Source organism: Oncorhynchus masou, unplaced genomic scaffold (assembly GCF_036934945.1).
Source record: "Oncorhynchus masou masou isolate Uvic2021 unplaced genomic scaffold, UVic_Omas_1.1 unplaced_scaffold_756, whole genome shotgun sequence".
NCBI lineage: Eukaryota > Metazoa > Chordata > Actinopteri > Salmoniformes > Salmonidae > Oncorhynchus > Oncorhynchus masou.
The window spans coordinates 41,884-186,062 of NW_027014024.1; the positions used below are offsets into that span (position 1 = coordinate 41,884).

The 144,179-nt window shown below is 41.9% G+C and overlaps 2 protein-coding genes and 1 long non-coding RNA gene across 3 annotated transcripts; all 3 read left to right on the forward strand.

Annotated features, from left to right (window-relative positions):
* The first annotated feature begins 34,602 nt into the window (after window positions 1-34,602).
* On the forward strand, window positions 34,603-113,014 carry LOC135537362 (scavenger receptor cysteine-rich type 1 protein M130-like). The gene is made up of 24 exons (XM_064963551.1): window positions 34,603-34,698; window positions 47,894-47,923; window positions 48,155-48,466; window positions 48,889-49,194; window positions 49,320-49,432; window positions 50,248-50,317; window positions 50,417-50,537; window positions 50,710-50,737; window positions 63,222-63,357; window positions 82,778-82,807; window positions 83,039-83,347; window positions 83,774-84,079; window positions 84,205-84,483; window positions 84,942-85,262; window positions 85,366-85,454; window positions 85,572-85,702; window positions 99,408-99,490; window positions 108,738-108,767; window positions 109,105-109,416; window positions 109,845-110,150; window positions 110,276-110,545; window positions 111,485-111,790; window positions 111,916-112,194; window positions 112,652-113,014. The coding sequence occupies exons 1-24, from the start codon at window positions 34,656-34,658 to the stop codon at window positions 112,978-112,980; spliced, it is 4,539 nt and encodes a 1,512-aa protein (XP_064819623.1). The 5' UTR covers window positions 34,603-34,655; the 3' UTR covers window positions 112,981-113,014.
* Window positions 90,384-94,150, forward strand: LOC135537359 (uncharacterized). Its single transcript, XR_010455199.1, has 2 exons — window positions 90,384-90,955; window positions 91,756-94,150. It is a non-coding gene; the product is annotated as an uncharacterized LOC135537359 (long non-coding RNA).
* Window positions 94,564-96,738, forward strand: LOC135537357 (zinc finger protein with KRAB and SCAN domains 1-like). The gene is made up of 2 exons (XM_064963548.1): window positions 94,564-95,186; window positions 96,051-96,738. Exons 1-2 carry the CDS (start codon window positions 94,826-94,828, stop codon window positions 96,650-96,652), a joined length of 963 nt encoding a protein of 320 aa, XP_064819620.1. The 5' UTR covers window positions 94,564-94,825; the 3' UTR covers window positions 96,653-96,738.
* Window positions 113,015-144,179: the final 31,165 nt, after the last annotated feature.

The window sequence follows — 144,179 nt, forward strand, 5'->3', positions numbered from 1 at the left end:
ACCATGACAATAAATCAATGTAATATAGTCTACACCATCACAATAAATCCATGGAATATAGTCTACACCATCACAATAAATCCATGTAATATAGTCTACACCATCACAATAAATCCATGTAATATGGTCTACCTACACCATGACAATAAATCCATGTAATATTTTCTACACCATCACAATAAATCCATGTAATATAGTCTACACCATCACAATAAATCCATGTAATATGGTCGACACCTTCACAATAAATCCATGTAATATAGTCTACCTACACCATCACAATAAATCCATGTAATATAGCCTACACCATCACAATAAATCCATGTAATATAGCCTACACCATCACAATAAATCCATGTAATATAGTCTACACCATCACAATGAATCCATGTAACATAGTCTACACCATCACAATAAATCCATGTAATACAGTCTACACCATCACAATAAATCCATGTAATATAGTCTACCTACACCATCACAATAAATCCATGTAGTATAGTCTACACCATCACAATAAATCCATGTAATATAGTCTACACCATCACAATAAATCCATGTAATATAGTCTACACCATCACAATAAATCCATGTAATATATTATACACCATCACAATACATCCATGTAACATAGTCTACACCATCACAATACATCCATGTAATATAGTCTACACCATCACAATACATCCATGTAATATAGTCTACACACATCACAATAAATCCATGTACATCACAATAAATCCATGTAATATAGTCTACACCATCACAATAAATCCATGTAATATAGACTACACCATCACAATAAATCCATGTAATATGGTCTACCTACACCATGACAATAAATCCATGTAATATTTTCTACACCATCACAATAAATCCATGTAATATAGTCTACACCATCACAATAAATCCATGTAATATGGTCGACACCTTCACAATAAATCCATGTAATATAGTCTACCTACACCATCACAATAAATCCATGTAATATAGTATAGCCAACACCATCACAATAAATCCATGTAATATGGTCTACCTACACCATGACAATAAATCCATGTAATATTTTCTACACCATCACAATAAATCCATGTAATATAGTCTACACCATCACAATAAATCCATGTAATATGGTCACCACACCTTCACAATAAATCCATGTAATATAGTCTACCTACACCATCACAATAAATCCATGTAATATAGCCTACACCATCACAATAAATCCATGTAATATAGCCTACACCATCACAATAAATCCATGTAATATAGTCTACACCATCACAATAAATCCATGTAATATATTATACACCATCACAATACATCCATGTAACATAGTCTACACCATCACAATACATCCATGTAATATAGTCTACACCATCACAATAAATCCATGTAATATAGTCTACACCATCACAATAAATCCATGTAATATAGACTACACCATCACAATAAATCCATGTAATATATACTAACTACACCATCACAATAAATCCATGTAATATAGTATAGCCAACACCATCACAATAAATCCATGTAATATAGTCTACACCATCACAATAAATCCATGTAATATAGTCTACACCTTTACAATAAATTCATCTAATATAGACTACCCCATCACAATAAATCCATGTAATATAGTATAGCCAACACCATCACAATAAATCCATGTAATATAGACTACCCCATCACAATAAATCCATGTAATATAGTCTACACCATCACAATAAATCCATGTAATATAGACTACACCATCACAATAAATCCATGTAATATATACTAACTACACCATCACAATAAATCCATGTAATATAGTATAGCCAACACCATCACAATAAATCCATGTAATATAGTCTACACCATCACAATAAATCCATGTAATATATTATACACCATCACAATACATCCATGTAACATAGTCTACACCATCACAATACATCCATGTAATATAGTCTACACCATCACAATACATCCATGTAATATAGTCTACAACATCACAATAAATCCATGTAATATAGTCTACACCATCACAATAAATCCATGTAATATAGACTACACCATCACAATAAATCCATGTAATATGGTCTACCTACACCATGACAATAAATCCATGTAATATTTTCTACACCATCACAATAAATCCATGTAATATAGTCTACACCATGACAATAAATCCATGTAATATTTTCTACACCATCACAATAAATCCATGTAATATAGTCTACAACCATCACAATAAATCCATCACAATAAATCCATGTAATATAGTCTACACCATCACAATAAATCCATGTAATATAGTCTACACCATCACAATAAATCCATGTAATATGGTCTACCTACACCATGACAATAAATCCATGTAATATTTTCTACACCATCACAATAAATCCATGTAATATTTTCTACACCATCACAATAAATCCATGTAATATAGTCTACACCACCACAATAAATCCATGTAATATAGCCTACACCATCACAATAAATCCATGTAATATAGTCTACCTACAACATAACAATAAATCCATGTAATATAGTCTACACCATCACAATAAATCCATGTAATATCGTCGACACCATCACAATAAATCCATGTAATATAGTCTACCTACACCATCACAATAAATCCATGTAATATAGCCTACACCATCACAATAAATCCATGTAATATAGTCTACACCATCACAATAAATCCATGTAATATAGTCAACAACATCACAATAAATCCATTTAATATAGTCTACAACATCACAATAAATCCATGTAATATAGTCTACACCATCATAATAAATCCATGTAATATAGTCTACACAATCACAATAAATCCATGTAATATAGTCTACACCATCACAATAAATCCATGTAATATAGTCTACCTACACCATCACAATAAATCCATGTAATATAGCCTACACCATCACACTAAATCCTTGTAATATCGTCTACACCATCACAATAAATCCATGTAATATGGTCGACACCTTCACAAAAAATCCATGTAATATATTATACACCATCACAATACATCCATGTAACATAGTCTACACCATCACAATACATCCATGTAATATAATCTACAACATCACAATAAATCCATGTAATATAGTCTACAACATCACAATAAATCCATGTAATATAGTCTACACCATCACAATAAATCCATGTAATATAGTCAACAACATCACAATAAATCCATTTAATATAGTCTACAACATCACAATAAATCCATGTAATATAGTCTACACCATCATAATAAATCCATGTAATATAGTCTACACAATCACAATAAATCCATGTAATATAGTCTACACCATCACAATAAATCCATGTAATATGGTCTACCTACACCATGACAATAAATCCATGTAATATTTTCTACACCATCACAATAAATCCATGTAATATAGTCTACACCATCACAATAAATCCATGTAATATGGTCGACACCTTCACAATAAATCCATGTAATATATTATACACCATCACAATACATCCATGTAACATAGTCTACACCATCACAATACATCCATGTAATATAATCTACAACATCACAATAAATCCATGTAATATAGTCTACAACATCACAATAAATCCATGTAATATAGTCTACACCATCACAATAAATCCATGTAATATAGACTACACCATCACAATAAATCCATGTAATATATACTAACTACACCATCACAATAAATCCATGTAATATAGTATAGCCAACACCATCACAATAAATCCATGTAATATAGTCTACACCATCACAATAAATCCATGTAATATAGTCTACCTACACCATCACAATAAATCCATGTAATATAGACTACCCCATCACAATAAATCCATGTAATATAGTCTACACCATCACAATAAATCCATGTAATATATTCTACACCATCACAATACATCCATGTAACATAGTCTACACCATCACAATAAATCCATGTAATATAGTGTACCTACACCATCACAATAAATCCATGTAATATAGTCAACCTACACCATCACAATAAATCCATGTAATATAGCCTACACCGTCACAATAAATCCATGTAATATAGTCTACACCATCACAATAAATCCATGTAATATAGCCTAAACCATCACAATAAATCCATGTAGTATAGTCTACCTACACCATCACAATAAATCAATACATGTAATATAGTCTACCTACACCATCACAATAAATCCATGTAGTATAGTCTACCTACACCATCACAATAAATCAATACATGTAATATAGTCTACCTACACCATCACAATACATCCATGTAATATAGTCTACAACATCACAATAAATCCATGTAATATAGTCTACAACATCACAATAAATCCATGTAATATAGTCTACACCATCACAATAAATCCATGTAATATAGACTACACCATCACAATAAATCCATGTAATATATACTAACTACACCATCACAATAAATCCATGTAATATAGTATAGCCAACACCATCACAATAAATCCATGTAATATAGTCTACCTACACCATCACAATAAATCCATGTAATATAGTCTACACCTTTACAATAAAGTCATCTAATAGACTACCCCATCACAATAAATCCATGTTATATAGTATAGCCAACACCATCACAATAAATCCATGTAATATAGACTACCCCATCACAATAAATCCATGTAATATAGTCTACACCATCACAATAAATCCATGTAATATATTCTACACCATCACAATACATCCATGTAACATAGTCTACACCATCACAATAAATCCATGTAATATATACTAACTACACCATCACAATAAATCCATGTAATATAGTCTACACCATCACAATAAATCCATGTAATATAGTCTACCTACACCATCACAATAAATCCATGTAATAGTCTACACCATCACAATAAATCCATGTAATATATACTAACTACACCATCACAATAAATCCATGTAATATAGTCTACACCATCACAATAAATCCATGTAATATAGTCTACCTACACCATGACAATAAATCCATGTAATATAGTCTACACCATCACAATAAATCCATGTAATATATTCTACACCATCACAATAAATCCATGTAATATATACTAACTACACCATCACAATAAATCCATGTAATATAGTCTACACCATCACAATAAATCCATGTAATATAGTCTACCTACACCATCACAATAAATCCATGTAATATAGTCAACCTACACCATCACAATAAATCCATGTAATATAGCCTACACCGTCACAATAAATACATGTAATATAGTCTACACCATCACAATAAATCCATGTAGTATAGTCTACCTACACCATCACAATAAATCAATGTAGTATAGTCTACCTACACCATCACAATAAATCAATACATGTAATATAGTCTACCTACACCATCACAATAAATCCATGTAGTATAGTCTACCTACACCATCACAATAAATCCATGTAGTATAGTCTACCTACACCATCACAATAAATAAATCCATGTAATATTGTCTACCTACACCATCACAATAAATCCATGTAATATAGCCTTAACCATCACATTAAATCCATGTAATATAGTCTACCTACACCATGACAATAAATCCATGTAATATAGTCTACACCATCACAATAAATCCATGGAATATAGTCTACACCATCACAATAAATCCATGTAATATAGTCTACACCATCACAATAAATCCATGTAATATGGTCTACCTACACCATGACAATAAATCCATGTAATATTTTCTACACCATCACAATAAATCCATGTAATATAGTCTACACCATCACAATAAATCCATGTAATATGGTCGACACCTTCACAATAAATCCATGTAATATAGTCTACCTACACCATCACAATAAATCCATGTAATATAGCCTACACCATCACAATAAATCCATGTAATATAGCCTACACCATCACAATAAATCCATGTAATATAGTCTACACCATCACAATGAATCCATGTAACATAGTCTACACCATCACAATAAATCCATGTAATACAGTCTACACCATCACAATAAATCCATGTAATATAGTCTACCTACACCATCACAATAAATCCATGTAGTATAGTCTACACCATCACAATAAATCCATGTAATATAGTCTACACCATCACAATAAATCCATGTAATATAGTCTACACCATCACAATAAATCCATGTAATATATTATACACCATCACAATACATCCATGTAACAGTCTACACCATCACAATACATCCATGTAATATAGTCTACACCATCACAATACATCCATGTAATATAGTCTACAACATCACAATAAATCCATGTAATATAGTCTACACCATCACAATAAATCCATGTAATATAGACTACACCATCACAATAAATCCATGTAATATGGTCTACCTACACCATCACAATAAATCCATGTAATATAGTCTACACCATCACAATAAATCCATGTAATATGGTCGACACCTTCACAATAAATCCATGTAATATAGTCTACCTACACCATCACAATAAATCCATGTAATATAGTATAGCCAACACCATCACAATAAATCCATGTAATATGGTCTACCTACACCATGACAATAAATCCATGTAATATTTTCTACACCATCACAATAAATCCATGTAATATAGTCTACACCATCACAATAAATCCATGTAATATGGTCGACACCTTCACAATAAATCCATGTAATATAGTCTACCTACACCATCACAATAAATCCATGTAATATAGCCTACACCATCACAATAAATCCATGTAATATAGCCTACACCATCACAATAAATCCATGTAATATAGTCTACACCATCACAATAAATCCATGTAATATATTATACACCATCACAATACATCCATGTAACATAGTCTACACCATCACAATACATCCATGTAATATAGTCTACACCATCACAATAAATCCATGTAATATAGTCTACACCATCACAATAAATCCATGTAATATAGTCTACACCATCACAATAAATCCATGTAATATAGACTACACCATCACAATAAATCCATGTAATATATACTAACTACACCATCACAATAAATCCATGTAATATAGTATAGCCAACACCATCACAATAAATCCATGTAATATAGTCTACACCATCACAATAAATCCATGTAATATAGTCTACACCTTTACAATAAATTCATCTAATATAGACTACCCCATCACAATAAATCCATGTAATATAGTATAGCCAACACCATCACAATAAATCCATGTAATATAGACTACCCCATCACAATAAATCCATGTAATATAGTCTACACCATCACAATAAATCCATGTAATATAGACTACACCATCACAATAAATCCATGTAATATATACTAACTACACCATCACAATAAATCCATGTAATATAGTATAGCCAACACCATCACAATAAATCCATGTAATATAGTCTACACCATCACAATAAATCCATGTAATATATTATACACCATCACAATACATCCATGTAACATAGTCTACACCATCACAATACATCCATGTAATATAGTCTACACCATCACAATACATCCATGTAATATAGTCTACAACATCACAATAAATCCATGTAATATAGTCTACACCATCACAATAAATCCATGTAATATAGACTACACCATCACAATAAATCCATGTAATATGGTCTACCTACACCATGACAATAAATCCATGTAATATTTTCTACACCATCACAATAAATCCATGTAATATAGTCTACACCATGACAATAAATCCATGTAATATTTTCTACACCATCACAATAAATCCATGTAATATTTTCTACACCATCACAATAAATCCATGTAATATAGTCTACACCATCACAATAAATCCATGTAATATAGTCTACACCATCACAATAAATCCATGTAATATAGTCTACACCATCACAATAAATCCATGTAATATGGTCTACCTACACCATGACAATAAATCCATGTAATATTTTCTACACCATCACAATAAATCCATGTAATATTTTCTACACCATCACAATAAATCCATGTAATATAGTCTACACCACCACAATAAATCCATTTAATATAGCCTACACCATCACAATAAATCCATGTAATATAGTCTACCTACAACATAACAATAAATCCATGTAATATAGTCTACACCATCACAATTAATCCATGTAATATCGTCGACACCATCACAATAAATCCATGTAATATAGTCTACCTACACCATCACAATAAATCCATGTAATATAGCCTACACCATCACAATAAATCCATGTAATATAGTCTACACCATCACAATAAATCCATGTAATATAGTCAACAACATCACAATAAATCCATTTAATATAGTCTACAACATCACAATAAATCCATGTAATATAGTCTACACCATCATAATAAATCCATGTAATATAGTCTACACAATCACAATAAATCCATGTAATATAGTCTACACCATCACAATAAATCCATGTAATATAGTCTACCTACACCATCACAATAAATCCATGTAATATAGCCTACACCATCACAATAAATCCTTGTAATATCGTCTACACCATCACAATAAATCCATGTGATTTAGTCTACACCATCACAATAAATCCATGTAATATAGTCTACCTACACCATCACAATAAATCCATGTAATATAGCCTACACCATCACAATAAATCCATGCAATATAGTCTACACCATCACAATAAATCCATGCAATATAGTCTACACCATCACAATAAATCCATGTAATATAGTCTACACAATCACAATAAATCCATGTAATATAGTCTACCTACACCATCACAATAAATCCATGTAATATAGCCTACACCATCACAATAAATCCATGTAATATCGTCTACACCATCACAATAAATCCATGTAATATACTCTGACCATGACAATAAATCTTTACAATAAATCCATGTAATATAGCCTACAACATCACAATAAATCCATGTAATATAGCCTACAACTTCATAATACACCATCACAATAAATCCATATAATATAGTCTACCTACACCATCACAATAAATCCATGTAATATAGTCAACCTACACCATCACAATAAATCCATGTAAAATAGTCTACCTACACCATCACAATAAATCGATGTAATATAGTCAACCTACACCATCACAATAAATCCATGTAATATAGCCTACACCGTCACAATAAATCCATGTAATATAGTCTACACCACCACAATAAATCCATGTGATATAGCCTACACCATCACAATAAATCCATGTAATATAGTCTACCTACACCATCACAATAAATCCATGTAATATAGTCTACACCATCACAATAAATCCATGTGATATAGTCTACCTACACCATCACAATAAATCCATGTAGTATAGTCTACACCATCACAATAAATCCATGTAATATAGCCTACAACTTCATAATACACCATCACAATAAATCCATGTAATATAGTCTACCTACACCATCACAATAAATCCATGTAATATAGTCTACCTACACCATCACAATAAATCCATGTAATATAGTCTACCTACACCATCACAATAAATCCATGTAATATAGTCTACCTACACCATCACAATAAATCCATGTAGTATAGCCTACACCATCACAAAAATATCCATGTAATATCGTCTACACCATCACAATAAATCCATGTAATATAGCCTGCACCTTCACAATAAATCCATGTAATATAGCCTACAACTTCACAATAAATCCATGTGATTTAGTCTACACCATCACAATAAATCCATGTAATATAGTCTACCTACACCATCACAATAAATCCATGTAGTATAGTCTACACCATCACAATAAATCCATGTAATATAGTCAACACCATCACAATACATCCATGTAATATAGTCAACACCATCACAATACATCCATGTAATATAGCCTGCACCTTCACAATAAATCCATGTAATATAGCCTACAACTTCACAATAAATCCATGTGATTTAGTCTACACCATCACAATAAATCCATGTAATATAGTCTACCTACACCATCACAATAAATCCATGTAATATAGTCAACCTACACCATCACAATAAATCCATGTAATATAGCCTACACCGTCACAATAAATCCATGTAATATAGTCTACACCACCACAATAAATCCATGTAATATAGCCTACACCATCACAATAAATCCATGTAATATAGTCTACCTACAACATAACAATAAATCCATGTAATATAGTCTACACCATCACAATAAATCCATGTAATATCGTCGAAACCATCACAATAAATCCATGTAATATAGTCTACCTACACCATCACAATAAATCAATGTAATATAGGCTACACCATCACAATAAATCCATGTAATATAGTCTACATAATCACAATAAATCCATGTAATATAGTCTACACCATCATAATAAATCCATGTAATATAGTCTACACCATCACAATAAATCCATGTAATATAGTCTACACCATCACAATAAATCCATGTAATATAGTCTACCTACACCATCACAATAAATCCATGTAATATAGCCTACACCATCACAATAAATCCATGTAATATCGTCTACACCATCACAATTAATCCATGTAATATACTCTGCACCTTTACAATAAATCCATGTAATATAGCCTACAACTTCATAATACACCATCACAATAAATCCATGTAAAATAGCCTACACCATCACAATAAATCCATGTAATATAGTCTACACCATCACAATAAATCCATGTAATATAGTCTACACCATCACAATAAATCCATGTAATATAGTCAACAACATCACAATAAATCCATTTAATATAGTCTACAACATCACAATAAATCCATGTAATATAGTCTACACCATCATAATAAATCCATGTAATATAGTCTACACAATCACAATAAATCCATGTAATATAGTCTACACCATCACAATAAATCCATGTAATATAGTCTACCTACACCATCACAATAAATCCATGTAATATAGCCTACACCATCACAATAAATCCTTGTAATATCGTCTACACCATCACAATAAATCCATGTGATATAGCCTACACCATCACAATAAATCCATATAATATAAACTACCTACACCATCACAATAAATCCATGTAATATAGCCTACACCATCACAAAAAAATCCATGTAATATCGTCTACACCATCACAATAAATCCATGTAATATAGCCTGCACCTTCACAATAAATCCATGTAATATAGCCTACAACTTCACAATAAATCCATGTGATTTAGTCTACACCATCACAATAAATCCATGTAATATAGTCTACCTACACCATCACAATAAATCCATGTAATATAGTCTACACCATCACAATAAATCCATGTAATATAGTCTACACCATCACAATAAATCCATGTAATATAGCCTACAACTTCACAATAAATCCATGCAATATAGTCTACACCATCACAATAAATCCATGCAATATAGTCTACACCATCACAATAAATCCATGTAATATAGTCTACACCATCACAATAAATCCATGTAATATGGTCTACCTACACCATGACAATAAATCCATGTAATATTTTCTACACCATCACAATAAATCCATGTAATATAGTCTACACCATCACAATAAATCCATGTAATATGGTCGACACCTTCACAATAAATCCATGTAATATAGTCTACCTACACCATCACAATAAATCCATGTAATATAGTATAGCCAACACCATCACAATAAATCCATGTAATATGGTCTACCTACACCATGACAATAAATCCATGTAATATTTTCTACACCATCACAATAAATCCATGTAATATAGTCTACACCATCACAATAAATCCATGTAATATGGTCGACACCTTCACAATAAATCCATGTAATATAGTCTACCTACACCATCACAATAAATCCATGTAATATAGCCTACACCATCACAATAAATCCATGTAATATAGCCTACACCATCACAATAAATCCATGTAATATAGTCTACACCATCACAATAAATCCATGTAATATATTATACACCATCACAATACATCCATGTAACATAGTCTACACCATCACAATACATCCATGTAATATAGTCTACACCATCACAATACATCCATGTAATATAGTCTACAACATCACAATAAATCCATGTAATATAGTCTACAACATCACAATAAATCCATGTAATATAGTCTACACCATCACAATAAATCCATGTAATATAGACTACACCATCACAATAAATCCATGTAATATATAATAACTACACCATCACAATAAATCCATGTAATATAGTATAGCCAACACCATCACAATAAATCCATGTAATATAGTCTACACCATCACAATAAATCCATGTAATATAGTCTACACCTTTACAATAAATTCATCTAATATAGACTACCCCATCACAATAAATCCATGTAATATAGTATAGCCAACACCATCACAATAAATCCATGTAATATAGACTACCCCATCACAATAAATCCATGTAATATAGTCTACACCATCACAATAAATCCATGTAATATAGACTACACCATCACAATAAATCCATGTAATATATACTAACTACACCATCACAATAAATCCATGTAATATAGTATAGCCAACACCATCACAATAAATCCATGTAATATAGTCTACACCATCACAATAAATCCATGTAATATATTATACACCATCACAATACATCCATGTAACATAGTCTACACCATCACAATACATCCATGTAATATAGTCTACACCATCACAATACATCCATGTAATATAGTCTACAACATCACAATAAATCCATGTAATATAGTCTACACCATCACAATAAATCCATGTAATATAGACTACACCATCACAATAAATCCATGTAATATGGTCTACCTACACCATGACAATAAATCCATGTAATATTTTCTACACCATCACAATAAATCCATGTAATATAGTCTACACCATCACAATAAATCCATGTAATATAGTCTACACCATCACAATAAATCCATGTAATATAGACTACACCATCACAATAAATCCATGTAATATGGTCTACCTACACCATGACAATAAATCCATGTAATATTTTCTACACCATCACAATAAATCCATGTAATATAGTCTACACCACCACAATAAATCCATGTAATATAGCCTACACCATCACAATAAATCCATGTAATATAGTCTACCTACAACATAACAATAAATCCATGTAATATAGTCTACACCATCACAATAAATCCATGTAATATCGTCGACACCATCACAATAAATCCATGTAATATAGTCTACCTACACCATCACAATAAATCCATGTAATATAGCCTACACCATCACAATAAATCCATGTAATATAGTCTACACCATCACAATAAATCCATGTAATATAGTCTACACCATCACAATAAATCCATGTAATATAGTCAACAACATCACAATAAATCCATTTAATATAGTCTACAACATCACAATAAATCCATGTAATATAGTCTACACCATCATAATAAATCCATGTAATATAGTCTACACAATCACAATAAATCCATGTAATATAGTCTACACCATCACAATAAATCCATGTAATATAGTCTACCTACACCATCACAATAAATCCATGTAATATAGCCTACACCATCACAATAAATCCTTGTAATATCGTCTACACCATCACAATAAATCCATGTGATATAGCCTACACCATCACAATAAATCCATATAATATAAACTACCTACACCATCACAATAAATCCATGTGATTTAGCCTACACCATCACAATAAATCCATGTAATATAGTCTACACCATCACAATAAATCCATGTAATATAGCCTGCACCTTCACAATAAATCCATGTAATATAGCCTACAACTTCACAATAAATCCATGTGATTTAGTCTACACCATCACAATAAATCCATGTAATATAGTCTACCTACACCATCACAATAAATCCATGTAATATAGCCTACACCATCACAATAAATCCATGCAATATAGTCTACACCATCACAATAAATCCATGCAATATAGTCTACACCATCACAATAAATCCATGTAATATAGCCTACACCATCACAATAAATCCATGTAATATAGCCTACACCATCACAATAAATCCATGTAATATCGTCTACACCATCACAATAAATCCATGTAATATACTCTGCACCTTTACAATAAATCCATGTAATATAGCCTACAACATCACAATAAATCCATGTAATATAGCCTACAACTTCATAATACACCATCACAATAAATCCATATAATATAGTCTACCTACACCATCACAATAAATCCATGTAATATAGTCAACCTACACCATCACAATAAATCCATGTAAAATAGTCTACCTACACCATCACAATAAATCGATGTAATATAGTCAACCTACACCATCACAATAAATCCATGTAATATAGTCTACACCATCACAATAAATCCATGTAATATAGTCTGCACCTTCTCACAATAAATCCATGTAATTACAATAAATCCATGTAATATAGCCTACACCATCACAATAAATCCATGTAATATAGTCTACACCATCACAATAAATCCATGTAATATTGTCTACCTACACCATCACAATAAATCCATATAATATAGTCTACACCTTTACAAACAATTAATGTAATATAGACTACCCCATCACAATAAATCCATGTAATATAGTATAGCCAACACCATCACAATAAATCCATGTAATATAGTGTACACCATCACAATACATCCATGTAATATAGTCTACAACATCACAATAAATCCATGTAATATAGTCTACACCATCACAATACATCCATGTAATATAGTCTACAACATCACAATAAATCCATGTAATATAGTCTACACCTTTACAATAAATTCATGTAATATAGCCAACACCATCACAATAAATCCATGTAATATAGTCTACACCATCACAATAAATCCATGTAATATAGTCTACACCATCACAATAAATCCATGTAATATAGTCTACACCATCACAATAAATCCATGTAATATATTCTACACCTTTACAATAAATTCATGTAATATAGCCAACACCATCACAATAAATCCATGTAATATAGTCTACACCATCACAATAAATCCATGTAATATTTTCTACACCATCACAATAAATCCATGTAATATAGTCTACACCATCACAATAAATCCATGTAAAATAGTCTACCTACACCATCACAATAAATCGATGTAATATAGTCAACCTACACCATCACAATAAATCCATGTAATATAGTCTACACCATCACAATAAATCCATGTAATATAGTCTGCACCTTTACAATAAATCCATGTAATATAGCCTACACCATCACAATAAATCCATGTAATATAGTCTACACCATCACAATAAATCCATGTAATATTGTCTACCTACACCATCACAATAAATCCATATAATATAGTCTACACCTTTACAAACAATTAATGTAATATAGACTACCCCATCACAATAAATCCATGTAATATAGTATAGCCAACACCATCACAATAAATCCATGTAATATAGTGTACACCATCACAATACATCCATGTAATATAGTCTACAACATCACAATAAATCCATGTAATATAGTCTACACCATCACAATACATCCATGTAATATAGTCTACAACATCACAATAAATCCATGTAATATAGTCTACACCTTTACAATAAATTCATGTAATATAGCCAACACCATCACAATAAATCCATGTAATATAGTCTACACCATCACAATAAATCCATGTAATATAGTCTACACCATCACAATAAATCCATGTAATATAGTCTACACCATCACAATAAATCCATGCATTATAGCCAACACCATCACAATAAATCCATGTAATATATTCTACACCTTTACAATAAATTCATGTAATATAGCCAACACCATCACAATAAATCCATGTAATATAGTCTACACCATCACAATAAATCCATGTAATATTTTCTACACCATCACAATAAATCCATGTAATATAGTCTACACCATCACAATAAATCCATGTAATATGGTCGACACCTTCACAATAAATCCATGTAATATAGTCTACCTACACCATCACAATAAATCCATGTAATATAGTATAGCCAACACCATCACAATAAATCCATGTAATATGGTCTACCTACACCATGACAATAAATCCATGTAATATTTTCTACACCATCACAATAAATCCATGTAATATAGTCTACACCATCACAATAAATCCATGTAATATGGTCGACACCTTCACAATAAATCCATGTAATATAGTCTACCTACACCATCACAATAAATCCATGTAATATAGCCTACACCATCACAATAAATCCATGTAATATAGCCTACACCATCACAATAAATCCATGTAATATAGTCTACACCATCACAATAAATCCATGTAATATATTATACACCATCACAATACATCCATGTAACATAGTCTACACCATCACAATACATCCATGTAATATAGTCTACACCATCACAATACATCCATGTAATATAGTCTACAACATCACAATAAATCCATGTAATATAGTCTACAACATCACAATAAATCCATGTAATATAGTCTACACCATCACAATAAATCCATGTAATATAGACTACACCATCACAATAAATCCATGTAATATATAATAACTACACCATCACAATAAATCCATGTAATATAGTATAGCCAACACCATCACAATAAATCCATGTAATATAGTCTACACCATCACAATAAATCCATGTAATATAGTCTACACCTTTACAATAAATTCATCTAATATAGACTACCCCATCACAATAAATCCATGTAATATAGTATAGCCAACACCATCACAATAAATCCATGTAATATAGACTACCCCATCACAATAAATCCATGTAATATAGTCTACACCATCACAATAAATCCATGTAATATAGACTACACCATCACAATAAATCCATGTAATATATACTAACTACACCATCACAATAAATCCATGTAATATAGTATACTACACCAGCCAACACCATCACAATAAATCCATGTAATATAGTCTACACCATCACAATAAATCCATGTAATATATTATACACCATCACAATACATCCATGTAACATAGTCTACACCATCACAATACATCCATGTAATATAGTCTACACCATCACAATACATCCATGTAATATAGTCTACAACATCACAATAAATCCATGTAATATAGTCTACACCATCACAATAAATCCATGTAATATAGACTACACCATCACAATAAATCCATGTAATATGGTCTACCTACACCATGACAATAAATCCATGTAATATTTTCTACACCATCACAATAAATCCATGTAATATAGTCTACACCAACACAATAAATCCATGTAATATAGTCTACACCATCACAATAAATCCATGTAATATAGACTACACCATCACAATAAATCCATGTAATATGGTCTACCTACACCATGACAATAAATCCATGTAATATTTTCTACACCATCACAATAAATCCATGTAATATAGTCTACACCACCACAATAAATCCATGTAATATAGCCTACACCATCACAATAAATCCATGTAATATAGTCTACCTACAACATAACAATAAATCCATGTAATATAGTCTACACCATCACAATAAATCCATGTAATATCGTCGACACCATCACAATAAATCCATGTAATATAGTCTACCTACACCATCACAATAAATCCATGTAATATAGCCTACACCATCACAATAAATCCATGTAATATAGTCTACACCATCACAATAAATCCATGTAATATAGTCTACACCATCACAATAAATCCATGTAATATAGTCAACAACATCACAATAAATCCATTTAATATAGTCTACAACATCACAATAAATCCATGTAATATAGTCTACACCATCATAATAAATCCATGTAATATAGTCTACACAATCACAATAAATCCATGTAATATAGTCTACACCATCACAATAAATCCATGTAATATAGTCTACCTACACCATCACAATAAATCCATGTAATATAGCCTACACCATCACAATAAATCCTTGTAATATCGTCTACACCATCACAATAAATCCATGTGATATAGCCTACACCATCACAATAAATCCATATAATATAAACTACCTACACCATCACAATAAATCCATGTAATATAGCCTACACCATCACAAAAAAATCCATGTAATATCGTCTACACCATCACAATAAATCCATGTAATATAGCCTGCACCTTCACAATAAATCCATGTAATATAGCCTACAACTTCACAATAAATCCATGTGATTTAGTCTACACCATCACAATAAATCCATGTAATATAGTCTACCTACACCATCACAATAAATCCATGTAATATAGCCTACACCATCACAATAAATCCATGCAATATAGTCTACACCATCACAATAAATCCATGCAATATAGTCTACACCATCACAATAAATCCATGTAATATAGCCTACACCATCACAATAAATCCATGTAATATAGCCTACACCATCACAATAAATCCATGTAATATCGTCTACACCATCACAATAAATCCATGTAATATACTCTGCACCTTTACAATAAATCCATGTAATATAGCCTACAACATCACAATAAATCCATGTAATATAGCCTACAACTTCATAATACACCATCACAATAAATCCATATAATATAGTCTACCTACACCATCACAATAAATCCATGTAATATAGTCAACCTACACCATCACAATAAATCCATGTAAAATAGTCTACCTACACCATCACAATAAATCGATGTAATATAGTCAACCTACACCATCACAATAAATCCATGTAATATAGTCTACACCATCACAATAAATCCATGTAATATAGTCTGCACCTTTACAATAAATCCATGTAATATAGCCTACACCATCACAATAAATCCATGTAATATAGTCTACACCATCACAATAAATCCATGTAATATTGTCTACCTACACCATCACAATAAATCCATATAATATAGTCTACACCTTTACAAACAATTAATGTAATATAGACTACCCCATCACAATAAATCCATGTAATATAGTATAGCCAACACCATCACAATAAATCCATGTAATATAGCCTACACCATCACAATAAATCCATGTAATATAGCCTACACCATCACAATAAATCCTTGTAATATCGTCTACACCATCACAATAAATCCATGTGATATAGCCTACACCATCACAATAAATCCATATAATATAAACTACCTACACCATCACAATAAATCCATGTAATATAGCCTACACCATCACAAAAAATCCATGTAATATCGTCTACACCATCACAATAAATCCATGTAATATAGCCTGCACCTTCACAATAAATCCATGTAATATAGCCTACAACTTCACAATAAATCCATGTGATTTAGTCTACACCATCACAATAAATCCATGTAATATAGTCTACCTACACCATCACAATAAATCCATGTAATATAGCCTACACCATCACAATAAATCCATGCAATATAGTCTACACCATCACAATAAATCCATGCAATATAGTCTACACCATCACAATAAATCCATGTAATATAGCCTACACCATCACAATAAATCCATGTAATATAGCCTACACCATCACAATAAATCCATGTAATATCGTCTACACCATCACAATAAATCCATGTAATATACTCTGCACCTTTACAATAAATCCATGTAATATAGCCTACAACATCACAATAAATCCATGTAATATAGCCTACAACTTCATAATACACCATCACAATAAATCCATATAATATAGTCTACCTACACCATCACAATAAATCCATGTAATATAGTCAACCTACACCATCACAATAAATCCATGTAAAATAGTCTACCTACACCATCACAATAAATCGATGTAATATAGTCAACCTACACCATCACAATAAATCCATGTAATATAGTCTACACCATCACAATAAATCCATGTAATATAGTCTGCACCTTTACAATAAATCCATGTAATATAGCCTACACCATCACAATAAATCCATGTAATATAGTCTACACCATCACAATAAATCCATGTAATATTGTCTACCTACACCATCACAATAAATCCATATAATATAGTCTACACCTTTACAAACAATTAATGTAATATAGACTACCCCATCACAATAAATCCATGTAATATAGTATAGCCAACACCATCACAATAAATCCATGTAATATAGCCTACACCATCACAATAAATCCATGTAATATAGCCTACACCATCACAATAAATCCTTGTAATATCGTCTACACCATCACAATAAATCCATGTGATATAGCCTACACCATCACAATAAATCCATATAATATAAACTACCTACACCATCACAATAAATCCATGTAATATAGCCTACACCATCACAAAAAAATCCATGTAATATCGTCTACACCATCACAATAAATCCATGTAATATAGCCTGCACCTTCACAATAAATCCATGTAATATAGCCTACAACTTCACAATAAATCCATGTGATTTAGTCTACACCATCACAATAAATCCATGTAATATAGTCTACCTACACCATCACAATAAATCCATGTAATATAGCCTACACCATCACAATAAATCCATGCAATATAGTCTACACCATCACAATAAATCCATGCAATATAGTCTACACCATCACAATAAATCCATGTAATATAGCCTACACCATCACAATAAATCCATGTAATATAGCCTACACCATCACAATAAATCCATGTAATATCGTCTACACCATCACAATAAATCCATGTAATATACTCTGCACCTTTACAATAAATCCATGTAATATAGCCTACAACATCACAATAAATCCATGTAATATAGCCTACAACTTCATAATACACCATCACAATAAATCCATATAATATAGTCTACCTACACCATCACAATAAATCCATGTAATATAGTCAACCTACACCATCACAATAAATCCATGTAAAATAGTCTACCTACACCATCACAATAAATCGATGTAATATAGTCAACCTACACCATCACAATAAATCCATGTAATATAGTCTACACCATCACAATAAATCCATGTAATATAGTCTGCACCTTTACAATAAATCCATGTAATATAGCCTACACCATCACAATAAATCCATGTAATATAGTCTACACCATCACAATAAATCCATGTAATATTGTCTACCTACACCATCACAATAAATCCATATAATATAGTCTACACCTTTACAAACAATTAATGTAATATAGACTACCCCATCACAATAAATCCATGTAATATAGTATAGCCAACACCATCACAATAAATCCATGTAATATAGTGTACACCATCACAATACATCCATGTAATATAGTCTACAACATCACAATAAATCCATGTAATATAGTCTACACCATCACAATACATCCATGTAATATAGTCTACAACATCACAATAAATCCATGTAATATAGTCTACACCTTTACAATAAATTCATGTAATATAGCCAACACCATCACAATAAATCCATGTAATATAGTCTACACCATCACAATAAATCCATGTAATATAGTCTACACCATCACAATAAATCCATGTAATATAGTCTACACCATCACAATAAATCCATGCATTATAGCCAACACCATCACAATAAATCCATGTAATATATTCTACACCTTTACAATAAATTCATGTAATATAGCCAACACCATCACAATAAATCCATGTAATATAGTCTACACCATCACAATAAATCCATGTAATATAGCCAACACCATCACAATAAATCCATGTAATATAGTCTACACCATCACAATAAATCCATGCATTATAGCCAACACCATCACAATAAATCCATGTAATACAGTCTACACCATCACATTAAATCTATGTAATATAGTCTGCACCTTTACAATAAATCCTTGTAATAGAGCCTACACCAACACAATAAATCCATATAATATAGCCTACAACTTCACAATAAATCCATGTAATATTTTCTACACCATCACAATAAATAAATGTAATATAGCCTACACCATCACAATAAATCCATGTTATATAGTCTACACCATCACAATAAATCCATGTAATATAGTCTACACCATCACAATAAATCCATGTAATATAGTCGACCTACACCATCACAAGAAATCCATGTTGTATAGTCTACCTACACCATCACAATAAATCAATACATGTAATATAGTCTACCTACACCATCACAATAAATCCAGGTAGTATAGTCTACCTACACCATCACAATAAATCAATTCATGTAATATTGTCTACCTACACCATCACAATAAATCCATGTAATATAGTCTACACCTTTACAATAAATTCATGTAATATAGACTACCCCATCACAATAAATCCATGTAATAAAGTATAGCCAACACCATCACAATAAATCCATGTAATATAGTCTACACCATCACAATAAATCCATGTAATATAGTCTACAAAATCACAATAAATCCATGTAATATAGTATAGCCAACACCATCACAATAAATCCATGTAATATAGACTACCTCATCACAATAAATACATGTAATATAGCCAACACCATCACAATAAAACCATGTAATATAGTCTACACTATCACAATATATCCATGTAATATAGTCTACACCTTTACAAAAAATTAATGTAATATAGACAACACAATCACAATAAATACATGTAATATAGACTACCCCATCACAATAAATCCATGTTATATAGTATAGCCAACACCATCACAAAAAAGCCATGTAATATAGTGTACACCATCACAATACATCAATGTAAAATAGTCTACACCATCACAATAAATCCATGTAATATAGTCTACACCATCACAATAAATCCATGTAATATAGTCTACACCATAACAATAAATCCATGTAATATAGTCTACACCATCACAATAAATCCATGTAATATAGCCTCCACCATCACAATAAATCCATGTAATATAGTAGAGACCATCACAATAAATCCATGTAATATAGCCTGCACCATCACAATAAATCCATGTAATATAGTCTACACCATCACAATAAATCCATGTAATATAATCTACACCATCACAATAAATCCATGTAGTATAGTCTACCTACACCATCACAATAAATCAATTCATGTAATATTGTCTACCTACACCATCACAATAAATCCATTTAATTTAGTCTACACCTTTACAAAAAATGAATGTAATATAGCCTGCACCATCACAATAAATCCATGTAATATAGTCTACACCATCACAATAAATCCATGTAATATAGTCTACCTCATCACAATAAATCCATGTAATATAGTCTACACCATCACAATAAATCCATGTAATATAGTCTACACCATCACAATAAATCCATGTAATATAGTCTACCTACACATCACAAGAAATCCATAAAATATAGTCTACACCTTTACAAACAATTAATGTAATATAGACTACCATATCACAATAAATACATGTAATACAGACTACCCCATCACAATAAATCCATGTTATATAGTATAGCCAACACCATCACAATAAATCCATGTAATATAGTGTACACCATCACAATAAATCCATGTAATATAGCCTACACCATCACAATAAATCCATGTAATATAGTCTACACCATCACAATAAATCCATGTAATATTGTCTACCTACACCATCACAATAAATCCATATAATATAGTCTACACCTTTACAAACAATTAATGTAATATAGACTACCCAATCACAATAAATACATGTAATATAGACTACCCCATCACAATAAATCCATGTTATATAGTATAGCCAACACCATCACAATAAATCCATGTAATATAGTGTACACCATCACAATAAATCCATGTAATATAGTCTACAACATCACAAGAAATCCATGTACTATAGTCTACACCATCACAATAAATCCATGTGATATAGTCTACACCATCACAATAAATCCATGTAATATAGTCTACACCATCACAATAAATCCATGTAATATAGTCTACACCTTTACAATAAATTCATGTAATATAGCCAACACCATCACAATAAATCCATGTAATATAGTCTACACCATCACAATAAATCCATGTAATATAGTCTACACCATCACAATAAATCCATGTAATATAGTCTACACCATCACAATAAATCCATGCATTATAGCCTACACCATCACAATAAATCCATGTAATACAGTCTACACCATCACAATTAATCATTGTAATATAGTCTACACCATCACAATAAATCCATGTAATATAGTCTGCACCTTTACAATAAATCCTTGTAATAGAGCCTACACCAACACAATAAATCCATATAATATAGCCTACAACTTCACAATAAATCCATGTAATATAGTATACCTACACAATGACAATAAATACATGTAGTATAGTCTACACCATCACAATAAATCCATGTAATATTGTCTACATACTCCATCACAATAAATCCATGTAATATAGTCTACACCATCACAATAAATCCATGTAATATTGTGTACACCATCACAATAAATCCATGTAATATAGTCTACATACTCCATCACAATAAATCCATGTAATATAGTCTACACCTTTACAATAAATTCATGTAATATAGCCAACACCATCACAATAAATCCATGTAATATAGTCTACACCATCACAATAAATCCATGTAATATAGTCTACACCATCACAATAAATCCATGTAATATAGTCTACACCATCACAATAAATCCATGTAATATAGTCTACACCATCACAATAAATCCATGTAATATAGTCTTCACCATCACAATAAATCCATGTAATATTGTGTACACCATCACAATAAATCCATGTAATATGGTCTGCCTACTCCATCACAATAAATCCATGTAATATAGTCTACACCTTTACAATAAATTAATGTAATATAGCCAACACCATCACAAGAAATCCATGAAATATAGTTTACACCATCACAATAAATCCATGTAATATAGTCTACACCATCACAATAAATCCATGTAATATAGTCTACACCATCACAATACATCCATGTAATATAGTCTACAACATCACAATAAATCCATGTAATATAGTCTACACCATCACAATAAATCCATGTAATATAGTCTACACCATCACAATAAATCCATGTACTTTAGTCTACCTACACCTTCACAATAAATCCATGTAATATAGCCTACACCATCACAATCAATCCATGTAATATAGTCTTCACCATCACTATAAATCCATGTAATATAGCCTACACCATCACAATAAATCCATGTAATATATTCTACCTACACCATCACAATAAATCCATGTAATATAGTCTACCTACACCTTCACAATAAATCCATGTAATATAGTCTACCTACATTTACATTTACATTACATTTAAGTCATTTAGCAGACGCTCTTATCCAGAGCGACTTACAAATTGGTGAATTCACCTTCTGACCTCAATAAATCCATGTAATATAGTCTACCTACACCTTCACAATAAATCCATGTAATATAGTCTACAACATCACAATAAATCCATGTAATATAGTCTACACCATCACAATAAATCCATGTAATATAATCTACACCATGACAATAAACCCATGTGATATAGTCTACACCATCACAATAAATCCATGTAATATAGTCGACACCATCACAATAAATCTATGTAATATAGTCTACACCATCACAATAAATCCATGTAATATAGTCTACACCATCACAATAAATCCATGTAATATAGTCTACACCACCACAATAAATCCATTTAATATAGTCTACACCATCACAAAAAATACATGTAATATAGTCTACCTACACCATCACAATAAATCCATGTAATATAGCCTATACAGTCTGATCCTAACATAACATTCTAACCACTACCCTGCTGCCCCAATAATACACTAAATACATGTAATATAGCCTATACAGTCTGATCCTTATATAACATTCTAACCACTACCCTGCTGCCCCAATAATACACTAAATACATGTAATATAGCCTATACAGTCTGATCCTTACATAACATTCTAACCACTACCCTGCTGCCCCAATAATACACTAAATACATGTAATATAGCCTATACAGTCAGATCCTTACATAACATCATCACTCCACTTTATGAATCTAGTTGTCATGCTTAGTTTCCATTCTCTTATTGGCTCAGACTTTGGGGCATATATTCTATTGGTGGTGACATGCACATTCCTACTGGTGCCTATCACTGATTATCTAATGTTCCTGTCCACAGGCCTTCACAAGTTCAGACCGATGTTGTCTGTGTGATTAACCCTTGTGTGTGTCCAGTATCCTTCACAAGATTTTACATTTACATTTAAGTCATTTAGCAGACGCTCTTATCCAGAGCGACTTACAAATTGGTGAATTCACCTTCTGACATCAGTGGAACAGATCAGATAAGGCTCAGACCACACATCTTGTTAGTTTACCTTTCCTCATCTACACAGATTCTGTTAATGTTCTGTTTTTTACCTGTCTAATAGTTGACTCGATGCTGATCCATCCCTGTACAGTCACATGGGCTCACATGGGTGTAGCCTTCATTCTGCTTACACATGTCTAGTATTTAAACTCATATTGATTATTCTATCTACTTCAAAGAGAACAGTAGAGGTTACTGAGAATCACCAGATGACTGGAAAATCCTCCCACGCAGTCATTTAGGAACAAATAGTTATTTCCAATCCCAGCCAAACCCAGACAACGCTGGACCCATTGTGCACCACTCTAACCAGGTACTTCAGTGACACCTATTGTACTGAGATGCAGTTTCTTAAATACATAAACATGAATATAATGTGTTGAACACAACAGGTGTAGACTTTACTGTGAAATGCTCTGAGACCCAACGATGAAGAGTTAAAACATTATACCTTTTATGTGGTACATTTTCACATCTCATAGTACAGAACTCCTAACTGGTCAGCTTGCAACACAGACAGTCTTTCATTCAAAACCTCTCATTCATTCATTCATTTGGATTGTTAACATCTCACCACACAACCGTTGATTCAAAATATACGTTTATTGATAAATGTAATGAGAACGTTGGTTTAATCACCAAAACACAACACACTGATATCTTTTCAATTTAGTCGTTTTAACTACCAGTTGATCCAATAGAAAACAATGCAAGATACGTGTTTCAAATGTCCCTTAGAAGTGCTGACTGTAATATACTACAGTACTGTAAATTACAGTAGATTACACAGTTCACATTTAGACAATACACTTAGTGAAATTACAAGATGATGTCATAATACGTCATCAACTGGTTGTTTAATGCAGCAGAATGAGGTTCTTAGAGTTCTACTGTGTCTGAACTGAGAGGAGCTTCTGAGATGGAACTACAGCTACTGATTGATGATGGTCAGTAGAGCTTCTGAGATGGAACTACAGCTACTGATTGATGATGGTCAGTAGAGCTTCTGAGATGGAACTACAGCTACTGATTGATGATGGTCAGTAGAGCTTCTGAGATGGAACTACAGCTACTGATTGATGATGGTCAGTAGAGCATCTGAGATGGACCTGAATCAAATCAAATGTTTTTATATTGCCCTTCGTACATCAGCTGATATCTCAAAGTGCTGTACAGAAACCCGGCCTAAAACCCCAAACAGCAAGCAATGCAGGTGTTGAAGCACGTTGGCTAGGAAAAACTCCCTAGAAAGGCCAAACCTAGGAAGAAACCTAGAGAGGAACCAGGCTATGTGGGGTGGCCAGTCCTCTTCTGGCTGTGCCGGGTGGAGATTATAACAGAACATGGCCAAGATGTTCAAATGTTCATAAATTACCAGCATGGTCAAATAATAGGTCTGGGACATGTTGCACGTCTGCTGAACAGGTCAAGATTCCATAGCCGCAGGCAGAACAGTTGAAACTGGAGCAGCAGCACGGCCAGGTGGACTGGGGACAGCAAGGAGTCATCATGCCAGGTAGTCCTGAGGCATGGTCCTAGGGCTCAGGTCCTCTGAGAGAGAGAAAGAGAGAGAAAGAAAGAGAGAATTAGAGAGAATTAGAGAGAGCTTACTTAAATTCACACAGGACACTGAATAAGACAGGAGAAGTACTCCAGATATAACAAACTGACCCTTGCCCCCAACTACTGGAGGATGAGACTGGAGGGGTCAGGAGACACTGTGGCCCCATCCAATGATACCCCCACACAGGGCCAAACAGGAAGGATATAACCCCACCCACTTTGCCAAAGCACAGCCCCCACACCACGAGAGGGATATCTTCAACCACCAACTTACCATCCTGATGTCCTCATACTTTTGTTGATGTATTGTTTGTACTGCAGACAGACAGACAGACAGACAGACAGACAGACAGACAGACAGACAGACAGACAGACAGACAGACAGACAGACATGTATGTATGTGTTTGGCAGACAGACAGACAGACAGACAGACAGACAGACAGACAGACAGACAGACAGACAGACAGACAGACAGACAGACAGACAGACAGGTATGTCTGTCTGTCTGTCTGTCTGTCTGTCTGTCTGTCTGTCTGCCAAACACATACATACATGCATGCATACATACATACATACATACATACATGCATGCATGCATACATACATACATACATACATACATACATACATACATACATACATACATACATACATACATACATACATACATACATACATACATACATACATACATGCATGCATACATACATACATGTATGTATGTATGTATGTATGTATGTATGTATGTATGTATGTATGTATGTATGTATGTATGTATGTATGTATGTATGTATGTATGTATGTATGTATGTATGTATGTATGTATGTATGTATGTATGTATGTATGTATGTGTTTGGCAGACCAAACATGTATGTATGTATGTATGTATGTATGTATGTATGTATGTATGTATGTATGTATGTATGTATGTATGTATGTATGTATGTATGTATGTATGTATGTATGTGTTTGGTTGCAAAGTGCCAAATATGTGATTTGAGTGATAAAACAGCAAACATTAAGAGTGTTTACTTAACCGACCCACATATATAATAAATATACTATAATATACTATATTCATGTGCTTTTAGTACTCACACATGAATCATATCCTGTTTGCAGGTCATGTGTTGTTTTGAGCCAGCAGTAAAAACACACTGACAGGACAGTTCCTCTTATGGCCACTAGTAATGCTTGCTGTTTGGGGTTGTAGGCTGGGTTTCTGTACAGCACTTTGAGACATCAGCTGATGTAAGAAGGGCTTTATAAATATCATTGATTTGATGATTGATTTGATAGTCCTCTGAGTGGAACGGTGGGAGACAAACAGGACACCCCATCTCCCATACTCTTCTTCTCTCCCCTCTCCTCTTCTCTTCTCCCCTCTCCTCTTCTCCCCCTCTCATCTCCCCCCTCTCATCATCCCCCTTCTCCCCTCTTCTCTCTCTCCTCTTCTCCCCATCTCCTCTTCTCCACTCTCTTCTCCCCCTGTCCTCTTCTACCCCCTCTCCTCTTTTCTCTCTCCTCTCCTCTCCTCTCCTCTCCTCTATTCTCCTCTCCTCTCCTCTCCTCTCCTCTCTTCTTCTCCCCCCTCTCCTCTTTTCTCTCCCCTCTCCTCTTTCTCTCTCCCTCCTCCTCTCCTCTCCTCTCCTCTCCTCTCTTCTTCTCCCCCACTCCATTTCTCCCCCCTCTCCTCTTTTCCCTCTCCTCTCCTCTCCTCTCCTCTCCTCTCTTCTTCTCCCCCCTCTCCTCTTTTCTCTCCCCTCTCCTCTTTTCTCTCTCCTCTCCTCTCCTCTCCTCTCCATATTTTATCACTGACTATCACCAGTGATGTCATCATAACAGTAACCTGTTCCTCTCTTGGCCCAGTCCAGCCTGACCCTGACATACAGCATCAGGCCTGTGGAGTTGACTTGGGTAACAGACCTCTAGCTTCTACAACACATCTCCCCTTCTCCTGCTCTAACATGAGACCTCATCAGTACTCATTTTGGATGCTGGTACTGTTTATATTTAGGTGCTGGAACATTAAGCCAATATTCTATAAGAGATGAACTCAAGCAGTAGAAAGTTAGGAGTGATATTATAGGACACTATGTGTAACTTTGCTGCTCTGTCAGCAGTTTCCTGTGGAGTTTTTTTTAACATATCAGTTTGCTGTAGTGTGTTCAACCACTGATCCAAGATAAGTTGCTAAGAAGTTAATCTCACATCATTGACGTTAGGACGTAATGAGAGAGATGTCATATAGCCTAGCAGTATTTTCCACTCTTCAGTCCACTCTTTATGACAGCAGACTGTGGAGCCCCAGTTAGAGACAGACATGATACCTGCAGTGGTACTGATGACCCTGTTGTGGAGCACAGGTAGGATTTTGTTACACTGATATACACTTGTGACAGTTACTGAGATATGTTTTGATATTGTAAGATATATTATAATTTGCAGGGTTAGTAAAATAACATACAACTGGAAGCAGACAGTAAACATCTGTCTCAAAGCAGGACAATGATGTGATCACCTGTAAATGTACTTTACTGTAGTCTAACTGTCCATCTGGGGACAGGCACTAATGTCAGTTAAGTTGTGATGGTGTCCTGCATCGGACTGTTGTATATTCAGTGTGTCAATGACTGATTGTATCTGTCTCTATGTAAATGAATGAGAGCATATATTATGTATTATATATTATATTGGTGTTATGTTAGAGTAGGAGAAGGGAGGGGTGTAGATGATAGAGGTCTATGAGCTGAGTCAAGATCAACAGGTCCAACACTATACGTCACAAAGAGAGAGAGAATGAGAGAGAGAGATGAGAAGAGAGGAGGGGAGGGGTGGGGAGAGAGATTTGAGGAGGAGGAGAGAGCGAGGGTAGGGAGAGAGGAGGGTTGGGGAGAGAGAAAGGGAGGGGAGAGAGAGAGAGGGGTGATGGGAAAGGAGGGCATAGAGCAAGATATGTGAGAGAGGAGGGTAGGGAAGAGAGAGTAGGGTAGAGAGAAGGGTGGAGTAGAGAGGAGGGTAGGGGATAGAGGGTAGGGTAGAGAAGAAGGGGAGGGGAGAACAGAGGGATGGGGAGAGTGGAGGATAGGAGAGAGAAGGGTAGAGTAGAGACGATGGGAGGGGAGGGGATAGAGAGATTTGCGGAGGAGAGAAGAGGGTAGGGGAGAGAGGAGGGTGGAGGAGAGAAGAGGGTGGAGGAGAGATGGCGAATGTGTTTACACATGGGTGTTGTTGCACCACTGTCATCCCCATCATATCATGAAAGGTCATGTTATGTTGATTTAACCTCTGCCTCTCTCTTCCTCTGACTCCTCCCTTTCTCTCTCTCTCTGTCTCTCTCTCCCTTTCTCCTCTGTCTCTCTCTTCCTCTGACTCCTCCCTTTCTCTCTATCTCTTTGTCTCTCTCTCCCTTTCTCCTCTGCCTCTCTCTTCCTCTGACTCCTCCATTCTCTCTATCTCTGTCTCTCTCTTCCTCTGACTCCTCCCTTTCTCTCTATCTCTGTCTCTGTCTCTCTCTTCCTCTGACTCCTCCCTTTCTCTCTCCTCTGTCTCTCTCTTTCTCCCCAGATCTCCAGGCTCAAAGCGTCAGTCCACCAGGTAGGTAGAGTATAAATCTACAGTGATTATAGCAGTTCAATATTAGTAAACTTTATTATACCACATGAAGAAAGTCATGTGTCCATACAAACCATTCTAAAACCCAATAACAAGTAGTGTTTTATGGAACTACTTATACTTGACATATTATATATTATATTGGTCTGATGTTAGAGTAGGAGAAGGGGGGTGTAGATGATAGAGGTCTGTTACCAAGGCAACAGGGCTGATGCTATCTGTCAGGAAGAGAGAGAGAGAGAGAGAAGGCGTGGAGAGAAAGTGAGATGTCAACCGAGATAGTGCTGACATACTAACATGCAGCCAACTGAATATCTTGTCTTTACTGACTTCTCACCAGTGATGTCATCATAACCAGCAACCTTTTCCACTCTTGGTCCGGCTCAGCTTGACCCTGACCCCTGAAATTAATGATTTAAAAAATGATAAAACATTTTTTATAAATTAGATTTAATCTCATCTGCAAAGAGAGTTACACATTTGCATGGAAGGGGAATGTACACTACATGACCAAAAGTATGTGGACACCTGCTCATCTAACATCTCATTCCAAAATCATGGGTATTAATATGGAGTTGGTCCCCCCTTTGCTGCTGTAACAGCCTCCACTGTTCTGCAAAGACTTTCCACTAGATGATGGAACATTGCTGCTATAACAGCCTCCCCTGTTCTGCGAAGACTTTCCACTAGAAGATGGAACATTGCTGCTATAACAGCCTCCACTGTTCTGGGAAGGCTTTCCACTAGAAGATGGAACATTGCTGCTATAACAGCCTCCACTCTTCTGGGCAGGTTTTCCACTAGATGATGGAACATTGCTGCGGGGACTTGCTTCCATTCAGCCACAACAGCATTAGTGAGGTTGGGCGAACAGGCCTGGCTCACAGTCGACATTTCAATTCATCCCTAAAGGTATTCAATGGGGTTTAGGTCAGGGCTCTGTGCAGGCCAGTAAAGTTCTTCCACAACGATCTCAACAAACTATCTCTGTATGGACCTCGCTTTGTGTACAGGGGCATTGTCATGCTGAAACAGGAAAGGGCCTTCCCAAAACTGTTGCCACAAAGTTGGAAGCACAGAATAGTCTAGGATGTAATTGTATGCTGTAGCGATTACATTTCCCTTCAATGAAACTAAGGGGCCAAACACGATCCATTAAAAACAACCCCAGACCATTATTCCTCCTCCACCAAACTTTACAGTTGACACGATGCTTTGGGGCAGGTAGCGTTCTCCTGGCATCTGCCAAATCCAGGTTTGTGGTACGGACTGCCAGATGGGGAAACGTGATTCAACACTCCAGAGAAAGTGTTTCCACTCCAGCAGACGCTTGGCATTGCACCTGGTGATCTGAGGCTTGTGTGCTGCTGCTCTGCTGTAGAAACCCATTTCATTAAGCTCCAGACGAACAGGTCTTGTGCTGAAGTTTCTTCCAGAGGAAGTTTGGAATTCGGAAGTGAGTGTTGCAACCGAGGACAGATGATTTCTACACGCGACGAACTTCAGCACTCGCGGTCCCGTTCTGTGAGCTTGTGTGAGCTACCACTTCGAGGCTAAGCCACTGCTGCTCCTAGACGTTTCCACGTCACAATAACAGCTCTTACAGTTGACCGGGGCAGCTAGAGCAGGGTGGAAATTAGACCAACAGACTTGTTGGAAAGGTAGCTTACTATGATGGTGACGTGTTGACTGTCACTGAGTTCTTCAGTAAGGCCATTGGCAGTACAATGTTTGTCTATGGAGATTGCATGGCTGTGTGCTCGATTCAATATAGCTGGGTCTCCCTGTTCTGTCCCTATGTGTCCACTGCCCTGCAGAGCCCCAACCCAACACATCCCACTCAGCTTTAGGGTCTGAGTGAAACATTCACTATTGGTTACAGGTGTATTAGGTCAAGGCCAGAGGGACAACACACAGGACAGCAGACCCCCAGGGCAGGACTGAGCAACCCAGAAGCTGTTGAAAACATGTTGTGGTCCTGTTTTTTGTACAGAATCCTTTTGTCCTACAGTTTTCCATATAAGGCATCCTGACCTCATGAACGTTGACCAGTAAATCAAATCTAGTGATACATAACGAGACATTTCTGCCGTCCATTGTGACATTGTTGGAGGATAACCAACCCTCCAATTAATTATAATGCATTTCTCAGCCTCTATAAATGCTTGGTTACACAGTTTCTTCTGATAACTGTCTCCGGTATCAACATTTCCAAGCCAACAAATACAGGGAGAAAAGAGAATCTGTAGACATGCTGAGATAAAAGAGCTTTACCAGAATTCAGACAGAATTCACAAGACCACAACATACACAGATGTGTCCCCTTCTGTGGATGGGGGGGGGGGCTTTAATCAACCACAAGGCTGGGAGAGAGAGATAGTTCTTACTCACCGACAGACTGAGGAGGAGAGGGGAGGAGGGAGAGAGAGATATAGGAGAGAGAGATAGTTCTTACTCACTGACAGACTGAGGAGGGAGAGAGAGAGAGATAGGAGAGAGATCTTACTCACAGACAGACTGAGGAGGAGACAGGGGAGGAGGGAGAGATAGAGAGATAGGAGAGAGATAGTTCTTACTCACTGACAGACAGGAGGAGACAGGGGAGGAGGGAGAGAGAGATAGGAGAGAGATAGTTCTTACTCACTGACAGACTGAGGAGGAGACAGGGGAGGAGAGAGAGAGACAAACATTTAAATCAAATTAATATCTTTTCATTAGTGACTTCTCACCAGTGATGTCATCATAACCAGTAACCTGTTCCTCTCTTGGCCCAGCCCAGCCTGACCCTGACATATAGCATCAGGCCTGTTGAGTTGACTTGGGTAACAGACCTCTAGCTTCTACACCACATCCCCTCTTCTCCTGCACTAACATGAGACCTCATCAGTACTCATTTTGGGTGCTGGTACTGTTTCTATTTAGGTGCTGGAACGTTAAGCCAATATTCTATAAGAGGTGAACTCAAGCAGTAGAAAGTTAGGAGTGATATTATAGGACACACTGTGTGAAACGTTGCTGCTCTGTCAGCAGTTTCCTGTGGAGTTTTTTTTAACATATCAGTTTGCTGTAGTGTGTTCAACCACTGATCCAAGATAAGTTGCTAAGAAGTTAATCTCACATCATTGAAGTTAGGACGTAATGAGAGAGAAGTCATATAGCCTAGCAGTATTTTCCACTCTTCAGTCCACTCTTTATGACAGCAGACTGTGGAGCCCCAGTTAGAGACAGACATGATACCTGCAGTGGTACTGATGACCCTGTTGTGGAGCACAGGTAGGATGCTGTTATACTGATACACTTGTGACAGTTACTGAGATATGTTTTGATATTGTAAGATATATTATAATTTGCAGGGTTAGTAAAATAACATACAACTGGAAGCAGACAGTAAAAATGTGTCACAAAGCAGGACAATGATGTGATCACCTGTAAATGTACTTTACTGTAGTCTAACTGTCCATCTGGGGACAGGCACTAATGTCAGTTAAGTTGTGATGGTGTCATGCATCTGACTGTTGTATATTCAGTGTGTCAATGATTGATTGTATCTGTCTATATGTAAATGAATGAGAGTATATATTATGTATTATATATTATATTGGAGTAGGAGAAGGGAGGGGTGTAGTTGATAGAGGTCTATGAGCTGAGTCAAGATCAACAGGTTCAACACTATACGTCACGAAGAGAGAGAGAACTAGAGAGAGAGAGAGATGAGAAGAGAGGAGGGGTGGGGAGAGAGATTTGAGGAGGAGGAGAGAGAGAGGGTAGGGAGAGAGGAGGGTTGGGGAGAGAGAAAGGGAGGGGAGAGAGAGAGAGGGGTGATGGGAAAGGAGGGCATAGAGCAAGATAGGCGAGAGAGGAGGGTAGAGTAGAGAGGAGGGTAAGGGATAGAGGGTAGGGTAGAGAGAAGGGGAGGGGAGAACAGATGGAAGGGGAGAGTGGAGGATAGGAGAGAGAAGGGTAGAGTAGAGACGATGGGAGGGGAGGGGATAGAGAGATTTGCGGAGGAGAGAAGAGGGTAGGGGAGAGAGGAGGGTGGAGGAGAGAAGAGGGTGGAGGAGAGATGGCGAATGTGTTTACACATGGGTGTTGTTGCACCACTGTCATCCCCATCATTTCATGAAAGGTCATGTTATGTTGATTTAACCTCTGCCTCTCTCTTCCTCTGACTCCTCCCTTTCTCTCTCTCTCTCTGTCTCTCTCCCCTTTCTCCTCTGTCTCTCTCTTCCTCTGACTCCTCCCTTTCTCTCTATCTCTCTGTCTCTCTCTCCCTTTCTCCTCTGCCTCTCTCTTCCTCTGACTCCTCCCTTTCTCTCTATCTCTGTCTCTCTCTTCCTCTGACTCCTCCCTTTCTCTCTGTCTCTTTCCAATCTGTCTCTCTCTTTCTCCTCAGATCTCCAGGCTCAAAGCTTCAGTCCACCAGGTAGGGAGAGTATAAATCTACAGTGATTATAGCAGTTCAATATTAGTCAACTTTATTATACCACATGAAGAAAGTCATGTGTCCATACAAACCATTCTAAAACCCAATAACAAGTAGTGTTTTATGGAACTACGTATACTTGACATATTATATATTATATTGGTCTGATGTTAGAGTAGGAGAAGGGGGGTGTAGATGATAGAGGTATGTTACCAAGGCAACAGGGCTGATGCTATCTGTCAGGAAGAGAGAGAGAGAGAGAGAGAAGGCGTGGAGAGAAAGTGAGATGTCAACAGAGATAGTGCTGACAGACTAACATGCAGCCAACTGAATATCTTGTCTTTACTGACTTCTCACCAGTGATGTCATCATAACCAGCAACCTTTTCCACTCTTGGTCCGGCTCAGCTTGACCCCTGACCTCTGAAATTAATGATTTAGAAAACTGACAAAATCAAATGTCTTAAATTAGATTTAATCTCATCTGCAAAGAGAGTTACACATTTGCATGGAAGGGTAATGTACACTACATGACCAAAAGTATGTGGACACCTGCTCATCTAACATCTCATTCCAAAATCATGGGTATTAAAAGAGCGCTCTCCTTGTCCCAGAATCACCCAGAATGCACAGCACCGCCTATTGAGGTAGCAAGGGCAACGTTTCCCATCTCCTCAACAGTATTTCTGTTAGATTCCACTCTGGGAGACACATCGATCTGCAGGTTGAATATGGTGAGATTGTAGACTCCTAAATTGATAGTGCAGGTTGTTTAGGCGATTTAACAGCTAGTTAGCTACTTCACATGCTGATATTGTCTTTGGTATTATTGTGTGTAGATACATTTAGCTAGCCAGCCAGCCAGCCCACATAGAGAGCATTGCATTGTGGATGTTGTAGTCAACTTGAGCTGCAACAGATTTCCACAACGATGTTCCATCTTGTTACATCCTTATTATTAGGGATGCACTGATAGTACATGTTTGGCCGATACCGATATCCAATATTTTCCTTGCCAAAAAGAAACCATACCGATAACCAATATAAAACATTTTGCGACCTTTTAAGCATTCTCGTACAGTTAAATAGTGAATGTCTGGGGACACACTGGGTTTAGCTGTTCTCCAAATACTACTTTTGAGTTTATAATAAATTAGCTTCAACTGGTTGAGGGACTCTACACACCCCATTTAGCCATACCCTAGGTTTATCTGTATTTCTACACACCCCATTTAGCCAAACCCTAGGTTTATCTGTATTTCTACACACCCCATTTAGCCATACCCTAGGTTTATCTGTATTTCTACACACCCCATTTAGCCATACCCTAGGTTTATCTGTATTTCTACACACCCCATTTAGCCATACCCTAGGTTTATCTGTATTTCTACACACCCCATTTAGCCATACCCTAGGTTTATCTGTATTTCTACACACCCCATTTAGCCATACCCTAGGTTTATCTGTATTTCTACACTCCCCATTTAGCCAAACCCTAGGTTTATCTGTATTTCTACACATCCCATTTAGCCGTACCCTAGGTTTATCGGTATTTCTACACACCCCATTTAGCCATACCCTAGGTTTATCTGTATTTCTACACACCCCATTTAGCCATACCCTAGGTTTATCTGTATTTCTACAGCCCCAAACTACTTCCTAACGCTTCGAACACACCGACTGCATCACAGCTGCATAGCATTTTACACAGCGAGGCAACTATACTGATGCAGGTACCTTTCAACTATACTGATGCAGGTCCCTTTCAACTATACTGATGCAGGTACCTTTCAACTATACTGATGCAGGTACCTTTCAACTATACTGATGCAGGTCCCTTTCAACTATACCGATGCAGGTCCCTCTCAACTATACTGATGCAGGTACCTTTTACACAGCTAGACAACTATACTGATGCAGGTACCTTTCAACTATACTGATGCAGGTCCCTTTCAACTATACTGATGCAGGTCCCTTTCAACTATACTGATGCAGGTCCCTTTCAACTATACTGATGCAGGTCCCTCTCAACTATACTGATGCAGGTACCTTTCAACTATACTGATGCAGGTACCTTTTACACAGCTAGACAACTATACTGATGCAGGTACCTTTTACACAGCTAGACAACTATACTGATGCAGGTACCTTTCAACTATACTGATGCAGGTCCCTTTCAACTATACTGATGCAGGTCCCTTACAACTATACTGATGCAGGTACCTTTCAACTATACTGATGCAGGTCCCTTTCAACTATACTGATGCAGGTACCTTTCAACTATACTGATAGGTACCTTTCAACTATACTGATAGGTACCTTTCAACTATACTGATGCAGGTCCCTTTCAACTATACTGATGCAGGTCCCTTTCAACTATACTGATGCAGGTCCCTCTCAACTACACTGATGCAGGTCCCTTTCAACTATACTGATGCAGGTCCCTTTTACACAGCTAGACAACTATACTGATGCAGGTACCTTTTACTCAGCTAGACAACTATACTGATGCAGGTCCCTTTCAACTACACTGATGCAGGTCCCTTTCAACTATACTGATGCAGGTCCCTTTCAACTATACTGATGCAGGTCCCTTTTACACAGCTAGACAACTATACTGATGCAGGTCCCTTACAACTATACTGATGCAGGTCCCTTTCAACTATACTGATGCAGGTCCCTTACAACTATACTGATGCAGGTCCCTTTCAACTACACTGATGCAGGTCCCTTTCAACTACACTGATGCAGGTCCCTTTCAACTACACTGATGCAGGTCCCTTTCAACTATACTGATGCAGGTCCCTTTCAACTATACTGATGCAGGTCCCTTTCAACTACACTGATGCAGGTCCCTTTCAACTACACTGATGCAGGTCCCTTTCAACTACACTGATGCAGGTCCCTTTCAACTACACTGATGCAGGTCCCTTTCAACTATACTGATGCAGGTCCCTTTCAACTATACTGATGCAGGTCCCTTTCAACTACACTGATGCAGGTACCTTTTATACAGCTAGACAACTATACTGATGCAGGTACCTTTTACACAGCTAGACAACTATACTGATGCAGGTACCTTTTACACAGCTAGACAACTATACTGATGCAGGTACCTTTTACACAGCTAGACAACTATACTGATGCAGGTACCTTTTACACAGCTAGACAACTATACTGATGCAGGTCCCTTTTACACAGCTAGACAACTATACTGATGCAGGTCCCTTTCAACTATACTGATGCAGGTCCCTTTCAACTATACTGATGCAGGTACCTTTTACACAGCTAGACAACTATACTGATGCAGGTACCTTTTAAACAGCTAGACAACTATACTGATGCAGGTACCTTTTACACAGCTAGACAACTATACTGATGCAGGTCCCTTTCAACTATACTGATGCAGGTCCCTTTCAACTATACTGATGCAGGTCCCTTTCAACTATACTGATGCAGGTCCCTTTCAACTATACTGATGCAGGTCCCTTTCAACTATACTGATGCAGGTACCTTTCAACTATACTGATGCAGGTCCCTTTCAACTATACTGATGCAGGTCCCTTTCAACTATACTGATGCAGGTACCTTTCAACTATACTGATGCAGGTCCCTTTTACACAGCTAGACAACTATACTGATGCAGGTCCCTTTCAACTATACTGATGCAGGTCCCTTTCAACTATACTGATGCAGGTACCTTTCAACTATACTGATGCTGGTACCCTTCAACTATACTGATGCTGGTACCCTTCAACTATACTGATGTAGGTCCCTTTCAACTATACTGATGCTGGTACCCTTCAACTATACTGATGCTGGTACCCTTCAACTATACTGATGCAGGTCCCTTTTACACAGCTAGACAACTATACTGATGCAGGTACCTTTCAACTATACTGATGCAGGTCCCTTTCAACTATACTGATGCAGGTCCCTTTCAACTATACTGATGCAGGTCCCTTTTACACAGCTAGACAACTATACTGATGCAGGTACCTTTTACACAGCTAGACAACTATACTGATGCAGGTCCCTTTCAACTATACTGATGCAGGTACCTTTCAACTATACTGATGCAGGTCCCTTTCAACTATACTGATGCAGGTCCCTTTCAACTATACTGATGCAGGTCCCTTTCAACTATGCTGATGCAGGTACCTTTTACACAGCTAGACAACTATACTGATGCAGGTACCTTTTACACAGCTAGACAACTATACTGATGCAGGTACCTTTCAACTATACTGATGCAGGTACCTTTCAACTATACTGATGCAGGTCCCTTTCGACTATACTGATGCAGGTCCCTTTTATACAGCTAGACAACTATACTGATGCAGGTACCTTTTACACAGCTAGACAACTATACTGGTGCAGGTCCCTTACAACTATACTGATGCAGGTCCCTTTCAACTATACTGATGCAGGTCCCTTTCAACTATACTGATGCAGGTCCCTTTTATACAGCTAGACAACTATACTGATGCAGGTACCTTTCAACTATACTGATGCAGGTACCTTTCAACTATACTGATGCAGGTCCCTTTTATACAGCTAGACAACTATACTGATGCAGGTACCTTTCAACTATACTGATGCAGGTACCTTTCAACTATACTGATGCAGGTCCCTTTCAACTATACTGATGCAGGTCCCTTTCAACTACACTGATGCAGGTCCCTTTCAACTACACTGATGCAGGTCCCTTTCAACTATACTGATGCAGGTCCCTTACAACTATACTGATGCAGGTCCCTTTCAACTATACTGATGCAGGTCCCTTTCAACTATACTGATGCAGGTCCCTCTCAACTATACTGATGCAGGTACCTTTCAACTATACTGATGCAGGTCCCTCTCAACTATACTGATGCAGGTCCCTCTCAACTATACTGATGCAGGTCCCTTTCAACTATACTGATGCAGGTCCCTCTCAACTATACTGATGCAGGTACCTTTTACACAGCTAGGCAACTATACTGATGTAGGTCCCTTACAACTATACTGATGCAGGTCCCTTTCAACTATACTGATGCAGGTCCCTTTCAACTATACTGATGCATGTCCCTTTCAACTATACTGATGCAGGTACCTTTTACACAGCTAGACAACTATACTGATGCAGGTCCCTTTTACACAGCTAGACAACTATACTGATGCAGGTACCTTTTACACAGCTAGGCAACTATACTGACAAGTGTCCATGATAGTAGGATCACCAGGTCAGTTTAGTCGTGAGCTTGTGCTAAATGAAGCTAGTTAGCTAGCTAGCTAACCTAGCCAATGAGGTGTGTGTGAAAGAAATAGTCAAATAAGTTGTGCTAGTTACTACCCCTGATAACTTTCCCAAATAATAATGTTTGAAAGAGTGTGAGTGTGTATGCTTGATAAATAGTAATGGAAGGTCTGGCTTTCCAAGACATTCTGTTCATCTGCAAGCAGACCTGATGATTGTAGATGGAGGGAGAACCTGTTATTTACAATGGAAGAATATAACTTCCTGTAGCCTATATAATAAAACAATGACAATAATCCCTTCATATATACTGTAGTTGAAGGTTATTTTAGTGTCGTAAAAAGTGTTCATTAAAACAAATCAGGATGTTTGGTGGATGGATTCATTGTAGATGTTCTGCTGTGTATCGAGGGGTGTATGTGAAAGTGGTAGATTTGTAATTCTTTACCAGAGAAAGTTCTGGATTACGTGTCTTTGGGTGACTTCAGTCTTTGACAATTCAGCTACTTTGTTCACAGTCCTACTGTAATGTTCTGGGTGTAGCTGGTGCAGAGGAGTCAGGAGAGTAGAGATGCCAGCTTCTGGCAGGGCAGGCGGAGGGGCAGGTTTCGGGTCGAGAGCCAGACCAGGGCCTCACTGCGGTGGCGGAGGTGAAAACCAGAGGTAAGGCTGACCGAGACCCCAGACGTTCCATAAACGCCCTCCAGAACCTTGACGTGATCTGGTGACCTCGATCAGACACTAAAACCTCTGGCACCCCATAGTGCCGGAAGATGTGTGTAAACAGGGCCTCCTCAGTCAGTAGGGCCGTAGGGAGACTGGGAAAAGGAAGGAGACGGCAGGACTTAGAGAACTGATGCACAATGACCAGGATCGTGAGGGAGGAAGATCCTTGAGGAAAATAAACAGACAGGTGCGACCCCGGACATTGTGGAATGGGTAAGGGCTGTAACGTCCCTCTGGGCAGGTGGGGGGAAGTGGGCTCTGTACGTAACGCCGCTCGATGTCCGCATCCAGCTCCCACACTACCGGTGCCACCAGGCAAGAGGAATTTTTGGAGTGTGATCTATGGACCGCTCCTCTGTGTCATACATCCGGGACAGTGCGTCTGCCTTCGTGTTCTGGGAACCTGGTCTGTAGGACAGTGTGTCTGCCTTAGCGTTCTGGGAACCTGGTCTGTAGGACAGTGTGTCTGCCTTAGCGTTCTGGGAACATGGTCTGTAGGACAGTGCGTCTGCCTTAGCGTTCTGTGAACCTGGTCTGTAGGACAGTGCGTCTGCATTAGCGTTCTGGGAACCTGGTCTGTAGGACAGTGTGTCTGCCTTAGCGTTCTGGGAACCTGGTCTGTAGGACAGTGCGTCTGCCTTAGCGTTCTGGGAACCTGGTCTGTAGGACAGTGCGTCTGCCTTAGCGTTCTGGGAACCTGGTCTGTAGGACAGTGCGTCTGCCTTAGCGTTCTGGGAACCTGGTCTGTAGGACAGTGCGTCTGCCTTAGTGAAAACAAAACGGGTAAAAAAAACATGGCCCTTGCCTGGCGAGGGTTCAGTCTCCACCTTGCCTGGCGAGGGTTCAGTCTCCACCTTGCCTGGCGAGGGTTCAGTCTCCACCTTGCCTGGCGAGGGTTCAGTCTCCACCTTGCCTGGCGAGGGTTCAGTCTCCACCTTGCCTGGCGAGGGTTCAGTCTCCACCTTGCCTGGCGAGGGTTCAGTCTCCTCGCTGCCCGGATGTACTCCAGATTGTGGTGGTCAGTCCAGATGAGAAAAGGGTGTTAAGCCCCTTCAAGCCAAAGTCTCCACGCCTTCAGAGCCTTGACAACAGCCAACAGCTCCCGATCCCCCACATCATAGTTTCGCTCCGCCGGGCTGAGCTTCTTCGAAAAGAAAGCACAGGGGCGGAGCTTTAGTGGCGTACTCGAGCGCTGAGAGAGCACGGCTCCTATCCCAGATCCGGATGAGCCAGCACAGGAGCCGAGGTAAACAGAGCCCTCAGGTGACCAAAAGCCCTGTCCGCCTCAGCCGTCCACTGCAGTCGCACCGGTCCCCCCTTCAGCAGTGAGGTAATGTGAGTCGCTAACTGACCAAAGCCCCGGATAAACCTCCGGTAGTAGTTGGCTACCTGACCAAAGCCCCGGATAAACCTCCGGTAGCAGTTGGCTACCTGACCGAAGCCCCGGATAAACCTCCGGTAGTCGTTGGCTACCTGACCAAAGCCCTGGATAAACCTCTGGTAGTAGTTGGCTACCTGACCAAAGCCCCGGATAAACCTCCGGTAGTAGTTTGCTACCTGATCAAAGCCCTGGATAAACCTCCGGTAGTAGTTGGCTACCTGACCAAAGCCCCGGATAAACCTCCGGTAGTAGTTGGCTACCTGATCAAAGCCCCGGATAAACCTCCGGTAGTAGTTGGCTACCTGACCAAAGCCCCGGTTAAACCTCCGGTAGTAGTTGGCTACCTGATCAAAGCCCCGGATAAACCTCCAGTAGTAGTTGGCTACCTGACCGAAGCCCCGGATAAACCTCCGGTAGTAGTTGGCTACCTGACCAAAGCCGCTGCACCTCCTTTACCGTGGTGGGAGTCGGCCAATTACACACGGCTGAAATACAGTCACTCTCCATCTCCACCCCTGAAGCTGAAATGCGGTCACTCTCCATCTCCACCTCTGAAGCTGAAATGCGGTCACTCTCCATCACCATCCCTGAAGTGGAAATGCAGTCACTCTCCATCTCCATCCCTGAAGCTGAAATGCAGTCACTCTCCATCTCCACCCCTGAACCTGAAATGCAGTCACTCTCCATCTCCACCCCTGAAGCTGAAATGCAGTCACTCTCCATCTCCATCCCTGAAGCTGAAATGCAGTCACTCTCCATCTCCACCCCTGAAGCTGAAATGCAGTCATTCTCCATCTCCACCCCTGAAGCTGAAATGCAGTCACTCTCCATCTCCATCCCTGAAGCTGAAATGCAGTCACTCTCCATCTCCATCCCTGAAGCTGAAATGCAGTCACTCTCAATCTCCACCCCTGAAGCTGAAATGCAGTCACTCTCCATATCCACCCTTGAAGCTGAAATGCAGTCACTCTCCATCTCCACCCCTGAACCTGAAATGCAGTCACTCTCCATCTCCACCCCTGAAGCTGAAATGCAGTCACTCTCCATCTCCATCCCTGAAGCTGAAATGCAGTCACTCTCCATCTCCACCCCTGAAGGTGAAATGCAGTCACTCTCCATCTCCATCCCTGAAGCTGAAATGCAGTCACTCTCCATCTCCATCCCTGAAGCTGAAATGCAGTCACTCTCAATCTCCACCCCTGAAGCTGAAATGCAGTCACTCTCCATCTCCATCCCTGAAGTGGAAATGCAGTCACTCTCCATCTCCACCCCTGAAGTGGAAATGCAGTCACTCTCCATCTCCACCCCTGAAGTGGAAATGCAGTCACTCTCCATCTCCACCCCTGAAGCTGAAATGCGGTCACTCTCCATCTCCACCCCTGAAGCTGAAATGCAGTCACTCTCCATCTCCACCCCTGAAGTGGAAATGCAGTCACTCTCCATCTCCATCCCTGAAGCTGAAATGCGGTACCCTAGGAAGGAGACAGACTGTTGGAAGAACAGACATTTCTCAGCCTTGACGTACAGGTCAGGCTCCAACAGTCGACCAAGTACCTTGAGCATCAGGGACACACACTTGGCGCGTGTAGCGGAGTATATCAGAATGTGGTCGATATATACACTACTACACCCTGCCCCTGCAGGTCCCGGAAAATCTCGTCTACGAAGGTCTGGAAGACATCAACCTGTACGGCATGACAAGGTACTCATAGTGCCCTGAGGTGGTACTAAATGACGTCTTCCACTCGTCCCCCTCCCGGATACGCACCAGGTTGTAAACGCTCCTGAGATCCAATTTTGTGAAGAAGCCCTGTGCATTGACTCTATCACACTGGCTATGAGAGGCAGCAGGTAGCAGTACCTCACAGTGATTTGGTTGATACCTCGATAGTCAATGCACGGGCGCAGACCGCCATCCTTCTTCACCACCAGAACAAGGACAGGGACCGACTTCGGTGGAAGTCATGACACCTACAACTGTCACCTTTTGTAGCAACTGATTTACTTAACTAAAGGCACATCTCAATATGTGGTCCAGGTGTCTTAGTGTTCCTATAGAAACCTGTGTCCAAACACAGCATTAAATAGCATCTAATCAGAATAGTGTACAGAGCAAAGTTATTACAGCTATTTAAATGTAATGCGTTTTTAGTGTTTATTCTGTGTCATTAATAAAATCACTGTTGCCTATTAGATCAATATCAATGTGAACACGTCTGATTGGACTAGATCCATGTTGAGGTGAGACACGTCTGATTGGACTAGATCCATGTTGAGGTGAGACACGTCTGATTGGACTAGATCCATGTTGAGGTGAGACACGTCTGATTGGACTAGATCCATGTTGAGGTGAGACACGTCTGATTGGACTAGATCCATGTTGAGGTGAGACACGTCTGATTGGACTAGATCCATGTTGAGGTGAGACACGTCTGATTGGACTAGATCCATGTTGAGGTGAGGCCATTCCATGTCTTTATTGGTTTGTATGAGAAGTCAGTTTGGGAGAAGGTGGTGGACCGTTTGAGGATTCTACAGTTCCCCTGGTGGAGGTTCTTGGAACACTGATATTTAAGTCTGAGGTTGATGAAAACAAATTTGGTGCTGCAATGTTGTGTGTTATCTTGAATACCAGGTAGATGTTGGAGTACAGAATGAAATGGAGAGGAGAAGGAGAGGAGAGAAGCGAGGGGGAGTAGAGGAGAGGAGAAGGGGAGGAGAGGAGAAGCGAGGGGGAGTAGAGGAGAGGAGAAGGGGAGTAGAGGAGAAGTGAGGGGGAGTAGAGGAGAAGAAAGGGTCAGAAGAGGAGAAGGGGAAGAGGAGAGGGGGGAGATGATGAGAGTGCAGGAAGAGCAGAGGGGGAAAGAGTAGAAGAGAGGGGGAGAAAGACAGAGGGGGAGAAGAGGGGGGGAAGAGGAGAGGGGGAGTTGAGGGGGAAGATAGGGGCAGAAGAGTAGATGATAGGCAGAATAGGAGAAGAGATAGGGAGAAGAGGAGAGAGGGGAGGGGAGGGGAAGAAGAGGAGAGGGGAAGAAGAGGAGAGGGGGAGGAGAGGAGAAGGGGAGAAGGGGGAGAAGAGGAGAAGAAAGGGAGAGAAGAGGAGAACAGAGAGGGAGAAGAGGAGAGGAGAAGGGGAGAAGAGGAATTGGAGAGAAGAGGAAAGGGGGAGAAGAGGACAGGAGGAGGGCAGGGGAAGAAGAGTAGAGGGGGAAGAGTAGATGGGGGAGAAGAGGAGAAGAGAGGGTCAGAAGAGGAGAGGTGGAGAAAAGGGGGGTGAAGAGGAGAATAAAGAGGGACAGAAGAGGAGAGGAGAAGAGGAAAGGGGGAGGGGAGGGGAGGTAGAGGAGAGCGGGGAGAGAAAAGAGGGAGAGAAAAGAGAGGAGGAGAGGGAGAGAGGGAGAGAAAAAGAGGGAGAGAAAAGAGACTGGGAGACGAAGAGAGGGGAGAAGAGGCTGGAGAAGAGAGGGGAGGGGAGAAGATAGAGGAGGAGAGAGGAGAGGTTGAGAAGAGGAGAGGGGTGGGAGAAGAGGAGAAGAGAGGAGAGAGGAGAGGAGGAGAGAGGTTGAGAAGAAGGGAGGGGGAGGAGAGAAGAGGAGAGGGGGGATAGGTGGAGAAGAGAAGAGGAGAGGGGGAGAAGAGAAGTGAGGAGATAAGGTGAGTGAGGAGGAGAAAAGGAGAGGGGAGAAGAGGAAAGGGGGAGAAGAGGAGAGGGGAGAAAAGGAGAAGAGATGGGAGAGGAGGAGAGGGGGAGAAGAGAGGAGGGGAAGAAGAGAAGAGGAGAGGGGGGAGGAGGAGAAGGGAGGGAGGAGAAGAGAGGGGGAGAAGGGAGGAGAAAAGGAGAGGAGGAGAAGAGGAGAGGGGGGAAGAGGAGAAGAGAGGTGGAGAAGAGAAGAGGAGAGGGGAGAAGAGGAGAAGAGAGGTGGAGAAGAGAAGTGAGGAGATAAGGCGAGTGAGGAGGAGAGAGGAGAGGAGGAGAAAAGGAGAGAGGAGGGGAGGGGAGAAGAGGAAAGAGGGAGAAGAAGAGAGGGGAGAAGAGGAGAAGAGAGGGGGAGAAGAGGAGAAGAGAGGGAGAGGAGGAGAAGAGATGGGAGAGGAGGAGAGGGGGAGAAGAGGGGAGGGGAAGAAGAGGAGAGGGAGAGAAGAGGAGAGGGGGAGAGGTGGAGAAAAGAAGAGGAGAGGGGGAGAAGAGGAGAGGGGAGGGGTAGAATTGGGGAGAAGAGGAGAAGAGGAGGAGGAGAAGTGGAGAAGAGAGGGGGAGAAGTGGGGAGAAGAGGAGAAAAGAACAGTTGAAGAGGAGAGGAGAGGGGGGGAAGAGGAAAAGTGAGGGCGAGTTCATTAACTCAATTCTACTGACAAAGTTTGTCTATGGAGATTTCATGGCTGAGTGCTTGATTTTATACATCTGTCAGGAAGGGGTGTGGCTGAAATAGAATCCACTAATTTGAAGGGGTGTCCACATACTTTTGTATATATGGTGTATGTACACATGGGTGTTGTTGCACCATACCAACGTTAAGCCTGTCTTCCCCATCACATCATGAAAGGTCATGTTGATGTTCATTTAACCTTTGTCTCTCTCTTCCTCTGATTCCTCCCTTTCTCCTCTGATTCCTCCCTTTCTCCTCTGTCTCTCTCTTCCTCTGACTCCTCTCTGTCTCTCTCTCTGTCTCTTTCTCCTCTGTCTCTCTCTTTCTCCCCAGATCTCCAGGCTCAAAGCGTCAGTCCACCAGGTAGGTAGAGTATAAATCTACAGTGATTATAGCAGTTCAATATTAGTCAACTTTATTATCCCACATGGAGAAATTCATGTGTCCATACAAACCATTCTAAAACCCAACAACAAGTAGTGTTTTATGGAACTACTAATACTTGTCAACCACAAAGCATTACTGCTGTTAGAATAACAGAATCACTGTCATCATCTGTCCTCACCACTGTGTTTTCCTCTCTGCTGTTAACAGCTGAACTCTCAGTCAGACTGGTGGATGGGACCACTTCCTGTTCTGGGACAGTGGAAGTCTTCTACAGAGGAGAGTGGTTCGGTCTATGTCCTAGTTGGTGGAGAATGATGAGAGAGACTAAGATTATGTGTAGAGAGCTGGACTGTGGGAATCCTGTATCTGAATCTAGAAGACCTCTGATTGAATATAGAAGAGGAGGAGTCATACTATATAGTAGTTGTAGTGGAAATGAGTCTTCAATTGGACAGTGTGTCATCATAGGAGGACCTGGTTACTGTGATGGTGGATATTATCATCATGTGAACTGTTCAGGTAAGAGACTGGTCATATTGACAGATTTATTTATACATTATACAATATTACCATGTATCATGTTTTATGTGTTTTTAATTCATTTAAATAGAGGGAGAGATGTCAGATGTATTTAAACATTATATTTGTCATATTGGTTTATGGGAGATGTTCATGGGCAGATCATTGTAGTTCAGATGGTACTGAAGTGAAGCTGCCTGATGGATGTCCAGCTGTTTATTTTCTATAAAGTGAAGTGAACTTATTCCTGTCTCCTGCCTGCATTATTCCCAACCCGATCCTGAGTGACTAAGAACCCATTTCTACCTCTTACAGTATCAAACATAGCAAACTACAATCTTTTATCCAACATATTTGTGTTCAGTCCTCGACAGTGTCATCAACAAAACTGATTGAATGTTCAACCAACTCTTTTTCTCCAGAGTCTGTGCGTCTTGTGGATGGAGCTGGTCTCTGCTCTGGGAGAGTGGAGGTGAAGTCCAATCAGTCCTGGGCCTCAGTGTGTGAAGCTGACTTTGACCAGCAGGATGCAGAGGTAGTCTGTAGGGATGTTGGCTGTGGGGCTCCTGCAGCTCTACAGGGGGGGCTCTATGGAGAAGGTGAGGGTCAGACCTGGGATAAAGAGTTCCAGTGTAAAGGCAAAGAGTCCCTTCTCCTGGACTGTGACACCTCAGACAGAGAGAACAACACCTGCCTACCTGGTAATGCTGTTGGACTCACCTGCTCAGGTAAGAAACAGTTTGTCACTCAGTCAACATTGTTTCTCACCTGGAGTGAAAAATATGAGAGACAATATAGGTGTGTTTTAGTGAGAAAATAGTAAGATTACTGTCTCTCTCTTTTCTTTTCTCAGAGCCTGATGATGTGAGGCTGGTAGGAGGAGGCAGTCGCTGTGCTGGTGGAGTGGAGTGGTACGACCAGGGAGAGTGGAGGACTGTGGGAGCTAGAGTGTGGAACCAGAAGAATGTAGCTGCACTAGTGTGTAGACAGCTGGGTTGTGGCTCCACTGTTTCAGTACCACCTGGAAACACCACTAGAGGGTTTAGAGTTTCCTGTTCTGGGTCTGAGTCTTCACTGAGGGAGTGTAGAAGAACATATGATCTCCATCCTGGACTCACAGTGATCTGCTCAGGTAAAAACAAGATACACTATATGGCCAAAAGTATGTGGACTTTAGTGGACTTTGGCTATTTCAGCCACACCTGTTGGTGACAGGTGTATAAAATCGAGCACACAGCCAAGCAATCTCCATAGACAAACATTGCCAGTAGATTGGACTTACTGAAGATCTCAGTGACTTAACGTGGCAAGTCTAGGAGCAACAACGGCTCAGCCGTGAAGTGGTAGACAACACAAGCTCACAGAACAGACAGTCAAGGGCTGAACCACGTAGAGCGTAAAAATAATCCTCTGTTGTTAAACTCACTGCTGAGTTCCACATACTTTAGTCCATGTATTATATCTCCTTCCTGGACTCACAGTGATCTGCTCAGGAAATATCAACATATCATAATTATATTCAACTCATTTCCTTCATTCATACAACTTCCTCTGCACCTCTCATGATGACTGTTTAACTTGTCAGTCTGCTTTACTAAATAGATCACTCAGTCAAGTTGGAATCAAATACAACTTAAATATCCCAGAATGCTTTTGTATTTGAGTGTCATCTCAGTGAACGTGTCTACCCACTACCACTGTCACATGTCATGTTATTGTCACATCTAAATGAGGAAAGTAGTTGAGGAGCTACGTTTTCTTTTTCTCTCCTCTTGTCCCAGATGTCCTGCTTCAGCCTGATATCAACATATGTTGTCTCAGTGACTGTAGGCCCACTACTCATGTTGCCCTGTGAGGGAGGGTGGCTGGCACTGTTACATGCTGATGTTATTGTCATGTCTATAGGAAACTAGTTGAAGAGGTTTTTCTTGTTCTCTTTTATTGTTACAGATCTCCTGGTCCAGCCTGATATCTTCCTGACTGACCCAATGGGAGGGGTCTTCAGGGGCCACCAGGGGCCCGAGATGTTCAGGGGCTACAACTTCACCATCACCTGCTCCACTCAGCCACAGTAGCCAGGAGGCTCCTTCCTCCTCACGTTCACCGGCTACAACAGAACCCAGACCCAGCCAGCTGTCAATCACTCTGCTGCATTCCTCTTCCCTGCTGCAGATGACTCCCACCAAGGGAACTACAGATGTGTTTATGACAATTATGTTTTCTCTCACAACTTCTCCTCTGAGAGTGAGCTCCTCTTCCTCACCATCACAGGTAACTGAACATGAACCAGACCTATACCTTTGTCATTGACAGATTTCCCACAGATCTATGTGATGATGATCAGTCCCCTCATCAAAGGTGTTTCTGTTTGCAGCCTCTCCTCTGCCAGCCTTCATCATCAGACACGTTGTAGTGCTGCTGATCCTACTGACAACAATCACCACCTCCTACCTGTACTACAAGGTAAAGACATTTACTCAGACGTTACAAGTAATTTAAACTAGAGGGAGAGGGTGAGGGGGAGAGAGAATGGAGATACGAGAGAGTAAATGTCTGACTGTTGGTGCTGTGTCTCCCTAGCCCACCAGGAGGCAGAAGAGAGTGAACAGGGTGAGCAGCATGGATCTTTATGTCAATGCCATGGAGATGGTCTCTCTGAGCTCCAGAGCTGAAGCTGGACCGGGAGAGGAGAGAGCAGCCCAGGGGACGGAGTAGGAGTAGAATGAAGCTGACTCTACATGCTGATCTTAGGTCAGTTTTGTGTTTTAAATCGATGGTCAGCAGTGGACTGGTGTTTAAAATGTGGTGACAAACCTTAAGTATTTCTAATTTTAATAACAATTTGAGAATAAGTTTATTTTTCTAGAACCTTGTAAGAAATCTAAAAGGAGTGACTGCAACCACCATTATTCATTTAATTTGTTTTTACAACCAGAGAAACATGGGGTTTTGGTAACATGGGGTTTCCGGAAACATGGGGTTCTGGGAAACATGGTGTTTTGGGCAACATGGGGTTCAGGGTAACATGGGGTTTTGGTAACATGGGGTTCAGGGTAACATGGGGTTTTGGGTAACATGGGGTTTTGGGTAACATGGGGTTCAGGGTAACATGGGGTTTTGGGTAACATGGGGTTCAGGGCAACATAGGGTTCAGGGTAACATGGGGTTTTGGGTAACATGGGGTTTCGGGTCACATGGGGTTTTGGGTAACATGGGGTTCTGGGTAACATGGGGTTCAGGGTAACATGGGGTTTTGGGTAACATGGGGTTCAGGGTAACATGGGGTTTTGGGTAACATGGGGTTCAGGGTAACATGGGGTTTCGGGTCACATGGGGTTTCGGGTCACATGGGGTTTTGGTAACATGGGGTTCAGGGTAACATGGGGTTCAGGGTAACATGGGGTTCAGGGTAACATGGGGTTCAGGGTAACATGGGGTTTTGGGTAACATGGGGTTTTGGTAACATGGGGTTCAGGGTAACATGGGGTGTTGGGTAACATGGGGTTTTGGTAACATGGGGTTCAGGGTAACATGGGGTTTTGTGTAACATGGGGTTTCGGGTCACATGGGGTTTTGGGTAACGTGGGGTTCAGGGTAACATGGGGTTTTGGGTAACATAGGGTTCAGGGTAACATGGGTTTTGGGTAACATGGGGTTTTGGGTAACATGGGGTTTTGGGTAACATGGGGTTTGGGTAACATGGGGTTTTGTAACATGGGGTTTGGGTCACATGGAGTTTCGGTAACATGGGGTTTTGGGTAACATGTGGTTTTGGGTAACATGGGTTTTGGGTAACATGGGGTTCAGGGTAACATGGGGTTTTGGGTAACATGGGGTTCAGGGTAACATAGGGTTCAGGGTAACATGGGGTTTTGGGTCACATGGGGTTTTGGGTAACATGGGGTTTTGGGTAACATGGGGTTCAGGGTAACATGGGGTTTTGGGTAACATGGGGTTTTGGGTAACATGGGGTTCAGGGTAACATAGGGTTCAGGGTAACATGGGGTTTTGGGTAACATGGGGTTTTGGGTAACACGGGGTTTTGGGTAACATGGGGTTTGGGTCACATGGAGTTTCGGTAACATGGGGTTTTGGGTAACATGGGGTTCTGGGTAACATGGGGTTTTGGGTAACATGGGGTTCTGGGTAACATGGGGTTTTGGGTAACATGGGGTTTTGGGTAACATGGGGTTCTGGGTAACATGGGGTTTTGGGTAACGTGGGGTTTTGGTAACGTGGGGTTTTGGGTAACGTGGGGTTTTGGGTAACATGGGGTTTTGGGTAATATGGGGTTTTGGTAACATGGGGTTCCTGGGTAACATGGGGTTTTGGGTAACATGAGGTTTTGGTAACATGGGGTTTCGGGTAACATGGTGTTTTGTGTAACATGGGGTTTGGGTAACATGGGGTTTGGGTAACATGGGGTTTGGGTAACATGGGGTTTTGGGTAACATGTGGTTTTGGTAACTTTGGGTTTTGGGTAACATTGGGTTTTGGGTAACATGGGGTTCTGGGTAATATGGGGTTTGGTAACATGGGGTTTTGGGTATCATGGGGTTCTGGGTAACATGGGGTTTGGGTAACATGGGGTTTTGGGTATCATGGGGTTCTGGGTAACATGGGGTTTGGGTAACATGGGGTTTTGGGTAACATGGGGTTTTGGGTAACGTGGGGTTCTGGGTAACATGGGGTTTGGGGTAACATGGGGTATTGGGTAACATGGGGTTGTACTGTAACATGGGGAATCGGGTAACATGGGGGTGTACTGTAACATGGGGTAGTGGGTAACATGGGGGTGTACTGTAACATGGGGGTGTACTGTAACATTGGGGTTTGGGTAACATGGGGTTCTGGGTAACGTGGGATTTGGGTAACATTGGGTTTGGGTAACATGGGGTTTTGGGTAACATTGGGGTTTGGGTAACATGGAGTTTTGGTAACGTGGGGTTTTGGTAACGTGGGGTTTTAATTATTTTAAGAGTTGCTAAATTACTGTCTGTTTTGTTTTCTTGAATATCTGCTTATGTCTTTATCTTATTTAGTGTCTGTTAGATTCTTTATCTTATTTAGTGTCTCTTAGATTCTTTATCTTATTTAGCGTCTCTTAGATTCTTTGTCTTATTTAGTGTCTCTTAGATTCTTTGTCTTATTTAGTGTCTCTTAGATTCTTTATCTTATTTAGTGTCTCTTAGATTCTTTATCTTATTTAGTGTCTCTTAGATTCTTTATCTTATTTAGTGTCTCTTAGATTCTTTATCTTATTTAGTGTCTTATATTCTTTATCTTATTTAGTGTCTCTTAGAATCTTTATCTTATTTAGTGTCTTATATTCTTTATCTTATTTAGTGTCTCTTAGAATCTTTATCTTATTTAGTGTCTCTTAGATTCTTTATCTTATTTAGTGTCTCTTAGATTCTTTATCTTGAAGTGTTTCCATTATTAGTCCATGTATTATGATAATCATCTGTTCATTCTTTGTATTTTGAAACATTTTTTAATGAAGGGGTTTGTTGCTGTTTACCTCTCATGATGTTATTGATTATGATGTAGATTAGTGTGATGTTGTTAGTAGTATAGAGATAATGTTATTGATTATAAATGTTATGATATTGATTATGAAGTAGATTAGTGTTATGTTGTTAGTAGTATAGAGATAATGTTATTGATTATAAATGTTATGATATTGATTATGAAGTAGATTAGTGTGATGTTGTTAGTATTATAGAGATAATGTTATTGATTATAAATGTTATGATATTGATTATGAAGTAGATTATTGTTATGATGTTGCTCTCTAAACTGCCATGTAATCAACTGAATGCTTTTAATAAAATTACAGGCTGTCAGTCTTGTGTGATTTAATTATTAGACAGACGACAACATACAGTATGAATTAACTGAGATCAGTCTGTGTGATTCCCCTCTTGGACAGACTACAACATACAGTATGAATTAACTGGTCATACATTTGGCAGGAGGTTAGGAAGTGCATCTCAGTTTCCACCTCATTTTGTGGGCTGTGGGCACATAGCCTGTCTTCTCTGGAGAGCCAGGTACTGACCTGTATATAGTCCTGCTATTGTTATTTTACTGCTGCTCTTTAATTACTTTTTACTCTTTAATTACTTGTTACTTTTATTTCTTATTCTTATCCATATTTCTTTAAACTGCATTGTTCGTTTGGGGCTCGTAACTATTTGATTTGAGGTTTGCCTACGGTGGCCTTTCTCAATAGCAAGGCTATACTCACTCAGTCTGTACATAGTCAAAGCTTTCTTTAAGTTGGGGTCAGTCACAGTGGTCAGGTACTCTGCCACTGTGTTCTCTCTGTTTAGGGCCAAATAGCATAGTTTGCTCTGTTTTTTGTTAATTCATTCCAATGTCAAGTAATTATCTTTTTGTTTTCTCATGATTTGGTTGGGTCTGATGTGTTTGCTGTCCTGGGGCTCTGTGGGGTCTGTGTGTGTATGTGAACAGAGCCCCAGGTCCAGCTTGCTTAGGGGTCTCATCTGTCTGTCTCTGTCTGTGTCTCTCGCTCTTTCTGTCTCTCACACACAGATGAGGGGATAATAATAACACCTGCTAATTCAAACAGTGAGAAACTACAAACAAACAGAGAGAGAGAAGAGAAGACATCAATGTAGTTATGTATCCTCTATAGACTATGATGTGTTGTTGTCCTGGTGTGTAGTTATGTATCTTCTATAGACTATGATGTATTGTTGTCCTGGTGTGTAGTTATGTATCCTCTATAGACTATGATGTATTGTTGTCCTGGTGTGTAGTTATTTATCCTCTATAGACTATGATGTCTTGTTTGTCCTGGTGTGTAGTTATTTATCCTCCACATAGACTATGATGTATTGTTGTCCTGGTGTGTAGTTATTTATCCTCCATAGACTATGATGTATTGTTGTCCTGGTGTGTAGTTATGTATCCTCTATAGACTATGATGTATTGTTGTCCTGGTGTGTAGTTATTTATCCTCCATAGACTATGATGTATTGTTGTCCTGGTGTGTAGTTATTTATCCTCTATAGACTATGATGTATTGTTGTCCTGGTGTGTAGTTATTTATCCTCTATAGACTATGATGTATTGTTGTCCTGGTGTGTAGTTATTTATCCTCTATAGACTATGATGTATTGTTGTCCTGGTGTGTAGTTATTTATCCTCTATAGACTATGATGTATTGTTGTCCTGGTGTGTAGTTATTTATCCTCCATAGACTATGATGTATTGTTGTCCTGGTGTGTAGCTATTTATCCTCCATAGACTATGATGTATTGTTGTCCTGGTGTGTAGTTATTTATCCTCCATAGACTATGATGTATTGTTGTCCTGGTGTGTAGTTATTTATCCTCCATACTATGGTGAGTGTAAATGCATGGCCAACTACTACATGTCTGGTCAGGGTCCAGAAGTCACCCACCAACCCTGGAGAGATACAGACACCCACCAACCCTGGAGAGATACAGTCACCCACCAACCCTGGAGAGATACAGTCACCCACCAACCCTGGAGAGATACAGTCACCCACCAACCCTGGAGAGATACAGACACCCACCAACCCTGGAGAGATACAGTCACCCACCAACCCTGGAGAGATACAGTCACCCACCAACCCTGGAGAGATACAGTCACCCACCAACCCTGGAGAGATACAGTCACCCACCAACCCTGGAGAGATACAGTCACCCACCAACCCTGGAGAGATACAGTCACCCACCAACCCTGGAGAGATACAGTCACCCACCAACCCTGGAGAGATACAGTCACCCACCAACCCTGGAGAGATACAGTCACCCACCAACCCTGGAGAGATACGGTCACCCACCAACCCTGGAGAGATACAGTCACCCAACAACCCTGGAGAGATACAGTCACCCACCAACCCTGGAGAGATACAGACACCCACCAACCCTGGAGAGATACAGACACCCACCAACCCTGGAGAGATACAGTCACCACCAACCCTGGAGAGATACAGTCACCACCAACCCTGGAGAGATACAGTCACCCACCAACCCTGGAGAGATACAGTCACCCACCAACCCTGGAGAGATACAGTCACCCACCAACCCTGGAGAGATACAGACACCCACCAACCCTGGAGATATACAGACACCCACCAACCCTGGAGAGATACAGTCACCCACCAACCCTGGAGAGATACAGTCACCCACCAACCCTGGAGAGATACAGTCACCCACCAACCCTGGAGAGATACAGACACCCACCAACCCTGGAGAGATACAGTCACCCACCAACCCTGGAGAGATACAGTCACCCACCAACCCTGGAGAGATACAGTCACCCACCAACCCTGGAGAGATACAGTCACTCACCAACACTGGAGAGATACAGTCACCCACCAACCCTGGAGAGATACAGTCACCCACCAACACTGGAGAGATACAGTCTCCCACCAACACTGGAGAGATACAGTCACCCACCAACCCTGGAGAGATACAGTCACCCACCAACCCTGGAGAGATACAGTCACCCACCAACCCTGGAGAGATACAGACACCCACCAACCCTGGAGAGATACAGTCACCCACCAACCCTGGAGAGATACAGTCACCCACCAACCCTGGAGAGATACAGTCACCCACCAACCCTGGAGAGATACAGACACCCACCAACCCTGGAGAGATACAGTCACCCACCAACCCTGGAGAGATACAGTCACCCACCAACCCTGGAGAGATACAGTCACCCACCAACCCTGGAGAGATACAGTCACCCACCAACCCTGGAGAGATACAGTCACCCACCAACCCTGGAGAGATACAGGCTTTGCAGGATTTTGTTCCAGACCACCACTGAAATGCCTGAAGTCAAATTGGCTCATCATAAAGGATTTGATGATATATTGATTGACTGGTATTTGTTGTTGTGGTACCTGGCTGGGGAAACATCTGCATACCTGGTCTCTGCCCCAATAATCTCTCATTCCTCCCAAAGTGTTTGCTTGCTCACCTCCCTTCATGGACAGGATTTGACAGGAATTGATTAGTATGGAAACTCATGCTATCACCTTCGCCTTCACCAATCCAATGCTTTTACACTTTATGGGGAGTAGTGAATGAGTGTACACTTCAGGAAGCAGTAAATACTTTTGGGACGCACCCCTGGCCCAGGCCGGAGGATCTCCAAATTGACCACTTGTCAAAGGTTGCCAACACATTCTCTGGTGCTCTATTCTGGAATATTAACTGTCGTTTGTCGCCCCCTGGTGGAAAGGACGTAATATAATCCTTCTCTCTATATTTCTGTGCATTTTGTACCTCGCAGCACACCGTACAAATATTCAAAGTTCAAGGCCGATATTACCGTTCTGCGAGCAGCCGGATAATATGTTGGCAGAACAACAGTATATTATATATTTTTTCCCGAAATAAAAATAATAATAACAAATAATAATACATCAATAAAAATATAAATGTATATATTTTTATTCTAAATAAGAGTCGAATTTGACAATATCGATTATTGTGGCACTGTAGTTCAATACAACTGTTTTTCACAGCATTGCAACCACTTTTGAAACAAATAAATTGATAATTTGACATATTTTAATATTGTATAATTTATACCAGCATTTCTTTAGAAAGTTTACTAACTGAATACTGGCATGTTGAAAGCTGTTGTGAAGGTCAGTGGTGTAGTGGTGCCTGGAGAAGTGGGTATACAGTACTCTAATCTAGTAAAACATTTTCCAAATGGCCCAGAGAAGGAAAGGCACCCTGTGGGAAAGATTCTATTGGTCACAGTCAGGCCAACGCAAGCTGTAATGTTCAGTAGGATAATAGTAGACCAACCCAAGCTGTACTGTTCAGTAGGATAATAGTAGACCAACCCAAGCTGTACTGTTCAGTAGGATAATAGTAGACCAACCCAAGCTGTACTGGTCAGTAGGATAATAGTAGACCAACCCAAGCTGTACTGGTCAGTAGGATAATAGTAGACCAACCCAAGCTGTACTGTTCAGCAGGATAATAGTAGACCAACCCAAGCTGTACTGGTCAGTAGGATAATAGTAGACCAACCCAAGCTGTACTGTTCAGTAGGATAATAGTAGACCAACCCAAGCTGTACTGTTCAGTAGGATAATAGTAGACCAACCCAAGTTTATATAGTACAGACAACTAGCACTATTGTTGTATTAGCAGTGTTTCTATAGTACAGACACAACAGTACTGGATTAGCAGTGTTTCTATAGTACACCAAGCACTATTGTTGGATAATAGCAGTGTTTCTATAGTACAGACACCAAGCACTATTGTTGTATTAGCAGTGTTTCTATAGTACAGACACCAAGCACTATTCAGTAGGATAATAGTAGCAGTGTTTCTATAGTACAGACACCAAGCACTATTGTTGTATTAGCAGTTTCTATAGTACAGACACCAAGCACTTACTATAGTACAGACACCAACACTATTGTTGTATTAGCAGTGTTTATATAGTACAGACACCTACACTATTGTTGTATTAGCAGTGTTTCTATAGTACAGACACCTACTGCACTATTGTTGGATTAGCAGTGTTTCTATAGTACAGACACCAAGCACTATTGTTGGATTAGCAGTGTTTCTATAGTACAGACACCTGGTGGAACCACTATTGTTGGATTAGCAGGACACCCACACTTCAGGTTGACTCACATCTGCAGTAAAAGATAAACTGTGATGACAGGCACTGGCAGGACCCAGCCAGAAGAAAGGAAAATGGACACCCACACTAGTGACACATGGTTAGGGGGACACAAGATATCTGTTAGATAGGAACAACAGTAGTGACACATGGTTAGGTAGGACACAAGATATCTGTTAGATACACCCACACACTTCAGGAACAACAGTAAAAGTGAAACTGTTGACAGGCACTGTTAGATAGGTCACAACAGTAGTTCACATGATTAGGTAGCAAACAATATATCTGTTAGACAGGAACAACAGTAGTGACACATGGTTAGGTAGGACACAAGATATCTGTTAAGATAGGAACAACAGTAACGTTATTGATACAAACCCTCAATGTGAAGTGATATTAATCCATAAATACAGAGCACAAGTACCACCCTTTTATATAAACCTTTTACGGTAGTAAGAAAATAAACATTCACTTAATATTTCAATAAGTCACCTGCTAGTAAATCACCTGCTGGTAATAACTAGCGTGACATTGTAGTGCAGAGACCAACGGTGCTCGTTAGCTCGTCATTAACACGGCTAGCTAAGACAGCAACAACTTGGTTAACTGGCTGAAATAGGTCTTCAATTCATGAACGGCTAAATTAAATATATACAGAGCCACATTCGCTATTGACTTTAGGATATATGAACCAGTTTTCCAAAACCACTATTGTGTTATACAGTTTGAAACAGTTTTTATGTACAGAGGAAGAGGACTCGAACCTGCTCTCAGAATATCTGTCAGACTGAGGAGCGGGCAGACCAACTTCCCAAATAGGGGAGAAGCACTCAAAACACACTAGTTGTTCTTTCAAAGAAAATAATACAAAAATGGTACGTCCGAAGATCTCTCGTATTACCAACTTTACTACAATGGCAGCAAATATTTTAATGAATTCAGTAACACATAATGAAAGGAAACGTTATTTATATCACCCCTTTTCCTGAGGAGAATGGTTTCACCCACTACTCTCCCGGAACTGAGGCTTTGACATCAACAGTTTCACTTTGTTCCACTTTTGGTGAGCAAAACAGCTCATAACGTAGCTAAATACTGACATTATTCTCAATCGAGATATCTGTTCATATCTAAATACATGGCTCTGCTTTGGTCTATTCCATTGATATTGTCAAACTGAACATTACATTGAACATGTGAGTCATTTAGCAGACGCTCTTATCCAGAGAGACTTACAGTAGTGACTGGATACATTTTCATACGTTGCATTGGCAGGACAATTCCATTAGTAGTTGGGAGGAGAGCAGAAACACCTCCACTGATACTGTGTAACCTGTCTGCAGTCAACCAGCCATCCAGACTGAAGTGAAGGCCTTGTTACAGAATGAAAACACCTTCTCTTTCGTCGGCATGGCAACCTGTAAACATGTCAGTGGCGTCACAATGTTGCACAACAGCAGCAGAACATTGGATGGAGGGTCATTGTACCATGACACAGTGTCCCTGTCTATTCTACTGTATTGGTACATGTGGTATTACAATACATTAGAAGATCTGTAGACGGCAGCATTGAAACAATTTACAACACATCGTCAACTGGCAACCTACTCTGTTTCAGTGCTGTTTAAATATCCCACTTATTTTATTCTGCTGTTAGATCATCAGTAAAGAATCAGGAAAATGTCTTTTGCAGGCATACTTTCTCATGTGTAACCTGGGAAGTCTGTCTATATGGAAGTACATAAACAATTAGGCTTTACTTTTGTCAAATGTAGGCTTTGGGCCTTCTAGTCCTGTGGGCCTAGGGTCATTAAATATCCCATTGTTTTTGATTCTCCTCTCCTCTCCATTCTAGCACCATATGTTCTGTTGTTTACTGATCTCCTCTCCATTCTAGTCAATCCTGTTGTTTACTGATCACCTCTCCATTCTAGCACCAAACAATCTAGGTTTACTGATCTCCTCTCCATTCTAACCATGTTCTGTTGTTTACTGATCTCCTCTCCATTCTAGCACCATACGTTCTGTTGTTTACTGATCTCCTCTCCATTCTAGCACCATACATTCTGTTGTTTACTGATCTCCTCTCCATTCTAGCACCATACGTTCTTCAGAAGCTGGACAGCATATGAGTAGAATCCATCTTCTCTCCCCTCAAGACCAACATCACACAAGATGCTTCAGAAAAACAACAACAAGCTGGTGAAGTTGCTACCCAACAGGAACAACCAATATGTTTAAGGTATATAGTCTACCAAGTGTTAATGTCACTACATGTCTAAGTTATATAGTCTACCAAGTGTTAATGTCATTGTAGAGGGTGGGTCCCAAAGACCCTCCCCATTAGTGATTAAGGGGACTTTAAGATTCATCTGTTTTGCTGCAGGCCTTATAATAGATACTGTTTCTATGTGTCTAAAACTCTGCCACTAATAACGTTGTACAAGCATCTAATTAGTCTTTTGGTTCAGCCCTGGCTGATCTTATAGTGGGCTTGCAGGCTGGGTCTGAGTCTATATTAGTCTTTGTGGTTCTGAATGAGTGATGGTACAGAGAGTGGGCTTGATACAGGCTGGGTCTGAGTCTATATTAGTCTTTGTGAGTTAAGTCCTGGCTGATGTGAGAGTGGGCTTGCAGGCTGGGTCTGAGTCTATATTACATATGAGATGAATCTTTGTGGTTCATTATATTGGCTGATGTGAAGTGTGCTTGCAGGCCGGGTCTGAGTCTATATTAGTCTTTGTGGTTAGGCCCTGGCTGATGTTAGGGGGCTGTCAGGTCTGGGGCGGGTCTGAGTCTATATTAGTCTTTGTGGTTCTGCCCTGGCTGATGTGAGAGTGGGCTTGCAGGCCGGGTCTGAGTCTATATTAGTCTTTGTGGTTCGTCCTAACATGTGACCCTCCAGCTTGCAGGCCACCAGTCTATATTAGTCTTTGTGGTTAGGCCCTGGCTGATGTGAGAGTGGGCTTGCAGGCTGGGTCTGAGTCAGACAGAAACTAGATAAAGAGAAGTAACCACTGTCTGGTTTTGACATGTTGATATTGTGTGACAGTGGACAATGCTAATGAATTCAGAGAAGCTACTGTACCAGGTTACTTTATAAGGTAACCTCAGCTTATTGCTGCATACATTGACGTAGGTGATCATACCACCAGGTAGTGATCACATGTATATAATCAGCTGTGCCCTTAGGTGGGTTGCAGAACTTACTCTGAAGCATACATGATGTGTTCCCGTTGTCAACTTCTGATTGCAATTGCATTAATAAACTAATGATTGATTTACTTAAATATATTGTCTGATTGCTGATTTCACCAATTAGCAAATGATTGACAAAGAACAAGGAACTGTCCTGACATCACCACCATGGATGTTTCAGTTATATATTCTACCAAATGTTAATTTCTATCCTACTGTGATACTTGTGAGTTGATGTGATGTCATTGATGATTTCTAACAGAGTTGACAGTGAGAGTCCATTTCAGATTGCTGAAAAACAGGATGTTCTGACAGACTGGGTTGGTCACACCCAAACAGCTCTTTGCTGTACGCCCAGACTTAACACTAAGTCACACAAGACAAGTTTGTATCAGTGAAAAAACACTAGCATTTAACAGACAATTCTCTAAGTAATAAAACAGTGTAGCATGTCTCATTTACCACAAGTTTGTATCAGTGAAAAAACACTAGCATTTAACAACAGATAATTCTCTAAGTAAAAAAAACAGCATAGCATGTCTCATTTACCACCACACCTGTTGAGTTGACTTGGGTAACAGACCTCTAGCTTCTACAACACACCTGTTGAGTTGACTCCTGCTCTAACAGAGACCTCATTCTACAACACACCTTTGAGTGACTTGGTAACAGACCTCTTTAGGTGCTGGAACAAGAAATTTTGAGGTGAACTTTCCCAAGTCAGCTAGAAAGTTAGGTCAGATATTATAGGACACACTATGTGTAACTGCTGCTCTGTCAGCAGTTTCCTGTGGAGTTTTTCTGATGTCAGTGTTTCCTTTAGGAAGGCAGGTTTAACTGATCTGATTTGCTTAACAGTTTGCCACATAATTGAAGTGAGGAAGTAATGAGTTAGAAATCATATAGCCTAGCAGTATTTCTCACTCTTCAGTCCTCTCTTCATGACCGTAGACTTGTTTCGTCAGTGGAGCCCCAGTTAGAGACAGATATGATACCTGCAATGATATTGATGATCCTGTTCTGGAGCACAGGTATGTTTTGAAATTGTAAGATATATTACAATTTGTGCGGCTAGTAAAATAACATTCAGCTGGAAGCAGACAGTAAAAATGTGTCTCAAAGCAGGACAATGATGTGATCACCTGTAAATGTACTTTACTGTAGTCCATCTGTCCATCTGGGGACAGGCACTAGTTAAGTTGTGATGGTCAGTCTTATTAGAACCAAGGTAAGACCCAAATGCACACAACAGGGTTCAGGCAAAGACAGGTCAAGGCAGGCAGGGGTCGATAGTCCAGAGTCAGGGGGCAAAGGTACAGGACGGCAGGCATCCTCAGGGTAGGCAGAGATCTGTAATCCAGAGGAGGGCAGAGGTACAGATCAGCAAGCAGGCTCAGGGTCAGGCAGGTGGGCTCAGAGTCAGGACAGGCAGGTGGGCTCAGAGTCAGGACAGGCAGAGTGGTCAGGCAGGTGGGCTCAGAGTCAGGACAGGCAGAGTGGTCAGGCAGGTGGGCTCAGGGTCAGGCAGGTGAGCTCAGAGTCAGGACAGGCAGAGTGGTCAGGCAGGTGAGCTCAGAGTCAGGACAGGCAGAGTGGTCAGGCAGGTGGGCTCAGAGTCAGGACAGGCAGAGTGGTCAGGCAGGTGAGCTCAGAGTCAGGACAGGCAGAGTGGTCAGGCAGGTGAGCTCAGAGTCAGGACAGGCAGAGTGGTCAGGCAGGTGAGCTCAGAGTCAGGACAGGCAGAGTGGTCAGGCAGGTGAGCTCAGAGTCAGGACAGGCAGAGTGGTCAGGCAGGTGAGCTCAGAGTCAGGGTCAAGGGTAGAAACCAGGAGGACAAGAAAACAGAGACTGGGAAAAAGCATAAATACAGGCATAAATACACAGGGGATAATGGGGAAGATGGGCTTCACCTGGAAGGGGGTGGAGATAATCACAAAGACAGGTGAAACAGATCAGGGTGTGACACAATGTTCTCACTAAGCTGCAGATAAATCAGCCAATGCGGAAGCACAAGATTGAACTTCACTAACTTTTCTAGAGCAGCTGGTCACCAACCGGTTGATCGCTAACTGGTTGATCTCCATGACATTCCTAGTGGATCGACAAACACTTCTGTAAAAACCCACGATAAAGCCTTGTGTTCCTATTTTTTGGGGGGTCTCGGGCTGTTGGCAGTCGGTGCCCCCGATTCAGTTGCCCTGCACGCCGGGTTGATATTGTGTAGTCATAGTAACCAGGAGTCTCCTATGTAGAGGTGGTGAAGAGAGTTGAAGGGAAAAGAGGCCACAGTTCTGAAGAAGAGATGGAGGTGGATGAACCACAAACTGTTGTAAATGTTATACGTCAATCAAGTGATCTGGATGCACTTATTGTGGAGAAGGTGGTTTTTGTAGCATTTACTGCCACAGTTATTAATTGTCAATCAATCCCAAAAAACTTTGCTTTAGATCTCTGTTGTAGAGTTTTCCCTGTTAACATATCACTGTTGTAGAGTTTTCCCTGTTAACACCATCAGTGTTCTAGAGTTTCCCCTGTTAACACCACCACTGTTCTACAGTTTTCCCTGTTAACACCATCAGTGTTCTAGAGTTTCCCCTGTTAACACCACCACTGTTCTAGAGTTTTCCCTGTTAACACCATCAGTGTTCTAGAGTTTCCCCTGTTAACACCATCAGTGTTCTAGAGTTTCCCCTGTTAACACCACCACTGTTCTAGAGTTTCCCCTGTTAACACCATCAGTGTTCTAGAGTTTCCCCTGTTAACACCACCACTGTTCTAGAGTTTCCCCTGTTAACACCATCAGTGTTCTAGAGTTTCCCCTGTTAACACCACCACTGTTCTAGAGTGTCTCCTATTAACACCATCAACGTGTCCCTTTACTCTGGTAAATGTGATCAATGGAATATTATCCACTTTCACTGCAACAAACCAAAACTAAACCAACTATGTAAGAGATGTTGTAGGCAGAACGCATCAGAGTAGGATTCTATTGCATTGACACGACTCATCCTGTACTTGACACAGACTGGTGCGGCAGAACCAATCAGAGCTGCAGTAGGACTACATGCAAATAGAGCATTGCCATATATGGATCTGTTCCAGTTACTTTGAACTGGATTGTGTTTACAGCTGTAGGAGTAGGATCCTATTGCATTTATAAGTGGATAAACAGGTTACTGTCAAGCTCTGCATGTTTCTTTCAAAAGTCTCATAGAATGTAGGTCTACGTTGAACACCACACATTGGCTGCTACTGTAGACTGAATGATAGAACAGCTGTTTCCATGTTCAAATGTTATGGGATGTATTTTCCCCATAGTTTTTGATGGTAGGTCACTATGGTAGATCTACATTATGATCAAATAGCCATAGTAGCCCACTTGTCCACTGTTAACGGTAACTTAAAGGGGGTACAGCCTCTGTGTTCACAGTAAACACACACTGGAAGACCTGAAATCTGCTCAGTGACGGAAAAAGTTAGAGGGAACATTGATGATGGTGTCATGCATCTGACTGTTGTATATTCAGTGTGTCAATAATTGATTGTATCTGTCTCTATGTAAATGAAGGAGAGTATATATTGTATATTATATTGGGATTATGTTAGATCAGGGGGAACCGAGATGTCTGTGACCTGAGTCAAGATCAACAGGCCTGATTCTATATGTCAGGAAGAGAGAGAGAACTGGACAGCAACACAATTAGACCCAACCAAATCATGAGAAAACAAAAATAAAATTACTTGACACATTGGAAAGAATTAACAAAAAAAACCAGAGCAAACAAGAATTCTATTTGGCCCTAAACAGAGAGTACACAGTGGCAGAATACCTGACCACTGTGACTGACCCAAACTTAAGGAAAGCTTTGACTACGTACAGACTCAGTGAGCATAGCCAGCAATATTTGTGACCTGTTGCAACAAGAAAAGGTCAACCAGTGAAGAACAAACACCATTGTAATACAGCCCATATTTGTTTATTTATTTTCCCTTTTGTACTTTAACCATTTGCACATCGTTACAACACTGTATATATATAATATGACATTTGATCATCATAACCAGTAGTGATGTCATCATAACCAGTAGTGATGTCATCGTAACCAGTAACCTCTTCCACTATTGGCTCAGCTCAGCTTGACCCCTGACCTATGGAACTGAACAATTGAGAAAACAGAAACATAAGAAAGCAAATGTATTAAATCATATACAAACTCCTCTGCAGAGAGACGTCCACCTTTCCACATTGTGAATGTTGTGGTGAGGTCTTGTTGAGAAATGTCACACCATTTCTCAGTGCTCAATGTCTCAACACTGTTTCTCAAAGGAACCACAACCATTTGTCCTGCTCGTCTCTCACAGCTTAGTTCAGTCTACTGCTAAATAACAGGATATGGAGAAACAGCATTTGGCTCTCAGTCCAGAACCATGAGTCAGTCATGTAGACAAAGGAGAAGTGTTCTAGCAGAGGGAGCAAGTCTCATCAGAACGTCATGTGACTTTAGTTAAATACATAGATACACTAGATAAACATTACAGTCTTTAGTTAAATACATAGATACACTGGATAAACATTACAGACTTTAATTAAATGCATAGATACACTAGATAAACATAACAGATAAACATAAACATAATTTTGCCACCATAGACCCTCTCAGCAAGCTGTTTCCACTAGGGCCCTCTCAGCCACCAGGCTCCACGAGGGCCCTCTCAGCCACCAGGCTCCACGAGGGCCCTCTCAGCCACCAGGCTCCACTAGGGCCCTCTCAGCCACCAGGCTCCACTAGGGCCCTCTCAGCCACCAGGCTCCACTAGGGCCCTCTCAGCCACCAGGCTCCACTAGGGCCCTCTCAGCCACCAGGCTCCACTAGGGCCCTCTCAGCCACCAGGCTCCACTAGGGCCCTCTCAGCCACGTAGCTCCCTAGGGCCCTCTCAGCCACCAGGCTCCACTAGGGCCCTCTCAGCCACGTGGCTCCACTAGGGCCCTCTCAGCCACCAGGCTCCACTAGGGCCCTCTCAGCCACCAGGCTCCACTAGGGCCCTCTCAGCCAGCCTGTTCTACTTGGGTCCTCTCAGTCATCTGTCTCCACTTGGACCCTCTCAGCCAGCCTGCTCTACGTGGGCCCTGTCAGTCATCTGTCTCCACTTGGACCCTCTCAGCCAGCCTGCTCTACGTGGGCCCTGTCAGCCAGCCTGCTCTACGTGGGACCTCTCAGCCAGCTGGCAAACACATTCTCTGCATCTAGGCGGACATACACACTGCGTGTGTACTCTGCAGTGATGCCATTCGCACCGGGTCGAAAGACAAGGCATGTTGGTTTGGCTGTGCCACAGACCAAAGAACTTGGCGTATGGTATCGAGTTTAACACCCAATCTTACCAGAATGTCCACTCCCACATAGACTGTACGGGGAGGTCCGCGGACAACCAGTAGGTAGTGAGATACTTCCTTGGTTCCAATGCGGATTGATAACACCCCTATAGCGGTGAGTGTCGTCTGCGGAGTCGTTCCCAGTGGAAATGTAAACGTTTTTGCCACAAGAGTTAGCGGCAGTTAGCCGTTTTTGAAATTGCGTTGATGATTTCCAAACTGATTGCAGATTTTTCTGACCAGGTTTCCAGTCTGGCAACTTCGACCATAGTGCCGTTTAGGCACACGCCCCCGATCAGAGGAGATCGGTAAGTGTCGGCTGGTGAATCACCCAAGCCACACAGGAAAATCTCATGTTCGGTTAAGTTCCGAGTTGAACTCACCTTGTCATTTGCCACCAATGGCGGACTCATGGCCAAGTTCACCGGGTTTGCGACAGATGCTGACGTCGAACCCACGTCGTTGCGCAATGTAGGTAGGCAGGTAGTCTTGGAAGAATGAGATGAAGTCAACAGAGTTGGCATAGGTATTTGTGACAAGATTTGGTTGGTTTTCCAATCCATAAGTGGTACCAAACGGTCAATGAAATCCATCCCAATAAGCATCCGTTCGATGCCGATGCTGGTCATGTACATGGGGTGGATCACTGACACGCTTTCGAAGTTGAGTTTAAGTAGGAGACGCTTGGTTAGGGGCGAGGTCGCTTGGGTGAAACATCGAAGCTTCGTGTCGCAACATTTCATTTTCAACCAACGTTTTGTTGGGTCCACTGCCCCTTTTAGTTCAGCAAGGTTTCGGATATGAGGGAAATTGTCGAACCTGAATCTATTAGAGTGTGACAGGCCTCACAGTCCTCCAGTACTGTTCGAGTTGGTTTTTCTCGTCATATCCCCAACAAAATGAAGTGGGTTGGGAGTACCGAGCAGTTTGTAATCTGTGTCGATTTCCAAGACAGATAAGTTACCTACGTGACCCAGTGGGTCATCTATCGGAATGGGAGAGGAATCATCTGTTGCAAAGCTGCTTATCTTGTGCATCTACATCCGTATCAATGTCTGTAGACAAGACCTGTTCCTGGACAGGGATTGGAGTGGGGAAGGGGATAATGGAAATGTTGACGTCCTCTCCAATTGCATGAGTTTCGGCGGACTTGGTTTCCAATGATGACTTATCCTTTTTTCTTACGATGCAGTACGTCTCTTATCAGAGCGTCTATATCGTTTCGGTTAGCGTTTAGATCGTTGTTGAACACTTTGTTGCCCTTATTGTGCTTGTTACCCTTGTGTCCTGACCCTTTGTGAGGGTTAGGTATCAAGCTTTTTTGATAGTGTTAGCCAATGAGCTGTCGTGTTTGCGAGTCGCAGAACCACTGAATTCTATTTTCAAAACCGTGGCCAGTTTAGCGTAGTGGTTTTGCACGTGTTGCTCTTGTAGGCGGATGAACCTTGTCACGTGTCTGTTGGACGTTCGCTTCAATAGGTAGAGCCCGTCAGCATTCATAGTATTTGGGTAGCCTTCCAAGGCATCCTCTGTCTGCTAGGAATGTCTCAGTGTTGTTTGGCTTTCCTGTAAAGTGGTCAAAGAGGCGGAGGTTTTTGATGATTTTGTCAAGGCGATCCCCGCCGAGTGCGCAGGGAGCATCTGCAACCTCCTATGAGAAATTGTGGGCCGAAAGGTCAAGAGGAAAAGTCAAACTGCGGTTGTGTTGGCGAGGAAGTCCCATGTCACTGTGGACCGACTGGCCAAGAGATAGAGGCTGCAATCTCCTGTCAACCAAACAACCTAGCTCAGAGAACGAAGGAATGCATCCTTGTTCTCTGAGCTACGTTACTTGGTTTGGTTGTCCCGTGATAGTGTGTGATTGTTCTGGAGTTCCTCCAGATGACACCTAAGGGTGGTGTTCTGCTGCATGGCAGAGTCCACCTGGGAGTTGAGGGTGTTTATTTCAGAGACGTAGGTGGCACACTTGCTCCACTCGGCCTCGTACTTATCTGTAATGGTTTGCCGGGAGAGGTCTCCAGTGTGTAGTGAGAGATCCAGTGATGAGATGTCCTCCCTTTGTTTATAGGTCACATTTTCCAACTTTCTCACCTGGTCTTTCTCATCCATCATTAAATCAGCGACATCAATGTGTTCTGCTGTTTTTTCATCCAACTTGGTCACTGTGTTCATTAACTGATCGTCTTTGGTCTGCAGCTTTTGGAATAGAATGTTATTGTTTTGAGTGGTTTCATTCACAACCATTTGCAGGGAATCAAGTTGCTCGCCCCGGTTTCTAGCTAGCTCGTCAGATTCATCTAGTTTTGCGTGGACTTCATCGTATTTCGTTTTGGCTAACATGAGTTGTTCCTTTAGAATTCGGACTTCGTCAAGAGTTTGTTTGCGTTCTTCGTTTTAAGTGTTAGCCAGACCTTCCAATTGATCTGTTCTCACACACAGTTCCTCGGCTAGCAGTAGCTTATCTTTTCTGGCTTACGATGCCAACTCCCTGGTTCTCTCCATCTGTGCCTTGAACTACCCAGCTTCCTGCTGGTGCCTCTGCTGGGCACTGAGGTGCTGGGGCACTGTCCATCTCTGCTGGTGGGCATAGTTGAGGGCTAAACTGGAGAGAACCTTCACAAGGCCTCCATCTGATGGTTTATTTTGGAGAGCGTCTGTTGCAATGTCTGCATTTTTCTCGCTTATGGCATCGAAATCTAACATTTTCAGCCCCTCGGCATAGTTAGGATTTGCATCGTTGCTGAGGTCAGCGATCAATCTTTCCGTGGGTGAAGGTCCACTGATGAGAGGGGAAATGGGTGGAAACCCATCTGATGGGTTGCTCATTGTTATGATTATCAGTTATTTCAATTTTCGTAACGTTTGGATGTTTGAGTTGGAGGCTGCAAACACGATTTAACTCAGTTTGTAAACGTCAATGAATCATCAAGACTGGGTCAGTAACGTGAGTTGGTTATTACTGAACTCGCCAAAGCAGATTTCATTGATTCAATTGATTTTAATGATATATCGAACCTGTATCGGCTATTTGGGAATTTTTATTTTAATTCACCTGAAAGAGTTGCTATCTCTAAGTTAACGTGGAAAAGTTTAACGATGTCTCATTGGTTAGAACACATTAGTTTGTGCATTATGCCAATAAACAACCTGGAAAGGTAGTATAGCTGAATAATTGATGTCGTAAATTGAATGAGACAATGATATCCAATCGATATCATACTGAGACTGGTTAGATACCATACTGAGACTGGTTAGATATCATACTGAGACTGGTTAGATACCATACTGAGACTGGTTAGATACCATACTGAGACTGGTTAGATATCATACTGAGACTGGTTAGATACCATACTGAGACTGGTTAGATACCATACTGAGACTGGTTAGATATCATACTGAGACTGGTTAGATACCATACTGAGACTGGTTAGATACCATACTGAGACTGGTTAGATACCATACTGAGACTGGTTAGATACCATACTGAGACTGGTTAGATACCATACTGAGACTGGTTAGATACCATACTGAGACTGGTTAGATACCATACTGAGACTGGTTAGATACCATACTGAGACTGGTTAGATACCATACTGAGACTGGTTAGATATCATACTGAGACTGGTTAGATACCATACTGAGACTGGTTAGATACCATACTGAGACTGGTTAGATACCATACTGAGACTGGTTAGATACCATACTGAGACTGGTTAGATACCATACTGAGACTGGTTAGATGTCATACTGAGACTGGTTAGATATCATACTGAGACTGGTTAGATACCATACTGAGACTGGTTAGATACCATACTGAGACTGGTTAGATATCATACTGAGACTGGTTAGATACCATACTGAGACTGGTTAGATACCATACTGAGACTGGTTAGATACCATACTGAGACTGGTTAGATACCATACTGAGACTGGTTAGATACCATACTGAGACTGGTTAGATACCACACTGAGACTGGTTAGATACCATACTGAGACTGGTTAGATACCATACTGAGACTGGTTAGATACCATACTGAGACTGGTTAGATACCATACTGAGACTGGTTAGATACCATACTGAGACTGGTTAGATACCATACTGAGACTGGTTAGATACCATACTGAGACTGGTTAGATATCATACTGAGACTGGTTAGATATCATACTGAGACTGGTTAGATACCATACTGAGACTGGTTAGATACCATACTGAGACTGGTTAGATACCATACTGAGACTGGTTAGATATCATACTGAGACTGGTTAGATACCATACTGAGACTGGTTAGATATCATACTGAGACTGGTTAGATACCATACTGAGACTGGTTAGATATCATACTGAGACTGGTTAGATACCATACTGAGACTGGTTAGATACCATACTGAGACTGGTTAGATACCATACTGAGACTGGTTAGATACCATACTGAGACTGGTTAGATACCATACTGAGACTGGTTAGATACCATACTGAGACTGGTTAGATACCATACTGAGACTGGTTAGATACCATACTGAGACTGGTTAGATACCATACTGAGACTGGTTAGATACCATACTGAGACTGGTTAGATACCATACTGAGACTGGTTAGATACCATACTGAGACTGGTTAGATATCATACTGAGACTGGTTAGATACCATACTGAGACTGGTTAGATACCATACTGAGACTGGTTAGATATCATACTGAGACTGGTTAGATATCATACTGAGACTGGTTAGATATCATACTGAGACTGGTTAGATACCATACTGAGACTGGTTAGATACCATACTGAGACTGGTTAGATACCATACTGAGACTGGTTAGATACCATACTGAGACTGGTTAGATATCATACTGAGACTGGTTAGATATCATACTGAGACTGGTTAGATACCATACTGAGACTGGTTAGATACCATACTGAGACTGGTTAGATACCATACTGAGACTGGTTAGATATCATACTGAGACTGGTTAGATATCATACTGAGACTGGTTAGATATCATACTGAGACTGGTTAGATATCATACTGAGACTGGTTAGATACCATACTGAGACTGGTTAGATATCATACTGAGACTGGTTAGATACCATACTGAGACTGGTTAGATACCATACTGAGACTGGTTAGATATCATACTGAGACTGGTTAGATACCATACTGAGACTGGTTAGATACCATACTGAGACTGGTTAGATATCATACTGAGACTGGTTAGATATCATACTGAGACTGGTTAGATACCATACTGAGACTGGTTAGATACCATACTGAGACTGGTTAGATACCATACTGAGACTGGTTAGATATCATACTGAGACTGGTTAGATACCATACTGAGACTGGTTAGATACCATACTGAGACTGGTTAGATACCATACTGAGACTGGTTAGATACCATACTGAGACTGGTTAGATACCATACTGAGACTGGTTAGATACCATACTGAGACTGGTTAGATATCATACTGAGACTGGTTAGATACCATACTGAGACTGGTTAGATACCATACTGAGACTGGTTAGATACCATACTGAGACTGGTTAGATACCATACTGAGACTGGTTAGATACCATACTGAGACTGGTTAGATACCATACTGAGACTGGTTAGATACCATACTGAGACTGGTTAGATACCATACTGAGACTGGTTAGATACCATACTGAGACTGGTTAGATACCATACTGAGACTGGTTAGATACCATACTGAGACTGGTTAGATATCATACTGAGACTGGTTAGATACCATACTGAGACTGGTTAGATACCATACTGAGACTGGTTAGATATCATACTGAGACTGGTTAGATACCATACTGAGACTGGTTAGATACCATACTGAGACTGGTTAGATACCATACTGAGACTGGTTAGATACCATACTGAGACTGGTTAGATACCATACTGAGACTGGTTAGATATCATACTGAGACTGGTTAGATATCATACTGAGACTGGTTAGATACCATACTGAGACTGGTTAGATACCATACTGAGACTGGTTAGATACCATACTGAGACTGGTTAGATATCATACTGAGACTGGTTAGATACCATACTGAGACTGGTTAGATACCATACTGAGACTGGTTAGATACCATACTGAGACTGGTTAGATACCATACTGAGACTGGTTAGATATCATACTGAGACTGGTTAGATATCATACTGAGACTGGTTAGATATCATACTGAGACTGGTTAGATATCATACTGAGACTGGTTAGATACCATACTGAGACTGGTTAGATATCATACTGAGACTGGTTAGATATCATACTGAGACTGGTTAGATACCATACTGAGACTGGTTAGATATCATACTGAGACTGGTTAGATACCATACTGAGACTGGTTAGATATCATACTGAGACTGGTTAGATATCATACTGAGACTGGTTAGATACCATACTGAGACTGGTTAGATACCATACTGAGACTGGTTAGATACCATACTGAGACTGGTTAGATACCATACTGAGACTGGTTAGATACCATACTGAGACTGGTTAGATATCATACTGAGACTGGTTAGATACCATACTGAGACTGGTTAGATACCATACTGAGGCTGGTTAGATATCATACTGAGACTGGTTAGATATCATACTGAGACTGGTTAGATATCATACTGAGACTGGTTAGATACCATACTGAGACTGGTTAGATACCATACTGAGACTGGTTAGATATCATACTGAGACTGGTTAGATACCATACTGAGACTGGTTAGATACCATACTGAGACTGGTTAGATATCATACTGAGACTGGTTAGATATCATACTGAGACTGGTTAGATACCATACTGAGACTGGTTAGATATCATACTGAGACTGGTTAGATACCATACTGAGACTGGTTAGATACCATACTGAGACTGGTTAGATACCATACTGAGACTGGTTAGATACCATACTGAGACTGGTTAGATACCATACTGAGACTGGTTAGATACCATACTGAGACTGGTTAGATATCATACTGAGACTGGTTAGATATCATACTGAGACTGGTTAGATATCATATTGAGACTGGTTAGATACCATACTGAGACTGGTTAGATACCATACTGAGACTGGTTAGATACCATACTGAGACTGGTTAGATATCATACTGAGACTGGTTAGATACCATACTGAGACTGGTTAGATATCATACTGAGACTGGTTAGATATCATACTGAGACTGGTTAGATACCATACTGAGACTTGTTAGATACCATACTGAGACTGGTTAGATATCATACTGAGACTGGTTAGATATCATACTGAGACTGGTTAGATACCATACTGAGACTGGTTAGATATCATACTGAGACTGGTTAGATATCATACTGAGACTGGTTAGATACCATACTGAGACTGGTTAGATACCATACTGAGACTGGTTAGATACCATACTGAGACTGGTTAGATATCATACTGAGACTGGTTAGATATCATACTGAGACTGGTTAGATATCATACTGAGACTGGTTAGATACCATACTGAGACTGGTTAGATACCATACTGAGACTGGTTAGATATCATACTGAGACTGGTTAGATATCATACTGAGACTGGTTAGATATCATACTGAGACTGGTTAGATACCATACTGAGACTGGTTAGATATCATACTGAGACTGGTTAGATATCATACCGAGACTGGTTAGATATCATACCGAGACTGGTTAGATACCATACCGAGACTGGTTAGATACCATACCGAGACTGGTTATATATCATACTGAGACTGGTTAGATACCATACTGAGACTGGTTAGATATCATACTGAGACTGGTTAGATATCATACTGAGACTGGTTTGATACCATACTGAGACTGGTTAGATACCATACTGAGACTGGTTAGATACCATACTGAGACTGGTTAGATATCATACTGAGACTGGTTAGATACCATACTGAGACTGGTTAGATACCATACTGAGACTGGTTAGATACCATACTGAGACTGGTTAGATACCATACTGAGACTGGTTAGATATCATACTGAGACTGGTTAGATATCATACTGAGACTGGTTAGATATCATACTGAGACTGGTTAGATACCATACTGAGACTGGTTAGATATCATACTGAGACTGGTTAGATATCATACTGAGACTGGTTAGATATCATACTGAGACTGGTTAGATACCATACTGAGACTGGTTAGATACCATACTGAGACTGGTTCGATATCATACTGAGACTGGTTAGATACCATACTGAGACTGGTTAGATATCATACTGAGACTGGTTAGATACCATACTGAGACTGGTTAGATACCATACTGAGACTGGTTAGATATCATACTGAGACTGGTTAGATATCATACTGAAACTGGTTAGATACCATACTGAGACTGGTTAGATACCATACTGAGACTGGTTATATATCATACTGAGACTGGTTAGATACCATACTGAGACTGGTTAGATATCATACTGAGACTGGTTAGATACCATACTGAGACTGGTTAGATACCATACTGAGACTGGTTAGATATCATACTGAGACTGGTTAGATACCATACTGAGACTGGTTAGATACCATACTGAGACTGGTTAGATACCATACTGAGACTGGTTAGATATCATACTGAGACTGGTTAGATACCATACTGAGACTGGTTAGATACCATACTGAGACTGGTTAGATACCATACTGAGACTGGTTAGATACCATACTGAGACTGGTTAGATACCATACTGAGACTGGTTAGATACCATACTGAGACTGGTTAGATACCATACTGAGACTGGTTAGATACCATACTGAGACTGGTTAGATACCATACTGAGACTGGTTAGATACCATACTGAGACTGGTTAGATACCATACTGAGACTGGTTAGATACCATACTGAGACTGGTTAGATACCATACTGAGACTGGTTAGATACCATACTGAGACTGGTTAGATACCATACTGAGACTGGTTAGATATCATACTGAGACTGGTTAGATACCATACTGAGACTGGTTAGATACCATACTGAGACTGGTTAGATACCATACTGAGACTGGTTAGATACCATACTGAGACTGGTTAGATACCATACTGAGACTGGTTAGATACCATACTGAGACTGGTTAGATACCATACTGAGACTGGTTAGATACCATACTGAGACTGGTTAGATACCATACTGAGACTGGTTAGATACCATACTGAGACTGGTTAGATACCATACTGAGACTGGTTAGATACCATACTGAGACTGGTTAGATACCATACTGAGACTGGTTAGATACCATACTGAGACTGGTTAGATACCATACTGAGACTGGTTAGATATCATACTGAGACTGGTTAGATACCATACTGAGACTGGTTAGATACCATACTGAGACTGGTTAGATACCATACTGAGACTGGTTAGATATCATACTGAGACTGGTTAGATACCATACTGAGACTGGTTAGATACCATACTGAGACTGGTTAGATACCATACTGAGACTGGTTAGATACCATACTGAGACTGGTTAGATACCATACTGAGACTGGTTCGATACCATACTGAGACTGGTTAGATACCATACTGAGACCGATTCTTCACCAGAGGTTACTGACAGCGCTGAGATAACCAGTCTCAGTATGACACCTAACCAATATGTCGTGACGTTGTATCGGTTAATGTGGCGACTGCTGCTCATCGAAAGATTAACGGTTTATAATTGTGTGATTAAATTAATCAGGAAATGATTAACTGATTCTCCTGGGGCACCATGGGACAATTGGTTTTATTGAGTTTCTATTTCCCAAATGAACTCAAAGAATATCAGAATATCGATTTTACAACAGTCGCTGAACAATCAATTTCCTCTACAGTCTCATTGTGAACGTCGCATAATGCGGAATCTGCACAAACCCGGGTCTCACCAATGAGTCTGTACCAATTTTAGTTGATTAGTTATTTACTAGCAAGCTAAAATGATAATAAAACATGCACATACACAATGACAAGGTCTTGGCTATTGATTAGAACTTAATATAACGGGCCAACACCCTATGACGTGTTTCAAAGAGAGAGAGAGAAAGAGAAAGTACTCAAGAGAAATATACATTTGGGTGCATTTGTCAGCTATGCTTATTTTAACCCTAACCTTGCCCCGAACTGCCACTCTTATGGGTCAGAATATAATGATGTAATTTGGTTTGAAGGTGTCTGATGGGGTTTCAGCTTCTTGGATGGAGCACTTCTCTAGTACAACTCTCTGGTTGTCCTCACGATGTCAGTGTCATTTTGGCTTAGTGGTCACCCGTGTTCTGAAAGGGGTCTTCTGAGGACAGCCAGCCCTGTAGCTCAGGGCTCACAGCGTAGGAATCAAATGAGTGTAGATACACGATTCACTGGGGAGGGGAGACCGGGTGGCTTGAATTCATCCACTTAGACGTAGCTTCTCATCCGTAGCATGGGTAGAAAAGGGTTCTTTTGTCTTCAACTTCATGTTGCATTTTGTTGACTACTCAGACCTCGGCTGCAGCTCGGGTCACTTAGTCTGATATGTTAATTCTTCACTCACAGGTCTTATACCCTCGTGTCGGAAGTGGGCGTCTTCCGCCTTTAGGGCAATTCTCTGGGCGTACCAAGTTACGAGGCAAGGTCTAGATTTTACTCAAATCCAATTTTAGACAACTAACTTCATATTTCATATTTACCAAAACATTCTCTTTGATTTGGACATTTTCCATCCAACGTACAATGTATAAACATCAAGCATATACTAGCACAACTCTTAAAGTTACACTGTTTTCGTTATAACGTCTTCCTTTAACTTTTCCCATTTATTGCATGTTAATTGTCTACATAGTTCTCCTAAGTGAGAGGAAAAAGGAATGTGGTCTCCTACCTTAGATTTATAATGGGCGTGAGGTGTCATAAGGTGTCTTCCTATCCCTTGAGATCCCCTCTCCTCTGGTGGGGGTGAGATCTCTCTGCGGGATTGTGGTCATTGGTAACCTGAGCCGAGCAGGACAGTCATGACACTCACCAACTCCCAATCAGCCCCAATTAGTCCTGGCCGGAGAGCCCATGGAGACCGGGCACGTCCAGCAGTTGGAGCTGATGTGATGTAAACTCCGTCTGACACCAGGCCTCCACGAGTCTCCCCCTGGTGGCTGACCTGCTGTACTCCACATTCCATAAATGTGTTAAACTGGTACCAGGAGACCTTCAGACGAGTCTTGTAAAGCTTGTGGGCGTCCTAGATCAAAACAACCTGTCTGTGTTTCTGAGAGACTCACCGTTCCATAGTGGGGTCATGTTAGTGTGTCCTAGATCAAATCAACCTGTCTGTGTTTCTGAGAGTCTCACCTTTCCATAGTGGGGTCATGTTAGTGTGTCCTAGATCAAATCAACCTGTCTGTGTTAAGAGAGTCTCACCGTTCCATAGTGGGGTCATGTTAGTGTGTCCTAGATCAAAACAACCTGTCTGTGTTAAGAGAGACTCACCTTTCCATAGTGGGTTCATGTTAGTGTGTCGTCCAAACGGTTCTGACACTACAGACAGAAGTTGGCAGATGGACTGTATGACCTCAGACGATGCTTATGGGGTCGTAGGGCAAATCGGAGAACATCATCGTGTTCCTGAATCTCATCTTTCCATACTTTACAGGCCAAACTGATCTGACGGTACAGATTTTCACACGGCCGCAGAAATTGTAGGCGAAGGGTTCAATTGTAAATGAAAAGAGCATCTGCCAAACATGCATTGTGTGTGAGGGGGTACAGAGATGTGGTAGTCATATATTAATCATGCTGTGGTCTACATTTTGTTCATCATCAAGCAGACCAGATCAGTAGAGATGGTGGAGCCTGTTAGGCTGTTTAAAATGGAAGAATATCATTTATATACTGTAGAATGAGACTAATACCTCTATATACATTTGGACAGGATTTGAGTGACGTTTTCTAAATAGTTTTATAATAAATATATATAATACATTTTCACTGAGACGTCATGGAGTGTACATCAATTTAAATCCCAACTTGTAACTAAAGTATAAATAATAAATAATCAACAATGTATAACAGTCCTACAACTGTCACCTTATGTAACAGCTGATTTACTGATTTACTACACATCTCAAAATGTGGTCCAGGTGTCTTAGTATTCCTATAGCAACCTGTGTCCAAACTCAGCATTAAATAGCATCTAATCAGAATAGTGTACAGAGAAGTTTTTACAGCTATTCAAATGTAATGTGTTTTTTAGTGTTTATTCTGTTGCATTAAAAAAAGTCACTGTTAGATCAATATCATTGTGAACACATCTGATTGGACTAGATCCATGGTGAGGTGAGACACGTCTGATTGGACTAGATCCATGTTGAGGTGAGACACGTCTGATTGGGAGGGAGAAGAGGAGAATAGAGTGTCAAAAGAGGAGATGAGAGGGGGAGAAGAAAGGGGAGTAGAGAAGAGGAGAGAGGGAGAAGAGGAGAAGAGAGGTGGAGAAGAGAAGAGGGGGAGATGAGGGGGAGAAGAGGAGAGTGGAGGGGAGGGAGGGGAGGGGAAGAAGAGGAGAGGAGAAAGGGGAGAAGAGAAGAGGAGAGAGGGAGAAAAGGAGAAGAGAGGTGGAGAAGAGAAGAGGAGAGGGGGGGAAGAGGAGAAGAGATGGGGAGAAGAGGAGAGGGGGAGATGAGGGGGAGAAGAGGAGAGAGTGGAGGGGAGGGAGGGGAGGGGAAGAAGAGGAGAGGAGAAAGGGGAGAAGAGGAGAAGAGAGGGGTAGAAGAGAGATTGGGAGAAGAGGAGAGGAGAGGGGGAGAAGAGGAGAAGAGAGGGGGAGAAGAGGAAAGGGAGAGAAGAGGAGAGGAGGGAGGGGAAGATGAGAGAGACTGGGAGAAAAGGAGAGGCGAGGGGGAGAATAGGGGAGGGGTAGGAGAACAGAGACTGGTAAATGAGTAGAGGAGAATAGAGGGTCAGAAGAGGAGAGGGGGAGAAGAGGAGAGGAGAGGGGGAGAAGAGTAGAGGGGGAGAAAAGGGGGTGAAGAGGAGAATAGAGACTGGGAGACGAAGAGAGGAGAAGAGGGAAAGGGGAGGGGAGGAGGAGAGAGGGGGAGAAGAGGAGAGGGGGAGAAGAGGAGATGAGAGGGAGGGAGAAGAGGAGAGGGGAGGAGAAGAGAGGGGGAGAAGAGGAGAGGGGAGGAGAAGAGGGGAGGGGAGGGGAGAAGAGGAAAGGGGGAGAAGAGGAGAGGGGAGAAAAGGAGAAGAGAGGGGAGAGGAGGAGAAGAGGAGGAGAAGAGAGGGGAGAGGAGGAGAGGAGAGGGGGAGAAAAGTAGAGGTGGGAGGTGAGGGGAAGAAGTGGAGAAGGGAGGGAGGAGAAGAAAAGGGGAGTAGGGAGGAGAATAGAAGAGGGGGGAAGAGCAGAGGGGTGAGATGATGAGAGGGAGGGGTAGAATTGGGAAGAAGAGTCGAAGAGAGGGGGAGAAGAGTAGAGGGGGAGAAGATGAAGAGAGAGGGGGAGAAGGGGGAGAGGAGGAGAGGGGGAGAAGAGGATAGGGGGAGAATTGGGGAGAAGAGGAGAGAGGGGAGAAGAGGAGAGGGGGAGAATGGGGAGAAGAGGAGAGGGAGAGGGGAGGTGAAGAAGAGGACAGGAGGGGGGAGACTGGGAGAAGAGGAGAGGAGAGGGGGAGGAGAAGAGAGGGGGGATAAGGCGAGTGGGGATGAAAGAGGAGAGGAGGAGAAAAGGAGAGAGGAGAAAAGGAAAGTGGGAGTAGAGGAGAGGGGTGAAAAGGAGAAGAGAGGGGAGAGGAGGAGAAGAGAAGTGAGGGGAGGAGAGGAGAGGGGGAGAAAAGCAGAGGTGGGAGGGGAGGCGAAGAAGAGGAGAAGTGAGGGAGGAGAAGAGAGGGGGAGAAGAGGAGAAGAGAGTGGGAGCAAGGAGGAGATATGGAGAGGGGGAGAAGAGCAGAGGGGTGAGAAGAGGAGAGGGGAGGGGTAGAATTGGGGAGAAGAGGATAAGAGAGGATAAGAGAGGAGGAGAGAAGAGGGGGGAAGAGAGGAGAAGAGAGGAGAGAGATGGAGAGAGATGGGGAGAAGAGTAGAAGAGAGGGGAGAAGAGGGGAAGAAGAGTAGAGGGGGAATAAGAGGAGAAGAGTAGAGGGGGAGTTGAGGAGAAGAGTTGAGGGGGGAGTTGAGGAGAAGAGAGGGGTTGAAGAGGAGTAGAGGAGGGGAGAAGGGAGACAAGTAGAGGGGAGGGGAGAGTAGTAGAGGTGGGAGGAGAGGGGAGGAGGAGTGGGAGAAGGGGAGAAGAGCAGAAGAGAGGGGTTGAAGAGGAGTAGAGAGGGGGTGAAGAGGAGGGGGAGAAGAAGAGAAGAGAGTGGAGAAGAGTAGAGGTGGGAGGAGAGGGGAGGAGAGGGGCAAGGAGTGGAGAGGGGAGGAGAGGAGAGGAGAAGAGAGGGGGAGAAGAGTAGAGTAGAGGTGGGAGGAGAGGGGAGGAGGAGGGGGAGAAGAAGAGAAGAGGAGAAGAGAGTGTAGAAGAGTAGTGGTGGGAGGAGAGGGGCGAGGAGTGGAGAGGGGAGGAGAGAAGAAGAGGAGAAAAGAGGGGGAGTTCATTAACTGCTTGCTTGATTTTATACATCTGTCAGGAAGGGGTGTGGCTGAAATAGAATCCACTAATTTGAAGGGGTGTCCACATACTTTTGTATATATGGTGTATGTACACATGGGTGTTGTTGCACCATACCAACGATAAGCCTGTCTTCCCCATCACATCATGAAAGGTCATGTTGATGTTCATTTAACCTCTGTCTCTCTCTTCCTCTGACTCCTCCCTTTCTCCTTTGTTTCTCTCTGTCTCTCTGTCTCTTTCTCCTCTGTCTCTCTCTTTCTCCCCTGGCTCTCTCTTTCTCCTCTGTCTCTCTCTTTCTCCCCTGTCTCTCTCTTTCTCCCCTGTCTCTCTCTTTCTCCTCTGTCTCTCTCTTTCTCCTCTGTCTCTCTCTTTCTCCCCTGTCTCTCTCTTTCTCCTCTCTCTCTCTTTCTCCCCTGTCTCTCTCTTTCTCCCCTGTCTCTCTCTTTCTCCTCTGTCTCTCTCTTTCTCCTCTGTCTCTCTCTTTCTCCTCTGTCTCTCTCTTTCTCCTCAGATCTCCAGGCTCAAAGCGTCAGTCCACCAGGTAGGTAGAGTATAAATCTACAGTGATTATAGCAGTTCAATATTAGTCAACTTTATTATCCCACATGGAGAAATTCATGTGTCCATACAAACCATTCTACAACCCAATAACAAGTAGTGTTTTATGGAACTACTATTACTTGTCAACCACAAAGCATTACTGCTGTTAGAATAACAGAATCACTGTCATCATCTGTCCTCACCACTGTGTTTTCCTCTCTGCTGTTTACAGCTGAACAATCAGTCAGACTGGTGGATGGGACCACTTCCTGTTCTGGGACAGTGGAAGTCTTCTACAGAGGAGAGTGGTTGGGTCTATGTCCTAGGTGGTGGAGCATGATGAGAGATGTTAAGGTTGTGTGTAGAGAGCTGGACTGTGGGAATCCTGTATCTGTATCTAGAGGACCTCTGATTGAAGATGGAAGAAGAGGAGTCACGATGTGGAGTTGTAGGAGAGATGAGTCTTCTATTAGATGGTGTAACATCATAGAAGGACCTGGTGTCTGTCATGGTGGATATTATCGTCATGTGACCTGTTCAGGTAAGAGACTGGTCATATTGACAGATTTATTTATACATTATACAATATTACCATGTATCATGTTTTATGTTTTAATTTAATTTAAATAGAGGGCGAGATGTCAGATGTATTTAAACATTATATTTGTGTTTGTCATATTGGTTTATGGGAGATGTTCATGGGCAGATCATTGTAGTTCAGATGGTACTGAAGTGAAGCTGCCTGATGGATGTCCAGCTGTTTATTTTCTATAAAGTGAAGTGAACTTATTCCTGTCTCCTGCCTGCATTATTCCCAACCCGATCCTGAGTGACTAAGAACCCATTTCTACCTCTTACAGTATCAAACATAGCAAACTACAATCTTTTATCCAACATATTTGTGTTTCGTCCTTGACAGTGTCATCAACAGAACTGATTGAATGTTCAACCAACTCTTTTTCTCCAGACTCTGTGCGTCTTGTGGATGGAGCTGGTCTCTGCTCTGGGAGAGTGGAGGTGAAGTCCAATCAGTCCTGGGCCTCAGTGTGTGAAGCTGACTTTGACCGGCAGGATGCAGAGGTAGTCTGTAGGGATGTTGGCTGTGGGGCTCCTGCAACTCTACAGGGGGGGCTCTATGGAGAAGGTGAGGGTCAGACCTGGGATAAAGAGTTCCAGTGTAAAGGCAAAGAGTCCCTTCTCCTGGACTGTGACACCTCAGACAGAGAGAACAACACCTGCCTACCTGGTAATGCTGTTGGACTCACCTGCTCAGGTAAGAAACAGTTTGTCACTCAGTCAACATTGTTTCTCATCTGGAGTGAAGAATATGAGAGACAATATAGGTGTGTTTTAGTGAGAAAATAGTAAGATTACTGTCTCTCTCTTTTCTTTTCTCAGAGCCTGATGATGTGAGGCTGGTAGGAGGAGGCAGTCGCTGTGCTGGTGGAGTAGAGTGGTACTACCAGGGAGAGTGGAGGACTGTGGGAGCTGAGGACTGGGACCCGAGGGATGTAGCTGCAGTAGTGTGTAGACAGCTGGGTTGTGGCTCCACTGTTTCTGTACCACCTGGAAACACCACTAGAGGGTTTAGAGTTATCTGTTCTGGATCTGAGCCTTCACTGAGAGAATGTTCCAGAATTTATTATCTCCTTCCTGGACTCACAGTGATCTGCTCAGGTAATAACAATATATTATAATTACATTCAACTGATTTCCTTCATTCATACAACTTCCTCTGCACCTCTCATGATGACTGTTTAGCTTGTAAATCTGCTTTGCAAAATAGATCACTCAGTCAAGTTGGAATCAATATACAACTTAAATATCCCAGAATGCTTTTGTATGTGAGTGTCATCTCAGTGAACGTCTCTAACCACTACCACTGTAACATGTCATGTTATTGTCACATCTAAATGATGAAAGTAGTTGAGGAGCTACGTTTTCTTTCTCTCTCCTCTTGTTCCAGATGTCCTGCTTCAGCCTGATATCAACATATGTTGTCTCAGTGACTGTAGGCCCACTACTCATGTTGCCCTGTGAGGGAGGGTGGCTAGCACTGTTACATGCTGATGTTATTGTCATATCTATAGGAAACTAGTTGAAGAGGTTTTTCTTGTTCTCTTTTATTGTTACAGATCTCCTGGTCCAGCCTGATATCTTCCTGACTGACCCAATGGGAGGGGTCTCCAGGTGCCACCAGGGGCCCGAGATGTTCAGGGGCTACAACTTCACCATCACCTGCTCCACTCAGCCACAGTACCCAGGAGGCTCCTTCCTCCTCACGTTCACCGGCTCCAACAGAACCCAGACCCAGCCAGCTGTCAATCACTCTGCTGCCTTCCTCTTCCCTGCTGCAGATGACTCCCACCAAGGGAACTACAGCTGTGTTTATGAGAATGATGTTTTCTCTCACAACTTCTCCTCTGAGAGTGAGCTCCTCTCCCTTGCCATCACAGGTAACTGAACATGAACCAGACTTATAACTTTGTCATTGACAGATTTCCCACAGATCTATGTGATGATGATCAGTCCCCTCATCAAAGGTGTTTCTGCTTGCAGCCTCTCCTCTGCCAGCCTTCATCATCAGACACGTTGTAGTGCTGCTGATCCTACTGACAGCCATCACCACCTCCTACCTGTACTACAAGGTAAAGACATTTACTCAGACGTTACAAGTCATTTAAACTAGAGGGTGAGAGGGTGAGGGGGAGAGAATGGAGATACGAGAGAGTAAATGTCTGACTGTTGGTGCTGTGTCTCCCTAGCCCACCAGGAGGCAGAAGAGAGTGAACAGTGTGAGCAGCATGGATCTTTATGTCAATGCCATGGAGATGGTCTCTCTGAGCTCCAGAGCTGAAGCTGGACCGGGAGAGGAGAGAGCAGCCCAGGGGACGGAGTAGGAGTAGAATGAAGCTGATCCTTCATGCTGATCTTAGGTCAGTTTTGTGTTTTAAATCGATGGTCAGCAGTGGACTGGTGTTTAAAATGTGGTGACAAACCTTAAGTATTTCTAATTTTAATAACAATTTGAGAATTTGTTTATTTTTCTAGAACCTTGTAAGAAATCTAAAAGGAGTGACTGCAACCACCATTATTCATTTAGTTAGATTTTTTACCACCAGAGAAACATGGGGTTCTGGGTAACATGGGGTTTTAATTTTTTTAAGAGTTTCTCAATGATGTCTGTTTTGTGTTCCAAAATGCTTTCCTGCTTTTGTCTTCATGTCTTTATCTTATTTAGTGTCTCTTAGATTCTTTATCTTGACCTGTCATGATGTTATTGATTATAAATGTTATGATATTGATTATGAACTAGATTATTGTTATGATGTTGCTCTCTAAACTGCCATGTAATCAACTGAATGCTTTTAATAAAATTACAGGCTGTCAGTCTTGTGTGATTTAATTATTAGACAGACTACAACATACAGTATGAATTAACTGAGATCAGTCTGTGTGATTCCCCTCTTGGACAGACTACAACATACAGTATGAATTAACTGAGTTCAGTCTTGTGTGATTCCCCTCTTGGACAGACTACAACATACAGTATGAATTAACTGGTCATACATTTGGCAGGAGGTTAGGAAGTGCATCTCAGTTTCCACCTCATTTTGTGGGTTGTGGGCACATAGCCTGTCTTCTCTGGAGAGCCAGGTACTGACCTGTATATAGTCCTGCTATTGTTATATTACTGTTGCTCTTTAATTACTTTTTACTCTTTAATTACTTGTTACAGGCCAACCCAAGTGGTACTGTTCAGTAGGATAATAGTAGACCAACCCAAGCTGTACTGGTCAGTAGGATAATAGTAGACCAACCCAAGTGGTACTGTTCAGTAGGATAATAGTAGACCAACCCAAGCTGTACTGGTCAGTAGGATAATAGTAGACCAACCCAAGCTGTACTGGTCAGTAGGATAATAGTAGACCAACCCAAGCTGTACTGTTCAGTAGGATAATAGTAGACCAACCCAAGCTGTACTGGTCAGTAGGATAATAGTAGACCAACCCAAGCTGTACTGTTCAGTAGGATAATAGTAGACCTACCCAAGCTGTACTGTTCAGTAGGATAATAGTAGACCAACCCAAGCTGTACTGTTCAGTAGGATAATAGTAGACCAACCCAAGCTGTACTGTTCAGTAGGATAATAGTAGACCAACCCAAGCTGTACTGTTCAGTAGGATAATAGTAGACCAACCCAAGCTGTACTGTTCAGTAGGATGATAGTAGATCAACCCAAGCTGTACTGGTCAGTAGGATAATAGTAGACCAACCCAAGCTGTACTGTTCAGTAGGATAATAGTAGACCAACCCAAGCTGTACTGTTCAGTAGGATAATAGTAGACCAACCCAAGCTGTACTGGTCAGTAAGATAATAGTAGACCAACCCAAGTTGTACTGTTCAGTAGGATTAATAGTAGACCCTACTTCATCCTACTACTTCATGTATGTATTTTCTGATGTTTTATCAGATATCTTTTATCAGAGTATCTCTTGTGACATTGATCACGGCTATGAGGTTTCTCTCCTGTGTGTGTTCTCTGGTGTATAGTCAGATGGCTAGATGAAACAAAACTCTTCCCACATTGAGTACAGTTATAAGGTTTCTCTACTGTGTGTATTTTCTGGTGTGATTTTAAATCTGTTGTACGAACAAAACTCTTTCCACAGTCAGAGCAGTGGTAAGGTTTCTCTCCCTTGTGTGCTCTCAGATGTACTGTCAGACAGCTTGAGTGAGTAAAACTCTTCCCACATTGATCACAGCTATAAGATTTCTCTCCTGTGTGAATTCTCATGTGTACTTTTAGTGATTCTGATCTTAAGTAACTCTTCCCACAATCAAAACAGTGGTGAGATTTCTCTCCTGTGTGTACTCACTGGTGTATTTTAAGTTCTGATGAAGATTTGCAACCTTCCCCACAGTCAGAGAAGGAGTGAGATTTATTCCCTGTGGGTCTCTGCTGGTGTTTCTTGAGGTGATATCAACTGGAGAGACTCTTCTCTGCCTCGTTAGCATCATGATGTTGAGGCTCCCCAGAGGATCCACGATAGTCACGTCTCTGTCCTGTGTAAACAACAAGTCAGACGGATGGTTAAAGGCCCACAACAGCAGAAATCCAATGTAAAAGGTGATGCCAACAGCAAAGCCATGATGTTGTACGACAATTGACGTCTGTAATGAATGTTAAAATTACTTGACAATTGTCTGAAGACAGTCAAGTGAGCAACAATAGTCATATTTAGTCTTGTTTTCACATTAGTAGTAACATCAATGATTTTAGGCTAGAAAAAAGTAAAAGTTGTTGACATCCTAAGCAGTGTGCCAGATGACTTTTGGTCTTCTATATAGGCCCCTTTCTGTGTTTGCTAAAATTGCAACAAGGGTGATGCACATGCAATTTGGTTGCAGAAACCCCTCCCTTCTAATGCAGAAACCCCTCCCTTCTAATGCAGAAACCACAAGTTATGGATGTTGTATATCTGCCTGGAGCAAAAAGGTGAGCAGAGATTGTAGTTTTTCCACAATGTATTCTGAATATGACAACACACTATCAGTGCAAGATCAGGATGCTACTCAAGGAAACTCACATTAATCTCTGTGTCTATTCACTAGTTCACCACCGTGGGGGAAAACTCAGGGGAGTTCTCATAGGCTGACAGCAGATATAGCCTCCATTTCCAGGTTGCTTATGAGTGCATTTCACACTACTTTGGATTATAATTGTAAGGTTCATTTGAATGTCCTGTTTAATATAATGTTTATGTTTTTGTCGAAAATGTACTACTTTATATTTAAAAACAACTTCAACCAGTAAAAAGTTATTTGTCTACTATTCTAAAATGGATGACATTTTTTTAAATGATCTATCTTCAGACAATACCCCATAATGACATCACAATACCCCATAATGACATCACAATACCCCATAATGACATCACAATACCCCATAATGGCATCACAATACCCCATAATGACATCACAATACCCCATAAAAGTGAATAAAAGTTTAGAAATGCTTGCATACCAGGGAACTTTGGGCTAAACCAACTATATCATACTACGACCAATAAGCAAATACAAACTCAATGTACGTCACAAATAGTACGGTTAGTATGAGTATTCCAACACAGCTCAGGTCTCTGGGCTGACATTTTGTTTCTGTTTAAAACCTAGGTTGCCCCTTTAAAAAAGCCACACAACAATCAAACAACCAATCTGCAGTTGAAACAATTACAAAGCTGGCATTATTTTTTACTCCAATGTTTAGAAACAAATTTCAGATTTCCCCTTTAACACCACGGACATCAGTCCCACAACTGCCTTTGTTTTTAACACAGTAACGGTACCTAAAGTTGAAGTCGAAAGTTTACATACACCTTAGCCAAATACATTTAATCTCATCACAATTCCTGGCATTTAATCCTAGTAAAAATTCCCTGTCTTAGGTCAGTTAGGATCACCACTTTATTTTAAGAATGTGAAATGTCAAAATAATAGTAGAGAGAATTATTTATTTCAGTAAAATGTTTCGGGTAGCCTTCCACAAGCTTCCCACAATAAGTTGGGTGCATTTTGGCCCATTCCTCCTGACAGAGCTGGTGTAACTGAGTCAGGTTTGTAGGCCTCCTTGCTCGCACCCGCTTTTTCAGTTCTGCCCACACATTTTCTATACGATTGAGGTCAGGGCTATGTGATGGCCACTCCTATACCTTAATTTTGTTGTCCTTAAGCCATTTTGCCACAACTTTGGAAGCATGCTTGGGGTCATTGTCCATTTGGAAGACCCATTTGCGACCAAGCTTTAACTCATGTCTTGAGATGTTGCTTCAATATATCCACATAATTTCCCCACCTCATGATGCCATCTAATTTGTGAAGTGCACTAGTCTCACCTGCAGCAAAACACCCCCACAGACATGATGCTGCAACCTCCATGCTTCACAGTTGGGATGGTGAGCTTTGGTTTGCAAGCCTCTCACTTTTACTTCCAAACATAACGATGCTCATTATGGACAAACAGTTCTACATTTGTTTCTTCAGACCAGAGGACATTTCTCCAAAAAGTATGATTCACTGATGTGGCCATCAACCTCCTCCTTCACATCTGACTCCTGATGATCAACCTCCTCCTTCACATCTGACTCCTGATGATCAACCTCCTCCTTCACATCTGACTCCTGATGATCAACCTCCTCCTTCACATCTGACTCCAGTGATCAATCCAGTGATCAATGACCAAACCTGTTTAGGCTTTTTGGGAATTTAACTTCAATTAACCTGAAAGTTTTCATTGTATAAACATCTGTTGGGTTGGTAGAATGTGGAAAGACCCTCCTCATTGGTTAATATTCCCTGTAGTAGTAACATCTGTTGGGTTGGTAGAATGTGGAAAGACCCACCTCATTGGTTAATATTCCCTGAAGTAGAAACATCTGTTGGGTTGGTAGAATGTGGAAGTAGGTTTTAAATTCATACTTATTACAAATCTGCAGTTTTCTGACTATTATATAATTATTTAATGAAATAAATGTAAAAATGCACTGTTTGTCTGGAAATAAAAATAAACATTTATCTGCGTTAACCACTCCAGTCAACAGATGGCGATATGCGTTTTTTAGGCGATGCTATCAGAGTGACGTATAATGTAGTGGACGGGACGCTTCTTCAACAACATCTCGTCAGCCACCTCGGTAGCTTCCTAGTGGAAACGTTCAAGCTGTTCAGACTGTATTTGGAACATAATTCTGTCTTTTAACTAGTTTCCCCATTTCATGTCATATTTCCGTTTCGTCAGGTAACGGTAGCTGGCTTGATAAATGAGCCTATCACTAGTCTAGTCGCTAACTAGCTAGGTTAGCTGGCTAACATCCCCGACCATGAGCTCAGCAAGCTGCTGCCCTCCTGCTAAAAAAGAGGTCTGCTGGAAGGAGAAAGAAGGTATTTGGCTGAACGTTGTCGTGAAAGAGGAGAATGAAGAGGAGGATGTCACAGTAAAGGAAGAAGTCGAGGGTGAGGCTGTTACACAGAAAGAAGAGGAAGAAAACGATTATACTTTTTTTGGAGTGAATGAAGGAGAGATAACTGTCATATTGAAGGAGGAGGAGAGGGAAGAAGAGAAGGAGACAGAAGATCTGAGTAACACCAGTAAGTCCTGTCTTGAAAATAATTGTTGAACTGATACGTGGTTTTACAGCGGCATTCTACTCTAGTTCTGATCTTAAATGCTGTTTTTTAATGTAGGAATTGATAAAGCTACACTGTAAGATGTGAATACCATCAAGAAGCTGGCCAACAACTAAACGTTAATAATGGATTTACACCCAAAATCACAACTTAAATGTCTCACAGAATGGACTTGCCTTCATTCAATACTGCAGTTCCACTGTACTAAACTGGAGGCGATTTCCAGCCCACCATTGACTGCGGTCAAGTGAGCCGACTGTCGCAAAACGCGGTCAGGCCATCTGCTCGTCGGTTTCTTCCTGAATTTGCGTGCGCGAATACACTTTATGGAATGGCGTTTTTTCGGGTAGGGAAACTGAGTTGAATGGACTCTCATGCACAGGTCGTCCAGACGATGGCTACAAATCATTCCAAGCAAACCGTTTGAAGCACACTTATTCAATCTTCCATAATAAAAATGATACCAAATCGTTTATTTAATTTATCATTTAATTAATTTACTTTATCATTGCTGGAGTGTCAAGCGTTGGCTGGACTGGTGTAAACGCTACAACATACAATGATATTCTAGACCATTCTATAGGCCTCTCTGACTAAGAACCACACAGAGACCTGTATTTTGTCGTCGCTTTAATAACACGTGTGAAAACTGACTTCAGGTGATTGAGGGATCTCGTCTAGATTAAACGCCAGAGGAAGTTTGGTCATGTGGAGGGATCATTCAGGTCTGTTTAATTAAATCATCTGTTTGTCTTTGACAGGAGAGAGACCAGACTCTCCTTCTGACAGCGGGAAGAGTCCTTCAGGGAAACCAGACCCCGAGACGTCCAAACCAGCAGGACGACATCACTGCTCCCAGTGTGGGAAGAGTTTTACTCAGTTAGGGAGCCTGAGAACACATAAGAGAATACACACTGGAGAGAAGCCTTACCACTGTTCCCAATGTGGAATGTCGTTTACCCAGTTAGGGAGCCTGCAAACGCATGAGGGGACACACAGGGGAAAAGCTTTTCCAATGTTCCCATTGTGGAAAGAGTTTTGGCCAGGTAGGAAACCTGAACAAGCATGAGAGGACACACACAGGTAAGAAGATGTACCGCTGCTCCCAGTGTGGAGAGAGATTTACCCGGTTAAGGTACCTGAAAGAGCATGAAAGAATACATACAAATACACAGGAGGAGAAGACATACCACTGCTCTCATTGTGGAAAGACATTTTCCCAGTCAGAGAACCTGAAAACACATGAGAGAATCGAGAGGCTGTGTTCTGACTTGTGTTTCTGACTGAGAATGTGTGTGTTTGTTTGGGCTGTCAGACTTGAGTTCACTCTGTGTAATGTTAGTGCACTATTTTTAATTGTGATTAATCAATTGTCTGAAAGGGTTAAAAACACACTGAAAACATCCAAAATACATACTATATACAGCTAAAATCTACAATGCCATGTAAACACAAGATGACATTGAGGTTAAATAAAGTGTGCTTTATCAATGGAACATATTTTGACACGTCCACTGTGTGTCTCTGAAGAGTCATAATATCCATAACAACTAGAGGTCAAACAGGGAGATGGTTCCATTCATTTTCCCCACAGGGCTGTGTTTTGTTTAGACTCACCCTGGTGTGATGTTTTGACAACCATGGAAACCTCTCTGGGACGAGGTGACTGAGGACACAGTGTGTTGTGAATTTATTGTCATGTTTTTAAAATGGTATAAATGCCTTTATTTTAGCTGGACCCCAGGAAGAGGAGCTGCTGCCTTGGCAGGAACTAACAAGGATCCATAATAAACCCCAGGAAGAGTAGCTGCTGCCTTGGCAGGAAGTAATGGGGATCCATATTAAACCCCAGGAAGAGGAGCTGCTGCCTTGGCAGGAACTAATGGGGATCCGTAATAAATACAAATACTTTTATCAATATATTTGTCTCTCTCTACTCTCCGATTCAAATATGCTAATTAGCATCGAAGTAGACAACATGCAAGACTACAAATCCCTGCAAGCTCCTGCAAGTCATCTCTAGCCAACACATTTCACAGAATTGTCCATTGAAATAAATGTTGACAATTTAATCATTGCTACATTCAGGCCTGATTGGCGGAGTGCTACAGAGATGGTTGTCCTTCTGGAAGGTTCTCCCGTCTCCACAGAGGAAATCTGGATCTCTGTCAGAGTGAACATTGGGTTCTTGTTCACCTCCTTGATCAAGGCCCTTCTCCCCCGATTTCTCAGTTTGGCCGGGCGGCCAGCTCTAGAAAGAGTTTTGGTGGTTCCAAACTTCTTCCGTTTAAGAATGATGGCGGCCATTGTGTTCATGGGGACTGTTTGCTACAGACATTTTTGGTACCTTTCCACAGATCTGTACCTCGACACAATCCTGTCTCAGAACTCTACAGACAATTCCTTTGACCTCATGGCTTGGTTTTTGCTCTGACATGCACTGTAAACTGTGGGACCTTCTATAGACAGGTGTGTGCCTTTCCAAACCATGTCTAATTTATTGAATTTACCACAGGTGGACTCCAATCAAGTTGTAGAAACATCTCAAGGATGATCAATGGAATAAGGATGTCTGAGCTCATTTTCGAGTCTCATAGCAAAGGGTCTGAATACTTAAGTAAATACATTTGCAAAAAATTCAAATCTGTTATTGGTTTGTCATTATGGGGTTTTGTGTGTAGATTGATGAGGGGAAAAACATATTCAATTTTATAATGAGGCTGTAACGTAACTAAATGTGGAATAAGTGAAGGGGTCTGAATACTTAATGAATACACTGTATACCACTGGAAGAGCTTTCTATCATTGGCAGTTTTGTACACAGTCAGGTGATACGTGGTATAGAAAGTCCAATCTTAGGAGAGAACATGGGAGGCACTATACTGTGTGTCTGCAGGTGTCTATCTGGTCAAAACCACTGATAGAGGTGCCCCTCCACCCTCTGGTGGGATGGATCATGTCTACAGAGAAACCTACATTCAAATACTTAGATTTGTGAAATTATTAGATATTACTTGTTAGATATTACTGCACTGTCGGAGCTAGAAGCACAAGCATTTTGCTACACCTGCAATAACATTTGCTAAACAATTGTATGTGACCAATAACATGTGATTTGATTCTGATTTGAAATAAATGTCCTATTTATCAAAGGTGCTTTTGGCTGGTGTCAAAATGACTCCAAAGGATTTGAATTTGTTAAAAGTCCATATTGGTACAGAAACACTAAACCGTGATTTAGATTTATTAAGAACAAGTTGATTGACAAATTAATGAACAATTGGAAGAATTGAATAAACCACATTTAGGCTGATAAAAGATATGCCTCAGGTCAAAATGATCCATGTCAGAACTATGGTTCTATGGTTCAATTCAATGTAGTGGGTCTAAAGTTTGTTCTAAATTATTAAAAACGAATCAATCAACACATGCTTTTCTATGAACGACTTAATATGATAATCAACTTTATTTAATTAAAAAATAAACTTTTGGTTCCTCAACTGCGTTGCCACTCCAGTCAGCAGATGGCGATGTGCGTCTTTTAGGTTCAGGCGATGCTGCCAGTGTGACGTATAATCTAGTGGACGGGACGCTGCTTCAACAACAACAGTTCGACACCCTCGGTAGCTTAATAGCAAACATAGCTACAACATTCACTCTCTTTATACTGTTTTTGGTGTGTATTAGTCGCTGTGTACTAAACACACTTCTGTCTTATGTACGTGTTGACCCATTTAATTATATAATTACGTTGTTTGTCAGCTAGCTGGTTTGCTAAATTAGCTTAGAACTAGGCTAGTTGCTAATGCTAGCTAGCGAACATCCCCGACCATGAGTTCACTAAGCTGCTCTCCTCCTGCTAAAGAAGAGGAGGTCTTCTGGACGGAGAAAGAAGTTCTCCCGAAAGAGGAGGGGGAAGAGAAGGATGTTTCAATACAAAAACAAGTAGAGGGTGAAGCTGTTACCGTGAAAGAAGAAGAGAAAGACGTTTCAGTGGAAGAAAAGGAAGACTCGTTCAGATTGAAAGAGGAGGAGGCGGAGATGACTGTCACATCGGTAAAGGAGGAGGAGGAAGAAGAGGACACTGGACATCTGGGCCCGGTTTCCCAAACGCATCTTAAGGCATCCTATGGTTCTAACGGTGAACTCAGCCGTAAGATGGTTTTGAGAAACCGGGCCGTGATTAACACTAGTAAGTACTGTCTTAAAAACAGAGGCACAAACTCTGCAGTTGTTGAACTGATGTGTGGTGTTAAAGGGGAAATATGTAATTGCTACATTTATATTATTTATAGCCATTGATTCTTGAAGAATATAACACATACCTCATGAGCTTAGTTCAACTGTTGTACCCCATCAGAACCCCAAATAAGATTTTTTTTACTCCAATGTTTAGAAACAATGTAAATCAACACTGTTTAGCCTCAACATGGTTAAAACTATCATGTTGATTTCATGGATGGTCAGTCCTTGCATCCGTAGGTCTGTCTATGAATTTGAGAGTAGTTACATTTCTCCAGACCCATCCATCATCTTATCACCAAAACAGTGGTGGAATGACATCTTTGTTCTTGTTTGAACTGCAGATTGGTTGATCGATTGATTTGGCTTTTTTAAAGGGACAACCTAGTATTTAAACAGCAACAAAATGCCTGCCCTGAGACTTGGTTTGGTAAACAGCTGAGGGATGGGGGCTGGATAAATGTCACCACTCTCACATTCAATTAAATGCCCTCGTGCGCCTATTTTAGCAAACACAGAAAGGGGCCTATATTGGTGACCAAAGGTTGTCTGGCACACTGCTTAGGGGTTCAGCAACTGTAATAACTTATTTCTAGCCGACAATCATCGATGTTACTACTAATGTGAAAACAAGACAAAATATGACTATTGTTGCTCACTTGACTGTCTCAAGACAATTGTCAAATAATTTTAACATTCATTACAGACGTCAATTGTTGTACAACATCATGGCTACGCTGTTGGCATCACCTTTTACAGTGGATTTCTGCTGTTGTGGGCCTTTAACCATCTGTCTGACTTGTTGTTCACACAGGAGAGAGACGTGACTATCGTGGATCCTCTGGGGAGCCTCAACAACATCATGAAGCTGATGAGGCAGAGAAGAGTCCCTCCCGATCAGAACTCCTCAAGAAACACCCGTGGAGACCAACAGGGAAGAAATCTCACTGCTGCTCTGACTGTGGGAAGAGTTACTTAAGATCAAATTCACTAAAAGTACAAATGAGAATTCACACCGGAGAGAAACCTTATAGCTGTGATCAATGTGGGAAGAGTTTTACTACATCTAGCCATAGGATTGCACACCAGAGAACACACACAGGAGAGAAACCTTATAGCTGTGATCAATGTGGGAAGAGTTTTACTCAGTCAAGCAGCCTGTTATCTCACCAGAGAAAACACACAGGAGAGAAACCTTACAGCTGTTATCAATGTGGGAAGAGTTTTACTCAGTCAAGCAACCTTGTATCACACCAGAGAACACACACAGGAGAGAAACCTTATAGTTGTGAACAATGTGGGAAGAATTTTACCACATCCAGCCATCTGATTGTACACCAGAGAACACACACACAGGAGAGAAATCTTATAGCTGTGAACAATGTGGGAAGAGATACTCTGATAAATGATCTCTGATCAAACATCAGAAAATACATACATGAAGTAGTTGTTTCATGATATCAATGAATTAATGTCACAATGTAGAATGTTTAAACATTGTAGTAGGATATATTTAATGATGTCACAATTTAATGATGTCACAATGTAGAATGTTTTAACATTGTAGTAGCAGTATTTTAATGATGTCACAATGTAGAATGTTTTAACATTGTAGTGGGAGTATTTTAATGATGTCACAATGTAGAATGTTTTAACATTGTAGTAGCAGTATTTTAATGATGTCACAATGTAGAATGGTTTAACATTGTAGTAGCAGTATTTTAATGATGTCACAATGTAGAACACTAAACGTTTGCCCCCTGTTCAATTGATTTCTGCATGATATGGATATTAGCCTCAGGGGGAAAATCCAGGCTCTGAATTGAAAGAGTGCTATTTATATGATATAACAGAAAGTGACTAACACAAAAAGAGCCGTGTTACACTTACAGCATTGGTGACCCACTTGAATCAAAATGTAGCTAGATGTTTTCTACAAGTTGTCCTCTAACCATTGATGTCCACATTATTCCCTGATTCCATGGGGTTTTTGAGCTGTTAGTTTTAACAGGACAAACTCATCTCCCCCTTTCACACAAATGATTTCAACATGATATCGATGAGTGATGAAAAATAAGTGTTGCGTTCCTTTGTTTAACGACCTCTAAATTTAAATGCATCTCTCCAAAATGTAGCTGACTGTCTTCTGCAGGTTGTCCTCTAACCAGGGAGGTAAAATATATCTCCTATTTCCATGTGTTTTTTTAGTTGTGTTAGTTTCAACAGCACCAACAACCTGATTTCCCCCCTAATTGATATCAGTGATTTATTGCTTCTTGTCAAAACAACAGTGTTTCTGGTGCTCGTGCATTTTAAAAGGTGCTTGTTTAAAAAAATACAAGTAATCTGATTGTTGTTGCAGATGTTTGTGGAGATACTACATTTTATGTTTAGGTTTTCAATATCACAAATGGTTTCTGCATATTGGTTATTCATTTGGACCCATTAAAACTGTGTTTTGACATTGGGCTGTACCACCTAGCAAAATGTCATTGAAAAGACGTTGAAAAGAAGACTATACCCAACGTCCAATATACGTTTGGTTTTAGTTGAAGGTTTTAAATATTTATTTTCAGGTTGTTGTTAATAATGACTTGAAAACAACTTAATTTTTTGTTGTGGAAAATATTGAATCAACTATTTCACCAAAACCAGAACCTGTGAATTCAACTAGACTTTATTACAAACAGTAACAAAGCCGAACAATTCCATGGAAGAACTGACTCTTCATTCTTAGTACTTGGCTTTTATATAGTCTGATCCTTACATAACATTCTAACCACTAGGCTACCCTGCTGCCCCAATAATACACTAAATACATGTAATATAGCCTATACAGTCTGATCCTTACATAACATTCTAACCACTACCCTGCTGCCCCAATAATACACTAAATACATGTAATATAGCCTATACAGTCTGATCCTTACATAACATTCTAACCACTAGGCTACCCTGCTGCCCCAATATTGTGAGAGGTGATATTCTCCTGGACCAGACAGCATCACAGGTGATATTCTCCTGGACCAGACAGCATCACAGGTTATATTCTCCTGGACCAGACAGCATCACAGGTGATATTCTCCTGGACCAGACAGCTGGGGGAATACACTATATATTCAATAGTATGTGGACACCCCTTCAAATTAGTAGATTGGGCCATTTCAGCCACACCAGTTGCTGACAGGTGTTTAAAATTAAGCACACAGCCATGCAATCTCCATAGACAAACATTGACAGTAGAATGGCCTTACTGAAGACCTTTCAGTAACTTTCAATGTGGCACCGTCATAAGATGGCACCTTTCCAACAAGTCAGTTTGTCAAATTCCTGCCCTGCTGGAGCTGCCTTGTCGACTGTAAGTGCTGTTATTGTGAAGTGGAAACATCTGGGACCAACAACGGCTCAGCCAAGAAGTAGTGGGCCACACAAGTTCACAGAACAGGACCGTCGAGTGCTGAAGAGTGTAACGTGTAAAAATTGTCTGTACTTGGTTGCAACACTCACTAACGAGATCCAAACGGGAGGAGGGGGAGGTTAGATCCAAGAGGGAGGGGGGGAGGAGAAGGGAAGTAGGGTAGAGAGGGAGGAGGGGGAGAGAGAGAGAGAGGGGAGGGGGAGAGGGAAGTAGGGTAGAGGGAGGAGGGGGAGAGAGAGGAGGGGGGGGGGGAGAGAATAAATGTTTATCACTGTCTTCTCACCAGTGATGCCATCATAACCAGTAACCTGTTCCTCTCTTGGCCCAGCCCAGCCTGACCCTGACATATAGCATCAGGCCTGTTGAGTTGACTTGGTTAACAGACCTCTAGCTTCTACACCACATCCCCTCTTCTCCTGCACTAACATGAGACCTCATCAGTACTCATTTTGGGTGCTGGTACTGTTTCTATTTAGGTGCTGGAATGTTAAGTCAATATTCTATAAGAGGTGAACTCAATCAGAAGAAGGTTAGAGGTGATATTATAGGACACACTATGTGAAATGTTGCTGCTCTGTCAGCAGTTTCCTGTGGAGTTTTTTTAACATATCAGTTTGCTGTAGTGTGTTCAACCACTGATCCAAGATAAGTTGCTAAGAAGTTTATCTCACATCAAAGACCCAACGAACGAATGACATAGAAGTCATATAGCCGAGCAGCACGTTCCAGTCTTCAGTCTTCTCTACATGACAGTGACTTGTGTATGTCAGTGGAGCCCCAGTTAGAGACAGACATGATACCTGCAGTGGTACTGATGACCCTGTTGTGGAGCACAGGTAAGATGCTCTTATACTGCTATACACTTGTGACAGTTATTGAGATGTGATTTAATATTGTAAGATATCTTACCATTTGCAGGGTTAGTAAAATAACATGCAACTGGAAGCAGACAGTAAACATGTGTCTCAAAGCAGGACAATGATGTGATCACCTGTAAATGTACTTTACTGTAGGCTAACTGTCCATCTGGGGACAGGCACTAATGTCAGTTAAGTTGTGATGGTGTCCTGCATCTGACTGTTGTATATTCAGTGTGTTAATTATTGATTGTATCTGTCTCTATGTAAATGAATGAGAGTATATATTATGAATTATATATTATATTGGTGTTATGTTAGAGTAGGAGAAGGGAGGGGTGTAGATGATAGAGGTCTATGAGCTGAGTCAAGATCAACAGGTCCAACACTATATGTCAGGAAGTGAGAGAGATTGAGAGAATGGAATAGAGAGGAGGGGTGGGGAGAGAGATTTGAGGAGGAGGAGAGAGAGAGGAGGGTAGGGAGAGAGGAGGGTAGGGGAGAGAGAATGGGAGGTGAGGGGGGGGGGAGGGGAGAGAGAATGGGAGGGGAGTTGGGAGTGGAGTGCATAGAGCAAGATAGGAGAGAGAGAAAATGTTTGAGGAGAGAGGAGGGTAGAGGAGAGAGGAGGGTAGGGAGAGAGAAGGCTATAGGAGAGAAGTTGGTAGGGGAGAGAGAAGAGTATTGGAAATAGGAGGGTAGATGAGAGATGAGGGTAAGCGTGAGATATATGTGGAGGAGAGAGGAGGGTCGGGGAGAGAGTAGAAGAGTTTTAGAAAAAGAGGTAGAGGAGAGAGGAATATAGGGCACAGACAGTAGGGGTGAGAGAAGGGGAGGAGAGTGAGGAGAGTAGGGGAGAGTGGAGGGTAGAGGAGAGAGGAGGGTAGGGGAGGGTGGAGGGTAGAGGAGAGAGAAGGGTGGAGGAGAGAGAAGGTTGGAGGAGAGAGGAGGGTAGGGGAGGGTGGAGGGTAGATGAGAGAGAAGGGTGGAGGAGAGAGGAGGGTGGAGGGTAGAGGAGAGAGAAGGGTGGAGGAGGGTAGAGGAGAGAGAAGGGTGGAGGAGAGAGGAGGGTGGAGGAGAGAGGAGGGTAGAGGAGAGAGAAGGGTGGAGGAGAGAGGAGGGTGGAGGAGAGAGGAGGGTAGAGGAGGAGAGAGGATGGAAGAGGATAGTGAAGGGTAGGGAAGAGAGCGATTTGTGAAGGAGAAAGGAGGGTAGGGGCGAGGAGGTCAGGAGAGAGAATTGTAGAGGAGAGAGGAGATTGGAGGGTTGGGGATAGAGGGTTGGGGACAGAGAGGAAGGTAGAGGAGAGAGGAGGGAAGGGGAGAGTGAAGAGAGGAGGGTAGTGGAGAGAGATTTGAGAAGGAGAAAGGTGGGTAGGGGAGAGGAGGGTAGGAGGGAGGGAAGGGTAGAAGAGAGAGGGGGAATGTGTTTACACATAGGTGTTGCACCATACCAATGATAAGCCTGTCTTCCCCATCACATCATGAAATGTCCTGTTGACGTTCATTTAACCTCTGTCTCTCTCTTCCTCTGATACCTCCCTTTCTCCTTTGTTTCTCTCTTTCTCCTCTGTCTCTCTCTTTCTCCTCAGATCTCCAGGTTCAAAGCATCAGTCCACCAGGTAGGTAGAGTATAAATCTACAGTGATTATAGCAGTTCAATATCAGTCAACTTTATTATACCACATGAAGAAAGTCATGTGTCCATACAAACCATTCTAAAACCCAATAACAAGTAGTGTTTTATGGAACTACTTATACTTGACATATTATATATTATATTGGTCTGATGTTAGAGTAGGAGAAGGGGGGTGTAGATGATAGAAGTCTGTTACCAAGGCAACAGGACTGATGCTATCTGTCAGGAAGAGAGAGAGAGGAACAGAGAGAGAGAGAGAGAAGGCGTGGAGAGAAAGTGAGATGTCAACAGAGATCGGGCTGACAGACTAACATGCAGCCAACTGAATATCTTGTCTTTACTGACTTCTCACCAGTGATGTCATCATAACCAGCAACCTTTTCCACTCTTGGTCCGGCTCAGCTTGACCCCTGACCTCTGAAATTAATGATTTAAAAAATGACGACATTTTTTTTTTAAATTAGAGTTAATCTCATGCTGTTGGTAGCTTGGTTCAACCACTGATCAAAGATAAGTTGCTGAGAAGTTTATCTCACATCATTGAAGTCAAGAACTAATGAGATTAAAGTCATGTAGCCTAGAAGCATTTTCCACTCTTCAGTCCTCTCTCCCTGACCCCTGACCCCCACCAGTCTAGTACATAACTCAACTCTCTACCTGACCCCCGACCCCCACTAGTCTAGTACATAACTCAACTCTCTACCTGACCCCCGACCCCCACCAGTCTAGTACATAACTCAACTCTCTACCTGACCCCCGACCCCCACCAGTCTAGTACATAACTCAACTCTCTACCCGACCCCCACCCCCACTAGTCTAGTACATAACTCAACTCTCTACCTGACCCCCGACCCCCACCAGTCTAGTACATAACTCAACTCTCTACCCGACCCCCACCAGTCTAGTACATAACTCAACTCTCTCCCCGACCCCCACCAGTCTAGTACATAACTCAACTCTCTCCCTGATCCCCACCATTCTAGTACATAACTCAACTCTCTCCCTGATCCCCACCAGTCTAGTACATAACTACTTTTGTTCCCACACTTGGGACTCTGATTCTCTATTGGTTACCAACACATCTGGATTGGAGCTATGAACCCACACTTTCAATTGATCCATTTTAGGTAATAAGCTTCTTATTAGTGTTAACGTGCAGAAATCCCAGGCTTTTACGAGAGCAGAAATCAGTGAAGCAGATATAAGAGCACAAGTCAGAATTGGGGCTAGCAACAGTAGATGGGCCAGGGTGTTCATGCAGATTTCCAGATATCATCAACAGTAATACAATCAGGGCCCGGCAGAGGACAGGGAGAGCTCTGCAGTGCTGATTTATGACATCTGAATGTGCATCAGATGGCAACAAGATCCTATTGTACAGCGATTTCCTCAGGTAACATGAATACAAAGCCAGCAAGAGGTAGTGGGAAAAGGATGGGAGGACAAAAGTCCATGTAACCAATAGAGAGTCAGAGTCCCAAGTGTGGGAACAAACATAGTTTGTAAAGAAAGTTTGTAGTCAACAAAGTATGAAGTCATGAGGCAAAAAGCAAAATTGCAAAATGTGCAAGAAAAAAATGCAGTCTATAACGATGTGCAGTCTATAACGATGTAAGTTCAGAGTCAAATCAAATCAAATGTTAATGGTCACATGCGCCGAATACAACAGTTTCCTTACAGTGAAATGTTTACTTATGAACCCTTAACCGAGAGTGTCGTTAAACAAATACAGAATAAGAGATAAAAGTAACAAGTAATTAAAGAGCAGCAGTGAAAAATAACAGTGTTTACAGGGGGTGTCGGTACAGAGTCAGTGTGTGGGGGCACCGGTTAGTCAGTGTGTGGGGGCACCGGTTAGAGTCAGTGTGTGGGGGCACCGGTTAGAGTCAGTGTGTGGGGGCACCGGTTAGTCAGTGTGTGGGGGCACCGGTTAGAGTCAGTGTGTGGGGGCACCGGTTAGTCAGTGTGTTAGAGTCAGTGTGTGGGGGCACCGGTTAGAGTCAGTGTGTGGGGGCACCGGTTAGTCAGTGTGTGGGGGCACCGGTTAGAGTCAGTGTGTGGGGGCACCAGTTAGAGTCAGTGTGTGGGGGCACCGGTTAGAGTCAGTGTGTGGGGGCACAGGTTAGAGTCAGTGTGTGGGGGCACCGGTTAGAGTCAGTGTGTGGGGGCACCGGTTAGAGTCAGTGTGTGGCGGGCACCGGTTAGAGTCAGTGTGTGGGGGCACCGGTTAGAGTCAGTGTGTGGGGGCACCGGTTAGAGTCAGTGTGTGGTGGGCACCGGTTAGAGTCAGTGTGTGGGGGCACCGGTTAGTTGAGGTAGTATGAACATCGAGGTAAAGTTAAGTGACTATCTAGAAGAAAAATAAACGCACACCTATTTAGGCGAGGTGCTGGCTAGCGGAGTAGAAAACCCTGATGAAGACAGCTTGGCTGTCGAAACGTTGGTAATTAAATTTTTGCATCTGAGCTCCTAGAGTGTGCGGCTCGCTTTTATTTTCAAGTTAAGTGACTATGAATAGATGACAAAAGAGAGTGGCAGTGGTTTTGAGAGAGGGGGGGATATGAATAGTCTGGGTAACCATTTGACTAGATGTTCAGGAGTCTTATGGCTTGGGGATAGAAGCTGTTTAGAAGCCTCTTGGACCTAGACTTGGCGCTCTGGTACCGCTTGCCGTGCGGTAGCAGAGAGAACAGTCTATGACTCGGGTGACTGGTGTCTTTCACAATTTTCAGGGCCTTGCTCTGACACCACCTGTTATAGAGGTCCTGGATGGCAGCAAGCTTGACCTCAGTGATGTACTGGGCCATTCACACTACGCTCTGTAGTGCCTTGCGGTCGGAGGCTGAGCAGTTGCCGTACCAGGCAGTGATGCTACCAGTGGTGCAGCTGTAGAACCTTTTGAGAATCTGAGGACCCATGTCAAATATTTTCAGTCTCCTGAGGGGGAATAGGTTTTGTCATGCCCTCTTCACGACTGACATGGTGTGCTTGGAGCTCGTTGTCGGTGATTAGGCCTACCACTGTTTTGTCATCAAATTTAACCTCCTATGGAAGAGACGGGCTAAGATCCTGTTAACGGGATCGATTTGACAACAGTCAAACAACAGAAATCTCATAATTAAAATTCCTCAAACATACATCAACTTGTTGTTAATCCCACCACATTGTCCGATTTCAAAACTACTTTACGAAAAGCACACCATCAGATTATGTTAGGTCAGCACCTCGTCACAGAAAAACACAGCCATTTTTCCAGCCAAAGAGAGGAGTCACAAAAAGCAGAAATACAGATTAAATGTATCACTAACCTTTGATGATCTTCATCAGATGACACTCATAGGACATCATGTTACACAATACATGTATGTTTTGTTTGAGGAAGTTCATATTTATATCCAAAAATCGCGTTATGTTCAGTAATGTTTTGCTTCCAAAACATCTGGTGATTTTGCAAAGATCCACATCAATTTACAGAAATACTCATAATAAACATTGATAAAATATACAAGTGTTATGCATGTCATTTTAGATCCACTTCTCCTTAATGCAACCGCTGTGTCAGATTTCAAAAACACTTTGAAAAAACACCATGCAATAATCTGAGACAGCGCACAGACACAAAAACAAGCCATACAGATACCCGCCAAATCAAATCAAATCAAATTTTATTTGTCACATACACATGTTTAGCAGATGTTAATGCGAGTGTAGCGAAATGCTTGTGCTTCTAATTCCGACAATGCAGTAATAACCAACAAGTAATCTAACTAACAATTCCAAAACTACTGTCTTATACACAGTGTGGGGATAAAGATTATGTACATAAAGATATATGAATGAGTGATGGTACAGAGCAGCATAGGCAAGATACAGTAGATGGTATTGAGTACAGTAAATACATATGAGATGAGTATGTAAACAAGGTGGCATAGTTAAAGTGGCTAGTGATACATGTATTACATAAGGATGCAGTAGATGATATAGAGTACAGTATATACGTATAGATATGAGATGAATAATGTAGGGTATGTAAACATTATATTAGGTAGCATTGTTTAAAGTGGCTAGTGATATATTTTACATCATTTCCCATCAATTCCCATTATTAAAGTGGCTGGAGTTGAGTCAGTGTGTTGGCAGCAGCCACTCAATGTTAGTGGTTGCTTTTTAACAGTCTGATGGCCTTGAGATAGAAGCTGTTTTTCAGTCTCTCGGTCCCAGCTTTGATGCACCTGTACTGACCTCGCCTTCTGGATGATAGCGGGGTGAACAGGCAGTGTCTCGGGTGGTTGTTGTCCTTGATGATCTTTATGGCCTTTCTGTAACATCGGGTGGTGTAGGTGTCCTGGAGGGCAGGTAGTTTGCCCCCGGTGATGCGTTGTGCAGACCTCACTACCCTCTGGAGAGCCTTACGGTTGTGGGCGGAGCAGTTGCCGTACCAGGCGGTGATACAGCCCGCCAGGATGCTCTCAATTGTGCATCTGTAGAAGTTTGTTTGTAAGTGCTTTTGGTGACAAGCCAAATTTCTTCAGCCTCCTGAGGTTGAAGAGGCGCTGCTGCGCCTTCTTCACGATGCTGTCTGTGTGAGTGGACCAATTCAATTTGTCTGTGATGTGTATGCCGAGGAACTTAAAACTTACTACCCTCTCCACTACTGTTCCATCGATATGGATAGGGGGGTGTTCCCTCTGCTGTTTCCTGAAGTCCACAATCATCTCCTTAGTTTTGTTGACGTTGAGTGTGAGGTTATTTTCCTGACACCACACTCCGAGGGCCCTCACCTCCTCCCTGTAGGCCGTCTCGTCGTTGTTGGTAATCAAGCCTACCACTGTTGTGTCGTCCGCAAACTTGATGATTCAGTTGGAGGCGTGCGTGGCCACGCAGTCGTGGGTGAACAGGGAGTACAGGAGAGGGCTCAGAACGCACCCTTGTGGGGCCCCAGTGTTGAGGATCAGCGGGGTGGAGATGTTGTTGCCTACCCTCACCACCTGGGGGCGGCCCGTCAGGAAGTCCAGTACCCAGTTGCACAAGGCGGGGTCGAGACCCAGGGTCTCGAGCTTGATGACGAGCTTGGAGGGTACTATGGTGTTAAATGCCGAGCTGTAGTCGATGAACAGCATTCTCACATAGGTATTCCTCTTGTCCAGATGGGTTAGGGCAGTGTGCAGTGTGGTTGAGATTGCATCGTCTGTGGACCTATTTGGGCGGTAAGCAAATTGGAGTGGGTCTAGGGTGTCAGGTAGGGTGGAGGTGTTATGGTCCTTGACTAGTCTCTCAAAGCACTTCATGATGACGGAAGTGAGTGCTACGGGGCGGTAGTCGTTTAGCTCAGTTACCTTAGCTGTCTTGGGAACAGGAACAATGGTGGCCCACTTGAAGCATGTGGGAACAGCACACTGGTATAGGGATTGATTGAATATGTCCGTAAACACACCAGCCAGCTGGTCTGCGCATGCTCTGAGGGCGCGGCTGGGGATGCCGTCTGGGCCTGCAGTCTTGCGAGGGTTAACACATTTAAATGTTTTACTCACCTCGGCTGCAGTGAAGGAGAGTCCGCATGTTTTCGTTGCAGGCCGTGTCAGTGGCACTGTATTGTCCTCAAAGCGGGCAAAAAAGTTATTTAGTCTGCCTGGGAGCAAGACATCCTGGTCCGTGACTGGGCTGGTTTTCTTCTTGTAGTTTGTGATTGACTGTAGACCCTGCCACATACCTCTTGTGACTGTGCTGTTGAATTGAGATTCTACTTTGTCTCTATACTGACGCTTAGCTTGTTTGATAGCCTTGCGGAGGGAGTTGCTGCACTGTTTGTATTCGGTCATGTTACCAGTCACCTTGCCCTGATTAAAAGCAGTGGTTTGCGCTTTCAGTTTCACGCGAATGCTGCCATCAATCCACGGTTTCTGGTTAGGGAATGTTTTAATCGTTGCTATGGGAACGACATCTTCAATGCACGTTCTAATGAACTTGCGGAGTTGTGGTGTCAACAGAAGTCAGAAATAGCATTATAAATATTCACTTACCTTTGATGATCGTCATCAGAATGCACTCCCAGGAATCCCAGTTCCACAATAAATGTTTGTTTCGTTCGATAAAGTCCATCATTTATGTCCAAATACCACCTTTTGGTAGCTTGTTTGGTAAACAAATCCAAACTCATAAGTCCAGGCGAAGGTTCAGACAAACAGTTATATTACAGTTCGTAGAAACATGTCAAACGATGTATAGAATCAATCTTTAGGATGTTTTTAACATAAATCTTCAATAATGTTCCAACCGGAGAATTCCTTTGTCTTTAGAATTGCAATGGAACGCAGGTCGCTATCACGTGAGCGAGTGTGATCAGCTCATGCCACTCTGGCAGAGCCCTTACTCAAACAGCTCTCACCCCCCTCCTTCACAGTAGAAACCTCAAACAAGGTTCTAAAGACTGTTGACATCTAGTGGAAGCCTTAGGAAGTGCAATATGACCCCATAGACACTGTATATTCGATAGGCATTGATGTTGGAACTTTGCTGCAAGGACTTGCTTCCATTCAGCCATAAGAGCATTAATGAGCTTAGGTACAGATGTTGGGCGATTTGGCCTGGATTGCAGTCTGCATTTCAAATCATAAGAAAAGTATTGGATGGGGTTTAGGTCAGGGCTCTGTGCAGGCCAGTAAAGTTCTTCCACATCGATCTCAACAAACTATTTCTGTATGGACCTTGCTTTGTGTACAGGGGCATTGTCATGCTGAAACAGGAAAGGGGCTTCCCCAAACTGTTGCCACAAAGTTGGAAGCACAGAATTGTCTAGAATGCGATTAGATTTCCCTTCACTGGAACTAAGGGGCCGAACCCGAACAATGAAAACATCCCCAGACCATTATTCCTCCTCAACCAAACTTTACAGTTGGCACTATGCATTAGGGCAGGTAGTGTTCTCATGTTATCTGAGTTTTACACCACTCCAGCCAACGCTTGGCATTGACCATGGTGATCTTAGGCTTGTGTGTTGCTGCTCCGTCATGGAAAATTCATCCTGAAGCTCCCAACGAACAGTTATTCTGCTGACGTTGCTTCTCGAGGTAGTTTGGAACTCTGCAGTTAGTGTTGCAACCGAGGACAGATGATTTGTACGCTCTACCAATTCACAGTTGAGCAGCTGTTGCTCCTAGACGTTTCCACTTCACAATAACAGCACTTACAGTTGCCCGGGGCCAAACTGACTTGTTGGAAAGGTGGCATCCTATGATGGTGCCATGTTGAAAGTCACTGAGCTTTTCAGTAAGGCCATTCTACAGCCAATGTTTGCCTGTATTACTGTGTGGAAGGGATGGGGAAGGGGTGTGGCTGAAATAGAATCCACTCATTTGAAGGGGTGTCCACATACTTTTGTATATATGGTGTATGTACACATGGGTGTTGTTGCACCATACCAACGATAAGCCTGTCTTCCCCATCACATCATGAAAGGTCATGTTGATGTTCATTTAACCTCTGTCTCTCTCTTCCTCTGACTCCTCCCTTTCTCCTCTGTCTCTCTCTTTCTCTTTCTCTCTCTTTCTCTGTCTCTCTCTTTCTCCTCTGTCTCTCTCTTTCTCCTCAGATCTCCAGGCTCAAAGCGTCAGTCCACCAGGTAGGTAGATTATAAATCTACAGTGATTCTAGCAGTTCAAATCAAATTTATTTATATAGCTCTTCGTACATGAGCTGATATCTCAAAGTGCTGTACAGAAACCCCGCCTAAAACCCCAAACGGCAAACATTGCAGTTGTAGAAGCAGTTCAATATTAGTCAACTTTATAATTAGAAATTCATGTGTCCATACAAACCCTTCTAAACCCCAATATAACAAGTAGTGTTTTATGGAACTACTAATACTTGTCAACCACAAAGCATTACTGCTGTTAGAATAACAGAATCACTGTCATCATCTGTCCTCACCACTGTGTTTTCCTCTCTGCTGTTTACAGCTGAACTCTCAGTCAGACTGGTGAATGGGACCACTTCCTGTTCTGGGACAGTGGAAGTCTTCAATGAAGGAGAGTGGTTGGGTCTATGTTCTGGGTGGTGGAGAATGATGATAGAGGTCAAGGTTGTGTGTAGAGAGCTGGACTGTGGGAATCCTGTAGCTGAATCTGGAATGCCTCTGCTTGAAGATGGAAAACGAAGAGTCATACTAGGTGGTTGCTATGGAAATGAGTCTTCTGTTAGACAGTGTGACATTGTAAGAGGAGGACCTGGTGGCTGTAATGGTAGAACTTATCATCATGTGACCTGTTCAGGTAAGAGACTGGTCATATTGAGAGATTAATTTTGTACATTATACAATATTACCATGTATCATCTTTATGTGTTTTTAATTCATTTAAATAGAGGGAGAGATATCAGATGTATTTAAACATTATATTTGTGTTTGTCATATTGGTTTATGGGAGATGTTCATGGGCAGATCATTGTAGTTCAGATGGTACTTAAGTGAAGCTGCCTGATGGATGTCCAGCTGTTTATTTTCTATAAAGTGAAGTGAACTTATTCCTGTCTCCTGCCTACATTATTCCCAACCCGATCCTGAGTGACTAAGAACCCATTTCTACCTCTTACAGTATCAAACATAGCAAACTACAATCTTTTATCTAACATATTTGTGTTTAGTCCTTGACAGTGTCATCAACAAAACTGATTGAATGTTCAACCAACTCTTTTTCTCCAGAGTCTGTGCGGCTTGTGGATGGAGCTGGTCTCTGCTCTGGGAGAGTGGAGGTGAAGTCCAATCAGTCCTGGGCCTCAGTGTGTGAAGCTGACTTTGACCGGCAGGATGCAGAGGTAGTCTGTAGGGATCTTGGCTGTGGGGCTCCTGCAGCTCTACAGGGGGGGCTCTATGGAGAAGGTGAGGGTCAGACCTGGGATAAAGAGTTCCAGTGTAAAGGCAAAGAGTCCCTTCTCTTGGACTGTGACACCTCAGGCAGAAAACACAACAACTGCCTACCTGGTAATGCTGTTGGACTCACCTGCTCAGGTAAGAAACAGTTTGTCACTCAGTCAACATTGTTTCTCACCTGGAGTGAAGAATATGAGAGACAATATAGGTGTGTATTTGTGAGAAAATAGTAAGATTACTGTCTCTCTCTTTTCTTTTCTCAGAGCCTGATGATGTGAGGCTGGTGGGAGGAGGCAGTCGCTGTGCTGGTGGAGTGGAGTGGTACGACCAGGGAGAGTGGAGGACTGTGGGAGCTGAGGACTGGGATGTAGCTGCAGTAGTGTGTAGACAGCTGGGTTGTGGCTCCACTGTTTCAGTACTACTTGTAGACACCACAAGAGCGTTTAGACTTTCCTGTTATGGGTCTGAGTCTTCACTGAGGGAGTGTTCCAGAAGTTATAATCTCTCTCCTGGACTCACAGTGATCTGCTCAGGTAATAACAAGATACACTATGTGGCCAAAAGAATGTGGACATTCGTGGATTCGGCTATTTCAGCCCACCTGTTGCTGACAGGTGTATAAAATTGAGCACACAGCCATGCAATCTCCATAGACAAACATCGCCAGTAAAATGTCCTTTCTGAAGGTCTCGGCGAATTTCAACGTGGCACATCTAGGAGCAACAATGGCTCAACAGTGAAGTGGTAGACAACACAAGCTCACAGAACAGACAGTCAAGGGCTGAACCACGTAGAGCGTAAAAATAATCCTCTGTTGTTAAACTCACTGCTGAGTTCCACATACTTTAGTCCATGTATTATATCTCCTTCCTGGACTCACAGTGATCTGCTCAGGAAATATCAACATATTATAATTATATTCAACTGATTTCCTTCATTCATACAACTTCCTCTGCACCTCTCATGATGACTGTTTAACTTGTCAATCTGCTTTACTAAATAGATCTCTCAGTCAAGTAGAAATGAAATGCAACTTAAATATCCCAGAATGCATTTGCATTTGAGTGTTATCTAAGTGAACGTCTCTACTCACTACGACTGTAACAAGGAGAATGAGGGAGGAGGAGAAGAAGACAGAGAGATGAGAGAGAGAATATATTTTTATCACTGAGTTATCACCAGTGATGTCATTATAACCAGTAACCTTTTCCACTATTGGCCCAGCCAATCCTGACCTTGACATAATGAATCAGACCTTGTAGTTAAGCTGTGTGTGAACAGTGAAGTGAACTTATTCCTGTCTCCTGCCTGCATTATTCCCAACCCGATCCTGAGTGACTAAGAACCCATTTCTACCTCTTACAGCATCAAACATAACAAACTACAATCTTTTATCCAACATATTTGTGTTTCGTCCTTGACAGTGTCATCAACAAAACTGATTGAATGTTCAACCAACTCTTTTTCTCCAGAGTCTGTGCGGCTTGTGGATGGAGCTGGTCTCTGCTCTGGGAGAGTGGAGGTGAAGTCCAATCAGTCCTGGGCCTCAGTGTGTGAAGCTGACTTTGACCAGCAGGATGCAGAGGTAGTCTGTAGGGAGTTTGGCTGTGGGGCTCCTGCAGCTCTACAGGGGGGGCTCTATGGAGAAGGTGAGGGTCAGACCTGGGATAAAGAGTTCCAGTGTAAAGGCAAAGAGTCCCTTCTCCTGGACTGTGACACCTCAGACAGAGAGAACAACACCTGCCTACCTGGTAATGCTGTTGGACTCACCTGCTCAGGTAAGAAACAGTTTGTCACTCAATCAACATTGTTTCTCACCTGGAGTGAAGAATATGAGAGACAATATAGGTGTGTTTTTGTGAGAAAATATTAAGATTACTGTCTCTCTCTTTTCTTTTCTCAGAGCCTGATGATGTGAGGCTGGTGGGAGGAGGCAGTCGCTGTGCTGGTGGAGTGGAGTGGTACGACCAGGGAGAGTGGAGGATTGTGGGAGCTGATGACTGGGACCAGAGGGATGTAGCTGCAGTAGTGTGTAGACAGCTGGGTTGTGGCTCCACTGTTTCAGTACTACCTGGAAACACCACTAGAGGGAAAAACATTATATGTTCTGGATCTGAGCCTTCACTGAGGGATTGTTATAGAATGTATGATCTACTTCCTGGACTCACAGTGATCTGCTCAGGTAATAACAATATATTATAATTACATTCAACTGATTTCCTTCATTCATACAACTTCCTCTGCACCTCTCATGATGACTGTTTAGCTTGTAAATCTGCTCTGCAAAATAGATCACTCAGTCAAGTTGGAATCAAATACAACTTAAATATCCCAGAATGCTTTTGTATTTGAGTGTTATCTCAGTGAACGTCTCTACTCACTACCACTGTAACATGTCATGTTATTGTCACATCTAAATGAGGAAAGTAGTTGAGGAGCTACATTTTCTTTTTCTCTCCTCTTGTTCCAGATGTCCTGCTTCAGCCTGATATCAACATATGTTGTCTCAGTGACTGTAGGCCCACTACTCATGTTGCCCTGTGAGGGAGGGTGGCTGGCACTGTTACATGCTGATGTTATTGTCATATCTATAGGAAACTAGTTGAAGAGGTTTTTCTTGTTCTCTTTTATTGTTACAGATCTCCTGGTCCAGCCTGATATCTTCCTGACTGACCCAATGGGAGGGGTCTCCAGGGGCCACCAGGGGCCCGAGATGTTCAGGGGCTACAACTTCACCATCACCTGCTCCACTCAGCCACAGTACCCAGGAGGCTCCTTCCTCCTCACGTTCACCGGCTCCAACAGAACCCAGACCCAGCCAGCTGTCAATCACTCTGCTGCCTTCCTCTTCCCTGCTGCAGATGACTCCCACCAAGGGAACTACAGATGTGTTTATGACAATTATGTTTTCTCTCATAACTTCTCCTCTGAGAGTGAGCTCCTCTCCCTCACCATCACAGGTAACTGAACATGAACCAGACTTATAACTTTGTCATTGACAGATTTCCCACAGATCTATGTGATGATGATCAGTCCCCTCATCAAAGGTGTTTCTGTTTGCAGCCTCTCCTCTGCCAGCCTTCATCATCAGACACGTTGTAGTGCTGCTGATCCTACTGACAACAATCACCACCTCCTACCTGTACTACAAGGTAAAGACATTTACTCAGACGTTACAAGTCATTTAAACTAGAGGGAGAGGGTGAGGGGGAGAGAGAATGGAGATACGAGAGAGTAAATGTCTGACTGTTGGTGCTGTGTCTCCCTAGCCCACCAGGAGGCAGAAGAGAGTGAACAGGGTGAGCAGCATGGATCTTTATGTCAATGCCATGGAGATGGTCTCTCTGAGCTCCAGAGCTGAAGCTGGACCGGGAGAGGAGAGAGCAGCCCAGGGGACGGAGTAGGAGTAGAATGAAGCTGACCCTACATGCTGATCTTAGGTCAGTTTTGTGTTTTAAATCGATGTTCAGCAGTGGACTGGTGTTTAAAATGTGGTGACAAACCTTAAGTATTTCTAATTTTAATAACAATTTGAGAATTAGTTTATTTTTCTAGAACCTTGTAAGAAATCTAAAAGGAGTGACTGCAACCACCATTATTCATTTAGTTTGTTTTTACCACCAGAGAAACATGGGGTTCTGGTAACATGGGATTTGGGTAACATGGGGTTTTGGGTAACGTGGGTTTCGGGTAACATGGGGTTCTGGGTAACATGGGGTTCTGGGTAACATGGGGTTTTGGGTAATATGGGGTTTGGGTAACATGGGGTTTGGATAACATGGTGGTTTGGGTAACATGGGGTTTGGGTAACATGGGGTTTGGGTAACATGGGGTTTGGGTAACATGGGTTTTGGATAACATGGTGTTTTGGGTAACATGTGGTTTTGAGGTAACATGGGTTTTGGGGTAACATGGGTTTTCAGTAACATGGTGTTTTGGTAACATTGGGTGTGGGTAACATGGGGTTAACATGGGGTTGGGTAACATGATGTTTTGGGAACATGGGGTTTTGGGGGTTTTGGGTAACAAACATGGGATGGGGTTTGGGTAACATAAACAATCCGGTTTTTCATTATTTTAAGAGAGTAGCTCAATTACGTCTGTTTCATGTTCCAGAATGTATTGGTCTTATCTTCTTTAGTGTCTCTTAGATTCTTTATCTTATTTAGTGTCTCTTAGATTCTTTATCTTATTTAGTGTCTCTTAGATTCTTTATCTTATTTAGTGTCTGTTAGATTCTTTATCTTGAAGTGTTTCCATTATTAGTCCATGTATTATTATAATCATCTGTTTATTCTTTGTATTTTGAAACATTTTTTAATAAAGGGGTTTGTTGTTGTTTACCTCTCATGATGTTATTGATTATAAATGTTATGATATTGATTATGATATAGATTAGTGATATGTTGTTAGTAGTATAGAGATAATGATGTTATTGATCATAAATGTTGATATTGATTATGAAGTAGATTATTGTTATGATGTTGCTCTCTAAACTGCCATGTAATCAACTGAATGCTTTTAATAAAATTACAGGCTGTCAGTCTTGTGTGATTTAATTATTAGACAGACTACAACAGACAGTATGAATTAACTGGTCATACATTTGGCAGGAGGTTAGGAAGTGCATGTCAGTTTCCACCTCATTTTGTGGGCTGTGGGCACATAGCCTGTCTTCTCTGGAGTGCCAGGTACTGACCTGTATATAGTCCTGCTATTGTTATTTTACTGCTGCTCTTTAATTACTTTTTACTCTTTAATTACTTGTTACTTTAATTTCTTATTCTTATCCATATTTCTATAAACTGCATTGTTCGTTTGGGGCTCGTAACTATTTGATTTGAGGTCTGCCTACGGTGGCCTTTCTCAATAGCAAGGCTATGCTCACTCAGTCTGTACATAGTCAAAGCTTTCTTTAAGTTGGGGTCAGTCACAGTGGTCAGGTATTCTGCCACTGTGTTCTCTCTGTTTAGGGACAAATAACATTCTAGTTTGCTCTGTTTTTTGTTAATTCATTCCAATGTGTCAAGCAATTATCTTTTTGTTTTCTCATGATTGGGTCTAATGTGTTTGCTGTCCTGGGGCTCTGTGGGGTCTGTTTGTGTATGTGAACAGAGCCCCAGGTCCAGCTTGCTTAGGGGTCTCATCTGTCTGTCTCTGTCTGTGTCTCTCGCTCTTTCTGTCTCTCACACACAGATGAGGGGATAATAACAACTGCTAATTCAAACAGTGAGAAACTACAAACAAACAGAGAGAGAGAAGAGAAGACATCAATGTAGTTATGTATCCTCTATAGACTATGATGTATTGTTGTCCTGGTGTGTAGTTATTTATCCTCTATAGACTATGATGTATTGTTGTCCTGGTGTGTAGTTATGTATCTTCTATAGACTATGATGTATTGTTGTCCTGGTGTGTAGTTATTTATCCTCTATAGACTATGATGTATTGTTGTCCTGGTGTGTAGTTATTTATCCTCTATAGACTATGATGTATTGTTGTCCTGGTGTGTAGTTATGTATCCTCCACATAGACTATGATGTGTTGTTGTCCTGGTGTGTAGTTATTTATCCTCCACATAGACTATGATGTATTGTTGTCCTGGTGTGTAGTTATTTATCCTCCATATACTATGATGTATTGTTGTCCTGGTGTGTAGTTATTTATCCTCTATAGACTATGATGTGTTGTTGTCCTGGTGTGTAGTTATTTATCCTCTATAGACTATGATGTGTTGTTGTCCTGGTGTGTAGTTATTTATCCTCCACATAGACTATGATGTATTGTTGTCCTGGTGTGTAGTTATTTATCCTCCACATAGACTATGATGTATTGTTGTCCTGGTGTGTAGTTATTTATCCTCTATAGACTATGATGTATTGTTGTCCTGGTGTGTAGTTATTTATCCTCTATAGACTATGATGTATTGTTGTCCTGGTGTGTAGTTATTTATCCTCCATAGACTATGATGTATTGTTGTCCTGTTGTGTAGTTATTTATCCTCTATAGACTATGATGTATTGTTGTCCTGGTGTGTAGTTATTTATCCTCTATAGACTATGATATATTGTTGTCCTGGTGTGTAGTTATTTATCCTCCATAGTCTATGATGTATTGTTGTCCTGGTGTGTAGTTATTTATCCTCCACATAGACTATGATGTATTGTTGTCCTGGTGTGTAGTTATTTATCCTCCATACTATGGTGAGTGTAAATGCAGAGCCAACTACTACATGTCTGGTCAGGGTCCAGAAGTCACCCACCAACCCTGGAGAGATACAGTCACCCACCAACCCTGGAGAGATACAGTCACCCACCAACCCTGGAGAGATACAGTCACCCACCAACCCTGGAGAGATACAGTCACCCACCAACCCTGGAGAGATACAGTCACCCACCAACCCTGGAGAGATACAGTCACCCACCAACCCTGGAGAGATACAGGCTTTGCAAGATTTTGTTACAGACCACCACTGAAATGCATGTAGTAAAATTGGCTCATCATAAAGGATGATGATATATTGATTGACTGGTATTTGTTGTCGTGGTACCTGGCTGGGGAAACATCTGCATACCTGGTCTCTGCCCCAATAATCTCTCCTTCCTCCCAAAGTGTTTTCTTGTTCACTTCCCTTCATGGACAGGATTTGACAGGAATTGATTAGTATGGAAACTCATGCCATAACCTTCGCCTTCACCAATCCAATGCTTTTACACTTTATGGGGAGTAGTGAATGAGTGTACACTTCAGGAAGCAGTAAGTACTTTTGGGACGCACCCCTGGCCCAGGCCGGAGGATCTCCAAACTGACCACTTGTCAAAGGGAGCCAACACATTCTGTGGTGCTCTATTCTGGAATATTAACTGTCGTTTGTCGCCCCCTGGTGGAAAGGACGTAATATAATCCTTCTCTCTATATTTCTGTGCATTTTGTACCTCGCAGCACACCGTACAAATATTCAAAGTTCAACGCCGATATTACCGTTCTGCGAGCAGCAGGATAATATGTTGGCAGCACAACAGCATATTATTTTTTCCCAAAATAAAAATAATAACAAATAATAATAATACATCAATAAAAATATAAATGTATATATTTTTATTCTAAATAAGAGTCGAATTTGACAATATCGATTATTGTGGCACTGTAGTTCAATACAACTGTTTTTCACAGCATTGCAACCACTTTTGAAACAAATAAATTGATAATTTGACATATTTTAATATTGTATAATTTATACCAGCATTTCTTTAGAAAGTTTACTAACTGAATACTGGCATGTTGAAAGCTGTTGTGAAGGTCAGTGGTGTAGTGGTGCCTGGAGAAGTGGGTATACAGTACTCTAATTTAGTAAAACATTTTCCAAATGGCCCAGAGAAGGAAAGGCACCCTGTGGGAAAGATTCTATTGGTCACAGTCAGGCCAACGCAAGTGGTACTGTTCAGTAGGATAATAGTAGACCAACCCAAGCTGTACTGTTCAGTAGGATAATAGTAGACCAACCCAAGCTGTACTGTTCAGTAGGATAACAGTAGACCAACCCAAGCTGTACTGTTCAGTAGGATAATAGTAGACCAACCCAAGCTGTACTGGTCAGTAGGATAATAGTAGACCAACCCAAGCTGTACTGTTCAGTAGGACAATAGTAGACCAACCCAAGCTGTACTGTTCAGTAGGATAATAGTAGACCAACCCAAGCTGTACTGTTCAGTAGATAATAGTAGACCAACCCAAGCTGTACTGTTCAGTAGGACAATAGTAGACCAACCCAATGTACTGTTCAGTAGGATAATAGTAGACCAACCCAAGCTGTACTGTTCAGTAGGATAATAGTAGACCAACCCAAGCTGTACTGTTCAGTAGGACAATAGTAGACCAACCCAAGCTGTACTGTTCAGTAGGATAATAGTAGACCAACCCAAGCTGTACTGTTCAGTAGGATAATAGTAGACCAACCCAAGCTGTACTGTTCAGTAGGATAATAGTAGACCAACCCAAGCTGTACTGGTCAGTAGATAATAGTATAACTATTATTGAAACATGTGACGTAGAAGTCCGTCACTGGCCGCGGGCAGCATTTGGTTCTTTAACGCACACACATATTCATCACTCCTCCCTGCGCCATTATAAGATAAGTTAACAATGTGGGTCGACACACAAATTAACTTCTGTCTCGGTGCATCCATTTCACACTTGTCAATGCTCATATTTGAGAGATACAATAATTATTATACTTATCAATGTTGTGGATGAGCGCATTGTTTGTTTGTTCTGTTTCTCTCTCTCCATCTCTGTAGCTTCCGGGTATGCTGGAAAAGGACCCGAGCTAAGGGAATTGGGTTGGCTTTATAGTGCCTGTCCCAAATGGCTAATTAATGCATATGGGCATATTGAAAGAGATTGTCAGTAGTGATGTAATGTTGTAAATGTTATGTTGTGATATTGTTTAAAACCGTGTTGCAATGTATATCCTTTAGTATGTTTAGTTCATGGAAAATGTAGGTTTGTATTGTTAATTGATTAATTAATTAGGGTTAATTGTTCTGAGGGGAGGGGCTAGCCCTACAAAAGGAGCCTCTCTTTCAGTCATGGAGAGGCAGTTTGGATTGAGCTGTGGATGGGGCAGCATTGTTTTTAAGCTGTTCCATAAGGTAGACGTTGATGGCAGTACTGTTGTTTTTTGTTCCGGAATCACTTGTAAATAAACACCTTTGCGCAGAAGAACTTTTGCGGTTCCGCCATCTTTTTATTTTGATAGAGGTTAAGTTATCCAGTTTAGCCTTCTGGCCTACTCTACGTGACAAAACATCTGTTTTTTTCAGGTTGTTGTTCTCAAAGTCTGACTTTTTTAAACAGAAAAAAATAAAATTGTTTGCTCTAAGAACATAACTTAAACCACATCAGGAGGCCACAATTGAGGTTTGGGAAAAATCGAAGATAAATGGATTTGAGTGTGAATTCACCTACACTATTGTTGGATTAGCAGTGTTTATATAGTACAGACACCTAGCACTATTGTTGGATTAGCAGTGTTTCTATAGTACAGACACCTACACTATTGTTGGATTAGCAGTGTTTCTATAGTATAGACACCAAGCACTATTGTTGGATTAGCAGTGTTTCTATAGTACAGACACCTACACTATTGTTGGATTAGCAGTGTTTCTATAGTATAGACACCAAGCACTATTGTTGGATTAGCAGTGTTTCTATAGTACAGACACCAAGCACTATTGTTGGATTAGCAGTGTTTCTATAGTACAGACACCTACACTATTGTTGGATTAGCAGTGTTTCTATAGTACAGACACCAAGCACTATTGTTGGATTAGCAGTGTTTCTATAGTACAGACACCTACACTATTGTTGGATTAGCAGTGTTTCTATAGTATAGACACCAAGCACTATTGTTGGATTAGCAGTGTTTCTATAGTACAGACACCAAGCACTATTGTTGGATTAGCAGTGTTTATATAGTACAGACACCAAGCACTATTGTTGGATTAGCAGTGTTTCTATAGTACAGACACCTACACTATTGTTGGATTAGCAGTGTTTCTATAGTACAGACACCAAGCACTATTGTTGGATTAGCAGTGTTTATATAGTACAGACACCTACACTATTGTTGGATTAGCAGTGTTTCTATAGTACAGACACCAAGCACTATTGTTGGATTAGCAGTGTTTCTATAGTACAGACACTGAGCACTATTGTTGGATTAGCAGTGTTTATATAGTACAGACACCTAGCACTATTGTTGGATTAGCAGTGTTTATATAGTACCGACACCTAAACTATTGTTGTATTAGCAGTGTTTATATAGTACAGACACCAAGCACTATTGTTGGATTAGCAGTGTTTATATAGTACAGACACCTAGCACTATTGTTGTATTAGCAGTGTTTATATAGTACAGACACCGAGCACTATTGTTGTATTAGCAGTGTTTCTATAGTACAGACACCGAGCACTATTGTTGTATTAGCAGTGTTTCTATAGTACAGACACCGAGCACTATTGTTGTATTAGCAGTGTTTATATAGTACAGACACCTACACTATTGTTGGATTAGCAGTGTTTATATAGTACAGACACCGAGCACTATTGTTGTATTAGCAGTGTTTCTATAGTACAGACACCGAGCACTATTGTTGGATTAGCAGTGTTTATATAGTACAGACACCGAGCACTATTGTTGTATTAGCAGTGTTTCTATAGTACAGACACCGAGCACTATTGTTGTATTAGCAGTGTTTCTATAGTACAGACACCGAGCACTATTGTTGTATTAGCAGTGTTTATATAGTACAGGCACCAAGCACTATTGTTGGATTAGCAGTGTTTATATAGTACAGACACCAAGCACTATTGTTGGATTAGCAGTGTTTATATAGTACAGACACCAAGCACTATTGTTGGATTAGCAGTGTTTATATAGTACAGGCACCAAGCACTATTGTTGGATTAGCAGTGTTTATATAGTACAGACACCAAGCACTATTGTTGGATTAGCAGTGTTTATATAGTACAGACACCGAGCACTATTGTTGTATTAGCAGTGTTTCTATAGTACAGACACCGAGCACTATTGTTGGATTAGCAGTGTTTATATAGTACAGACACCGAGCACTATTGTTGTATTAGCAGTGTTTATATAGTACAGACACCAAGCACTATTGTTGGATTAGCAGTGTTTATATAGTACAGACACCAAGCACTATTGTTGGATTAGCAGTGTTTATATAGTACAGACACCGAGCACTATTGTTGTATTAGCAGTGTTTCTATAGTACAGACACCGAGCACTATTGTTGGATTAGCAGTGTTTATATAGTACAGACACCGAGCACTATTGTTGTATTAGCAGTGTTTATATAGTACAGACACCAAGCACTATTGTTGGATTAGCAGTGTTTATATAGTACAGACACCGAGCACTATTGTTGTATTAGCAGTGTTTATATAGTACAGGCACCAAGCACTATTGTTGGATTAGCAGTGTTTATATAGTACAGACACCGAGCACTATTGTTGTATTAGCAGTGTTTCTATAGTACAGACACCGAGCACTATTGTTGTATTAGCAGTGTTTCTATAGTACAGACACCGAGCACTATTGTTGTATTAGCAGTGTTTATATAGTACAGGCACCAAGCACTATTGTTGGATTAGCAGTGTTTATATAGTACAGACACCGAGCACTATTGTTGTATTAGCAGTGTTTCTATAGTACAGACACCGAGCACTATTGTTGTATTAGCAGTGTTTCTATAGTACATACACCGAGCACTATTGTTGTATTAGCAGTGTTTCTATAGTACAGACACCTACACTATTGTTGGATTAGCAGTGTTTCTATAGTACAGACACCGAGCACTATTGTTGGATTAGCAGTGTTTATATAGTACAGACACCAAGCACTATTGTTGGATTAGCAGTGTTTATATAGTACAGACACCTACACTATTGTTGTATTAGCAGTGTTTATATAGTACAGACATCTAGCACTATTGTTGGATTAGCAGTGTTTATATAGTACAGACACCAAGCACTATTGTTGGATTAGCAGTGTTAATATAGTACAGACACCTACACTATTGTTGGATTAGCAGTGTTTCTATAGTACAGACACCAAGCACTATTGTTGGATTAGCAGTGTTTCCAGCACTATTGTAACACATGATATCTGTTAGCCAGGAACAACAGTAGTGATACATGGTTAGGTAGGACACAAGATATCTGTTAGATAGGAACAACAGTAGTGACACATGGTTAGGTAGGACACAAGATATCTGTTAGATAGGAACAACAGTAGTGACACATGGTTAGGTAGGACACAAGATATCTGTTAGACAGGAACAGTAGTGACACATGGTTAGGTAGGACACAAGATATCTGTTAGACAGGAACAGTAGTGACACATGGTTAGGTAGGACACAAGATATATGTTAGGTAGGAACAACAGTAGTGACACATGGTTAGGTAGGACACAAGATATCTGTTAGATAGGAACAACAGTAGTGACACATGGTTAGGTAGGACACAAGATATCTGTTAGACAGGAACAGTAGTGACACATGGTTAGGTAGGACACAAGATATCTGTTAGACAGGAACAGTAGTGACACATGGTTAGGTAGGACACAAGATATATGTTAGGTAGGAACAACAGTAGTGACACATGGTTAGGTAGGACACAAGATATCTGTTAGATAGGAACAACAGTAGTGACACATGGTTAGGTAGGACACAAGATATCTGTTAGATAGGAACAACAGTAGTGATACATGGTTAGGTAGGACACAAGATATCTGTTAGATAGGAACAACAGTAGTGACACATGGTTAGGTAGGACACAAGATATCTGTTAGATAGGAACAACAGTAGTGATACATGGTTAGGTAGGACACAAGATATCTGTTAGATAGGAACAACAGTAGTGACACATGGTTAGGTAGGACACAAGATATCTGTTAGACAGGAACAGTAGTGACACATGGTTAGGTAGGACACAAGATATCTGTTAGACAGGAACAGTAGTGACACATGGTTAGGTAGGACACAAGATATATGTTAGGTAGGAACAACAGTAGTGACACATGGTTAGGTAGGACACAAGATATCTGTTAGATAGGAACAACAGTAGTGACACATGGTTAGGTAGGACACAAGATATCTGTTAGATAGGAACAACAGTAGTGATACATGGTTAGGTAGGACACAAGATATCTGTTAGATAGGAACAACAGTAGTGACACATGGTTAGGTAGGACACAAGATATCTGTTAGATAGGAACAACAGTAGTGATACATGGTTAGGTAGGACACAAGATATCTGTTAGATAGGAACAACAGTAGTGACACATGGTTAGGTAGGACACAAGATATCAGTTAGATAGGAACAACAGTAGTGACACATGGTTAGGTAGGACACAAGATATCTGTTAGACAGGAACAACAGTAGTGACACATGGTTAGGTAGGACACAATATATCTGTTAGATAGGAACAACAATTAACATTTAAGTCATTTAGCAGACGCTCTTATCCAGAGCGACTTGACGTTATCGATACAAACCCTCAATGTGGAGTGATATTAATCCATAAATACAGAACACAAGTACAACCCTTTTATATAAAAAAATTACGGTAGTAAGAAAATAAACATTCACTTAATATTTCAATAAGTCACCTGCTAGTAAATCACCTGCTGGTAATAACTAGCGTGACATTGTAGTGCAGAGACCAACGGTGCTCGTTAGCTCGTCATTAACACGGCTAGCTAAGACAGCAACAACTTGGTTAACTGGCTGAAATAGGTCTTCAATTCATGAACGGCTAAATAAATATATACAGAGCCACATTCGCTATTGACTTTAGGATATATGAACCAGTTTTCCAAAACCACTATTGTGTTATACAGTTTGAAACAGTTTTTATGTACAGAGGAAGAGGACTCGAACCTGCTCTCAGAATATCTGTCAGACTGAGGAGCGGGCAGACCAACTTCCCAAATAGGGGAGAAGCACTCAAACCACACTAGTTGTTCTTTCAAAGAAAATAATACAAAAATGGTACGTCCGAAGACCTCTCGTATTACCAACATTACTACAATGGCAGCAAATATTTTAATGAATTCAGTAACACGTAATGAAAGGAAACGTTATTTATATCACCCCTTTTCCTATGGTGAATGGTTTCACCCACTACTCTCCCGGAACTGAGGCTTTCATCAACAGTTTCACGTTGTTCCACCTTTGGTGACTAAAACAGCTAATAACGTAGCTAAATACTGACATTATCCTCAATCGAGATATTTGTTCATATCTAAATACATGCCTCTGCTTTGGTCTATTCCATTGATATTGTCAAACTGAACATTACAATGAACATGTGAGTCATTTAGCAGACGCTCTTATCCAGAGAGACTTACAGTAGTGACTGGATACATTTTCATACGTTGCATTGGCAGGACAATTCCATTAGTAGTTGGGAGGAGAGCAGAAACAGCCTAACACCTCCACTGATGTGTATTCATGACCTCCCCCCCATGTCCAATGTGTATTCATGACCCCCCCATGTCCAATGTGTATTCATGACCCCCCCATGTCCAATGTGTATTCATGACCCTCCCATGTCTAATGTGTATTCATGACCCCCCCATGTCTAATGTGTATTCATGACCTCCCCCCCATGTCCAATGTGTATTCATGACCCCCCCCCATGTCTAATGTGTATTCATGACCCCCCATCTCTAATTTGTATTCGTGACCCCCATCTCTAATGTGTATTCATGAACCCCCCCATGTCCAATGTGTATTCATGACCCTCCCATGTCTAATGTGTATTCATGACCCCCCCATGTCTAATGTGTATTCATGACCTCCCCCCCATGTCCAATGTGTATTCATGACCCTCCCCCATGTCTAATGTGTATTCATGACCCCCATCTCTAATTTGTATTCGTGACCCCCCCCCATCTCTAATGTGTATTCATGACCCCCCCCCATGTCCAATGTGTATTCATGACCCCCCCATGTCCAATGTGTATTCATGACCCTCCCATGTCTAATGTGTATTCATGACCCCCCCATGTCCAATGTGTATTCATGACCCTCCCATGTCTAATGTGTATTCGTGACCCCCCCATGTCTAATGTGTATTCATGACCCCCCATCTCTAATTTGTATTCGTGACCCCCCCCCATCTCTAATGTGTATTCATGACCCCCCCATGTCGAATGTGTATTCATGCCCCCCCCATCTCTAATGTGTATTCATGACCCCCATGTCTAATGTGTATTCATGACCCCCATCTCTAATTTGTATTCGTGACCCCCCCCCCATGTGTAATGTGTATTCATGACCCCCCATCTCTAATGTGTATTCATGACCTCCCCCCTTGTCCAATGTGTATTCATGACCTCCCCCATGTCCAATGTGTATTCATGACCCTCCCATGTCTAATGTGTATTCATGACCCCCCCATGTCTAATGCGTATTCATGACCTCCCCCATGTCTAATGTGTATTCATGACCCCCCCCATGTCTAATGTGTATTCGTGACCCCCCCATGTCTAATGTGTATTCATGACCCCCCATCTCTAATTTGTATTCGTGACCCCCCCCCCCATGTGTAATGTGTATTCATGACCCCCATCTCTAATTTGTATTCATGACCTCCCCCCATGTCCAATGTGTATTCATGACCCCCCCATGTCCAATGTGTATTCATGACCCGCCCAATGTTTAATGTGTATTCATCACCCCCATCTCTAATGTGTATTCATGACCCCCCATGTCTAATGTGTATTCATGACCCCCATCTCTAATGTGTGTTCATGACCCCCCCATGTCTAATGTGTATTCATGACCCCCCATGTCTAATGTGTATTCATGCCCCCCCCCATCTCTAATGTGTATTCATGACCCCCCTTGCCTAATGTGTATTCATCACCCCCGTCCTCTTTTGTCAGCATGGCAACCTGTAAACATTTCATGACCCTCCCATGTCTAATGTCTATTCATGACCCTCCCATGTCCAATGTGTATTCATGAACCCCCCATGTCTAATGTGTATTCATGCCCCCCATCTCTAATGTGTATTCATGACCCCCCATGTCTAATGTGTATTCATGCCCCCCCATCTCTAATGTGTATTCATGACCCCCCATGTCTAATGTGTATTCATGCCCCCATCTCTAATGTGTATTCATGACCCCCATCTCTAATGTGTATTCATGACCTCCCCCCATGTCCAATGTGTATTCATGACCCTCCAATGTCTAATGTGTATTCATGACCCCCCATGTCTAATGTGTATTCATGACCCCCATGTCTAATGTGTATTCATGCCCCCCATCTCTAATGTGTATTCATGACCCCCCATGTCTAATGTGTATTCATGCCCCCCCCATCTCTAATGTGTATTCATGACCCCCCTTGCCTAATGTGTATTCATGACCCCCCTCCTCTTTTGTCAGCATGGCAACCTGTAAACATCTATTCATGACCCTCCCATGTCTAATGTCTATTCATGACCCTCCCATGTCCAATGTGTATTCGTGAACCCCCCATGTCTAATGTGTATTCATGACCCCCCATCTCTAATGTGTATTCATGACCCCCCCCCATGTCTAATGTGTATTCATGACCCCCCATCTCTAATGTGTATTCATGACCTCCCCCCCATGTCCAATGTGTATTCATGACCCCCCCATGTCCAATGTGTATTCATGACCCTCCCATGTCTAATGTGTATTCATGACCCCCATGTCTAATGTGTATTCATGCCCCCCATCTCTAATGTGTATTCATGACCCCCCATGTCTAATGTGTATTCATGCCCCCCCCCCCCATCTCTAATGTGTATTCATGACCCCCCATGCCTAATGTGTATTCATGACCCCCCTCCTCTTTTGTCAGCATGGCAACCTGTAAACATCTATTCATGACCCTCCCATGTCTAATGTCTATTCATGACCCTCCCATGTCCAATGTGTATTCGTGAACCCCCCATGTCTAATGTGTATTCATGACCCCCCATCTCTAATGTGTATTCATGACCCCCCCCATGTCTAATGTGTATTCATGACCCCCCATCTCTTATGTGTATTCATGACCTCCCCCATGTCCAATGTGTATTCATGACCCCCCATGTCCAATGTGTATTCATGACCCTCCCATGTCTAATGTGTATTCATGACCCCCATGTCTAATGTGTATTCATGACCTTCCCCCCATGTCCAATGTGTATTCATGACCCCCCCCCATGTCTAATGTGTATTCGTGACCCCCCCCCATGTCTAATGTGTATTCATGACCCCCCATCTCTAATTTGTATTCGTGACCCCCCCATGTGTAATGTGTATTCATGACCCCCATCTCTAATGTGTATTCATGACCTCCCCCATGTCCAATGTGTATTCATGACCCCCCATGTCTAATGTGTATTCATGACCCCCCTTGCCTAATGTGTATTCATGACCACCCCATGTCTAATGTGTATTCATGCCCCCCCCCCATCTCTAATGTGTATTCATGACCCCCCTTGCCTAATGTGTATTACATTTACATTTACATTTACGTCATTTAGCAGACGCTCTTATCCAGAGCGACTTACAAATTGGTGAATTCACCTTCTGACATCCAGTGGAACAGCCACTTTACAATAGTGCATCTAAGTCATTAAGGGGGGTGGTGAGAAGGATTACTTATCCTATCCTAGGTATTCCTTGAAGAGGTGGGGTTTCAGGTGTCTCCGGAAGGTGGTGATTGACTCCGCTGTCCTGGCGTCGTGAGGGAGTTTGTTCCACCATTGGGGGGCCAGAGCAGCGAACAGTTTTGACTGGGCTGAGCGGGAACTGTACTTCCTCAATGGTAGGGAGGCGAGCAGGCCAGAGGTGGATGAACGCAGTGCCCTTGCTTGGGTGTAGGGCCTGATCAGAGCCTGGAGGTACTGCGGTGCCGTTCCCCTCACAGCTCCGTAGGCAAGCACCATGGTCTTGTAGCGGATGCGAGCTTCAACTGGAAGCCAGTGGAGAGAGCGGAGGAGCGGGGTGACGTGAGAGAACTTGGGAAGGTTGAACACCAGACGGGCTGCGGCGTTCTGGATGAGTTGTAGGGGTTTAATGGCACAGGCAGGGAGCCCAGCCAACATTGAGTTGCAGTAATCCAGACGGGAGATGACAAGTGCCTGGATTAGGACCTGCGCCGCTTCCTGTGTGAGGCAGGGTCGTACTCTGCGGATGTTGTAGAGCATGAACCTACAGGAACGGGCCACCGCCATGATGTTGGTTGAGAACGACAGGGTGTTGTCCAGGATCACGCCAAGGTTCTTAGCGCTCTGGGAGGAGGACACAATGGAGTTGTCAACCGTGATGGCGAGATCATGGAACGGGCAGTCCTTCCCCGGGAGGAAGAGCAGCTCCGTCTTGCCGAGGTTCAGCTTGAGGTGGTGATCCGTCATCCACACTGATATGTCTGCCAGACATGCAGAGATGCGATTCGCCACCTGGTCATCAGAAGGGGGAAAGGAGAAGATTAATTGTGTGTCGTCTGCATAGCAATGATAGGAGAGACCATGTGAGGTTATGACAGAGCCAAGTGACTTGGTGTATAGCGAGAATAGGAGAGGGCCTAGAACAGAGCCCTGGGGGACACCAGTGGTGAGAGCGCGTGGCGAGGAGACAGATTCTCGCCACGCCACCTGGTAGGAGCGACCTGTCAGGTAGGACGCAATCCAAGCGTGGGCCGCGCCGGAGATGCCCAACTCGGAGAGGGTGGAGAGGAGGATCTGATGGTTCACAGTATCGAAGGCAGCCGATAGGTCTAGAAGGATGAGAGCAGAGGAGAGAGAGTTAGCTTTAGCAGTGCGGAGCGCCTCCGTGATGCAGAGAAGAGCAGTCTCAGTTGAATGACTAGTCTTGAAACCTGACTGATTTGGATCAAGAAGGTCATTCTGAGAGAGATAGAGGGAGAGCTGGCCAAGGACGGCACGTTCAAGTGTTTTGGAGAGAAAAGAAAGAAGGGATACTGGTCTGTAGTTGTTGACATCGGAGGGATCGAGTGTAGGTTTCTTCAGAAGGGGTGCAACTCTCGCTCTCTTGAAGACGGAAGGGACGTAGCCAGCGGTCAGGGATGAGTTGATGAGCGAGGTGAGGTAAGGGAGAAGGTCCCCGGAAATGGTCTGGAGGAGAGAGGAGGGGATAGGGTCGAGCGGGCAGGTTGTTGGGCGGCCGGCCGTCACAAGAAGCGAGATTTCATCTGGAGAGAGAGGGAGAAAGAGGTCAGAGCACAGGGTAGGGCAGTGTGAGCAGAACCAGCGGTGTCGTTTGACTTAGCAAACGAGGATCGGATGTCGTCGACCTTCTTTTCAAAATGGTTGACGAAGTCATCTGCAGAGAGGGAGGAGGGGGGGAGGGGGAGGAGGATTCAGGAGGGAGGAGAAGGTGGCAAAGAGCTTCCTAGGGTTAGAGGCAGATGCTTGGAATTTAGAGTGGTAGAAAGTGGCTTTAGCAGCAGAGACAGAGGAGGAAAATGTAGAGAGGAGGGAGTGAAAGGATGCCAGGTCCGCAGGGAGGCGAGTTTTCCTCCATTTCCGCTCGGCTGCCCGGAGCTCTGTTCTGTGAGCTCGCAATGAGTCATCGAGCCACGGAGCGGGAGGGGAGGACCGAGCCGGCCTGGAGGATAGGGGACATAGAGAGTCAAAGGATGCAGAAAGGGAAGAGAGGAGGGTTGAGGAGGCAGAGTCAGGAGAAAGGTTGGAGAAGGTATGAGCAGAGGGAAGAGATGAAAGGATGGAAGAGGAAAGAGTAGCGGGGGAGAGAGAGCGAAGGTTGGGACGGCGCGATACCATCCGAGTAGGGGCAGTGTGGGAAGTGTTGGATGAGAGCGAGAGGGAAAAGATATTCATGACCCCCCCCATCTCTAATGTGTATTCATGACCCCCCCATGCCTAATGTGTATTCATGATCCCCCCCCCATCTCTAATGTGTATTCATGACCCGCCCCATGTTTAATGTGTATTCATGACCCCCCCCCCCCATGTCCAATGTGTATTCATGACCCCCCCATCTCGAATGTGTATTCATGACCCCCCCCCATGTCTAATGTGTATTCATGACCCCCATGTCTAATGTGTATTCATGACCCCCCATGTCTAATGTGTATTCATGCCCCCCATCTCTAATGTGTATTCATGACCCCCCCATGTCTAATGTGTATTCATGCCCCCCCCATCTCTAATGTGTATTCATGACCCCCCTTGCCTAATGTGTATTCATGACCCCCCTCCTCTTTTGTCAGCATGGCAACCTGTAAACATCTATTCATGACCCTCCCATGTCTAATGTCTATTCATGACCCTCCCATGTCCAATGTGTATTCGTGAACCCCCCATGTCTAATGTGTATTCATGACCTCCCCCCATGTCTAATGTGTATTCATGCCCCCCCATGTCTAATGTGTATTCATGACCCCCATGTCTAATGTGTATTCATGCCCCCCCCCCATCTCTAATGTGTATTCATGACCCCCCCATGTCTAATGTGTATTCATGCCCCCCCCCCATCTCTAATGTGTATTCATGACCCCCCATGCCTAATGTGTATTCATGACCCCCCCCCCCCATCTCTAATGTGTATTCATGGGTCAAACGTTTCAGGTAGCCTTCCACAAGCTTCCCACAATAAGTTGGGTGAATTTTCAGTCATGACCCACTGAAATTGTGATACAGTGAAATAATCTGTCTGTAAACAATTGTAGGAAAAATTACCTGTGTCATGCACAAAGTAGATGTCCTAACCGACTTGCCAAAACTGTAGTTTGTTAACAAGAACATTTGTGGAGTGGTTGAAAAATGTGTTTTAATGACTTCAACCTAAGTGTATGTAAACTTCCAACTTCAACTGTATGTGAAACTTTGTTTCCTGTGGGTTTTTTCAGAACAGATCAGTTTGCTGTATTTAGCTGAGTTCAACCACTGATCTGAGAAAAGTTTTTCACACCATTGAAATAAGGAAGTAATGAGAGACAAGTCATAAAGCCGAGCAGTATGTTCCATTCTTCAGTCCTCTCTACATGACAGTAGACTGTATAGCTCAGTGGAGCCCCATTTAGAGACAGATATGATACCTGCAATAATATTCATGATCTTATTCTGGAGCACAGGTAGGATGCTGTTATAGTGATATACACTTGTGACAGTTACTGAGATATGATTTCATATTGTAAGATATATTATAATTTGCAGGGCTAGTAAAATAACATTCAACTGGAAAAAGACAGTAAATATCTGTCTCAAAGCAGGACAATGATGTGATCACCTGTAAATGTACTTTACTGTAGTCTAACTGTCCATCTGAGGACAGGCACTAATGTCAGTTAAGTTGTGATGGTGTCATGTATCTGACTGTTGTATATTCAGTGTGTCAATGATTGATTGTATCTGTCTCTATGTAAATGAATGAGAGTATATATTATGTATTATATATTATATTGGTGTCATGTAAGAGTAGGAGAAGGGAGGGGTGTAGATGATAGAGGTCTATGAGCTGAGTCAAGCTCAACAGGCCTGATGCTACATGTCAGGAAGAGAGAGAGAACAAGAGATAGGAGGGGAGGGGGTGAGGAGGGCAGAGGAGAGAGAGACGAGGGAGGAGACAGAGTATAGCTGAGGGAAGGAGGGGGTGGGGAGGGCAGAGGAGAGAGAGAGGAGGGGAGGAGACAGAGTATAGCTGAGTGAAGTAGGGGTGGGAGGGCAGAGGAGAGAGAGAGGAGGGGAAGGGGTGGGGATGGCAGAGGAAAGAGAGAGGAGGGGAGGAGACAAAGTATATCTGAGGGAAGGAGGGGGTGGGGAGGACAGAGGAGAGAGAGAGGAGGGGAGGAGGAGACTGTCAGGATTTGGCCAGGGTTGTTCCGGTTTTTGGTCACTAGATGCCCCCATTGTGCTTTTTGACCTTTTGCTTTCCCTTGATCCCCATTATTATTTGTACCTGTGCCTCGTTTTCCCCTGATTGTATTTAAACCCTTAGTTTCTCTCAGTTCTTTGCTCTGTGTTTGTATGTTAGCACCCAGCCCTAGTATTCTGTGAACTCTTGTTGATCCCGGTGGACGCTCTTGTGGAATTCTGTTTTTGTTGTTCTTGTTTATTTCTTTTTGAGTATCTTTTGAGGCTTTTTATGCTATTCCTACCACCTTGTGGATTTACCTTTTGTCTTGGAGGATTACCTTGTGGATTACCTTGTTCTTGTGGAATTCCTTTTGAGGTTGTGGAGTTGCATGTTTTCCTGAAGGACTTCACTTTTTACTTTATTAAATACACCGTCTCAAATACTGCTGTGTCTGCCTCATCTTCTGGGTTCTGCTGACTATTCGTGGCTCAGTTGGTTAAGTGACTGTTTCTCACTCCGGAGACCCGGGTTCGTAACCGGGTCCTGACAGAAACACAGAGCCAAAAATGAACCCAGAGGCAGCCAGTTCCCAGGACCTTGTTGCCATGCTGTCCCACCACCAGGAGACTGTCCAACGCCACGAAGCCGCCCTGGTTCAGCAAGAGGCCTTAATGGCTAGACATTCTCATCTTCTGTCGGAGATGCTGACTTCCATAAAGCAGATATCTGATCGACTTACCCCGGCAACAGTTCCCGTCCCAGTAGCTCAGATTCACGTACCCATGGCAGTTAACCCCCTGGCTGAACCTCGTCTTCCACCTCCCCAACGGTTCTCAGGTGATCCAAGTGCTTGTAAAGGGTTTCTCACCCAATGTTCTCTCTCCTTCGAGTTGCAACCCTCGTCGTTTCCCACCGACCGGTCTAAGATCGCTTATATCATCACCCTGCTGTCGGAAAAAGCCCTGGCCTGGGCTACTGCTGTGTGGGATGCCCATAGTTCCTGCTGTGCCAGCTACTCTGCCTTTGCTGAGGAATTCAAACGAGTGTTTCAAGGCCCAAGCAGTGGTCCTGACTCAGCCAAACAGCTCCTGACTCTCCACCAAGGTTGGCGCAGCGTGACGGACTATGCCATCCAGTTCCGCACGGTGGCAGCAGCGAATGGCTGGAACAACGAGGCGCTCACGGTGTGCTTTCTGAAAGGCCTTTCCGACACTATCCAAGATGAACTGGCCACTCGAGTCCCCACCTTTATCCTCGCTGGCTCCACCGGAACCCATGCAGATTGGACGCATCTCCCAGGCTGAGAGAGACCGGATGAGGGAGCGACGCTGTCTATATTGCGGCAAACCGGGCCATTTCCGTTCCACGTGTCCCGGGCTCCAGGGAAACGCTCTGTCCCGTACAGACCGGGAGGAACTGTAACGGGAAACATAACCTCCTCCCATCCGTCCAACTCCCGTCTGCTCATTCCAGTCACCCTTTGCTGGGACAACCACAAGCTTCACCTTCAAGCCTTGGTAGACTCTGGAGCCGCAGGTAACTTCATGGATGGTGTCTGGGCGAAGGAGAATGGCATTCCCTCTGAACCTCTAAGTGACCCCATGAGGGTTACTACATTGGATGGAAGCCCTTTGGGATCTGGACTTGTCACTCATGTCACTACCTCCTTGCGACTTTCAGTTTCACAACACCAGGAATTGATGAACTTTCATTTGATCTCCTGTTCCGAGTTCCCTCTCGTCCTTGGATACCCCTGGCTTCACAGCCATAACCCTCACATCGACTGGTCTGTGGGCACTATCAAGCAGTGGGGTCCTACGTGCCAAGCTACTTGTATTTTCCCGAATTCCCGAGTTCTACTCCCGAGTCTTTAGAATCCATCGACCTGACCCGAGTTCCCGAGTGTTACCATGACCTCAAACTGGTGTTTAGCAAACAGAGGGCCACCATGCTACCACCCCATAGACCTTATGATTGCCCCATCGACCTGTTTCCGGGCACTTGCCCCCCCAGGGGTCGGATCTTTTCCCTATCTCCACCCGAACGAGCTGCTATGGATACCTACATCAAGGACGCTCTGGAAGCAGGCCTCATGCGTCCATCCACCTCCCCGGCGGGAGCAGGGTTTTTCTTTGTGGCCAAGAAAGACGGTGGATTACGTCCTTGCATCGACTACCGGGGACTCAGGAGAGTGAGAGGAGAGGAGAGGAGGGGAGGAGACAGAGTATAGCTGAGGGAAGGAGGCATGATGAGGGTGCTGCAGCTCCCCCACAAAAATAAAAAAAAATACAAATATGTCATTTATAATTTCTTGTAAACTTCTGGGAAAAAATGTTCACCCTAGTGGTCCAGTACGGTATCAGCGGTTTGATACAGCCTTCTGTAGGGAGCCAGAAATACACTTTTTGCTTATAGGGGCGGCAGGTAGCCTATTGGTTAAAGTGTTGGGCCAGTAACTGAAAGGTTGCTTGATTGAATCCCTGAGCTGACAAGGTAAAAATCTGTAGTTCTGCCCATGAATAAGGTAGTTAACCCACTGTTCCTAGTCTGTTAATGTAAATATGAATTTGTTCTGAACTGACTTGCCTAGTTAAATAAAACAACAGGACGACACCATCATCCTCTGTCTGCATCCTCATCCCTACCTGTAGTCTACCTACCTCTGTCTGCATCCTAATCCCTACCTGTAGTCTACCTACCTCTGTCTGCATCCTCATCCCTACCTGTAGTCTACCTACCTCTGTCTGCATCCTCATCCCTACCTGTAGTCTACCTTTCTCTGTCTGCATCCTCATCCCTACCTGTAGTCTACCTACCTCTGTCTGCATCCTCATCCCTACCTGTAGTCTACCTACCTCTGTCTGCATCCTCATCCCTACCTGTAGTCTACCTACCTCTGTCTGCATCCTCATCCCTACCTGTAGTCTACCTACCTCTGTCTGCATCCTCATCCCTACCTGTAGTCTACGTACCTCTGTCTGCATCCTCATCCCTACCTGTAGTCTACCTCCCTCTGTCTGCATCCTCATCCCTACCTGTAGTCTACCTACCTCTGTCTGCATCCTCATCCCTACCTGTAGTCTACCTACCTCTGTCTGCATCCTCATCCCTACCTGTAGTCTACCTACCTCTGTCTGCATCCTCATCCCTACCTGTAGTCTACCTACCTCTGTCTGCATCCTAATCCCTACCTGTAGTCTACCTACCTCTGTCTGCATCCTCATCCCTACCTGTAGTCTACCTACCTCTGGTTTAATGCATTTCCACCTCACACTCCATCAGTGTTGCTTGTCCATCTTCCTGAATTAAAAGATCAACAGATCAATATTGCTGGCATAACATCATTAAATATTGCTAAAATATTTATCTATAGTGTGGATGTAGGGCTGTTTTTATTATACAATGAGCACCCAGATGCTGCTTATTCAACACAATAATATCAGACAGACCAGCTGGCCCGTGTTGACTACAATGTTGCAATGTGAATATTATCAGAGTTGTCTTGTTGGTACTAAATGTTTCAGTTTCTCCGAGCCGCATTTGTAACGACGTTCTTCTGTTGAAGGAGGAGCGGACCAAAATGCAGCGTGGTGGTTACTCATGTTTATTGATGAAAAATGACTTGACATGAAAATACTGAAAGGTACAAAAACAACAGACGGAAACGTGAAAAACTATACAGCCTGTCTGGTGAAACTATACACAGAGACAGGAACAATCACCCACCAAACACTCAAAGAATATGGCTGCCTAAATATGGTTCCCAATCAGAGACAACGATAATCACCTGACTCTGATTGAGAACCGCCTCAGGCAGCCATAGACTATGCTAGACACCCCACAAAACCCCAAGACAAAAACACACCAGTATAACCCATGTCACACCCTGGCCTGACCGAAATAAATGAAGAATAAACATAATATATTTCGACCAGGGCTTGACAGCATTGTTCGTTTATACAATGTTTCAATATTATCAGAGCCACCTTGTTGATGCAATGCTTCAGTGTTCACAGAATGTTTCCTTTCCCTGGAGAATAATGCAGACAGGCAAATACAACATGATCTGGGTGCAGACATCATGAGGAACATCTCTGAATGCAGAGCAACAATGTAGGTGGGAAGAACATGAGACAATGACACTGTCATAGTAAACTATACGGACCGATCCACAAGGGTGACTTCATATACATTATAGCAGGGGGTCAACAGTGACACTTTACAATTGATCCTACAATTTCTAAAGATCTGCGTGACTGTAATTATTTCCACATTATTTTATGATACTCAACTGAGCCCCAAAAAAAGTTTAACTGCCCACAAACTGAATATTTCAAGCTGGCTACTGGACAGAAACTTTGTCCATTCAACCACAGGCCACGGAGCACCACTATGCATTGCCTTCCTGTATGGAGGCGCTGTCCAATCAGCGGTGTGGGTTCAGGTGAAGGTTAAATATTGTATTGTTTCTGTTCATTTCTGAGTGATGTTCTATCGATTCCCTGCGTCATTTCATGTTTTCATGTATCTGAGTTATTTGCCTTCAAGCAGGCAGAAATATGTCCAGTATGACGAAGCACCGTGATAAAGTCTCACCACACCGGAAGTTAATGGGAATATGACTTTTAGATCACAAAAATGTTATTCATACACGTCAGATTTCAATACTGGATGATTTAACTCGGGAGGTCTTCTCTCGAATGAGCCATTGATATTCCTGCCTTGAGAAACTGGTCATTTAACAGAGGGTCTTACAGGTGTCTCCTATTTGTCTGCCTCTTTAGTCCAGGATGCATTGCGTGGTGCCTTTGCCAGATACATTATAGAAAGGAGATAGGAATCTAATTTAATGGAACAATATATAACGCCCTTCCCAGCAGACTGTCGACCAATCACCTTCAGGTTGTCATGCTGCGTCACGCGATTGTTAAGATAATCGTCACGCAATTCCTTCTCATAGTCAGTATACTTTATGTCGAGAAATGTGCCTGTTTTCTTCGAAAGTACGTTATGCCACGATTCCAAAGCTATAAGATACTACCGATAGCAAGTTAATTACCTCACATCTCAGAAAAGACTAGATTTTAACAAGGCTAATCTGAAAACAAGACTCCCTAAAATGTATCAGCATATCGATTGCGCCACCAGGGCTGGCAAAACCTTGGATCATTGTTATTCTAACTTCCGCGACGCATATAAGGCCCTGCCCCACCCCCTTTCGGAAAAGCTGACCACAACTCCAATTTGCTGATCCCTGCCTACAGACAGAAACTAAAACAAGAAGCTCCCACGCTGAGGTCTGTCCAACGCTGGTCCGACCAAGCTGATTCCACACTCCAAGACTGCTTCCATTACGTGGACTGGGACATGTTTCGCATTGCGTCAGACAACAACATTGACGAATACGCTGATTCGGTGTGCGAGTTCATTAGAACGTGCGTTGAAGATGTCGTTCCCATAGCAATGATTAAAACATTCCCTAACCAGAAACCGTGGATTGATGGCAGCATTCGCGTGAAACTGAAAGCGCGAACCATTGCTTTTAATCAGGGCAAGGTGACTGGTAATATGACCGAATACAAACAGTGCAGCTATTCCCTCCGTAAGGCTATCAAACAAGCTAAGCGTCAGTATAGAGACAAAGGAGAATCTCAATTCAACGGCTCAGACACAAGAGGTATGTGGCAGGGTCTACAGTCAATCACGGACTACAAGAAGAAATCCAGCCCAGTCACGGACCAGGATGTCTTGCTCCCAGGCAGACTAAATAACTTTTTTGCACGCTTTGAGGACAATACAGTGCCACTGACACGGCCTACAAGGGAAACATGCGGTCTCTCCTTCACTGCAGCCGAGGTGAGTAAAACATTTAAACGTGTTAACCCTCGCAAGGCTGCAGGCCCAGACGGCATCCCCAGCCGCGCCCTCAGAGCATGGGCAGACAAGCTGGCTGGTGTGTTTACGGACATATTCAATCAATCCCTATACCAGTCTGCTGTTCCCACATGCTTCAAGAGGGCCACCATTGTTCCTGTTCCCAAGAAAGCTAAGGTAACTGAGCTAAACGACTACCGCCTCGAAGCACTCACTTCCGTCATCATGAAGTGCTTTGAGAGACTAGTCAAGGACCATATCACCTCCACCCTACCTGACACCCTAGACCCACTCCAATTTGCTTACCGCCCAAATAGGTCCACAGACGACGCAATCTCAACCACACTGCACACTACCCTAACCCATCTGGACAAGAGGAATACCTATGTGAGAATGCTGTTCATCGACTACAGCTCGGCATTTAACACCATAGTACCCTCCAAGCTCGTCATCAAGCTCGAGACCCTGGGTCTCGACCCCGCCCTGTGCAACTGGGTACTGGACTTCCTGACAGGCTGCCCCCAGGTGGTGAGGGTAGGCAACAACTTCTCCACCCCGCTGATCCTCAACACTGGGGCCCCACAAGGGTGCGTTCTGAGCCCTCTCCTGTACTCCCTGTTCACCCACGACTGCGCGGCCACGCACGCCTCCAACTCAATCATCAAGTTTGCGGACGACACAACAGTGGTAGGCTTGATTACCAACAACGACGAGACGGCCTACAGGGAGGAGGTGAGGGCCCTCGGAGTGTGGTGTCAGGAAAATAACCTCACACTCAACGTCAACAAAACTAAGGAGATGATTGTGGACTTCAGGAAACAGCAGAGGGAACACCCCCTATCCACATCGATGGAACAGTAGTGGAGAGGGTAGTAAGTCTTAAGTTCCTCGGCATACACATCACAGACAAACTGAATTGGTCCACTCACACAGACAGCATCTTGAAGAAGGCGCAGCAGCGCCTCTTCAACCTCAGGAGGCTGAAGAAATTCGGCTTGTCACCAAAAGCACTCACAAACTTCTACAGATGCACAATCGAGAGCATCCTGGCGGGATGTATCACCGCCTGGTACGGCACTGCTCTGCCCACAACCGTAAGGCTCTCCAGAGGGTAGTGAGGTCTGCACAACGTATCACCGGGGGCAAACTACCTGCCCTCCGGGACATCTACACCACCCGATGTTACAGGAAGGCCATAAAGATCATCAAGGACAACACCCACCCGAGCCACTGCCTGTTTACCCCGCTATCATCCAGAAGGCGAGGTGCGTACAGGTGCATCAAAGCTGGGACCAAGAGACTGAAAAACAGCTTCTATCTCAAGGCCTTCAGACTGTTAAACAGCAACCACTAACATTGAGTGGCTGCTGCCAACACACTGACTCAACTCCAGCCACTTTAATAATGGGAATTGATGGGAAAGGATGTAAAATATATCACTAGCCACTTTAAACAATGCTACCTAATATAATGTTTACATACCCTACATTATTCATCTCATATGTATACGTATATACTGTACTCTATCATCTACTGCATCCTTATGTAATACATGTATCACTAGCCACTTTAACTATGCCACTTTGTTTACATACTCATCTCATATGTATATACTGTACTCGATACCATCTACTGTATCTTGCCTATGCTGCTCTGCACCATCACTCATTCATATCTTTATGTACACATTCTTTATCCCCTTACACTGTGTATAAGAAATTAGTTTTGGAATTGTTAGTTAGATTACTTGTTGGTTATTACTGCATTGTCGGAACTGGAAGCACAAGCATTTCGCTACACTCGCATTAACATCTGCTAACCATGTGCATGTGACAAATAAAATTTGATTTGATTTGATGTTGTACTTCTCGTTGACTAAATTCGTGTTAATGTTGTTAGAGTTGCGTAAATTCGAATCTGGTATCAGGATAAATATAACAATGAGTCACCGATTTTATACTATGTATTTTTTATTAGCTAAGTAATAAATGGCAAATGCAACATTCGTATATACGGGCTCACTGTAATACCACGCAGGGCAGAACAGAGAACTGACAAGATGTATGTAAACGGTATTCTTTACACTGTGATAGACAGTTCCAACCCGTCTGTTGGCCTATCACAGTAGAGACTGGGCGTGGTTTAAACTTGCTCAGCCTATTGCAGGCGCGCAGGCGGGTCCCCGCCTCTTGGCACTTCTGTTGATAGATGTAACTGTTGCTGTGAAGAACATCCAGGTTCTCATACCGTTATCTCGCACCTGCCTCCTGTTATCTAACAAAAGACCGCTTGTTCTCGCAACACCCCGCTCTGAATGTGCCCCCCTCCCAACTCATTGAACAGTTCCTGTCTTCATGCTTCTCTGTATTTTTCCATCATGAGAAAGTCCCATGGCCCTGATACTTTTAACAATGTTTCAAGTCAGCTATGTTGCATAACACATACATACATCCACACAAGCCCACAGCAGATAATATTCAATCATATATATGGTAATGGCTATAATGTAAAACACAGGATCCTACAATGCTGGGTTTTTGAGCTCGCGCCCAGCAGACTCCATTCACTCCGTGAAGGAGAGCGATCCCTGTCCCAGAGTCGCCCAGAATGCACTGCGTGGGCCAATGACGTAGCATCGTCAACGTTTCCCATCTCCTCAAAAGTGTATCTGCCGTTGTGATTTAAACTCCACTCTGGGAGACACATCGATCTGCAGGTTGAACATGGTGAGATTGGAGAGATTGGAGACTCCTAAATTGATAGTGCAGTTTGTTTAGGTGATTTAACAGCCAGTTAGCTACTTCACATGCTGATATTGTCTTTGGTATTATTGTGTGTAGATTCATTTAGCTAGCCAGCCAGCCAGCCCACACAGAGAGCATTGCATTGTGGATGTTGTAGTCAACTTGAGCTGCAACAGATTTCCACAACGATGTTCCATCTTGTTACATCCTTATTATTAGGGAAGCACCGATAGTAAATTGCTTCATTAGCTTCAACTGGTGGAGGGACTCTACACATCCCATTTAGCCATACCCTAGGTTTATCTGTATTTCTACACACCCCATTTAGCCATACCCTAGGTTTATCTGTATTTCTACACACCCCATTTAGCCATACCCTAGGTTTATCTGTATTTCTACACACCCCATTTAGCTATACCCTAGGTTTATCTGTATTTCTACACACCCCATTTAGCCATACCCTAGGTTTATCTGTATTTCTACACACCCCATTTAGCCATACCCTAGGTTTATCTGTATTTCTACACACCCCATTTAGCCATACCCTAGGTTTAGCTGTATTTCTACACACCCCATTTAGCTATACCCTAGGTTTATCTGTATTTCTACACATCCCATTTAGCCATACCCTAGGTTTATCTGTATTTCTACACACCCAATTTAGCCATACCCTAGGTTTATCTGTATTTCTACACACCCCATTTAGCCATACCCTAGGTTTATCTGTATTTCTACACACCCCATTTAGCCATACCCTAGGTTTACCTGTATTTCTACAGCCCCAAACTACTTCCTAACGCTTCGAACACACCGACTGCATCACAGCTGCATAACATTTTACACAGCTAGGCAACTATACTGATGCAGGTACCTTTTACACAGCTAGACAACTATACTGATGCAGGTACCTTTCAACTATACTGATGCAGGTACCTTTTACACAGCTAGACAACTATACTGATGCAGGTACCTTTTACACAGCTAGACAACTATACTGATGCAGGTACCTTTCAACTATACTGATGCAGGTCCCTTTCAACTATACTGATGCAGGTACCTTTCAACTATACTGATGCAGGTCCCTTACAACTATACTGATGCAGATCACTTTCAACTATACTGATGCAGGTCCCTTTCAACTATACTGATGCAGGTCCCTTACAACTATACTGATGCAGGTCCCTTACAACTATACTGATGCAGATCACTTTCAACTATACTGATGCAGGTCCCTTTCAACTACACTGATGCAGGTACCTTACAACTATACTGATGCAGATCACTTTCAACTATACTGATGCAGGTCCCTTTCAACTATACTGATGCAGGTACCTTTCAACTATACTGATGCAGGTCCCTTTCAACTATACTGATGCAGGTCCCTTTCAACTATACTGATGCAGGTCCCTTTCAACTATACTGATGCAGGTACCTTTCAACTATACTGATGCAGGTACCTTTCAACTATACTGATGCAGGTCCCTTTCAACTATACTGATGCAGGTCCCTTTCAACTATACTGATGCAGGTCCCTTTCAACTATACTGATGCAGGTACCTTTTACACAGCTAGACAACTATACTGATGCAGGTCCCTTTCAACTATACTGATGCAGGTACCTTTCAACTATACTGATGCAGGTCCCTTTCAACTATACTGATGCAGGTACCTTACAACTATACTGATGCAGGTCCCTTTCAACTATACTGATGCAGGTACCTTTCAACTATACTGATGCAGGTCCCTTTCAACTATACTGATGCAGGTACCTTTTACACAGCTAGGCAACTATACTGACAAGTGTCCATGATAGTAGGATCACCAGGTCAGTTTAGGTACCTTGTGCTAAATGAAGCTATACTGATGCTAGCTAACCTTTCCAATGAGGTGATGTGGAATGAAATAGTCAAATAAGTTGTGCTAGTTACTACCCCTGATAACTTTCCCAAATAATAATGTTTGAAATAGTGTGCAGTGTGTATGCTTGATAAATAGTAATGGAAGGTCTGGCTTTCCAAGACATTCTGTTCCTCTGCAAGCAGACCTGATGATTGTAGATGGAGGGAGAACCTTTATTTACAATGGAAGAATATAACTTCCTGTAGCCTATATAATAAAACAATGACAATAATCCCTTCATATATACTGTAGTTGAAGGTTATTTTAGTGTACGTAAAAAGGTTCTTTAAAACAAATCAGGATGTTTGGTGGATGGATTCATTGTAGATGTTCTGCTGTGTATCGCAGGTGTTTATATGAAAGTGGTAGATTTGTAGGTCCCTTTCAACTTTACCAGATGAAAGTTCTGGATTACGTGTCTTTGGGTGACTTCAGTCTTTGACAATTCAGCTACTTTGTTCACAGTCCTACTGTAATGTTCTGGGTGTTTCAGCTGGTGCAGAGGAGTCAGGAGAGTAGAGATGCCAGCTTCTGGCAGGGCAGGCGGAGGGGCAGGTTTCGGGTCGAGAGCCAGACCAGGGCCTCACTGCGGTGGCGCAGGTGAAAACCAGAGGTAAGGCTGACCGAGACCCCAGACGTTCCATAAACGCCCTCCAGACCCTTGACGTGAACTGGTGACCTCGATCAGACACTATAACCTCTGGCACCCCATAGTGCCGGAAGATGTGTGTAAACAGGGCCTCCTCAGTCAGTAGGGCCGTAGGGAGACTGGGAAAAGGAAGGAGACGGCAGGACTTAGAGAACTGATGCACAATGACCAGGATCGTGAGGGAGGAAGATCCTTGAGGAAATTAAACAGACAGGTGCGACCACGGACATTGTGGAATGGGTAAGGGCTGTAACGTCCCTCTGGGCAGGTGGGGGGAAGTGGGCTCTGTACGTAACGCCGCTCGATGTCCGCATCCAGCTCCCACACTACCGGTGCCACCAGGCAAGAGGCCGGAATTTTGGGAGTGTGATCTATGGACCGCTCCTCTGTGTCATACATCCGGGACAGTGAGTCTGCCTTCGTGTTCTGGGAACCTGGTCTGTAGGACAGTGTGTCTGCCTTAGCGTTCTGGGAACCTGGTCTGTAGGACAGTGTGTCTGCCTTAGCGTTCTGGGAACCTGGTCTGTAGGACAGTGAAAACAAAACGGGTAAAAAAAACATGGCCCTTGCCTGGCGAGGGTTCAGTCTCCACCTTGCCTGGCGAGGGTTCAGTCTCCACCTTGCCTGGCGAGGGTTCAGTCACCACCTTGCCTGGCGAGGGTTCAGTCTCCACCTTGCCTGGCGAGGGTTCAGTCTCCACCTTGCCTGGCGAGGGTTCAGTCTCCACCTTGCCTGGCGAGGGTTCAGTCACCACCTTGCCTGGCGAGGGTTCAGTCTCCACCTTGCCTGGCGAGGGTTCAGTCTCCTCGCTGCCCGGATGTACTCCAGATTGCGGTGGTCAGTCCAGATGAGAATAGGGTGTTAAGCCCCTTCAAGCCAAAGTCTCCACGCCTTCAGAGCCTTGACAACAGCCAACAGCTCCCGATCCCCCACATCATAGTTTCGCTCCGCCGGGCTGAGCTTCTTCGAAAAGAAAGCACAGGGGCGGAGCTTTAGTGGCGTACTCGAGCGCTGAGGGAGCACGGCTCCTATCCCAGATCCGGATGAGCCAGCACAGGAGCCGAGGTAAACAGAGCCCTCAGGTGACCAAAAGCCCTGTCCGCCTCAGCCGTCCACTGCAGTCGCACCGGTCCCCCCTTCAGCAGTGAGGTAATGTGAGTTGCTAACTGACCAAAGCCCCGGATAAACCTCCGGTAGTAGTTGGCTACCTGACCGAAGCCCCGGATAAACCTCCGGTAGTCGTTGGCTACCTGACCAAAGCCCTGGATAAACCTCTGGTAGTAGTTGGCTACCTGACCAAAGCCCCGGATAAACCTCCGGTAGTAGTTGGCTACCTGACCAAAGCCCCGGATAAACCTCCGGTAGTAGTTGGCTACCTGATCAAAGCACTGGATAAACCTCCGGTAGTAGTTGGCTACCTGACCAAAGCCCCGGATAAACCTACGGTAGTAGTTGGCTACCTGATCAAAGCCCCGGATAAAACTCCAGTAGTAGTTGGCTACCTGACCGAAGCCCCGGATAAACCTCCGGTAGTAGTTGGCTACCTGACCAAAGCCGCTGCACCTCCTTTACTGTGGTGGGAGTCGGCCAATTACACACGGCTGAAATG

Coding starts and splice junctions, on each gene's coding strand:
- LOC135537362 (XM_064963551.1), top strand. CDS start 34,656: ATGATACCTGCAGTGGTACTGATGACCCTGTTGTGGAGCACAG. Junction 50,538..50,709: donor ACCTGCTCCACTCAGCCACA/GTAGCCAGGAGG, acceptor TTCTCCTCTGAG/AGTGAGCTCCTCTTCCTCAC. Junction 111,791..111,915: donor TGTTGGACTCACCTGCTCAG/GTAAGAAACAGT, acceptor TTCTTTTCTCAG/AGCCTGATGATGTGAGGCTG.
- LOC135537357 (XM_064963548.1), top strand. CDS start 94,826: ATGAGTTCACTAAGCTGCTCTCCTCCTGCTAAAGAAGAGGAGGTCTTC. Junction 95,187..96,050: donor CCGGGCCGTGATTAACACTA/GTAAGTACTGTC, acceptor TTGTTCACACAG/GAGAGAGACGTGACTATCGT.